The sequence below is a fragment of the Acomys russatus genome, chromosome 6, assembly GCF_903995435.1.
Source record: "Acomys russatus chromosome 6, mAcoRus1.1, whole genome shotgun sequence".
NCBI classification, from domain to species: Eukaryota; Metazoa; Chordata; class Mammalia; order Rodentia; family Muridae; genus Acomys; species Acomys russatus.
The window spans coordinates 50,011,607-50,154,839 of NC_067142.1; the positions used below are offsets into that span (position 1 = coordinate 50,011,607).

Consider the following 143,233-nt stretch of genomic DNA (forward strand, 5'->3'; position numbering starts at 1 on the left):
TGCAACTTTATCATGGGCTTCGGCCGGAGGGCTGGTTTAGCATGAAGGAAGCCCTGGGTTCCATGCCCAGCACCAAATAAAACAGCTACAGGGTCACATGCCTACAGTCTCAGCACTCAGGAGGTGGAGGAACAGAAATGCAAAGTCTCTGCTACATAGTGAGCTGGGGTTAGTCTGGGCTAGATGAGAGTCTGTTGCCAAAAATAAAATAAAATAAACCAGGCGGTGGTGGTTTATTAATCCCAGCACTCGGGAGGCAGAGGCAGGAGGTTCGAGGACAGCTTGGTCTACAGGGAGAGTTCCAGGCCATTAAGGGCTACACTGGGAAACACTCTCAGGGAGGGGGAAAAAAAGAAGGAGGAAGAAATGACAGCCTAGTCATAAGTGGGACATATGTGTCACCTTTCCAAGGTGCAGGAATCAGCTGGGCGTGGTGGCGCACGCCTTTAATCCCAGCACTTGGGAGGCAGAGGCAGGCGGATCGCTGTGCATTCGAGGCCAGCCTGGTCTACAAAGTGAGTCCAGGACAGTCAAGGCTACACAGAGAAACCCTGTCTCGAAAAACAAACAATCAAGCCAAGGTGCAGGAATCATGAAAGGAGAGAGGCAGAGCTATTGGAAGCCTGGGAGGTGCCTTCTCTGCACCGTAAGGCTGTTGCAATCTTGAACTCACACTATTGAGACTGCGCATGCTCAGGGCCGTCATCGTCCCGTCATGGAAGGAGGAGGGGCCGTGGGGACCCACCCCCTATGAAGATGCTATGTATCTGTGTCGTGGGAGGGGGAGATGTTTTGTTCAAGGGCCAGCCCCCGGTAACAAGCGATCGCCCTACTCCTGTAAACACACTATGAAACTCTCCTCCATGGCTTCGCTTCAGTTTCTACCTCCGGGTTCCTAGCCTGGTTTCACTCCGTGACAGGATTTTGCTCCCTGAGGCTTGTAAGCTAAAAGAAACCCATAGTTGCTCCATAGTTCCTCCATAGTTGTTTTTCGTCATGGTTTTTATCACCGCAATAAAAATCCTAACTGAGATACTAATACAGCTGCCATAAACATAGTTATATATTGTTCTTTTTATTAACTGTGTGTGTGTGTGTACATATACCACAGTGCCTTTACATGGACTAAAGGGACAGAACTCAGGTTTTCAGATTTGCTCGACACATGCCTTTACCGACTGAGCCACATCTCCAGCTGTCATGGATAGGTTTATGGCTGATAATATTCCCATTTTCTTTCTTTCGTTTTTGTTTCTGTTTTTTCGAGACAGGGTTTCTCTGTGTAGCCTTGGCTGTCATGAACTCAATTTGCAGACCAGGCTGGTCTCGAACTCACAGTGATCCACCTGCCTCTGCCTCCCAAGGGCTGGGATTAAAGGCACGCACCACCATGCCCGGCTAATAGTCGTATTTTCTTGATAACTTTTCTTTTAAAATAATACATTTATTGTCTCTCTCTCCTCAACAAGAGTGCAGCTCAGAGACTCTCGTGAGCCTTGATAAGTCACCAGCAGTAGCTTGCGCACAGAACTTAACCTTTATCACGAAGTGGCCCTAGCTTCCACCTTCTCTGTGGAGCAAGCACCCTGGCTTGGGATTCTTTAGGTTCTGATTCATTCTGGTCCCACATAAATGCATGCTGAAAGTGAGCACTAGGGCCAGCATGCTGGTGCTCACCTTTGATCCCCAGAACTCGGGACACAGACAGGCCTCATGGACATAGTACATTCCAGGCCGGCTGTCTGGAAGCCTGGGAGTCATTCCTAGGATAATGGGATAGCAGATCTTCTGAGTCTTTGCTTTCTTCCTGTTGTCTTCCCCAGATCTGGCTGCATTGCTCTCAAGCCACTACTGCCTCAGTAAGCGTGTCTGTCAGGCAGCTCTCATTGTCCATGAGATGTAGTGCCTCCTCAGATAAAAAGGGAGTGGTAAGGAAACTCATTCTGAATGGATCTCTGACCTCTGACCTGTGAAACTCTTACCTATCTTCCGTTTTTGCCTGGAGCCAGCTGTCACTATGTGTCAGCGGTCTGTGTTTTCCTTTTAAAGGAAAAAAAGATCCAAAAGAGCCATGTGCTTAGCAACCGCAGGCTTGAAAGAATTTACAAGCCTAGGCGTGGCTTCACATTGAGCCAGAAAGAAGAATTTTGACCAGAAATCTTTTTTTTTTTTTTTCTGATAGAAAAATGGAGCATAATTTTACATAATATTTTACAAATTTGTTCATCATGAGATGACTTGTGGATTCAATCCAGAGGATCCCTCCCTGCCGATGCTACAACAATAGCATAAAATAGTCTCACTGAACTGTAGAATTTTGTGCATTGACTAAAAGCTAACAGAGTGACAGCTTAGTGCTAAGCAAGGTCTCACATGCAGATGAACAGTGTCAGGGAGGGAACAACCTGACACAAAGGACAAACACCCATTGCAACACAGATGTTGGAAGCCCTCCATTTAATTCTTTTGTCATTATCATTGTTTGTTTGGTTGGTTTTTTTGTTTTTGTTTGTCGTTGTTGTTGGTTTGGTGTGGTTTGAGTTTTGAGACAGGGTTTCTTTGTGTAATAGCCTTATCAGTCCTAGGACTCACTCTGTAGACCAGGCTGGCCTCACAGAGGTCCACCTGCCTCTGCCTCCCGAGTGCTGGGATTAAAGGTTGCGCCATCTCCCTAGTTAGACCCTAAGCATCACACTGACACTTGGATAGTGAGGCGGAAGGACGCCAGGTAGAAGTGATACACAGTGGTCCTGAAGTTCAGCCTTCAGGAGGAAGAAGAAAAATCCACGATGAAGCACACAGACTGGGACTTGACAATGACCTTGTACAGGAAACTGTAACACTCTGGAGATATCAGGGCCTGAATGCTTGAATTCACTCTTAAACAAGGGGCAGGCTGGGTGGTGGTGCCGCACGCCTTTAATCCCAGCACTTGGGAGGCAGAGGCAGGCAGATTGCTGTGAGTTCGAGGTCAGCCTGGACTACAAAGTGAGTCCAGGACAGTCAAGGCTACACAGAGAAACCTTGTCTCGAAAAAACAAAAACAAACAAACAAAATAACAACAACAACAAAAACAAAAACAAGCGATGGAAGAGCCTGGCTTCTGAGGGTGCAGCACCCAGGGGTGGATGGGATCAGCCTGAGTGCTGTGGAAGCGGAGAATCTGAGTAACGGAGCCATCTACTCCTCTTTAAGACAAAAGACAAAAGCTGAGAAATATAGGGAAGTTAAGTCCTTGATGGCCTGGTTTATACCAGCCATAAGTAACTTTAAAGCCGGGCATGGTGGCACACACCTTTTAATCCCAGCACTTGGGAGGCAGAGGCAGGGGGATTGATGTGAGTTCGAGACCAGCCTTGTCTACAAAGGCAGTCCAGGACAACCAAGGCTACACAGTGAAACCCTGTCTCGAAAAACAAAAGAAAAAAGTAGTACAGGCAAAAAAAAAAAAAAAAGGAGTAAGTTTGATGCAGTAGTGGGGCAGCTGTCACCCAGAGTGTTCGGTATATGTTTCTCCCTTGGGGAGAAATAAAAGCATATGGGGGAAATAATTACTGACCCAGCCCTTTACCTGTGTGTGGCCAATAGAAAACCAAGGGTCATAGTGCTCACCAGAAGCCTATAAGAACTGGGGATGGAGCCAAGTGGGATGGCGCACGCCTTTAGTCTCAGCACTCCGGAGACAGAGGCAGGTGGATCTCTATGAGTTCAAGGCCAGCCTAGTCTACAAAGCAAGTCCAGGACAGCCACAGTTACACAGTGTTGTTTTTAAATTGAAAATCCTAGATCGTTCTATTTCACCAATAAAGACTCAGGAGCCAGGTGCTGGGGTGTAAAACCTGCTAGCTCAGAGAGACAGAGAAAGCACCCAGCTGACCTTCCTACTCAGCTCATGTCCCAATGGAAAAGGTCCATAAGGCTCACTAGCTCACCTGACAGCCCAGGAAGAAAAGGCCAAAAAACCCAAGGTCAAAGGCTTGCTAGCTCAAAGCCCCAAAAGCCAAAGGCCAAGGAGCTGAGGTGCTCAAGAGCTGATGAGGTGAAAGCTAAAGAGCTAAAGAACTCAAGCTAAAATCCCAAGCCCCAAGAGCTACTTCTACATGCTGTCTTAAACATCCCTCAACTCCAAGTCCCTCCTACTCTTTTTGTTGTTGTTGTTGTTGTTTTTGTTTTCTCAAAACAGGGTTTCTCTGTGTAGTCCTGGCTGTCCTGGACTCAAGCTGTAGACCAGATCAGACAAAGGCTGAATGGTTTATAGCAAATGTGAAATACAGAGAGCGAGATGAGGCCATGTCCTCCATCCACACCGCTAACTCAATGTTGCTCTTCTGAAAAACAATTGTTAGACTGATCTGATCTCTTCAGACTATACTGGACCTTGCGCACTAGTGTGTCTTTTTCTGTATCCTCTCGGCCACCCAGATGGCACTTAATTAAAATCCACGATGGTAAGCCTTCAGAGACTCTATCCATCCTCTCTGATAATGTTTCGTTATATAGTATCGACCCTTGAGTGTGATACAGACTGTCAGAGCACCCAGAGGGATAGTAAAGACAGTAGGTAAGGAGTTGTGTTTTTGTTTTGTTGTTGTTATTTTGGTTTGGTTTGGTTTTTTTTCAAGACAGGGTTTTCTCTGTGTAGCCTTGGCTGTCCGGGACTCCCTTTGTAGACCAGGCTGGCCTCGAACTCACATCAATCCACCTGCCTCTGCCTCCTGGGCACTGGGATTAAAGGCGTGTGCCATCATGCCTGGTTGCTAAGGAGTTTTAAAAGGGGATGCAGTGTGGGTATCAAAGGGCATTCCCAGAGGCCCTAAGGTTGTTTGGTAAAAAGCTCAGTGTCAGGGGTAGGTTACTTCCCCTTGAGTTGTAGGCCAGTATCCTGGCTGTTTTTATTTCAACTTGACACAAGCTAATGTCATATGAGCAGAGGGAACGTCAATTAAGAAAATGCCTCCCTTGGGGCTGGAGGGATGGCTCAGAGGTTAAGAGCATTGACTGCTCTTCCAGAGGTCCTGAGTTCAATTCCCGGCAACAACATGGTGGCTCACAATCATTTATAATGTGATCTGATACCCTCTTCTGGCCTGCAGGTGTACATGCAAACAGCACTGTATACATAATACTAGCTAAGTAAATCTTTAAAAAAAGAAAAAGAAAAAGAAAGGAAATGCCTCCCTAAAATCCCACTATAGCCAAGCCAACGGGGTACTTTCTTAATCAGTGATGGATGGATAGGAAAGGGCTCAGGCCATGGTGGCTCAGAGCATACCTGGGTTAGTAGTCATAGGTTCTGAAAGAAAGCAGGCTGAGCAAGCTATAAAGAGCAATCCTGTAAGCAGCACTCCTCCATGACCTCTGCATCAGCTTCTGGCTCTAGCTTCTTGGCTAGTTTGAGTTCCTGTGTTGGTTTTCCTCAATGGACTGTGATTCAGGTCAAATAAACCCAAGTTGCTTTGGTTATGATATTTAATCACAGAAATGGGAACTCTGAAACAGCCAGAAAGGCTCCTGAAGCACCACAAACCATAAAGATTATGGCTACTGCTGTTATTTGCATGCTGAAGACATATGGCCAATGTTCAGCCATCTTGTCCAAGTCTGCACCTTTAAGTCTCTGTTTTTGCCAGAGCTTGCCTTTCACCAGAAACTAGCTGACCCTGTTGTGAGTCAGCAGTTAGACTAAAGACAGATAGAGATGGAGCGACCCTGTTGTGAGTCAGCAGTTAAGTCTAACTGCTAGATGAAGACAGAGCAAGATGCCCTGTGTGGCAGGGCATTATGACCCTGCCTGGAATTCCCTATGTTTTGAGAAAGGCCTGCAGCTGGGTTGCTATAGCAATATGCTTCCCTGCCTTCTGACTTATAAAAGCTGCTGCCTGACTAATAAAGTTTGAGAGTTTGATCAATCAGACTTGCTCTCCTTCTTTGTGTCTTGCATTTTCAACAGGTGACCTTCCCTCCCAAGTTTTAATCAAACCCCGCAGGCCAGGGCAGAAGACACCAGATGTTTTGGCTGAAGGACATGAAGAAATCAAGTCTGTATTGAACTAGAACCTCCCCCACTACTGGCTTGTTTTCATAATGCCAGAAGGTGGAGAATTGTCACCAACAATCCTGCTTGGCTATCGAGCCTGCATGCTACAGTATCAACATGTCAGGCCAGAAGTTCCCACTGGTTTAATAGTGTCACAACTCCTTTGGGTACAACCAACTGCTTTCCTGTTGTATTTAAAGTCCACAATACTGGAGGGAGTTCACTGGGGCTGGTACAAAACAAAACAAAAACAAGGACTAGGGAGGTAATAGGCCCCAGTGGGGAGGCCATTGCTATTTTTTTTATTGTTAAATAAATGTGATGTTCCTGTCAACTTGCCTTTTATTTTATTATTATTATTTTTTTTTTCGAGACAGGGTTTCTCTGTGTAGCCTTGGCCATCCTGGACTCACTTTGTAGACCAGGCTGGCCTCGAACTCACAGCGATCCGCCTGCCTCTGCCTCCCGCGTGCTGGGATTAAAGGCATGCACCACCACGCCCGGCCAACTTGCCTTTTAAACATTTGTGCTTATGCCTATAAATTACTGTTTCTGTCAGCCTCAATTGGCCGTGGAAGGAAACGTCTTTTTTACAATAGGAAGTACACTGCAGACTCACAACCTCATCATGCTTTTGAAAATAACTGACTGTTGCTGTGATGAAGAAAAATGATCAGACATCTCTATTACCTCGTTCAAGGCTCAGGGATCATTATAGAAGACACGACAGAAAGGCTGCAAAACCTAGATGAAGGGGTGATGTGGTGTAGCAATTCTCTCTAAATTGAAACATTCCTGGAGAGAAATTCATTAAGACTCAAGAAATAAACAAGGCAATGATCAAAAAGTTAAAAAAAAAAAAAAAAATCCACAAGTCTCAGGGAGTTTCTGAAACTTACAAGATTCATGAGAACACTCCTCAAAGCCGCTCCTTGAAGTAGGGACTTGGCAGGGAGAAGATTCCACACCATTTATTAAGCTTCCTCCAAGTTCTCCAGGGAGCCCCAGGAGCTTTTGTGAGTTGTTACTTAAACTGTGCTGGGGTTTTTGGTGAGTCAGTTGCTTTTGAGGTATCCATCCTCTTTTATGTTTATTTCTTTTTAAATATTTATTGAATATTATGTATACAGTGTTTTGCCTGCATGTACACCTGCAGGCCAGAAGAGGACATTAAACCACATTACATTATAGATGGTTGTGAGCCACCATGTGGTTGCTGGGAATTGAACTCAGGACCTCTGGAAGAGCAGTCAGTGCTCTTAACCTCTGAGCCATCTCTCCAGCCCATTCATCCTCTTTTAATTCCTTATCCAGAGTCCTCTTAGTAACCTAAATAAACTCATTGGTTCACCAAACTGGCTTTTTGTGAAATTAATTTTTGGTATGTTGTTGGAGTCCCATCTAGGGTGAGAAGATGCTTCTTTATGTTGCTATGGGGTCTGCTTAGATTCAACATAACTCAAACACCAGGTCAATGATGATGACAAAAATTTATTGTAATCAAGCTGCTACTGATTGATCAGGACTGCAGAACAGACTGAGGAGCTGAACTGCAACTCCAAGCCAGAATATCACAGAATATTTAAACTTGCAAACCACAAACATCTGTGCCAAGCTATTGTTACATTTTCCTACCAATCAGGATAGGAGTTGGTTCCTGGGCCTGCGAACATGAACATGCTTGATCCTGCCCGCAGGATAGAAAAGTTGTCCTTGAGATGTCTGTGCTCAGACAGCTGTCTCCCTACAAGTTGTTCCTGAGATGTCTGGACTCAGACGACTGTCTCCTTACACCAGAAGCTGTCCCACTATTAGAAAGTCACCAGCTCTCCTAGGGCCTATGACCATGAACTTAGTTTCCCTCTATAATTAAATGGAGCCTGAAAACAAAATGGCAGTACTTAGAACAAAATTTTTTTGCTTGTCCCCAACAATATCACCCCAGGAAAAGTCATATGACACTATGACAATACATGGAAAAGAATGTACTCCCTATTGAAGAGTCTCAGGATTTTTATGAAATTAGCCAAGTTTCATGGAGAGCTGATTCCTTAGACTGAGCAGGACTGCTATGCCAGGTTCTTATGGGCAATGGTTGAGATTCAGTAATGGGTTGGGTACATCTTGGTTGATGCACACAAAAGTATTGAACAGCCAGATTTAAATTTCCAGATTTCCCTGAGCCCTTTGAGCTCATTTCTGTGCATTAGAAATCTTTTTTTTTTTTTTTTTTTTTTTTTCTGAGACAGGGTTTCTCTGTGTAGCCTTGGCTGTCCTGGACTCACTTTGTAGGCCAGGCTAGCCTCGAACTCACATTGATCCACCTGCCTCTGCCTCCCATTAGAAATCTTAGTCCTGGGGGCTAAAGAGATGGCTCAGAGGTTAAGGGCACTGACTGCTCCTCCAGAGGTCCTGAGTTCAATTCCCAGCAACCACATGGTGGCTCACAACCATCTAGAATGTGATCTGATGATGTCCTTTTCCGGCCTGCAAGTGTATGTGCAGCCAGAGCACTGTATACATAATAATAAATAAATAAATCTTTAAAAAAAAGAAAAAAAAAAAGAAACCATAGTCCTGTCTTGAGACCTCATGCAGCTCTCCTGAGGATCTGTCCATGGCTAAAGAGGGTCAAGACCCAACATCCAACCAGACCATTGCTGAGCTGGCTAAGAAAATAAAATAAAATTACATTGAGGGAGTCGGCCAATATGTACTGGTTTGAACTTGGGAACGCACATGAGAACAGTTATGGAAGGTCCTGGAACAGGGATGAAACATGAAGCTGGATAAGTGAGAATGTCAGTACAGCCAGAATTTAACTTATTAACACAAAATGACCCTGTGTGGGATTGTATACCTTGATTATATACAGTAATTTTTGTTTGTTCATTTGTTTTTCAAGACAGGGTTTCTCTGTTGTACCAGCCCTGGCTATTCTGGAATTCACTTTGAAGACCAGCCTAGCCTCATAAAGATCACAAAAAAAAAAAAAAAAAAAAAAAAAAAAAAAAAAAAATCCATCTGCCTTCCGAGCAATCAGATTAAAGGCGCGCACCACCATGCTCAGCTTTGTATACAGTGATTGTATGGCCTGACAACCTGACCTTTGTCTCAATTTGTCTTTTCTGCATTCGTCACATTTTACCTAGGCCAACTTTGTTTGGTGTTGGGGGGTGGAGCTTCCCCCTTTTATTTGTTGTTTGACAATCATACATGTAAAGGATGCATCTTGATCATATGTCCCATCTTCTTCCTCTCTCTTCCCTCCCCTCCCCCCAGAACCTGCAACTCCTCCCTCTCACCCCAGAGCATCACCAACATGTCCTCTTATGTCCTCCTTTCTGCAGTTAGTAGCTCTGCCCTCAGATCTGCCTGCTGGATGCTGAAATGTTAACTGACCTTGTTGATTTGATCTTGTGTGGGGAGCAGAGCTGTGGTGAGTTCATATGGCCATGCCATGCCCTGAAGACATATTTCTTTCTTTTTTTTTTTTCTAAGATATATTTATTCTGTATACAATGCTCTGTCTGCATGTACACCTGCAGGCCAGAAGAGGGCATCAGATCACATTATAGATGGTTGTGAACCACCATGTGGTTGCTGGGAATTGAACTTAGGACCTCTGGAAGAGCAGTCAGTTCTCTTAACCACTGGGCCATCTCTCTAGTCCCTGAAGACAGATTTCATAGCAAGCCTCTGCTATCCTCTGGCTCTTAATCCTTTCTATCCCTCTTCCACAATATTCCCTTATAAGCCAAATTCTTTTACTCCTTTGTAGGAGCAACTAATGAGTCTCATTCTCTGTGTTTTTTGTTTTGTTTTAGACAGGGTCTCTCTTTGTAATTCTGGCTGTCCTGGAATTCACTATGTAGACCAGGCTGTCCTGAAACTCACAGAGATCTGCCTGCCTCTGTCTCCCAAGTGTCTCTGCATTTGTTTGTTTGTTTGTTTGCTTGTTTTGTTTTGTTTTGAGACAGGGTTTCTGGGTGTAGCCTTGGCTGTCCTGGATTCCCACTGCAGTCCAGACTGGCCTCAAACTCACAGAGATCTGCCTGCCTCTGCCTCCTCAAGTGCTGGGATTACAGGCGTGTGCCACCACACGGTGCTCCCACTGGGAATTTTATCTGGGAAAAGAAATATAAATTAAGCCAACAGTCAGGCAATCTGAGGTTGCCACCAAAGTTCTTTTTATAAATTGAATTAATTTTTTTTTTAAAGATAGAATCCCATTTTGTGGCCCTGACTAACCTTGTATTCCCAGAGAGCCTCCTGCCTCTGCCTCTCTAGTGCTGGGATTGATCCACTCCAGATCTAAAAATAAGTCCTGTTAACTGCCTAGCTGTCTCTCCAGCCCAGCACAGTACACATTTAAAATATGTATGTAATAATCACAGTCCTTACACATGGCAGTTGTCTACTGGCCCAGCTGTACACACTGCGAGGACTAGGAGGCCTCTTGTCTTTTTATGTGTATGCCCTTGGCATCTACACAAGATGCCTGTCTGGCACCTTGTAGGCTTCTAAAAAACATGTGTTTGTTTCTGGAGAGAATGAAGACGGCTGCTGGGTTTTTTTGTTTTTGTTTTTGTTTTTGTTTTTGTTTTTAATTTTTAAACTCCTTGGTCTAGGACCCAGGATATTTATTACTCTGAACCCAAGGACTAAAATAATATCAATAAAATTATTAATTTTAAAAAACAAAAGAAAGAAGGACAAAGTATTAAAAACAAAACAAAGGCAGAAGAGTAAGCTGTGGGTGTCTATAATCATAGTGTATAGGAGGCAGATGGAGAGGACCAGCCTCTGCACTACAGGAAAGTATGGGCTGTACAATAAGACCACACACACACACACACACACACACACACACACACACACACACACAAGAGATAATAAATTAAAAGAAAAGGAAGGGGAAGCCGGGCATGGTGGCGCATGCCTTTAATACCAGCACTCAGGAGGTAGAGGCAGACGGATCTCTGTGAATTTGAGGCCAGCTTGGTCTACAAAGTGAATCCAGGACAGCCAAGTATACACGGAGAAACCCTGTCTCGAAAAACAAACAAACCAAGAGAGAAAGAAAAAGAAGGGAAAAAAGAGACAGATTTTATTTGAGTGGGTGGACATGGGCATTATAACGGCATCAGTTTAAGGAAGGTCACAGACTCATGAAAAATACAGTGAACTGAGGAATCCAGAATAATCCAACTGGTAATTATTCTCTGCACTACAGTAACATGATATGAACGGGAATGTTTTCTTCAAAATAAACTCACGACTTAACATAGTGTCCTTCCAAACAGGCTAGAAGGAAGGCAGGTGTTTTCCCAAGGCACCTCAGCTCGGGAGCTGTGGGCGCCAGCACAAAGTTCAGAGCTTGAGTAAACAGACAGTATTCCAACTGGCTCAACGCACATTTCAGTCTCAAATGCCAGAAACGGAGTCTGTTGTTCTTCAAAGGCCTTGAGCAGTCTTGAGAAAAACACTGCTCATGGCTTGCTCACGTTGCCGCCCCTGGAATCCGTGTTTAAGGGTTACAGAACTGTTAAACACCCATCAGGGAGAATTCTGAGCAGCTCAACAGACTAATTTGTCCTATTGGTGTGACCACATCTTGAAAAAAAAAAAAGCAGTTCATTTAAGATATGAAGTAACAGTTGAACTTGGATCCCCGTGGAAAGGTGTCCCCAAGTGGCTATATCTATCCCCAGAGTTTTCTCTTGTAATAACCAGCCGCCCAGTTACAATTGCTTCCTAGCATAAAAACATGTTTTCTTGGCCTGGGAATATAGGGATATGGTTCTATCGGCAGAGTGGTTGCCTTGCATGCACTGAACTGTGGGTGGCGCAGGCCTGTGAACCCAGCACTCGGGAAGTGGAGGATTAGAAGTTCAAAGTCATCCCTGGCTTCGTAGGGAATTTGGCTCTAGCCTAAGCCTGCAATGTTTCAGGACCAAAGAAAATGGGACTCCTGGGTTCTGGGGTTAGGCGATTCCAAGGAGCACTGGGCGGAGTCAGAGGCAGGGCACCCCCAGCTAAGCGGTTCGCTCCCGCTGTTCAGGCATCTGCCCTCAGCTCCAGCCTGTGCACGCGCCCGAGGAGCGCGCACCGGCTGCGCGGTCCCGCGCGGGGAAGGCGGCCAACGGTTGCCGCACGAACATGGAGTCGGACCTCAGGATCTCCGAGCCCGAGGCTGCTGTCTGCAGTATCAGCCCGCAAGCGGAGCAGGCCGTCCCAGACACCCCAAGGGACTCAGCGGCTCAGGGCCTCACGTCCCCGGTGCGCTCGGTGGTGGCTTCCCCGCGCCCTGTGAAGGGCAAAGCGGCGCGGCGCCGGCTCCAGCTCCCGCCGGTCTCTCAGGCCGAGACGGGTGACTTGGTGCCCGTGCCCCCGGTGCCCGAGGACCAGGAGGAGGCGCAGCCCCTGCCGCCGCTCTGCGCATCCCCCATGAGGGGCATGTGGCGCAGCGAGAAGGTGGCTCTGTACTGCGACCAGGTGCTGCAGGGCTCGAAGGTGCGAAGCCGCAGAGGGATAATTCGGGGAGGCTGGGTCCCTCCCACAGAGAGGGAAGCAAATCTGTCCCTTGAGAACAGTCTCCCGGATTCAAGGTGTACAGAGTGGCCCTCTTAGCCGTGCCCAGACCCTTAGACATTGTGGGTTAAAATGACGCCTCCTAAAGATGAGGCCATGGAGGGCTCATCACAGCCTGGGCATACATCTTAGTGTACAAAGAGACACCCTTTCTCAAAAAAAAAAAAAAAAAAAAGGCTCCCAGTCAGCAAGCCATGATGTAGATAGATGTTTTGTATGGAATGCCTGTTAACACCAAAGAAAACAAATAGTATACATTTTTTTCTTATTTATTTATATTGGATTCTCAAGACAAGAGTTTCTCTGTGTAGCCTTGGCTGTCCTCGATTCACTCAATAGACTAGGCAGGCCTCGAACTAACAGAGATCCACCTGACTCTTCCTCCCAAATGCTGGGATTAAAGGTATGCACCACCAGGCCTTGCTGAATAGTACACATTTTAATACAATTTTGTTTTGTAAAGTGTATAACAGAAAAATTCATGTACAAGTATATTGGTTGAAGTGATGGCTTTAAAAATTGGCGGCCGAGCATGGTTACCCAAGCCTTTGTTCCTTTTTTCTTTTTCCCCTCCCTTGGGGCAGGGTTTCTATGTAGCTTTGGTTGTCCTGGGACTTGCTATGTAAACCAGGCCATCCCAGAACTCACCAGGATCTACCCTGCCCTGGCTCCCAGGTGGAGGCACATGCCTGTAATCCCAGTACTCAGGATCATGAGTTTAAGGTCATCCCAGGGTTACATGGGGGAGATTTTTGTCTCCACGGTAAAGAAACAGCTGGAGGTGCAGTTCAAGTGGCAGGGTGCGTAAAGTGCTGCCTTTGATCCCCAATATCGCCCACACACTGTGCTTTTATTGACACAATTCTTGCACTCTTGGAGAAGGGGAAGGAGGAGGATGGAGCGGGGGAAACACTACAACGAGGCAGGCATAGTGACATACCTTTGCGATGCCGGCGTTCAGGAAGCAGAGGCAGGAGGATTGCCCAAAGAACTTCGATGGCGTCACACAGTGGAAAACTGCGCAGTTGTAAATTCATGCTTATGATTAGGTTAAAAGGCAAGCAAGCCTGGAGGGGGCCGTGACAGATGGCTGGGAGAATAGGCACGCAGAACTGCTGAGAGGAAACAGCCTGAGCTCAACAGTGCCATGTTAGCACAGTTTTAACTAGTTGTCTTAGCATTTCTTATACTCTTTTTTCGCCCCCGCCCCTTTTGATTTTTGAGAGTCTCACTACGTAGTCCTGGCTACGTGGAGCTCACTAAGTAGTCCAGCGTAGCCTTCGATTAGTGGTGACTCTCCTCCTGCCTCTGCCTCCCCATATTGGAGGTACAGAATTCCCCACAGTAGTGGACATGTATTTCTTGTGTGTGTGTGTGTGTGTGTGTGTGTGTGTGTGTGTGTGTTTTAAATAAGGTTTGCTTAGAGACAGGAGAAACTTTTTAATTTCAAAAGCATCATTACCATAAAACTTAGACTGTGTAAGTACCTATTTTTAATCAGATATTGAGGATTGGGTGTCATTCTGCTAAAAATAAGTGGAAATATTTGTATAAATTATTCTATCATTGATTATGGTCTAATGAATTTCATAATAGTTTGGATTACTTACCTTTTAAGTAGCTGACTTTATATACAAAAATCAAATGGGCAAATATTTACTGAGTGTTTAATACACTCACTTGTTTTATAAAGTGGAGTGCAATTTAAAATTTATATGTACTGAATTTTTTGTTGGGTTGGTTTTTGAGCCAATCTCATGCAATCCAGGCTGGCCTTGAATTCACTCTGTTATGGGCACTGGCCTGAAACCCAGATCCTTCTGTACTGACTTCCTATGTGCTGGGATCACAGGCATGCCTCTGAATATTTTAAATAGGCAATGCCATTTTTGTTTGTTTGTTTGTTTGTTTGTTTGTTTTTCCAAGACAGGGTTTCTCTGTGTAACAGCCCTATCTGTCCTGGACTTACTTTGTAAACCAGGCTGGCCTCGAACTCACAGAGATCTGCCTGCCTCTGTCTCCCAAGTGCTGGGATCACAGGCGTGCGCCACCATGCCCGGCTTTCACTTTCACGGGGGCTCTGGGAATTGAACTCGGATCTTCAGGTTTATGTTTACCTCCACCTCGGTGTCTTCTCTCTCATTAGGCAGAAGACGCAGATGAAGCTATGAGTACATACCTGTCCGAAAAGCTGAGAATGAAGGACAAATGGCTCGGAGTCTGGAAGAGCAACCCAGAGCTGTTCTTTGAGAAGTACGAAGAGGCTTCCATTCCTTTTGTTGGTATACTTGTCGAGGTAAATTTCACTGGCTTTGTTCTTTGAATGAATTTAGCAGCCCCTTTCATGATGGAAATTTTTTTATTAATCTGCAACTGTAATATTCATACAAATATCAAACAGATGAGTGTGTGGAAAAGATAAAGATGAGCACTGGCATACTTATACTTGGGGACAATTAATGACGAACTAGGATCTGGTAGCATTGAATAATAATTATTAGCTAAGTTTCAGTTGCCCAAATTCTGTCAAAACTGTATTTCTTACCATAGAGGCAGAGGCAGGCAGTTGGAGGCTAGCCTGGTCTACAGAGAGAGTTCTGGGGCAGCCAGGTGACAAAAAAAAAAAAAAAAAAAAAAAAAAAAGCAACAAAAATATATCACTTAAAGAATTAGTAAGTTGGGCCTTTTACAAGTGGTCTACTATGTCCCTTTTATTTATCTAAATTTTATATACATTGGTTCAGATGAGGAAAGGAAATTGGGTCAGAAAACTGTTGTCAAAATTTGACCTTGTCAGTGTGACTGACTTGTAAGGCGTCACCTAAGCTTCCGAGCCATTCAGTCCACGGCTGCATAGTGTAGTTCATTTGGTGTCATACATATGAGTCACTTATTGATTATTATCCTTGTATGGGAGTTAATATCAATTAATATTATATTCGTGACTGGTGCTTCTGTCCTCCATGAGATTATTTTTCAATTTTTAAAAAATATTGTGTGTGTGTACACCCTCTTACATGCATGCATGTATACCACAGTATGTGTGTGGAGGCCCAAAGACAGCTTTCAGGAGTCAGTTCTCGGCTTCCGCTCTGTGAGTTCTGGGGCGCGAACTCAGAGAGTGGAGCTCGCTGGCAAGCCCCTCAGCCCCCTGAGCTAGCTCGCTCGCCAACACATGTTTCAAATAGGCTGTTTTGGCCACAAAAACCTTGATACTTATCACATCATACGCTACTTGGAAGCAACTAAAATATACATGCTGGGTGGAAAAAAAGAGTTATTGATACTTTTTCAGATAAAGAATTGGTGCCTTTCCAGTAACGCAATTAGAACATGAGAGCCTAATGATTAGCTAATTTTTCAACAATACTCAGTGGTTTAGGAGGGTTTTTCATTTTCAGATCTTGGGCAGTTTTTGCCTGGATCTTTTATAGTGTCTCCGGAAGCTTTTCACGTGCATAAAGAGTAGGTGGTCTCCGCTCGTGGCAGGAAATGTGGGCACGTGTTTAGTAGTATAAATTGGGGCTTTCTTCTAATCAAGTCTTCTGTGGGAACTTAACATTATAACACATTGCCTCAGCATGTGCACACCACACACTACTGAAAGCAAGGCCAGTGTCCCAGCCATGCCTTTTCCTTAGCGAATTACAGCCCCAGACTCCCAACAAGCTTCCTAGCATTCCTGAGGTTCCATGGAAATTTGCATTATATGGGCTGGATCTCCCTAGTTTTTGACATTTTATCTGTGTGCGTGTGCAATTGCACATGTGCATTTGCACACATGCCACAAGTCAGATGACAACTTGTGGGAGTCAGTTCTCCCCTTCTATGTGGGTCTCAGGTCAAAATCTTGTCATGAGGCTTGGTAGAAAGTGTGCTTACCTGCTGAGCCTTCCCTACATAAGACTGACTGGCTTTCTTTCTCTCCTCCTCCTCCTCCTCCTCCTCCTCCTCGTCCTCCTCGTCCTCCTCGTCCTCGTCCTCCTCCTCCTCCTCCTCCTCCTCCTCCTCCTCCTCCTCCTCCTCCTCCTCCTCCTCTTCTCTTCTTCTTCTTCTTCTTCTTCTTCTTCTTCTTCTTCTTCTTCTTCTTCTTCTTCATTTTTCAAGACAGGGTTTCTCTGTGTAGCCTTGGCTGTCCTAGATTCACTTTGTAGATCAGGCTGTCCTTGAACTCACAAAGAGATCCACTTGCCCCTGCCTCCTGAATGCTGGGATTAAAGGAGGGTGCCACCATGTCTGGCCCCCTTACATAAGATTTTTCAAACATTCTACCAAAGTCTAAGGTTTTACGTAAAATATGTCCATTATTTAATTTGTCTTTTTGCCTTTTTCTTTTCTCTCCTCTCTCTCCTCTCTCTCTCTCTCCTCTTCTCTTCTCTTCTCTTCTCTTCTCTTCTCTCTCTCTCTCTCTCTCTCTCTCTCTCTCTCTCTCTCTCTCTCTCTCCCCCCCATTCTTCTTCCTTTTTTTAGCCAGGGTCTCACTCTGTAGCCCTGGCTGGACTGGAACTGCGAATGTAGACCAGGCTGGATTGATCCATAGAGATCCTCCTGCCTCTGCCTTCTGAGTGTGGGATTCAAGGTACGCACCACCATGTCTTTTTCTGTCCTATTCTAAAAATAGCAATATTGCAAATTATACTACTTTAGAATATTTTTATTTTATTTTATTTGAGAGGGAGTTCTTGCTGTGTTGTTCTGGCTAGCCTTGAACTCAACATAATATATATATCGCATAAGTATTAATATCATGCTGGTTCTCCTGGCCCTGGTTTCTGAGTGCTTGGGTTACAGGCAAACAGGGCATGCACCAACACACCCAGGTGCTTTAGACACCTCTAGGAGATCAGCTTGCCTCTGCCTCCCAAGTGTTGGGATTAAAGGTGTGTGCCACCACTGCCCAGCTGATAACCTCTTTTTAAAGACAAGATTCCATTCTGTAGTCCAGAATGTCCAGGAACTCATTTTGTAGTCAAGACAAAACTTCAAACTTTTAGGAAGCCTCCTGCCTTAGCCTCTCAAATTCTGGGATTAACTCTGGGCATGATGGCACACACTTTTAATCCCAGCACTCAGGAGGCAGAGACAGGTGGATCTCTGAGCTTAAGGTCAGCCTGGTCTACAGAGTGAGTCCAGGAAAGCCAGAGCTACACAGAGAAACCCTGTCTGGAAAAGCAAACAAACCAATCAAAAATAATTTAGAAGAATCAACGTCGTGACTAGCTCATATATTAGAAATCCTGGAACATTCTGGATATTTGCAGTTGCCTCCTGTATGATATTTATCCTAGGTGACATGTAAACCACGCCAGAACTCAACGTCTTGTTTCAAAGTGACAGTTGCTGTGGCTGAGCCCTTTTCTTCTAACATTGCAAACATCTCGAGGGACTTGGTGGACGAGGTCCTTGGGGAACTGGAGTACAGTGCGCCTCTCCTGGAAGTGTATCCCATTGAAGGACAAGATGCCCATGTCCGTGACATTGCTCAAGCCTTGGAAGTTGTAAGGTAACAGGGCTTTCTCACTTCTGAAATTTAAAATTACTTTATCCAGCAGCTCATTTCATGTGTAAGTTTTGCTCATATAAACACCTTATATCTATTATTTATTTACTTGAGACTGGTGAACTGACTTATTTAGAATTAATTTACCCCTTCTTAACATAATAGACTTGTAACTCTGTTAGTTTACAAATTGTATAAGTATTAGATATGGGTAATGGAAGGTTTGCCCTGTTTTTTTTTTTTCTTGTACTTTATAAAAATTGAGTTAAGAAGTGTTATAAGCTATATATGATAGTGAATTCCTTTGATCCTAACAGTCAGGGGGTAGAGGCAAGTGGGTTTCTATGAGTCTGAGACCAGCTTGGTCTATATAACAAGGCCCGGGCCATCCAGGGATACATAGTAAGACCTTTTCTCAAATAAATAAGTAAAACTTTAAAAAAATCTGTGGAATCTAGGGGCAATGGCAGACCCTATGATCCCAGCACTGGAGAGGTAGAGTTTAAGGTGGTCATTAGCTGCATAGGAGGCTGAAAGACAGCCTGATCTAAATGGCACCTTGTCTCAAAAAGAAAACAGATTCTAGAAATGGTTAGCCACTCCTATGTGTGTTTAAGCATCTGTCTTAGATGTCTATTGTGATAAAACACTGAGCAAAAGCAGCTTAGAGGAGGAGAGGGTTTATTTGACTGACACATCCAGGTCACAGTCTTATCATGTAAGTCAAGTCTCTATAGAAACCTGAAGGGAGACACCGTGGAGGGAATACTGCTTGCTGGATCCTGATGGCTCATACTTAACTAGCTTTTATACAGCCCAGGACCACTAGCCTATGGGATGCTGCTGCCCACAGTGGGCTGTGCCCTCACATCAATTAACCATCAAGACAATTGCCCACAAACATGCCTACAGCCCAATCTGATCTGGGCAATCCTTCAACTGATAGTCTCTTAAGAGACTCTAGGCTGTGTCAAGTTGATAGTTAAGTCACCAAGACAGCATCTGAAATATATTTGATTTTGTTTTTTTAACATATGAGGACATATTCTGGTGCCTCACATTTCACCATGTCCCCTGGAGGGGGACACCTGGTGGCACTCAGAGGAAGGACAGCTGGTAGCCAAGAAGAGACTTGATACCCTATGAGAATATACAGGGGGAGGTAATCCTCCTCAGGAACAGTCATAGGGGAGGGGAATAATGGGAAAATGGGGGGGTGGAGGAATGGGAGGATACAAGGGATGGGATAAACATTGAGATGTAACAAGAATAAATTAATAAAAAAAATTTAATAAAAAAAACATATGAGGACATTACAAACACTAGATGTCATTGTTGGTGGTGTGATAGGTTGTTATAAGCTGGCAACATTTAGACAGAGTTATCTACGAACAAAGGCGTATTTATGACATGCTTATGTTTTTCTAATGTTCTTTTCCCATACAAATTGTGTTAAATCTTGCAAATTATTTCTTTGTTGAACAAAGTCATAGCTCAACTCTATAAAATTTAACACCTGAATTTTATAATCTCATTTCCAGAAACACTGGGTTTTTTTTTTTTTTTCCCACCTTCTCATCCTCCTCCTCCTTTTTGATTTTTCAAGGCAGGGTTTGTTTGTCCTAGAACTCACTCTGTAGACCAGGCTTGCTCAAACTCAAGAGTTCCTCTTGCCTCTGCCTCCCATGTTCTGGGATTAAAGATGTGTGCCACCACAGCCTCTCTATTTTCTTTCTTTGTTTCTTTCTTTTTCCTTTTGGTTTTTTGTTTGTTTTATTTTGTTTTGAGACAGATATTTGTTTGTTTTTTTGAGACAGGGTTTCTCAGGCTGTCCTGGAACTGGTTCTGTAGATCAGGCTGTCCTCGAACTCAGAGATTCTCCTGCCTCTGCCTCCTGAGTGCTGGGGCCAAAAGTATATGCCACTACTGCCTAGCCAATTTCTTATCTTTAGTAACAAAAAATATAGTCCAGGGCATTTAATGTTTAAAGTTTGATCTCCTCTTATTATTGGTTCACTCATAGACTATTTTAAAATATTGTCCTTTTGGTGGGGGGGAGGGATTGAGACAGTGTTTCTCTACAGCCCTACCTATTCTGGACTCCCTTTTGTAGAACAGGCTGGCGTTGAACTCACGGAGATCTGCCAGCCTCTGCCTCCCAAGTGCTGGGATTAAAGGCGTGCTCCACCATGCTCGCCTTCAAAATATTTTCCTTAAGAAAATTAACATTTGGCAGAGACAAGAGAATCACTCTGAGTTCAAAGCCAGCCAGGTCTACAAAGATAATCCCAGGACAGCCAGAACTATTACACAGAGAGATCGTGTCTCGAAAACCCCAAATAAATAATTAAGATTTGGGCTGGGAATATAGCTCACAGTTAGAGTGCTTGCCCAGCATGTGTGAGGTCCTAAGTTCAACTCCTACCACTGCAAAAATTAAGGTGTGGAGAGGTGAAGGAGGGGGTCATGGTCATGGCTCGGGGTAAAGGTGCTTGGTCCTAAGCCTTGCTGGGAGCCCCATCAAACCCTTGGCTGTCTTGGACTCACTTTGTAGAGCAGGCTGGCCCCGAACTCACAGTTATCCGCCTGCCTCTGCCTCGCGAGTGCTTAGATTAAAGGCTTGCGGCACCACGCCCGACTAACGACCACATAGGAAGCCACTCTCTGACTTCCAAAGTTCACATTGTGGTGAGAGTGCACACATTAAATACATGTAATTTTTTAAAAATTAGGATTCATATTAAGTTTTGACATGAAATTCTTTTAGAAGCTTCTGAACATGGTCTACATGTTGTTAGTTACTGTCATCCTAATTTGGTTTATTGTAGGTTTTTTTATGATTTTCTTTGGAGAGACTGGGATGACGAAGAAAATTGTGACAATTATACTGCCCTAATCGAAGAGAGAATTAACCTGTAAGTAGAGCTGAGAAAGCCTTGAGCCGCTTGTGAGGGAGCAGCGTGTAACTAACTCCGTTGCTCCTTCCTAGGTGGTGTGATATACAGGACGGCACAATCCCCGGCCCCATCGCGCAGCGCTTCAAGAAAACGCTGGAGAAATACAAAAACAAGCGTGTTGAGCTCATCGAGTACCAGAACAACATTAAAGAAGACCCATCTGCGGCTGAGGCCGTCGAGTGCTGGAAGAAATACTACGAGATAGTGATGCTCTGCGGGCTGTTGAAAATGTGGGAAGACTTGCGCCTGCGGTAAGGATTTGTTCCGTTGAAGGAGCCCCGGAGGAGCATGGGTGTTCTTGTGTGCTAGCGTTTGCGGGGATCGTTAGGCAAGCCCAGGCTACATGAGAGCCTCTTTAAAAACAACAACAACAACATCGGGCTGGAGAGATGGCTCAGAGGTTAAGAGCATTGGCTACTCTTCCAAAGTTCCATTCCCAGCAACCACATCTATAATGTGATCTGGTGCCCTCTTCTGGCATGCAGGCGTACATGCAGGCAGAACACTATATATACATAATAAATAAATCTTTGTTTTTTTTGTTGTTGTTGTTTTGTTTTGTTTTTCGAGACAGGGTTTCTCTGTGTAGCCTTGGCCATCCTGGACTCACTTTGTAGACCAGGCTGGCCTCGAACTCACAGCAATCCGCCTGCCTCTGCCTCCCGAGTGCTGGGACTAAAGGCGTGCGCCACCACGCCCGGCTCTATAAATAAATCTTAAAAACAACAACAACAACAACAACAACAAAAAACAGCTAATCAAGCAGAGGCAGGTAGATCTCCGTGTGTTGGCAGCCAAGGCTACACTGAGAAACCCTGACTCTAAAGACCATAAAAAAAAAAACCAACAACAACAACAAAATAGTAATAGTGACGATGATGCCCTGTTTGTGAGTTAAGCATAAGGTACAACATGAATATTGGAAATTTGTTTTAATTTTAGCTGTTTCCCTTATCAAGCAATAAAGTGCTTCGGAGAAGCCAAGAGACTAGACCTAAGGGAATGGTTGGTAATTGTGTATGACTGCAGCTTTGGGCTGACAGGGATGATACACTAACGCTTTCCCCTGATGGGAAAGAGGGCGCGTGAAGAAAAGTCAAAAGAGAGAAAAAGGCCAGTGGTAAAGAGATAATCCTGCTCAGAGGGCAGCAGGCTGTGGATTTTCTAAGTCACATCATTAAAAAATGAAAGTAACCTGTTCACTAATAATATCTAAAAATCAAGGGAGCCGAAGAGTGAGCGCAGCAGTTGAGAGTGCTTGCTGCATTGGCAGAGGACTGGGATTCGGTGCCCAGCATCCGTGTCAGGTGGCTGACAACCTGTAACTACCGCTCTGGGGGAGGAGTGGGAAGGCTGACTCCCAATTTTGGCCTCTGTGGCGTTGCACTCACACACACACCCTCTCCCACAGACACACATCCATATGTAAATAAAGACAAAGCTTTTTTAAAAAAAGTTAAGCATGTCCCAAAACTTTTATGCCTCTGTATCACAAGACACAACCCACTTCTTCCTTATATATAAACCTACAAGAGTAGATTATGAAGCAAGATCAAGATTTCTTCCCTACTGTAATGGAAGTCAATGGCTACAGCAGGTTGTATGAAGATTTCTCCATTTTATTTTATTTATTTGTTTGTTTGTTTGTTTGTTTGAGACAGGATTTCTCTGTGTAGCCTTGGCTGTCCTGGAACTCACTCTATAGACTAGGCTGGCCTCGAACTCAGAGATACACCTGCTTCTACCTCCCCAGTGCTGGATTTAAAAGTGTGCACCACCACCACCCAGCTGGATTTCTCCATTTCAAAGAACAATCCCCTAAAAACAAAAAGATTTTAGAATGTAAGGTTTAAATATCAATTGTTGGGCTAGCGAGATGGCTCAGAAGTTAAGTGCACTGACTGCTCTTCTGAAGGTCCTGAGTTCAATTCCCAGCTATCACATGGTGGCTCACAACCATCTATAATGAGATCTGATGCCCTCTTCTGGCGGGCATGCAGAGATGTGCATGCAGAGAGAGCACTGTATACATAATAATAAATAAACAAATCTTTAAAAATATAAGCATCAGTTGTCTAAAAGATTTCTGGCCAGGGTTGGCAGTGCACACACTTAATCCCAGCACTTAGGAGGCAGAGGCAGGCGGATCACTGAGTTTTCTGCAAGGCTGCTCTATATATAGAGTTCCAGGCAGCCAGACCCACATAGTGAGTCCTTGTTTCAAAAACCCTAAGTTAATCAATCAATCAAAATGAAAGCTCTTGTTAAATTGCTCTCAGGTTGCTCACTGCTCTTAACATGCTTGTGGCTAACAAACCTTGGTAGCGTACAAAATTTTTTCCATGTTAATTTACTCACAAATATTTTCTGCTATAGAGTTCATGGACCTTTCTTTCCAAGGATTCTGAGACGTAGAAAAGGGAAGAGAGACTTTGGGAAGACTATAACACACATCGTAGCAAAGGTGATGACGACTGACATGGTAAGAAGCCCCTTCCTCCTGTGTATCCACTTAAGCTCCCAGATGTACAGTTCTCATCTGACTTGGTGATCATGCCTTGCGTACTCCTTATCCCATCTCCATGTTGGCATACTAGGTAAGCACTGACCGCTCTCCACAGCACCCTGGCCATGTTGCCAGAGAGCAAGAGACACACCCACAAAAGAGGCTGCAGTCAGTGAGAGAGACGCGCGGATTCTTCATGCATTTCACAGATTCCAAGATGGAGATACGGTCAAGTAAAGAGACAGCAACAGCCATGGCATAGACTAATACATACTGTAACAGGATTATGTACAGGGCACATGTAGGATGGGCCATAAGTCAAAGGATTTTGACAGTGCTGACTGGGAAAAGTAACCCAACTGAAACCTGGGTTGAATGAGCCCTGGGGGAATATGTTTAGCCAGCCTCTGAACACATATAAATTGTTTCAATATAAAAGTAACTATTTCCACCCAACCTGATGCTTAATAGCATTTCACAGCTCTCTCTCTCTCTCTCTCTCTCTCTCTCTCTCTCTCTCTCTCTCTCTCTCTCTCTCCCTCCTCTCTCCTCTCTCTCTCGCTCCTCCCCCTCTCCGCTCTCTCTCTCTCTCTCTCTCTCTCTCTCTCTCTCTCTCTTTCTCTCTCTCTCACGCGCTCTCTCTCTGAACTATTCTACTTTGCTTTGTCTTGGTACTACCCTGGCTTTCACTGTCTCTGGATGCTTTCGCCTGCCCGCTGAGTTCTCAGTGTTCAGTATTCGTCTTTTTCATGCACTGTCTTTTCCCTATTTATCAGTCTCTTGTTCTAGCTTCATTTGTATGTGTACAGTCCAAAGCAGATAGTAACAGGCCAAACCTATCTGCAATCTTATGCGCTGGCTTGTTCAGGTTCCAGAACTCTCTGTCTCAGTAAATAGCCCTGGCATTTGTCTAGTTGCTAGTTAGTTTTTCAGGAATTACTTTAATAGCCCCAGTCACCTTCACACATACACTGTACATGCAGCACACGCAGACTCATTATCATGTCTTCAATGTAATGAGTAACTTTCCATTGTTCAGAATTCTGGGGTTGGATGTGGTGATGCTACCCAGGGGACTGGACAGGAGGATCATTTATTCAAGGGTAGCCTGGGCCTCATATTGTGACCCCACTGAAGGGGTTGTGTCGAGGGGGGAACCTTCTGCACTTTGAAGAATGCATTACATTGCTAAATTCAATTATAGTGCTTTTAGAGTGTTTACCACCAGGCGTGATCTCAGCACACTGTAGATGCTGGCTAACAGTTTTTATTGAATCAATAAATTAGTGTATGACAGGAAAATAAGCTTCATATGAGACAATCAGAGAGGTCCACCCACCCAGGTTGGCATGCAACACTAAGAGGAGTGCGTGAGAAACAAAGCTGAGCTAAGAGCTGCTCTTGTCTGCCGGCGGGCCTGTTTCTATTGTTCTCCCTTTTTTATTACACTTTGTTTATTTACTTTGTGGAAGATGCATGTGTCACATGTGCATGTGGAGGCCGGGCGTGGTGGCGCACGCCTTTAATCCCAGCACTCGGGAGGCAGAGGCAGGCGGATCGCTGTGAGTTCGAGGCCAGCCTGGTCTACAAAGCGTGTCCAGGACAACCAAGGCTACACAGAGAAACCCTGTCTCAAAAAAACAAAAAACAAAAACAATGTGCATGTGGAGGTCAGAGGACATCTTGTGAGAGCCAGTTCTCTCCTTCCACCATGTGGGGTACAGGTATTAAACTTAGGGAGCCATGCTTGCCAACAAGCGCTTTCACCACCTGAGCCAGCCGGACAGCTCCTATTTCTATTATTTGTTTAAAAAAAAAAAATTTCTTTTTTTATTTTCTGGCAATCAAATTCTATACCATCTTTATATACAAAGAAGCCTCCTTTCCAACAGTTTCCTAGAGACTATTTCACACTTCACTCACTGGATTGTGGCCACCAGCCTTTGTGATTCCTTAGCAATAGTGTGGCAGATTCCTTTTTCTCAGGGAAGAAAATTCCAGTGTGTTGCCTTTACTGGTAACAAAAATGTTGGAAGGCTATGGCAAAGCTATTGCCGTTGGTATTTTTTCACACGGACTACATAAAAAGAGTCGGGATGTTTCTCTTGGTGTTTGGTGAGCAGAATTGGTTACTAGTGCCAAAACTTATCACAAGAAGGTCATTCTTTAGTGGCAGGTCCTGAGAGAGAGAGAACCAGGGGATCAGAAGATAAGGAGACCAGGAAGTCTTGTATAAGCTATGTCTTATGCCAAGCAGCTTATTAAGAAGTATAGCATCAGCCAGGCATGGTGGCCCACACGTTTAATCCCAGCACTCTGGAGGCAGAGGCAGGTGGAACATTGTGAGTTCGAGGCCAGCCGGGTCTACAAAGCAAGTCCAGGACAGCCAAGGCTACACAGAGAGACCCTGTCTCAAAAAACAAAACAAAGAAGTACAGCATCTTTTTAGTGGCGGGGTGGAGGGCAAAAGCAGACAGCCCTGGCTGTCCTGGACTCTCTTTGTAGACCAGGCTGGCCTCGAACTCACAGAGATCTACCTGCCTCTGCCTCCTGAGTGCTGGGATTACAGGTGTGCACCATGTACCTGGCCTTTGTTGACTATTATCTGGAAGTTCTGTTTCTAGATCATTGGTTCTATCCCACTGGACTAGGTCTTCCTTATCTCGACACTACACTGCTTGATCATTTTGGCTTTGTAGTAAGTTTTGAGATCAGGTTATTTTTATAAAACAGTGTTTGTTTCCTTTAGCTTCCTTTTCCTTTTCTTCTTCTTCTTCTTTTTGGTTTTTCGAGACAGGGTTTCCCTGTGTAGCCTTGGCTGTCCTGGACTTACTTTGTAGACCAGGCTGGCCTCAAACTTACAGCGATCCGTGATCCACCTGCCTCTGCCTCCCAAGTGCTGGGATTAAAGGCATGAACCACCACACCTGGCTTAGTTTATTTCTTTTCTTTTCTTTTTTTTTTTTTTTTTTTTTTTTTTTTTTTTTGGTGGCTGGAGAGACAGCCGTGGGTGCTGGGAACCAAACTCTTATATTTATGGATGTGAGCCTAGCCTTTAACAGCTGAGCCATCTCTCTAGCCCATTAGTTTATTTCTTAACCCTGCTAAGACAAAAATAATTGAGACTCTTTTATAATACAAGGCTTCACAACACAATATTGAGCAGTTTAAGTCTGTTCTTAACCCTCTATTTATTGTGTTTTACTCTCAGAGATACTTGCACTTTGTAGCTTTCTTCAGCTCCAGCTCCTTCCTCCTAATCTTCCTTGGACTTCTACACTGTGGATGAATCCCTTGGTTCCATCCCCTGCTTCTTCTAATTCCTCATCCCCTGGCTGACAGGAAGTCCAGCCTCTCCCCTGCTCATTGATTGGCTGTAAGATGCTTTATTGACATATCAGGGGGACAATTGGAGAGCACAGCTTACACAACATTTAGACAGTACATTCTTAGAACAAAGCTTGCAACCAAACATGGGTGGGCAGGCGGTAACAGAAATCAGCATTTAGACTACACACTAACCTTATTCCTACTTTCCTGTCTTAGTGCTTACTGCTCTAGTTAGCTGTGAGACCCAGAAGAGTGGAGCCAATAAACGTCTCCTGCAATAGCCAACTTTATTTAGCCTTGCATGACTCCATTCGTGGACTGTATTCCAACAGTGGTTCATACCTTTAACCCAGCACTCAGGAAACAAAAGGCTCTCTGAGTTTAAGGCCAGGCTGGTCTACCTAGCAACTTTCAGGTCACCTAGGACTACATAGTGAGATACCATCTCAGTAAGTAGATAAACAAATGGATGTCATTGCTTTTCATGATAATTAATGAAGTTCCTTTTCTCTCCCTAATGCAAATCTTTGTACTTTTTGTTTGTAACTCCAGAATCTTCAATACATGAAATTGTGTGAATTCCCCACAACTGGAAAGGCATTATGAGCTAAAGAGAGCAAAGCAGGGCTGGCAATGGTTCAGTAGGGGAGGGCGCTGATAACCTGAGGTACCACACAGGGCAGATGGAGAGAGTCAGCAGCCACAACTTGTCCTTGACACACTTGATCGCACGCATGCTGCATCCGTGCCTGCACATGCGCACACAATCAACTAAATAAGTATTTTAAAAAACAAAGTAGAACTGGGCATAGTGGCACATGCTGTGTTCTCAATATGAGACAGGATATCAAGTTCCAGGGTAGCCTTGGCTACTTAGGAAGACTTTGATGTAAAGAGAAGAAAGAGGAGGAGGAAGAGAGCAGGGAGAAGGAGACTATGGGGAGGAGGGGAAGAGGAGAGGTAGTGGTGGCAGCAATAGCAGAAGGTAGTTGGTACATAAGAAAGAGGGCAGGGTCCAGTGTCACTTGCCCTGTATTTAAGGCTTGACCCCAGCACTCCTCCATGATCTTGAGGTAATACACTTAAGGTAATACAAAGTATTCAAAATGGCTTCTGGCCTGTAACCCATCCCCAGCAGTTGGTAGAGGACTAATAATGGTCACTGGATGAATACACACCACCTAGGTAAGCCTTGTGGAGAAAAATGACTGTGTCCAGGAAGTGTGCTCAGGTGGCACGCTGCTGAGGGCGCCTCACTTGCTTTTCCTTTGCAGGTGAAGAACCTGTCTTCAGACACACTTTTGCAGCAGCACGACGACTTGAATCTGGCTTTGGACAGTTGCTACAGTGGAGATATAGTAGTCATCTTCCCGGGAGAATATCAGGCTACAAATCTGGCTTTGCTGACTGATGACATCACTATAAAGGGTTAGCGGGCAGCTCTTTGCAACTTTTCTTACAGCACCATAGAGTAGAGAAAACTGTGTACTTGTGGGCATATCTAATCAAACAACCAGAAACCAGGAAAGTTTATCCTTCTCAAAATCCCGGTGCCCTTTACAGTAACGAGCATGTTGCTCATGCTGCTCCCAACCTTGTAGGCTCAAGTGGGCTCTCGCCGAATCAGCTTGGTGAGTGCCAGGAGCTACACAGTGCACCATGATGCCCAGTGGTTCATTATATTTTCTTTGTCTGTAGTGCTTGGGATTAAACTAGGGGCCTTGCAACCTGCTTTGGCAAGCATTCCACTACTGTACAATAGCGCCTGCCATCTTTTTTTTTTTATACTTCTATGTATATTTCTATCAAAATTCTTGTGCCCTGTTCACTTTGAGGGTATTCTTATTATGGTAAAAAGAAAATAGTGAACTTACTATGTATGCATTTAAAAATTCAAGTATATCTTCACTGTAAATGTATTTTACCAACCTGGGCAGAGGCAGATGGAATTCTGTGAGTTTAAGGCCAGCGTGTCTACAAAAAGAGTTCCAAGACAGCCAGGGCTATTACACAGAGAAACCTTGTCTAAAAAAACCAAACCAAAAATAAATAAATAGATTACGTAAGTACTTTAAAACAGATGTAACCTTCTTGATGTTAAATTTTGGACAACTGGTTTGGTTAGAGATATTATTGGTATGATTAGGATTCTCTGCCAGGTGTGTGTGTGTGTGTGTGTGTGTGTGTGTGTGTGTGTGTGTGTGTGTGTGACTGTGTAGAGGTCAGAGGACAGCTTTGGGAAGTAGGTTCTCTTTCTACCACGTGAGTCCACAGAATAGAACTGAGATCATCAGCTTTGCAGCAAGTGCCTTTACCCACTGAGTCGTTGCTATGGTAATTAATTATGGTTCTAAAAGCAAATTAAGATGTCGTGCATTTTTTGTCTTACATATTTGTACACAATTGTTGATTATATGAAAATATATTAGATCTAGAAGTTGGGCACAGTGCCTCATGTCTATAATTCTAACATTAGGAGGCTGGGGCATAAGTTTAAAGCCAGTCTGGGCTACATAGTGAGCTCCTCAGCTTCCTGAGCTAAGAGGGAGACTTTGTAGTATATTGTTGTTGTTGTTGTTTTGTTGAAAATGATTAGTGGAATAAGTATGTTGAATAAGTACAGTAAATGTGGTTAGATTGATTATAAAAATAGATCTCAGCTGGGTGTGGTGGTGCATGCCTTTAATCTCAACACACGGGAAGCAGAGGCAGATGGATCACTGTGAGTTCGAGGCCAGCCTGGTCTACAAAGCGAGTCCAGGACAGCTAATGCTACACAGAGAGACCCTGTCTGGAAAAACAAAAACAAACAAACAAACAAACAAAAAACCAGATTTCAACATCAAGTAATCAACTTAATTCCCAAAGATTATCTTATAGATGTGGGTGGAAAGATGGCTCAGAGGATAAAGGGCTTTCTGTGCAAGCAGGAGGATCCATATGACTACCGTGGCAGTGGATCCATCTGTAACCCAGAGCTAGGAAAGTAGAGACAGACAGACCCTGGGACTTACTGGCCAGTTAGTCTTCTTGAAATTCCATGTCTAACAACAGGCCTTCTCTCAAAAAAGGAGGCAGAAAGTAGTGCAGGAAGATGGCCTCCTATGTACAGGTGAGCACAGCTGCAGGCATACATACACAGGACTGCATTATAGATACTTGCCAATAGTGCCTATTTGCACAGATGCATAATGAAAGTAAAAATATATATTATTGAATGACAAAAGAACTTTCAATTTTTTGATTACTAATTTGTTTTTGTATCTCTGCATCAGGAGTTGGGAAGAGAGAAGAAATTATGATTACTTCTGAACCTTCGCATGACAGTTTTGTGGTATCCAAAGCTGATAATGTGAAACTAATGCAACTCTCTTTGATACAACAAGGGACAGTTGATGGTATTGTAGTGGTCGAGTCTGGCCACTTGACTCTAGAAAACTGCCTGCTAAAGTGTGAAGGAACAGGCGTGTGCGTTCTTACAGGGGCCTCATTGACAATCAAAGACAGTGAAATAACTGGTGCCCAGGTATTTCCTTCTATAAGAATAGCCTTCTATGACTATAAGTAACAATCTGGAGTGGTCTTAAACAGAAGATAACAACTGTATGCATGTTCGGGTGTGGGAGTGTGGGTGTGGACAGCTCATAGACATGGTGGAGGTCAGGGACAACCTTGGATGTGACTCCCTTGTCTTTGACCTTTGTTTTTTCCACTCATTCATTCTTTTTTTAAATTTATTTTTATTTTTTATTGAGTGTATAATGAAAGAGGGCAAATGAGCTGGGAGGGAGGGGGGTAGAGTACCACCTGTAGGTCAAGAGGAAGGGCCTTCTTCCTATGCTGGAGTGAAGTTTCTTCCTCCTCTCTTTTGGTCTTTGAGTTGCTCTGTGTAACAGTCCTGGCTGTTCTGGACACTCTATGTAGACCAGGCTGGCCTCAACTTTGATTCTGGCCTCCCTCCTGATTTCGCAGGCCAATAAGGGAACCCTTTAACCCCAACACTAGGAGAGTTTGAGTCCTGCCTGCTCTTCTTGCAAGTTATGCTTCCAGGAACCCCAGGCAGGACTTGTAGATTGTTCTGGAAGATATCTTTGATGAAAGCATCTTACGGTCATTATATGCTCCCTGAGAGTCTTGCCCACTCCTTCCATGAGCCTTCAGTTCATCATGAGGGTCTAAATGGAACCAGATGCTGCTGGCCCCTTCAACCTTATTTGAAACAGGGAATCTGTAATTAAAATTGTTTTATTATTTGTGTGTGTGCATGCGAGTATGTTTGTGTGCATGTGTGCACCTGAGTACTCTGTGTGTAAGTATGCACATAGATCAATTTTCAGTAATCGGTTCTTCCTTTCTCCCATGGCTGCACCTACCAGGCTAGTTGACCTGTGATCATCTAGAGCAGCGGCTCTCACTTTGTGGGCCATGACCCTACAGGGGCCACATATCAGATGTTCACATTGATCCATAGCAGTAGCAAGACTACAGTTATGAAGTAGCAATAAAATAATGTTATGTTTGGGGGTCACCACAACAGAAGGAACTGTGTTCAAGGATTGTAGCGTCAGGAAGGTTGAGAACCACTGCTCTACAACTTCCCCTATCTCCCCCTCCACTATCACCATAGAAGCACTAGGGCTAGACAGCATGCTTTCATGCCTGCTTTCCATTGGTTCTAAGGGTTTGGATTCAGGGTCTCACGCTTCCACAAGTGCTTTTCCCCACACTTCCCAAAAGACTGTTTATTATCTTTCCATGGAACTAGACTAACTCAGCTTAGAAAGTGGGGGACATAGGGCTAGAAAGATGCACAGGGTTAAATGCAAAGGACCAGCCTGAGTTCAGTCGTTGTGCAGAACCTACTTCAGGCAGTTTACACCCACCTGTAACTCCAGCTCCAGGTGATCTGATGCCCTCTTCTGTATCCTGTCAGCACCTACATTAGCATAAGCATGTGTCTGTGCACACGTAAACAAGTGTGCATAATTAAAAGATAATCTTTTTTTTTTTTTTTAAAGTGGGAGATATGCCAGGCATGGTGGCATGCATTTGTACTTCCCTATTCCCAGGGGGTGGAAACTTTTAGTAACTTGTGTTGTTTGCTTTGAATTTCAGGGTGCTGGTGTTGAACTATACCCTGGAAGCATAGCCATTTTGGAAGGGAATGAGATTCATCATTGTAACAATCTCAGAACCAGTGACAGTTCAAAAAGCACCTTAGGTGGCGTTAACATGAAGGTATTGTCTTAGTGTTTGTTTTGAGACAGGATCACACTATGTAGCCCTGGCAGGCCTGGAATTCCATGTAGAGCAGGTTGGCCTCAAGCTCACACATACCTGCCTCTGCTTCCTGAGTGCTGGAACTAATGGTGTGTGCTCCAGGCTTGTCATAGTGCTCACTGGAGAAGTGTTCTAAGGGTTTTAGATAAGCCAGGTTTCTTTTTCTGTCACTGTGATGAAATGCTGACAAAAGCAGAAAGGCTCACAGTCTGAGGGATACAGTTCATCATTGCAGGGTCAAAGCAGCCTAAGGCAGCTGGACACACCGCATCAACCATCACAAGTGGAGTAATTAAATGCTTATGTTCAGATTGATTTCTAGATGATGTCTAGGACCTAACCCAGGGAATGGTACCTCCTTTTAGGATGGGTATTCCCACCTCAATTAACCTAATTAGTATAATCCCCTCACCGGCACAGCCAGAGGCTAAATAATCCCTCATAGGTATGCCTGGAGGCCTGGTACTATTTTAATACTATCACAAGTATTAAAAGAGTAATAATCTTGTTCAGATGCTCTTTCTACTTGAAAAGGAATCATACACATAATGAAATATAGTAAATGATAACTGATGGGAAACAAGCCTATCTCTGCACAGACAGATGTGCACGTGCGCACACACAGTGGCAACTGAACTCAGGCTGTTATGCATATGAGTCAGCAATGCCACTGAGTATGTCCCACCATCTTTTGAAACAAAGCAAGTGCAGGATAGCCAAGGCTACACAGAGAAACCCTGTCTTGAAAAATTAAAAAAAGAAAACATATTTACCCTTTTTCTGTTCTTAAATATCTTCCAGTTGCTCAAAAATGTTAGTTTGCACCAGGATCACTATTAACCACTCTTGCAGAGGTACAACCTAGCTACCATTGCAGTAAGTCTGGAGTGAAGTTTGAGAATTTGTTCTTGTCAGTTTCCAAAGTGATGCTGCAATTACTGGTCATTCACTAATCACAGTGACCATGGAACAGCACAACACTGACACCACCTGGTGAATGGGTAGAACTGTCTGTGATCAGAGACAAGAAAGCAGAGGCAGGACAAAACACACACTATGCAAAACACATAGCAAACAAAATCCAACAAAACTCCACAGTGCACTGTATTAAACTAGATCCCTCCCAACTCCTCTGTGTAGTAATGTTAAGCTTTCACCGGATACACGTGTGTGAATTCTCCATTACTGTCACTGTCCTTCAAGTGGTTACTGTAAAGAACAAAGTGGCAACCTGTCTTTATCAAGTCACGAGGTGTTTCATTGACCTATTGTATTTTTCTATTTTGTTATCTGAAACCATTTTCATGTTTATGTTGCAAATGTCAATAGGGTGCATCCCTATCTAGAATTATCTAATTATTTAGGATAAAAACATGAAAAAAAAAAAAAACCCACCTTTCTTATTCACATCTGTAGAATGTGAGGAACATACATTTCTTTGAGCTCTCATAGCTCTAAAGAACCCTTATGACTGGGAGTCTTAGTGCAATCTTGTGTTTGTTACTGCTTGTCTTCATATCAAATCCTGAACAGTTGATTCCAATTTAACAGGTTCTTCCAGCACCCAAACTGAAGATGACTAACAATCATATCTACAACAACAATGGCTATGGAGTGAGCATTCTTCAGCCATCGGAACAGTTCTTTATTGTGGCTGAAGCAGCTCTCAACAAAGGGGCTGCTTCAGGAGACAAGAAAGATGATAAAATGCTCTCCAAGGTCATGCAAACTCTGAATGTGGAAATGAACAACAACAGGATAGAAGCAAACTTAAAAGGGGATATGAGGATAGTCACGGGCTAAAGCATCTGGATAGGTGTTCATATTTTATAGTTCAGTAATGTAATAAATGATTCTTGTTATCTCACAAATATTGTAGTTTTAAATTCAAAAATTAAAACGTTTAAATGCTTTCATTGAATTACGTTTTAACGTATTATTTAAGATACTAGGTGATGTAGCTCGGTATCATGCTAGCCTAGCATGCATAAACAAAGCCCTGGGTTCCATCACCAGGAGCACCATATAAATCCACCCATGTGCTGGTGTGTGCTTATAATCCCAGTACTGAGGAGGTGAAGCAGGACAACCCAAAGTTCAAGGTCAGCCAGAGCTCCACTGGAGTGAAGAGGCCAGCCTGGGCCACTTTGGTTAGATGAGGTACACCTGGACAATACAAATGCTATTCCCTTCTCAGGGACCATAACCTAAATCACGTAAGCAAACTGAACCTGGCCATAATAAAGTATGAACTGAGTGTCTGAGGACTAGGACTATTAACATCTTTGACAATTTGCCTACAACCTATTTTCTCAAAGGGATATACAGCTTGTATCTTTGTATCAGGAAGGGAACCCTGAGCCTTACATGCTCTAAAATTTTGTCACATTATGCCTTGTGCTGGCTAGTGTTTTGTTAACTTGATAGGCAGGTCATCCATAAGAGAACTTCAATTGATTTGGGGGGGAGGTTGTTTTGGTTTTCAAGGCAGGGTATCTTTTCGTAGACCACAATGGCCTTGAATTTAGAGATCCACCTCCTGAGTACTGAAATTAACGATGTGTGACACAAGGCTTGGGTGAGAAACTTTTGATTAACCATGTAGGAGGGCTCAGGCCATTGTAGGTCATGCCATTCCCAGGCAGGTGTCCTGGATGGTGTTATCAAAACACTAAACAAGCCTGTCAGCCTTCCCTTCATGGTTCCTACTTCCGTCTCTGCCCTGACTTCCCTTTCCAACCCAAAGTGCTTTTTGGTGGGTCAGTTTCCACAGCAATAGAAAATCCCAAGGCACCGCCAGCGCCTTTGTGTACATACTTGAAGATCCTCATTTGACTAAATAGAGATGGCTTCACATTTCTCTCCATTTACCTATGTACTGGCTTTTAAGTTATTTGAAACCCCTCACCCACACTCTTTAGCAACTCCAACTTCTGATGTGCTGGACAAAGGACTATGCCATTAAAAGGTTCTGTTACCAAGGCTCCTGTCAGGGGTGAGAAGTCTTTAACACAGCTAAAACCAGGACCACTAAGTCTGACAAAACTTCAATTTGTCCCAGATGTCTGAGACATCTTGTGCTACAAATAAAGGCATAAAGACGCACCCTTGCACTTAGTCTTCTGAACATTTAGGCTTAGAACCTCCACTGAATACAGAAACCATTATAGAAACCAAAAACAGTTTTCTTAGCACCAATCCAATTATAAGCTCCACTTGTGTTCTTCATCACCTTATGTGACAACTGGGCTTGGCTATTTGTTGTTTGGGCAGATCTGAAAGGTAACCACTCTTTTATTATCTAGGTCTGTTCCCATAGCAGAGGCCTAGATTCTGAGTGCAGACACTTTCAGAAATCCTCAAATCTGATAGAACATGGCTTCCTGTTAACTGGCATTTGATTTTTTTTCCCAGATATTCCCTTTTGCTCCCCGCCCCCAGTATGGTGGTTAACTTTGAAAACACTACATAAATAACGCATATAAAAGAGGAAATTCCAGTGAGGTCATGTACTATGCCAACTGCGTAATCTGGTATTTAGACTACTCTCACATGAATAAACATCACTGCTTTCAGACTTTGGGCAACAGATAATGCATCAACTGTCATAATAAATCTTTTTTAAAAATGAAAAGGCTGTCCTTAATTAAGACTTTTGTTTTTTGGGTTTTTTTTTTTTTTTTTTTTGAGACAGGGTTTCTCTGTGTAACCCTGGCACTTACTTTGTAGACCAGACTGGCCTTGAACTCACAGCGATCCACCTGCCTCTGCCTCCTGAGTGCTGGGATTAAAGGCGCGCACCACCACCGCCCGGCAAGACTTTTGTTTTCAAAGACAAAGTTTCTGCTACAGTAAAGTTTTACAAAGGGCACAAAAGTGCTTGTAGCCACTGTAGTGGTGCAGCACACCTTTTATCACAGCACTTGGAAGGCAGAGGCAGATGAGTCTGAGGATTTAAGACAAAACAGCTAATTCCTACACATACTGAGATGTGAGTTCAACTGCTTAAAAAAAAAAAAAAAAAAAAAAAAAAAAAAGACCAAACTACACAGTCAATTTTCAGTGTAATACTTTATTTTCTATTAAATGAAAACCAAAATGTAAACGGGTAAAGTCTTTACCCCTTAAAGAAAAAAATACAAACTGATGTGAGACTTGTATAATAGGTCATATTTTACATTACATAATATAAACAAAATCACTAGTCTACATTCTTCGTTGCTTGAAACTACAATGAACTACAGATTAAGCAGAAAATGAGTTTACATTTTGGTGCAAATAAACATCTTGGAAAAACATAGAGCATGCATTTTTAAACTGTCTATGCATAGGCTATGTCACAATCTTAATAGCCGCCGCCGCCACCACCACCTCCTCCTCCTCGTCCTTGTCCAAAATAGCCACCTCCATAGCCACCTCTTCGCTGGAATCCTCCAGAGCCTCTATAGCCCCCACCAGATCCCCGGTAGTCTCCACTAGATCCTCTGTAGTCTCCACCGAAGTTGTTTCTGTAGCCCCCTTGGGAACCTCCTCGATATCCTCCCCCACCACCTCCACCATAATTTCCACGGTAAGAGTTGGGGCTTATACTATAACCTTCCCCGCCACCATAACCTCCTCCACCACCTCCATAGCCTCCACTGCCTCCTCCATAACCACCACTACCACCACCTCCATAACCACCACCTCCAACACCATAGCCTCCCCCACCACTGCCAAAGCCTCCACTACCCCCAAAGCCTCCACCTCTGCCACCTCCAAAGCCTCCCCCACCACTACCAAAGCCTCCACCTCCACTGTTAAAGCCACCTCCAAAGCCTCCCCCACCACTACCAAAGCCTCCACCTCCACTGTTAAAGCCACCTCCAAAGCCTCCCCCGCCACTACCAAAGCCGCCTCCAAAGCCTCCCCCGCCATAGCCACCACCATATCCTCCACCGCCATAGCCTCCTCCTCCATAACCCCTTCTATATCCACTTCCATTATCGTATCGAGCCATCTTGGGAGGACGTGGACCATCGCCATACCTAGGAAAAGCAAGAAAACCATCAACCACTTTAGTTTTGTGTGTGGCACAGGGGACTGAACCCAGAATTCTGCACATGCTAAGAATCCCAATAAACACTGACCAAATAAGAAAATTAACATTTTAAAAATGCTTTCCCTAGAGCTTGTAATCTAAACAGCCATATTAAAACATGCAGTGTATAAAGTTACTCTGGTTCATAGTATTTGTTATCAAGTATTCCCCTGTACTAACTTTTAAAAATGTCTTTGGTGGAAACTCCTCAGAAATAAACATCCATTAATGCCTCCCATACTGATTATTAAATGTTACTTGCCTTTTTAGTATAGCTGAATTGTTGGCCCATTTTATTAACTGTAGTTTAACATGAATAAACAAACACATGTAGGTTGGGAGGCTTTCATGATTAAGCAAATTCCTTAAAATACTGAAAACTAGTAAACATACACAAGGAACGCTACTGTAGCGCTCGTTTGCTATAAATGGAGGGGAGGGGATTAAGCAAATATTCTATGAGACAGAGTTTCTGTGTAGCCTTGGCTGTCCTGGACTCGCTTTTTAGGAATTTCCTATATTAAAGACAAATAAACACTTTGTTTTCTACTTGACAAAGGAAATTAATACTGTATGAGAAGCCAGCCAGTACTGTGGAAAATGTCTCAACTTGATTACAACATTTTCTGACCCAGAGACTTTGAATACATTCTACATTTCAGGGCTTTCTTTTTTCGGTTTTGAGATAGGGTTTCTCTGTGTAGCCTTGGCTGTCTTCACTTTGTAAAGCAGGTTGGCCTCGAAATCAAGAGACCTCCTTCCCTTAAATGCTAGGATTACAGGCGTGTACCACTGTGCCCAGCCAAGGCTTTGTTATTTTTATTATTTATTTTTTTTTTCAAGACAGTTTCTCTGTGAAGCCTTGGCTATCCTGATCTCTCTTTTGAACTCACAGAGAACTGTCTACCTCTGCTGGGATTAAAGGCATGGGCCACCATTCCTGGTTCTAGGGCTTTATTTCCAATGTAGCAATGTTGTAAATTGATTAACAGAAATAAAGGGAATTAAATATTTTGTTCTGGGTTCAACTCCATTCCTTAATGTTCAAAAATTCAACCTCAGTAGCAAAGTATTAAATTATTGTTTAGTAAATCAAGGTCTGCAAAAGTTATAGACATGTGAATTTAATTAAGTACTCACCTAACATTACCAATCATAAGGTTGATACCAGCAGCTGAGGGCCTAGAAATCTGACGGATTGTATTCAGCATGTGTTCATTTATAGGATCCAACTGGCTGATGATATTTGGTTGTTTGGAGACTTCAACCACCAGAGCTTCCATGGCTGCCCGGAGGGCTGTGATGCATGCTGCAGCTTCATGTGATATTTGCAATCTGATCCTAAGATAAAAGGAAACAAGACATAAAACTAAGAACATACACAGAAAGAGATAGGCGACTATTTGTTAAATTGTCCTCCCATGAGTTAAATAAGCCATAGCATAAATGTAACTACTTATTTTTATCAGAATCAAGATTTGCCCCAAAGTAGGTAAATGTAAGTATGAACTAACAGTAACAGTCAATATTAACCTCATAAAACATCTCAATGATCAATCCTGCTGTTTATGAACCAGACTATCAAACTCTCCAAGGAAATACATTAGGGTCTTACAACTGAAATCCCCCCTTTCCCACCCCCCCCAATATTAAGAGTTCAAAGAGCAGAGCTTAATTCTAAATCTCCATTCTAAAAATTCAGTTTGAGGTTCACAGATGAAAGCCAGCTCGTACCAGTCATCTATAAAAATGAGCTGCCCATCAGACTGGACTTTCTTGGAGGCAAAGAGAAGCAACTGTAAGGGGGTGACTAAGGTCATGCCTTTAGCAGAGATGGCTCGAGTTCGAATCTGTGGATAGAGAAAATGCAAAATGTCACATATTCATAGGTAATTAGCTATGTCAAACTCCTGATCTTTCAGACTTCCTAATCCTCTTACCTTTTCACCAAAAACAAAGAAAGGAGATGGGTACTTCATGTCTTGGCTGCTAAAAGGACAGTTCACAGATGATTTGTGGATAAGTGCATTACGCCCTTCTGTGGTAAGAATCTTTCTCTTTTCTTTATGGTAGCATACATTGGGGTAGACACCAAAGGCCAGCAGCGAGATAACAACATCCAAATTATTATCTGGTCCAGTGTTAGTAAACACTTGTGTCAATAAACAATCTGTTAAAAAAAATTAGAAAAATGGTTTTTAAAAACTAGATAAGAAAAATAAGACTCTACTTAGACTTCTGACAACTTTCTTAGAATCTTTCTAACAGACATCAAGTTTAATTAAAGAGCACTTCTGAAGTTGAGCGTGGTGGTGCACATCTTTAATCTCAGCACTTGGGAGGCAGAGGTGGGTGGACTGCTGGAGTTAAAAGCCACCCTGATCTACAAAGTGAGTCCAGGGCAGCCAGGGCTACACAGAGAAACCCTATGTGGAAACAAAACCAAAAAGAACTCTTCTGATAAGAGTTTAGATCCTCTGCCTGCCTAGTGCTGGGATTAAAGGTGTACACCACACCCGGCTAAACTGTTATTTTTATTAGCAGGACAGGAGCTTCATCTTAAGGCTACTGTTAGATTCTTTCTAATATATAGAAGTATTTTTTCCTTTAGATTTTTAAAGAAAAGGCAATTTTGTCAGTTAACAAAAAATTAATTATTTAATTTGTAATCTTTAGAAATTCTACTAAATATATTTCTTTCTTTTTTCCAAGACAGGGTTTCCCTGTGTAACAGACAACTCTGGCTGTCCTGGAACTCACACTGTAATCCAGGCTGGCCTCTAATTCAGAGATCCACCTGCCTCTACCTCCCAAGTGCTGGGATTAAAGGCTGCACCACCCCCACCAGGCCAATATATTATTTCTGATTAACATACTCCAGCTCAAAGTTTAGTGTATTTGGAAAAGACAAATTCAACTTATTACCACCAAGAAATAGAGCTGTATTAGGTTCATCATAAGTGTGTATTTTGAGCCGGGCGTGGTGGCGCACGCCTTTAATCCCAGCACTCGGGAGGCGGATCGCTGTGAGTTCAAGGCCAGCCTGGTCTACAAAGTGAGTCCGGGATGGCCAAGGCTACACAGAGAAGCCCTGTCTCGAAAAACCAAAAAAGTGTATTTTATCAAATAGCTGACATTACGTAAGTACTGCACATGTAGTTTATGACAACAGTTCAAATAAAAATAAAACTGGTTAAAAATAATTGGTTGTAGGAAGAGGGCTTTTCCTGTATCTGAGAAGCCAAGTCAGAATATCTTTTTGTATTCTCTCAATTGTTTCTATTCTGCCTTTAGCCTCCTGAATGTGGAATTACAGTATGAGCCACATTGACCCCAGGTTACAAAATGGGAGAAGTTTTACCTTCTGGAAAGCCAGAGTTAATCAGAATCTCTTTAAGCTGTACTTTGGCCTCCCAAGTCATTCTTAGTGTAGCCATATTGAGTCTCTTCTGCTCACAGAAACGTATTTCTGCTTCTTCTCCACTCATCCTAAAACAAAATTTTCAAAGCACTCACTCTCAAATGCTCAGAAAGCTCAGATGATTACAAACTCAGACAGCTCACTAAATTCTACAGCAATTGCATCTAAGCCCATACCTAGCATCATCCCAGGCTTGGAATACTGAAAGAAGGGCCACGTGGTCAGAAAATCTGTTTCCAGCAAAATTCCGGTGAATATACCCCAGGCGTTTTCCTTCACTGATAAAGGGTTCTGGAAAGCAGGTAGCAGCAGAGATGGTACAGACAGCATCTCCCACACTGAAACAGTTACAATGAGAATAAATCAATCTTTTTGCCACATCTTCAAATGAGGACTGAACCCTTTGTTGGCTAATAAGCCTTTTCATCAGCAGTCCATCTTTCTACCAACAATAAAAGAAACTTACTAGAAAATGCACCCCATTATCATCATTTTTCCGAATCGGGGCTCAATGGGGAGTTTAGCCAGGATTCGCCCAAGAGGAGTCAGCTCATCATTTGCATCTAAAGCATCAAGTTCTGTGGGAAAATACTTATTTGTGAATGATGTCAATAAAGGCAGCTAGTGCTTCACTATGTGTCAAGCATGATGCCCAGAGCAAATAATTCGATCAACCCCACACCCACAAAACCCATTCTGGTTTACCTAATACATGACACTATGAAACGAGGTTTAAAAAAATTAGACTGTAACCACTGATACAGCAGCAGCATTAGCATCCACATATCCCGTAAGAAATGATATCCAGAAAACCCCAAAGTTTACACAGTAGTTGAGTGGCAGACTACAAGTTCAATGCAAAGCCTTCTGACTTCAATGCCCTCATTTTTCACTATACTACTTTAATAACAGATTTGAGAATTAAGAAACAAATCCTCTAAGACTCACATTTAGAATATTACACACATGTCCAAGAAGTAGGTAATCTGTGCTCAGATTCCTAAGATATATAGTATTCAGTATTTCCTTAATGCTTTCTAAGGGAGGCTCATTTATGCACCTTTATCCCCCAAGCTCCTCATGCAAAGTGTGATGCTTATCTATGAACCCTTACTAATCCAGATTTACTCCTTAAGTGGGATTTGCCAAGCAGAGTCAGAAAGCCTACTGTAGAAAAAGCACGTACCTCTAAGGGTATGCTCTGCTTCAATTACAGCATCCAAAGGTGGAGGTTCAATTGCTTTTGCAAGGAATTGGCCAATTCCTCCCAAACGCAGAAGTTTTATGCTCAAAGCAATTTCATGCAATGGTGTTCTAAACATCTCTGGTGTCATGTGGGTTTCCAGTCTAAAATTTAGAGAAGCAGAAAAGAACAAAGATGAAAACTTAACAAAATCTTTATATAGAGAAACTGAGTACATAGTAGCCCTTTCCTGATACCTTTACAATTACTACAAAACTTTTCACATTCACTATGAAACCGCCTGGAAACTGCCTTCTGACTTTACTCTCACATCCAGGATGCCTTTTCAAATGGGAAGTAAAGGAGGATGAAAAAGTTAATGTTACCACTTCTACTTATGGCTACCTATCTGTTAACAAGCATGGATTGAAAAAGAGTGGTGGAAAGTTCAGCAAAAGGAGGTCCGGCCCAGACAGGACAACTTATTGCTAAATAACTTGAGGAATGCAGCTAGAAAGTAGCCAGACAAGCATAGAAAATAAATTGTGCCTGGCAGCACTCAAACAAAAAAAGAATAAGCAGGTTACCAAGATGAGTTGATAGCTTATGACCACAGACCTAAAGGAGGGGAATAGGGTGAAAGAGGGAGGAATGGGAGGATACAAGTGATTGGATAACAATTTAGTTGTAATCTGAATAACCTAATTGTGGTCCAGACATGGACCTGGGCAGCACTGGGCTAAGTGAAATAAGTCAGTAACAGAAGAAACCCTGCATGCTTCCTCTTAGGTAAGGGCTTAATGTAGTCGAAGGTATAGAAACTGACAATGGCATGTTAAAATTATTAGGTGACACAGAGAAGATATGCTGAATTTAAGTTGCATAAAGTAACAGCTGTATAAAGTTCCAGAGGTACGCACTGTCACTTAGTGCCTGTGGTTAGCAGTAATAGTGTTTACAACATTTTGTTAAGAAAATGAAACTAACATTAACTATCTTTGCCATCATGAAAAACAAAAGGGCCATATGGAATCATAAAAAGGCAATATATTTATTAGCTAGATCATTTATTAGCATATGTATACATACATGTCTAAATTTAACAAGGTATATACACTGATTATATGCAGTTTTGTATAATAATTAAACCTTAATAAAATTGGCCTTGGAAAGATTAAAAAGAAAATAAATTTTATTTGCCCAGTTATTGTGCTTAAGCTATTTAAATAAATCGCTAGGTCTCTATGATGATTATTAGGGGCTAGCCAGGCCATAGGACAAAGTTTAATATAAATATTCAGCAACACATCCCTGGCTGTCCTAGAACTCATTCAGTACACTATGCAGGACTCAGAGATCCGCCCACCTGTCTGTCTCCTGAACACCTCTTAGGTTTACTACACCTAAATTTACAATTGCAGGCTTAAGTCAGATTGAAACTAATTTTTCCATTCTAGTTCATTATTTGCCCACATATCCTTAAAGTACATAAGCCAACACTGGCAACTTCTGAGTTTTATATTCTCATTTATATTTACATAGAACCCCATTATTCAAGCTTGAATATGCCTTACTGAAGGCACTTAGGCATATAGTTCATTCAAAGAAAAAGGGTAGGGAGGGCACAAAAGATTTAATTAAAAATTCATGGATTTTAAAACCTGACTTTGCTGAAACAGCCAAGTGCCTTAGTGGGTAAGAAACCAAATTGCAAAGCTTTACCCAAGTTGTTCACTGATTTATATTTATGACCAATCCCAGTAAACAAATATTATTAATTTAAAATTTTATTTTACCTGTCAAAACGAGCTCGACTACAAAGGTGAAAACAGAACCCAGGTCGTACGCGGCCAGCTCGCCCTTTTCTCTGTTCAAGGTTTGTTTTTGATGCCCACACAGTAGCATAGTTGGTCATGTTGTTGTGAGCAGTAAATAGTTTCACTTTTTGTCTAAAAAGAAAAGTTATTGGAGACAGCAGTCATAAATCAGCAATGACTTTATATTTTCTTAGCTACTCATCTATTCAAAGATATACAAATATCTTTATCATTCACACTAAGCAAAATTATGACATCCTGGAAGTGCAGATAACAAGATTCTAGAAGTTCTCTGATCAGCCAGAGAGTCCCAAGAGCTCAGTGACAGACCTTAGCTCACCTGTGCATAAATGGCTGCATACACATGCAAAAGAACATAGATCAATTAACTAGGTAGGCTGAGACAGCAGGATCACAAGGTAAAAGCCTGTATAGTCTAGTGTTTCAGACCAGATTGTACAATTTTTGAGACCCTATCTCAAAACATAAAATGGAGGAGTGGGTGGGTTGGGGGCACAGAGGCTTACAAAAGCGACTGTCCCTCTAGAACAGTAAGCTGGAAAACAACCAGGACCCGTTCTTTACACTCTAGCAGTGTTGGGACCATACTTCAACAACAGGAGACCTGTTATATATATATATATATATATGGGAGACCAAGGTGTGGGAATACAGAGTTCAAGACAAACAAGAATGACCACATGGTCAGTTTGGATTCACAAATAACCTTAAAACAGCTATAGGTACCCACAACTCCATGACTGAGATTAGAACTGGAAGAATCCCATTCCCTGTTAGGTAAATAGTTAATTGGCAAATCAAATTCCCTTTTACATACATGACGTACTTGTATTCAGAAAACACATAAACAATAAACAACCAGGCTTCTTTATTGCTTTATTACACAATTTCTGTGCACTCATTATACCAAGGCTCAACTCACATAGGTTTAATTAAGTCTTTTAATTTTTGTGGCTGTGTTGCACTACGTATTTTTGTAGGGGAGAGGGGGAAGATAGGTTCTCTATGGACTTGCTCTGTACTCCAGACAGTCCTAAAATGCACAGAAATCCAACTGCAGGCCTGCACCACAGCGACTAAGGCTTGCAGTACATATTCAAGGCTGGCAAATTCTACAACACGAGATTGTAGTGTTTTTTAATTTCTTAAAGTAGTGCCCTTCAAGTCAACTATTTGTCTCATGCTAAGTAATGACTATATTTATAAACTAATGAGAGGCGGATGGTTGTCATGGTGATGCAGACCTTCAGTCCCAGACTTGGAGTGAAGGCACAGATGGAACTATGTTAAGCTCAAGCCCAGCATGAGTTCCAGGACAGCCAAACTTACACAGAGAGAAAGCCTCTCAACAAAGAAAACAAAAAATTCCCAAAACAACAGCATAAATTCAGCAATCAAGGGAATATGCAAGTTACAGATCATGGTATGAAAAGTTAGAAGTTATTTTTGCTATTAAACATGGTTGGTAAGTACTTTACCACCCCCAGCCCTTCGTGTCACTCCATGAATGGAAACTGTAGACCTAATGTCATTGAGTCTAAACACCCAGAGCCTTTAGTTACTCTAGCAGGCTCTGCATGACCTCTGATACATGCCCTGTGACCTCCTGAGTATGGTGGTAAGGTGAGATCTACTACTTGCTAAGGCCTGGGATGGGATTAAAGGTAATGTACCACCATGCACAGCATTTAATTTTGTCATTGGCCTAAGGTGTCAGATACCTTGGAACTGGAAGTACAGTTCTCTTAATCACTGAGCCATCTCTCCAACCCTGGTTAAGTACTCATAACCTACAATCAGTACATACATATGAGTGGTATCTGTAGGAAAATCTGACAATAAAGTTTAAAATGGAGATGTGATGGTATACAGCTATAACCCTAGTATGTAGACAAGGAAAAAAAAAAAAATCAAATCTGAAGTGCAACAGTCAAACTACCTCAAAAGAAATACAACTAGGGGGTGAAGAAATGGCTTAATTGATAAAAGTATTTGTTGTCTGTCTTGGTTTAGTTCCCAGCACCCACATGGCAGCTCACAAGCACCACGCACACAACTAGTGTATAGACATATATATATATATATATACAGGCAAAACACCAATACACATAGAAGGAAACTTTTACGGAAAGAAAACAACAAGACAAGGTGTTAATTGATGAAGTTGGCAGTGGCTAACACAAAGAGGCAAATAAAATTCCCTAGGAACTTACTTGCAGGAGTCAATGACATAAACAACGTCATTTATGGTAATGCTTGTTTCAGCAATATTTGTAGACAAAATAACCTGCAAAAAAAATTTCAAATAATTAACTATAGAAAACACCCACCCATGAACAGTAAGATAATTATTCAATCCACCTAGAATGGGAGCATTAATTCAACAGGATCAAAATGATCTACCAATAGACCTTTTTCTATTTAATTTTTGATGCCGCAGCATTTTTCTAGTAGCTCTTGGAACGTGTATCATTTATTAATCTGATCTTGTTTTGGTGTTGTGTTTACCTTGGTTACTCCATCTGGTACTGGATCAAACACTTTGCGCTGTTCTTCCCGAGGAATCTGAGAATGCAGAGGTAGAATCTGATACCGGTGACTTCCTATAATACACAATGGTTAAGGACTAAAATTAAGAGCAAATTAAAACAGTTCTCCATGACACATACTCTCTTTCAACAAACACTCCCAACATATTAGTCAGGGGAAGAGCAAAAATATTGATAGGCAATCTAAAATTAGAGAACTCATACCAAAATGCGCATTATTTTCCAAATGCTTTTGCATAGTATAAATCAAATTCCAGCCAGGCAAAAAAACTAGTACAGCTCCAGGAACATTAAGGGTTTCTATGTATTTAAGGAGAGCCTCAATGAGTTCAAACGGTGTTTCCTTTTCATTCAACTGAGACATGCTCAACTTTGTTTCTGGGCCATATTCATCACCACATATCAGGTTGCAATTTGCCTGAGGGGGAAAAAAAAAAGGAGAAACACGATTTATCGGTTACTACGGCTCTCAAATTTCTTGGACCCACACCTGTTTCTATGCCCATGGAAGCATCTGAATATATGTCCGTGTAAGTCTTCAGAAAGACTGATAATCCATAATATAGACTCCATAATTTTTCTTCTAATTTATTATTACTTCCTACCAAATGACCTTGGCCTTCCTGGCCATCTCAACCGTAGCTCCAGAGGTACATTCAAACACGGCCATAAAGTTAAAAAACCTCAATGGTAATATGCTTGTCTACCAAGTGAAAAACCCTGGGTTCAATCAATACCTAAGACTGATTAAACAAATAGAAAACCTGGAGTAGGGCAAGTGTCTGTCAAGCTCATAAAGTATAGGCAACTGCAGAAAAAACAGTGACATGAATCCCAGGGCCCATGTAGAGAACTAAACTAGCCAATTTTCTGGGCACTATAACACACAGAAACACAACATAGAAGGAATGGCTTTATTTTTGTTTAAAATAAAAAAAAAAATTTTTTTTTTTAGCCCCCTTGTTTTTAGAGACAAGGTTTTTATAGACCAAGCTGGTCTTGATTCAGAGATCCACCTGCCTCTACCTCCTGGGATTAGAGCCATGCACCACCAGTGCCCAGCTACTATTAAGGCTTCTATACCAGATTTGTATAATACCTGTATAATCTTGACAGCCTCTTGCCACTGAACCTAAAATTTGAATACTCATTTATCTAAGAATAGGCATTACAATTGATTTCACAGGATTGTGCAGCGCTAAAATAATTCATGTGCTTTAAACAAACCACTTGTCATTTCACCAAATATTCTCTAATGCACATTAGTCATTCATAAGTGATCTACATACATCATCATCTTCACCACCATCGTCCTCTTTGTCCTTCTTTTTCTTGTCCTTTGGAGGTGGAATGAATTGAGTCATTTGAATGCAGTCTTCCAAAAAATATTCTGTCAAGGATAACCAAGTTAGTTAAGTAAAATGTTACAGCTATAAATCTGCTAATCCACAGTTCAAACTCCTTTCATCTTTCTCAACTTGGGTCTTCACAAACCGGAAGTTTAAGCAGTAAAATTTCATAGTTAAATCTTAACTATGGAAACTGAAAGAATTTTATTTTTGAATATATTCTTATAGAGTCAGCTGGGATCTCCCATTTATACATATTTCTTAACCAAACATTTACAGAACCTGTGTACACTGTCATAATCTCCACCAGGATCTCAATGTAGACTGGAAGATCACTACCAGTCAGTTTGTATGAAGTTTGCTCCCCTGCCGCTTGAAACCACTCAGCACAAATCCATTCATTTAAGGAAGTAAAATTTCATGCATAAGAAATAACATCTACACATACTTCTTAGAATGTTTCTGCATCTTTGTAATTAGCACTTAATTAATTTCATATTCAGCATATATCCATGTTTTAAACTTTGGGGTTACTCAAATTGTGCCCATCTCTGTGCCTTCTGACTGTAGATTGCCATGTAAGCTCTCAACTACTGTTCCAGTGCCATGTCTGCCTGCCTGCCTGTTAGCCGATATGTTCCTCACAACAATGACCTTGAACTAACACAAAACTGTAACAATACTCTAATTAAATGCTTTTCATGTCTTGGTCAGTGTCTCTTCATAGCAACAGAATAAACTACAGTACCTCACTATGAACTCTAAGACACTTAGTTTCTACTCACTACCATCAATTAATTTCTTTGTCAAGTTGTAAAGCACAGCAGCACAGCACAACTTAGAACTTTGGGGGGAGGTTTCATAGACAGTGTTTCTCTGTCCTAGAACTCTTTGTAGACCGGGCAGCCCATAAACTGAAGAGACCCATCATGGCCAGCAAGAAGTAACTTAGCTTCTACTTCATTCAACTTTTTGTGTATTATATGTACATGTTTGTGTAGTGTCTACCTCAATCACTTTTTAAACGTGAAGTCACGGGCAAGTCAGCAAGCCCCTAGGTATCCTCTCAACCCAACACTCCAGAACTACAACCATGTGTCACACCGTACCTGGCTTTTAGATGGTGATTTAAATTCAGGTCCTCATGTTACCCACCAACACTGAACTCAAGTGCCTACAGCATGTTTTATTTTTAAAATGTAGTGGCACGGCTATTCATTTCCCCATCTCTTGGCCTACTTTCATTTCCTCAATTGAATTGTGGAACAAGTTATTCAATAATATTTTCATGTTCTAAGATGATCGAAGGTTTAAAATGTATAAAAATGATTCTTTCTCAGAAAGTAACTGAAATATGGTTGTACTGCATAGGATCGATTCTGGTACAAAACTAACCATCACAGCGAAGAAAGGCTCCCTAGAGTCTGGTTGTGTTTGTTAATTTGGCATGCTGATTTTTACTTGTATGTGTATAGTGCCTCAACTTAGTGTTCAAGGAAGACAAAGAGGGGGAGTGTCCCCTGGAACAGGTGTTACAGTTGTGAGCCAATGTGTCATATTTACTCAAATCACTACTACCATCTCCAGAATTAAAATGATAAAAACCCTCCTGAATAAAACATGTTTTCTTCATATCACACACACAAAGAGTTTACCTTGAACTGGGAAAGTCCTTCCATAAACTTCAATGATGGGGCAATTAAAGAAATATTCACAGAACATGGTGGTATCAATAGTTGCAGACATCAGAACAATGCGGACTTCAGGATAAGCCAGAACCACATCACGTAGTACTACCAAAAGGAAGTCAGTCTATTGAAATAAAAACACAAATTTAACAGAGGGCTGTAAAATACACCTGTAAGAGCTGTGCTAGTCCTAAGACATTCAGTTGGCCTTAAATTTGTTCAGTCTCCTGTCACATCACCAGTGCTGGGATTACAAGCATGTATTGCCAACCCTAGTTTTATATGCCGCTGTAACATCAACACAGAGCTTCTGTGTATGGTGGGCAAGCACTATCAACTGACTGTATCAGGTATGCAAACACTTCATAATTAAGTACACAACTTTCATAAGGAACATGGCTAAAGCTTAGTTCTAATAAAACAACCAAAACAACAGAGTTCTAGTTTCAAAATATCTGCCAAACCAACATCCTCAATTATAGTTCCTTCCTACATAAGCCTGTATATACACTTCCTACATAAGTGTATATACACTTAATGTTTTCTTCAAGTCTGCCTCAAAAGACTTTTTGCAATAGATTTAAAACAGGTACTCTAAGTTAGTGAATGAAACCACTCCCCAAAACAATGAGGTTATTGAGTGAAAATTCCAGTGTAATTCTAGAATTGCCAATTAAACTGAAAGGTTGGGCATCTTTAGCATGTGCAGGGCTAGGTTTGATACCCACCAGCTTTAAAACACACTTCCAATAGTACTAAGGGGTGTGCATACATCCTCCTTTCGGGGAACATTTTCTCCTTTTTTATGATGTTTGGGCCTTGATTTTCTTGTACTATACTAGATTTTCTCTTGCACAGAACTTTATTTAACCACTGTTTAGAACATTCTGAACTAGGTGGACTTTTCCATGTACTAGATACAGATTTCACCTGATCTTTGCTAAGTTCTTGCAAGCAAAACGCTCATATAATTCTTGAAGTGTGATATGCTATCCATCTGGCAGGCTTTAATAGTTCTAAATTAGAATATTAAATAAGCATCTATGGTTATTCTAGGACAGAACTTCTGTGTAGCTTTGGATTTCTTAGAACTCTCTTTGTAAAATGGGCTTGCTGGGAACTCAGAGATTCTCCTGCCTCTGCTTCCTCCTAAGTGCTGGAATTAGAGATGTGTGCCCCACACCTGGCTGAGACTTTAAACTCTTGAAGACCACTATCATTCAACTTAAAGCACTGTGGAAACACCGGGGTGGGGTAGTTCATACTTGTTGTCACTAGAGAATCTAAGGCAACAAATATGACGCCTGCAAATCAGAGGCCAGCCAGTACTAAGATTAAATAAGCCCTGTTTCAAAAAGATTAACAGCAACATGGGGACAGTTTGAATAACCAAACTACACAGAGACCAGGAATGATTTTAATATGTAAATAGAGCCTTAAAGAAAACTAACTATGGGGGCTGGAGAGATGACTCAGAGGTCAAGAGCACTGACTGCTCTTCCAAAGGTCGTGAGTTTAATTCCCAGCAACCCCATGTTGGCTTGCTTATATGAAATCTGCAAACATAAAAAAAAAAAGTATGAGATCTCACCAGCTACTCAAGTCAAATTACTGACTCAGCTAAGATATGTTAATGCATTCTGATAAGAACAAACATTAATTGATGAGTCCTGAGTACTGTTTACAAGTAGGAGAAAGAGCAGGGATATGATTTCTCCCCTCAACAGAGACAAAGCAAACTCTTTAATTCAGTTACTTACATTGATGTCTCTTTCATGAATTTCATCTACAATTACATGACTGATCCCTCGAATGCCTGCTTCTAATTTTCTTAAGAGCACACCTTCAAGAAGAAAAAAAATAGAGTCAAAGAAGTAATGAATTTTGGTAAGGGTTGGAACATGTGTCTTTAAGGCAAATATGTTCTATAAAAGAACATGTAGATAAATAAGGCTACAACACAGAGAAATCATATCTCAAAACAAAAATTCCTACATAATTGACTGATTCAACACACAATCCTAGCATTATAGAAAATGTCTTCAAAGTTCTGGCTTTTTTTTTTTTTTTTAAAACAGCCTTGGCTGTCCTGGACATACTTTGCAGACCAGACTGGCCTGGAACTCAGAGAGGTCGGCCTATCTCTGTCTCCCAAAGTGCTGGGATTAAAGGTATGTGCCACTATGCCAGCAACTGTCCAGGTGAACACTCTGTAGACCAAACTTGCCTTGAAACCAGAAATCAATCTAACCTGTCTAAGCATTGGAACTGAAATGTGTACCACTACACCAATGACTCTTAGTAGTTTTCTTAATAGAAAGATAACACAATAAGCTGCAAGTGAAGAACCATTACTGACCTACAGTACAAAACATTATACTGGCATGAGGGCGTGGAAGTATAGACTCAAACCGGACACTGTAGCCACAGCTTTTTCCAGGCTCTTCACCTCTCTCATAAGCAACTCGCTCAGCCACTGCTACTGCGCTGATCCTTCTGGGCTGAAAGAAAAACAAAATTACCAAATTAGTTATGCTCGTGTAATATTGTCTCTGCGTGACATGGGTGATAACACATGACCTGCTAAGCAAGTTAAGTCTCATTTAAAGCTCTCTGCTCAGATACACCAATCCCAAGTCAAATTTTAAATTACTGTAAGAGCTCTTTTCTAGGTGATGTTACACACACTTTTAATCCTACCACTAGGGAGGCAGAGGCAGGTGGTTTCCTATGTTTGTGTATGTAAAATCAAACTAACTTGTGAGAGTTTCAACCACCCATATCTGTAACAATCTGAGAACTCTGATCATTCTAATAATTACTTCCTTTCCAAGATGATCCTATCCAAGATTTAATATAATATGTACTTAAATAACTTTTAAGTGACTGTGCTCAAGAATGCCATCTTTGCACATAAAGACACGTCTCTCTAATATGTTTCCCTAGGTGCCTTTGGCAGGATTAAAAGATTTAAATCCTTAAAAAAAAAAAAAAAAAAAAGATTTAAATCCTTAAGGTATTAAAAATTCTGCTTCCCTGTTCATGAAGAAATGTGCTGGAAGTGATATTCAGTATTCCTTGGTCTTCATGGCTTTGCACTCACAGGCAAAAAATGTCTGGTTGCCTAATCTTATTTCCACAAGCCCAGCTTATCATTTAAAAGTCCAAGTAAGCCATGAAGAACTCAACTGTTGCTAATTAATTTTCACATTCCATTTTTATGACTGAACCAAGAATACAGCCCTCTTTCCATGGTATTAGTTTTGGAAATCAAGAAGGTATATATACTGCAAATTTAAGCTGTATTCATACTTAAATGCAGAATAACTGACACACAAGTTTAGTGCTAAATCCAAATGTGGGCATTTTACAAATAAGACAAAACACAAAAGGCCGTTCAATTTTAGGGTTCATTACCTTTCCTGAATAAAAATCCCTAAGTCGAAGTCCTCAAGTGGGGTTTGTGTGATGCCCTACCCTTCTTTTCAAAAGTACCGTTTAACCTAATAATCCTGTAAGAGCCACTGTCCCCACAACCCTGAAAGGTTTGACAGGCTATCTTACAAAAGATAACACAATACTTTAAAGGATGAGCTCATGGGCTAGAGAGATGGCTCAGAGGTTAAGAACACTGGCTCTTCCAAAGATCCTGAGTTCAATTCACAGCAACCACATGGTGGCTGACAATCATCTAATGAGATCTGGTGCTCTCATCCTGCCTGCGGGTGTACGTGCAGGCAGAATACTGTATAAATAAATAAACAAAAATTTAAAAAAAATTTAGGGGACTTAAAATAGGTATTGTTGCTTAAGCCTATTATTCCACATACATAGGATTCAACTTCAAGGATTACCTGAATTATAGAGTAAGTACAAAATCAGTCCTGTCAACTTTATGAAGTCTTGCTTAGAAATAAATAGGCAAGGGCTACAGATCAGTGGTTAAGATTATGTGTTAAAGGCTCTAGACTAGAATCCCAGTACTAAGGAAGGTGACAGCAGGGAGTAGAGTACTGTTACAGTCAACAGCCTTGAAACCTTATTTGACCACAACAAAAAAATTCTCCGACTATCAAACAATTGCTAGAACGTATATGCTGGCTTGCTACTTACCTGAGTCACAACAATATTACACTCCGCTGCTCTGTCATTCTGGATAAAATCATCCAAAATGTACTGTGGAACTTGTGTGGTTTTACCACATCCAGTAGCTCCTCGGATAATCACAACTGAATTTTGACTAATGGCTTCCAAAATTTCAGCTTCAAATTTCTTCACAGGAAGCATCTCTCGCTCTTGCAACACCTGTGTTAGCAACGTTAAAGCTCATTTAAAATATTTACTTAAAAGAGTAATGCTTTCTAACAGGTTTAGTACTTAAAATACCTAATAAAATTGTTCCTACTTTGTAATGGCTTGTCACAAGTGTTATTACTTTATATTTGCTAAAAACATATTCAAAAAATTAATATCTTAGTCCTGAATTAACAGCCACTACTATAGTTAGCTATAATTAGTAATTTGGTATAAACCTGACATTCATTTTAAAGCTCTAAATAATGTATGTCTAAGATTTTCAACACTTACACTTTGTAAATTATGATCCTGCTCCAGCTGGTATGTTAATTCATTCTTAAGGTCCATGCTTATTTGTTCTGTAGACGCCTAAAAAAAAAGAAGCAGTCAAACAAATCTTATTTTTTTACTCTGACCTAAAAAAGTATATACGAAACACAAAAACAAAAACTGGTATTAGAGAGGCCGGGCGTGGTGGCGCACGCCTTTAATCCCAGCACTCGGGAGGCAGAGGCAGGCGGATCGCTGTGAGTTCGAGGCCAGCCTGGTCTACAAAGTGAGTCCAGGATGGCCAAGGCTACACAGAGAAACCCTGTCTCGAAAAACAAAAAAAAAAAAAAAACTGGTATTAGAAAGCAATGCTGTACTTACATAAGCAAGGGGCCCCTCATCAATGTTGCTACTAGTCCAAGGATTCCAGTTGGACTGTGGGGGTGACCAAGGAACCACTCCCACTGCGTTTTGTCTCTGAGATGGTTCAAAATGAGCCAATTTCCCAATGTTGAGTACAACTGGACAAGACGGATCAACAGGCTAATAAAAAAACAAAAAACAAATAAATAAAAAGGAAACACATGTCTAGACTTTAAAACAATGTAAACTACAAATCTGTATATATGCTTACTGGAGGCACAATTTCAAGATCTAGCTCTTGAACCACATTTTGCAGCTGAAGCTCCAATTCTGGAGAAAGGAAAACTTTGTAAGGCTCCACCTACAAAAAGGAACAATGAAAATCATCAATACATCCACAAATAGCAGTTTCACCAAAAGTAATATAGAGCTCGTAACTAGGGCTGTAACTGCCAGAACCAGCAATTCCTTTTAGTAAGAATTTTTTCCATGACTCATTCACCACTATAAATGTGGGATTTTCAGAGTGCTGATTAGTAAGTACAGCGTTTTTTCTTAATCTATTAAGCTAAGTATAAATTCAACTCCTTTAGCCAAATATTAAATAATTTAGAGTGTTTGGGCCTTAAAACTTACTCTCTCTCCTTCTTTCTTCTTTGTAAGCCCAGAGTAAGCCTCAATTACTCCAAGATGATACAGTTGTCGGACAAGTGAGAGGGCACAGGATTGTGCTGCTAATTTCTTATTTGATCCATGTTCACGTGCAAAAATCCCTATAAGGATTACCAAAAACAGAAATGAGCTGTGTGAAGAAAGAACCATTGGAAACTAGACATCTATGTAACTAAAGAATCAATGATAAAGCACAACACAGATCTTCTTTTACCAACCAAATGCAATTCTATAACTAACATCAATACAAGCTGGCACTAAACTGTCATTAAATCATATTTAAAAACTATAAACTTGAAAATTAAGTATAAAACAAAATTGTGTATACAGTCTTTACTTAAATCCATCAAGATGGGACTGAAGAGATGGCTCAGTGGTTAAGAGCACTGCTCTTCCAGAGACCCTGAGTCCAATTGGTAGCAACCATCCACAGTGTTATCTGGTGCCCTCTTCTGGCATGTAGGTGTACCTGCAGGGAGAGCCAAGGCTACACAGAGACCCTGTCTGAAAAAAAAACAAAGAGCCCCACAACCTCAGCTAAGCAGTCTACCTACCTATGTGAGTAGCTCTTATAGCTACAAAGTTACCTATTTGCTTTCTGAGTATACTTAACCACTGGGGTTTTAAAACAGTGTTTCTCTATGAAGCTCCCCCTCTCTGCCCAAAATTTTATAGACCAGGCTGGCATCAAACTCCAGAAATCCACCTGCCTCTGCTTCATGAGTATTGGGATTAAAGGTAGTTTTTTCCCTTCAAGATATTATGTATACAGTGTACATGTATGCCTATACACCAGAACAGGGCGCCAGGTCTCATTACAGTTGGTTGTGAGCCACCATGTAGTTGCTGGGAATTAAGTCAGGAGTTCTGGAAGAGCAGATCCTGCTCTTAACCTCTGAGACAGCGCTCCAGCATTTGTTTTTTAACTAAAGTTTCACTCTGTACCACAGACAAGATCAGAATGTATGGTGGTATCATCCTGTACCTTAAGTAACCCACACAAGTAATAGGCACTTACCACCGTGCCTAGCTTTGACAATGTGGCTCTCAAATGCAATAGTTTTCTCTGTCTCTCTCCTTTTTTGGTTTTTCCAGACAGGGTTTCTCTATGTAGCCTTGGCAGTCCTGGACTTGCTTTGTAGACCAGGATGGTCTTGAACTCAGAGACCCACCTGCCTCAGCCTCTCTAGGGCTGGGATTAAAGGCACGCGCCACCACGCTGAGTTCATTAGCTATCTTTATGCATTAAATCTATTACCCAATCCAAACCTCCATGTTAGTTTCCATGTTGTTGTTTTAACCTTGACCTTTAAAATTAGCATCTTTTTTACACGCAGACTTATTGATTAAACCTTTGTTATTAAAGATCAGTAATATTCTAAAATATTAATGCTGCAGGTTCTATAGGACTTTAAATTATTTATTACATATACACTGTTCTGCCTGTACACGTGCACGCCAGAAAAGGGCACCAGATATCATAGGTGGTTGGAAGCCACCATGTAGTTGCTGGGAATTGAACTCAGGACCTTTGGAAGAATAGCCAGTGCCCTTAACCTTTGAGGCATATCTCCAGCCCTCCATAGGACTTCTGTAGATATCTCAAATAGATTTCTTCAGCATATTTCAAGGTTATAATATTCTTAATAGTTAACTCTGAAACGCTCCCATTCTCAAAAAAAGAAGCATCTATAAAGGAAATTTACATCAGCTATGCAAACAAGAAATATAATCAGGCTTGTTTTGTGCTTAGGAAAGTCTGAGACTGGAGCCTACATCTAGACCAGTTACCACAGGTGCTCATTAGGATAAAGCGCTTTCCTGGGAGCACCTCCTTCCCTCAACTTTCCCTACCTTCCTAGGTCCTCCAACTCTTCCTTAACTGTGTGTGAAATTAAACATCTAGCTCTCACTTTACAGTATCAACAACTTCCACAACCCTACATGATATTCAATCTATTGTTCTTACACATTAATAAATGGTTATTTTTCAATTATGTAATGGTCTAAGATTATCTCTATCAAAAGAAAATTTAATAACTTCTCTATAGTGTTCTGTAGCCCAAGCCTTTAACGTGAAATTATCTTCTTTGCCAAAACTTTTAAGAATACTATAAAAAAGCAATCACACTTACTTCTGCCCAGCTGCTTGATATAAATGGTCATTTCTGCAATAAAGCTCCTGTAACAACATATACAATCAACGTTAGGAATTTATTGCTGTAAATTACAAACTCCATTATCTCCCTAGTCAGGGAGGTTTTCCAAAAATTATAGCAAAAACCATTCTGAACAATTATTTCTGTCCAATCCTGGAACAAAAGGCATGTAAACTGCAAATATATGTGATATTAGTTGATGCGCTTTCTTTCATGAAAAGAAAATGTTATCATTTTGGATTAATTTACTTATTTTCATTCCAACGTAGATTTTGAATATGAGAATGCTTTCAATGAAAGAAAATTTTGTTTATCTTGGAGCTAAGAAAAACACCAAACTCTTCAAATTATCTATATAGAAATTTACAACTGCAACCTGTTAGGGTAAGTTTTGTACATGCAAACCACAATACCAGTAGCTCCTGTGGCAGACTCTCGATTTATCTATAGCTGGAAGAAGTCCTTGATAACAAAAAAATTTAGCCTACTTTTAGATATTTAAACCAGGGCCTAGAGAAAAATCATTTTTCACATTATAGCTAGAACTGCTAGCAGGTTCTAAGGAGTGAATTTAGGTTTTAGCAAACATATGCTGGTCCTTCACTGCTCACATTCAAACTTGACTTTGTGCTGTGAATAAAAGGTTAAGTGAAGCTTAAGGGGGGAAAATTGTTAGTTTCCTTCCTATACTTCTTTGTCAACTGACCTTCAGGCACAAGTGCTTCAAGGGGTCAAAGGCCACTGGCTTTCAGGGGAACAACATCCACCCTTTCATTAATGACACCGATGACAGTATGTTTCTCAGCCAGGCTTAAAGTCAGCACTCAATCTCATTCTCCTCCACCTAGGGGGGAACAGCAACACCAGAAATCAGTTTACAATAGTATCCCATGTGATTGCTTAGTTCAGCCTAAGCATCAGCACATGTGTATATGAACACAGACCTCTGGTGTTGCTGTCTGTTATGCCTTTCAATAAAGGACATACAGGAGCAATGTGTCCAAGCTCCAACTGTCTGCCTCTTACATTGTCTTGTCCTGAATTCTTTGTTTTACATCAGAAATCAGTAAGATACTGACGTCAATGATTGGGTTGGGGAGGAGAGGATGGCAGCAATTTAATGAGTTTTAGACACTTATAATACAGTAATAATTACTACAATAATAAACATTATTGATGCTGGGAATTTGAGCTCAAGGTCTCACGCACACTTTGCGGGTGCTCCACCCCTGAACTCTATCACCAGCCTTTCTAATTATTCTTTTGTTTGTTCTTAAGAGACAGGGTTTCTCTGTGTAACTTTGGGCTAGCCTTGAACTCAGAGATCCACCTGCCTCTGCCTGAGAACTGGGATTAAAGGTGTGTGCCACCATGCACGGCCTTAAAATATTCTTAAAGCTGCCAAAGCCAGTAAGTTGTACACAAAGCATTAAAGAAAGTATTTCTTCTTCTTAGGGTCAAGAGTTTGTGTTTTAATTATAACACCAAAATGGAGAAAACTCTAAAATTGATATTATGTATATAATATTTGAGAATTCAGGACTGAACAAAGCAGTAGGAAGCAGGAGGAGCCATGCTCTGATCATTTTGAATATGAGGTCAATTTTTGTTTTGTTTTAGGTAATGATTATTTTAGGGTTGCTACTTGCACCCAAGGGAGAACACTGATGTAAAGAAAATGTTTTAAATTTATTTTGGATAATTTATTTTGTATAATTAGAGACAACAAATCGAATTGTCAAGATGTTTTCAGAACCACGTCCTTTCTCTTCCAATAATACAGTGCCTCCCTGAGGAGTCTAATCTGTATGAGCCTTCCTGGGAGTAATAAGCACTACACCCTGGAATGCTCTTAGGAAGAACATCAAGCAGGCTGAGAAACATACGGTCACATAGCTTCCCTTACATTCAGTTTTATAAGCTTAACAGAAAAAAAGCATTTAAGCCATGTATAAAATTTCACGATCCTTCAACTTCATGGTACACAAGTAACAGGATTCTTAAAAGAGCTGCCAACATCAAACAGGAATTAAATTTGTATATAGAGGTAATACAATCTACTTCTTAGACAACAAAACATACCAGAAGTATATTTAAGCACTTAAAACTATGACCAACGAAACTACATCGACCATCCAAACATCGAACAAATTCACAACCTCTGTCCAATTAAGTCTACTAGGAACAAAACATGTTAACTTTGACCTCCACCCAAAGTCCAGCATTAAAAATTTTTTGCAGGACTTCTTACACAATTTAAATAAAAACTGTTAAAACTACACGTCAATAATTTATCTTTTCACAATTCACTGCTAACGCACACAACAAATTGGGTAACATTTGGCTGGTAAACATATAGTCCAACCCCCTTAATTTTTTACAAGGAAAATAGTGAAACAAGCAAACCTGTTGTGGTCGGGACCCACTTGGGTGTACTTATATTCTCCTTGGATCTTTTCTTTTTGGAAATACTGGTTCAGACGAGCCTTAGCATTTTCCAATGTCCAGTTTCCATGAAGCCCAGCATTTAAATCCACTTCTTCTGACTCTAGAGTCTGTGGAATCAATGATGATTAAATTTGGCTGCACTACTTAGTCATATTTTTTTTGTATGATTCTCTAGACAAGGTTTCTCTGTGTAGACCAGGCTGGCCTCAAACTCACCTGCCTCTGCCACCCCAGTGCTGAGTCTAAATGTGCCACCATGCCCGGCTATTCATACTTTTTTTTTAGGAGTCCCCCAAGGGGGTACACCATTTCTGGATGTACTCTAATACCAGGTCAATACTTGGAGTGGATGGAGCAAGCTCCTATTCCAACTCCTACTTCTAAAACTCTATTTAATATACTGTCCTCAAATAGAGGCCTATCAGATACTAAACTGATTAAGAACAGATACTACCCTTGATCTTAACCAAATGGCCCAGACAATTTACTTATCCATACTTAAGAGGTACAATAACAACATGTAACCATTTTTCAATATAAAAGTCAGGTTTTCTTCAGTAGTGCTGACGTCCAGCACTTTATCACCGACCTTGTGTTTTTTAGATAGGATGTAACTATGTTCTTAGAACTTTGTAGTCCAGGTTTGCCTTCAATTCATTCCCCTGGCCCTTACTTCCTACTGCTGGAACTACAAGCATGCACACACCAGGCTAGGGTGTAAAACTGGCTTTTAAGCTAAGGCCACTTGAATGAAGGCAAGCCTGGGATTCAAGAGACTGTCTGAAAACAACACAAAAATACCCCAACAATTTACTATGCTATTTACCTATAGAGGTTTACATCCATGCTGTGAAGTAAAACCCAAATTTCATTTTCAAGGATGTTAACACTTGAGATTTCTTACCGCTTGCACTTCTTGCTCCTCCTTTCTAGAGTAGTAGTCCTTTAAATTGGCTCCTCGGTCCCAGGTGGGTCCAGGAGAACCATAGCCAGAAGAAGACTCAACTCCAGAATTATTTTCTGCTAAAGAAATGATTGCTTGTAATTAACCAAACAGAAAAAAAAAAATTTAATGTCCCTAGGGAAAACCTGAGACTTCATGTTTGGATACTTTTCAATTATTCAGAAGTATGATCTTGAAAATTCTAAGTAACTGATAGCCTAGTCTGCTTCTTTGCCGGTATCTTATGCCTGTGCATGTGGAAATCACAGTATAACCTCTGATGGACTTTTTACATGCAGAATAACAAACTAAGGACAAAACTATCCAGCCAGGAAACGTCTAACTGGAAAAGAAATGAGCTGACCTGTGTTTGTATTAGATGCTGAATGTATTTTGTCCTGTCTCCTATATACTTGTGCTATGAAGGGGGCCCTTAAACACAAGCATGAACATAAAACACACACACGATAGATAAACAGAGCCAGCTCGAGCTATATTATATAGCTCTGGATGTACTATGACTTCGTATGTATACCAGGGCACCTTTGAACAAGAGATTTACTTGCCTCTGGCCTCCCAAGCGCTAAATTTATGTGTCACCATGCCTGGCCCCCAAATAGTACCTTTTTTTCTCTTTAAGTAAAACTTTCTATGGAGATGATGGGAATACAGCTCAATTAGTAGAATGCTTGCCTAGCAAGCACAGGGTTCAACACCCAACAGAGTAACACTGAGTATGGTGGACATGTCTGAAGCCCAGCTCGTGGAGGTGGGAAACATTTGAGAATCTAAATAAAGTATAAATTCACCCTCCAAATTACAGTCTGAATAAAAACAAAAAAATCCAAACCAAATAAAAATATAAAGAAAGCTAATCCTGTGACTACTGATGAAATGCCCTCTAGTGACATCCACAGGTACTACAGGCAAACACCCATACTTAGGAAATCTTAAGTGACAGGTTACTATCGTTTTATACATGTTTTCAATTTTTACTCCATAAAAACAACTGGATATTGCAAATTTAAAACAAAACAAAAAAAAACCAGGATTTGTTAGAAAACTGGACAAAAATCTATCTCCCCCCCGCCCCCGGACAGGGTCTCTCTGTTTAACAGCCCATTCTGTCCTGTAACTTGCTCTATAATTCAGGCTGGCCTTGAATGCATGGAGATCTACCTGCCTCTGCCTCCCAAGTACTAGGATTAATGGTGCGCACCACCACTGTCCAGCAAAATCTCTTAATATATTCCCCCTGCACCAAATTTTCAACTATATGTTCAACTCAGCAGGGCTAAAATCCAAAGCAAGTAGTCCTGTTAAAGGTAAGAGAAAAAGCATTAAGTGTGAAGTATAAACCTCATTCAGTGTATCTGATATGTGCAAAAGCCTTTAAACTCGAAAACAGCCATATTTTTATTAAAGGTGATTTATATAATTATTTAACCATGAGGAAGGCATTTTGCTCTAAGTTCAAGGCCAGTCTGGTCTACAGAGTGTGTACAGGATAGCCAGGGTGACACACAGAAGCCCTGTCTTGAAAACTGTTTGATCATATGTTCTAACTTATGCTAAAACCTATTTTGGCCAATCAATTATAGTTGTTTGCCTTCAAAATCAGCAAAGGCAGATGAATCTCTTGAATTCAAAGTCAGCCTAACCTGCACTGGTCTACAAAGTGTTCCAGACCAGTCAAGAGCTACATAATATAATCTGTCTTTAAAAACAAACAGTACTCGGGGAGGCAGAGGCAGGTGGATCGCTGTGAGTTCGAGGCCAGCCTGGTCTACAAAGTGAGTCCAGGACAGCCTAGGCTACACAGAGAAACCATGTCTTGAAAAACCAAAGAAACCCTATCTTAAAAACCAGTGTTAGGGTTAACAGTTCTTACTACTTCTGAATAAAACCTGGGTTTAGTTTCCAGCACCCACATGGTAGTTCAGTCATCAGTAAGTCAAGTATAGTTCTGGGAGTCCAAGGCACCAGGCATACATGTACACAAGCATACTTGTAGACACAACAGCTATAAAAATAAAAAACTTTCAAACAAAACAAACTCTAAAACAGTGGTTGCTTGAGTGGTATTTCCTATTTTTTTTTTTTCATTTTTCTATATAAATGACAAGGTAAGATGATGACCAACCATTAATTGTGTTATTCTCAGTCAGGTACAGGTATTTAAGTCCCTTACCTGCTTTGAGAGCCAGATGTGGAGGAAGTGGTCCTCCCATGGGTGCTGGTCCACCTTCACCGGTACTTGCTGTGCTATCAGAGGTGTCACTAAGTATCGGTGGGGGTGGTACAATCTACAAGAGGAAAAGTCAAAACAGAGTCAATGCTTGTTTAGGGTTTTTTGTTTTGTTTTGTTTTTTGAGACAGGGTTTCTCTGTGTAGCCTTGGCTATCCTAGACTCACTTTGTAGACTAGAGTGGCCTTGAACTCACAGAGATCCGCCTGCCTCTGCCTCCCGAGTACTGGGATTAAAGGAACGCACCATCATGCCCGGCTTTCAATGCTTGATTTTGGCAGGAAGGCTTTTTCAAGACTATTCAAAGATATCCATGTATTTTCTTTTTCTGAGGCAGAATTTCTCTGTGTAACCTTGGCTGTTCTGGACTTGCATTGTAGATTAGGCTAGTTAGGAAATTACTGTGATATACCTGCCTCTGTCCCCGAGTGCTGAAAAGATGTTCATATATTAAACTCCCTTCCCAACATTATTTTTGTCATATGGCTTTGGAGACCAAGTTTCATGTAACTTAGAGTAATGATGAACTCCTGTACATTCCACCTTCACTTGCTGCTGGGATCACAAGTGTGAGCTAGGCTGGCTTTCACCACTGGTATTTGTTTCCTCAATATCTGAATGCCTTTTTAAGGTTGTCCAATCATACACCCTTATCAGAAGACAGTACTATCCTCAAGGGTATAAGTGGTACCATATGTCCTTCTAAAAAAAAGAAAATGCAGCTGTACCATTCCCTCTTTAAGACTGAGTAGGCGGGGCGTGGTGGCGCACACCTTTAATCCCAGCACTCCGGAGGCAGAGGCAGGCGGATTGCTGTGAGTTTGAGGCCAGCCTGGTCTACAAAGTGAGTCCAGGATAGCCAAGGCTACAGAGAGACCCTGTCTCTGTCTCGAAAAAACAAAACAAAGGGGGGCGGGGAAGACTGAATGGTCAGCTACAGTACTAACCTACTCTTATTTCCAGTTATCACCTCTGCTGGAAGAGGAACCACTCCAAGTGTAAATTTCATGCTGCCTATTATGCTATATGCTGCTTGTATTTAGAAATTCTGTATGTTCTGTCAGGATCTATGCAACTGTGGCAGGCTAAACTGCTCAAGTTTGCCAAGTATTGTAAAAATTGAAAGCTAGGAGTTTCTTCCATTTCCTTTTATTGAGAAAACAGCTAGCCAGGCGTGGTGGTGCACGCACGCCTTTAGTATCAGCACTCGGAGGCAGAGGCAGTCGAACTCCTAGCAGGTCTAGAGGTCAGCCAAGGCTATACAGAGAAACCCTGTCTCAAAAAACCAAAACAACAAAAAACCCAACAACAAAAAGATGAAAGCAAACATCAAATATTTCAAGTTCTTGGCCATAAATACTTACCCCAACAGCTGGAACTTCTTCACTCTTTACTTCATTTATTCGAACCAAATAGTTAACAAAGTCTCTGGCAGCATTGCTCTGTGCATCTTTTTTATTGGTGGAATTGCCCATACCAGCATAATTAAACCCTTCTACTCGAACCTTTAAGATTCAAGGAAAAAAATATTGTATTAAAGCTGGGTAGTTCTAGGATTTTTAAAAATACATCATTAAATAGCCTGTTAAAATAAAAACAACTTTTAGTATACCTTATCAACACATGGATTATTTTATTATTGTTCATGGATGTGCTGATTTAACTATATCAATTTAAGTGGCTCAGGTTCCGACAATTAAAATTTTTAGGGTTGGGTACCTAACTAAGCTCTGAGGGAGAGTGCTTGCCTTAAGTTCCTTTCTCACCACCATTAAAATGTGGTGGTAGTGATGGACAGCACTTGCCTCCAAACTGCATGACCTGAGTTGAATCCCCTAGACTGGTACAACAGCAAGAGAAAGGGAACTCCCACAGGCTGTTCTGACTTTCACATGCTTCTATACACACACAAGCATGTAACTTAATAACAATCTTGTAACTAAGAAACAAGCTCTTCACTTTCCCTTTAGATACTCTGCTTTTCTAAATGAGTTAGAGAAACCAAGCATGGTTGTGCACACCAATACACAGCACTTGAGATGACTTCGAGTCTGATGCCAGCTTATCTATGTAATGAGTTCTAGGTCAGCCAGATATATGGAAGTAAAACTGTTCTCTCCCCACATTAAAATAATAATGATGATGATGGGAAAATTACAAATACTTGTCTTCTGAGCTTACTAGCACCATGAGAATTACTTTCCTAGCAGAGTATTATAAAATAATGCTCCTTTTGCTGGGCGTGGTAGCACAGACCTTTAATCCCAGCACTTGGAGGCAGAGGCAGGTGGATCTCTGAGTTGGAGGCCAGCCTGGTCTACAAAGAGTCTAAGATAGCCAAGGCTACAACAGAGAAACCCTGTATCAAACAAAAGCTCCCTTGGAAAAAAGACCAGTCCTGGGCATGGTGGTACACGCCTTTAATCCCAGCATTCCAGTCTAGTTTTCATAAACTGTCCAACTAAAAGGCATAATGCACATTTTTACAATAACTATACTGCTATGAAAATAAGCCATGTGTGGTGGCTCACGGCTTTAATCCCAGTACTCAGGAGGCAGAGGGAGACGGATCTCTTTGAGAGTTTGAGGCAGGCCTGGTCTCCACAGCGAGTCCAGGAAAGCCAAGGCTACACAGAGAAACCCTGTCTCGAAAAATCAAAATAAAGAAAAAGAAAACCAGTCAAATCAAAATAAATTAATCTCCCATAGCCTACAGCAACTTAGCTTTTCCAATAATACCCTCATAAAGCATATAAACAAATTATTATTTAATACCTCACACATGAATTTCTGTCTGTTTTTGTTTCCTACTGCTCTAATTTCATATGCTGGCGTCATCTTCCTTTTGCCACACCAGGCATACAGGAAATTTTTAATGTCACCCATGATTCAGGTGTCTTCTTTACACCTAAGGGGGGAAAAAAACATTATGATAGCAAAACCTCAAAACAGATACAAAAACCACTGTAAATCTAACAAGAATAAAACATTCTAGCTGGGCATGGTGGCGCATGCCTTTAATCCCAGCACTCGGGAGGCAGAGGCAGGCGGATTGCTGTGAGTTCAAGGCCAGCCTGGTCTACAAAGCGAGTCCAGGACAGCCAAGGCTACTCAAGAGAAACTCTGTCTCGAAAACTAAAAAAGAAAAAAGAGTAAGACATTCTATTACACCACTACTGAACTTACATATTAAGAAATTTTAATATTGATTAGGAAGTCTTTCACATTTAGTTTTTTTAAAAAAATTATACACGCACTCTCAAAGGTTATCCTTTAGGACTAATTTTTACCTGCGAATATTTTATGAAGTGTGTATATTACGTACTTTAAAGTTTTCCCTCTCAGCAATAAAAAATAGATCCATTTTATTATTCTTTTCCAGAGGAATTTTAAGTAATACTGGGATAGAGAAAATAGATGGTTCACAAGTTAGGAGTACTTGAGGCTCTTGAAGATGACAAACGTGCTGGGTGTGGTGGCACACACCTTTAATCCCAGCCCTCGGGAGGCAGAGCCAGGAGGTTCTCTGAATTGGGAGGCCTGTCTGGTCTACAAAGTGAGTCCAATACAGCCAGGGCTACACAGAGAAACCTTGTCTTTAAAAAACTGAGGATGACAAAGATTTAGCCACATGTTGACTGGCAATCATCTCTGCGTCCAGTTCTAGGGGAATTTGACCTCTGAAGGTTACCTGGCATGCAAGTAGTACACAAACATACAGACCACTCATACTCATAAATAAGAATAAGCATTTTAGCTGAGTGTGGTGGTACACCCCTTTAATCCCTAAAGAAAAATTAATTCATGGCTAAGTCAACTCCAAACTACCATAGTTAAGAAATTCTCTATTCCCTCCCCCGCCCAAAACAGAGCCAGGTAGGGAGGGACTCATATTTATAACCTTAGAGCGCTATAAGATGCAACTGGAAGATGACTAAAAACAAAGGCTTGCCTGGGGCTACATATGGAAGACCCTCAACAAACTAAACAAAAACTAAAGAAATGGACAATTTGCATATAATGAATCTGAATAAATTAAGCCTTCATTTTGACATGTAGCCTAAACTGACCTTAACTTCCGTATTTTGTTTCGTTTTTAGTTTTTTTTGGAAACAAGGTTTTTCTGTGTAGACTTGGATGTCCTGTCCTGGCTCCTCCCTCTGTAGACCAGGCTAGCATCTAACTCAGAGATCCACCTGCCTCTGAGGTATGTACTACAAGTGTTTTTTTTAAGCATTTAAAAACCAGGGAGAACCCGGGTGGTGGTGGTACATGCCTTTAATCCCAGAACTCAGGAGGCAGAGGCCAGCCTGGTCTACAAATTGAGTCCAAGACAGCCAAGGCTACACTGAGAAACCCTGTCTGGAAAAACAAAACAAAAACCAAGGACTAGATGCCAGCAGTTTTGTGAGTTAAAGGCCACCTGATTTACATAACCAGTTCCAGGCTTACACTGTGAGAACATCTCAGAACAAAAACCCCTAGAGGCTGGAGAGCTCAATGGTTTTAGAGCATTGCTCTTGCAGAGGATCCAGGCTTGATCAGCAGCACCCACAAGCTAGTATACAAATATACATAGATGATTCTCATTCCAAGGTATCCAATGACCTCCTCTGGCAAATGGTGCACATACATACATGCCAGACTCACATATATAACAAGATACAGGAGGAAAAATCTATTTTACTACAGTAGGCTGCAAGAAGACAACCATACTAAACTTAAATCTATTCCCACCAAATCTGACCCTCTATTAGTTTGTGGCCAGTCCAACTTTCATCCATTATTTATCAAGGCAAATGGCATAGCCCAATAATAGAAAATCGGAAAGCTCAAAGACAATGAAGTCCTTCCCAATGCTGGGTGTGGTAGTCAATACTTTTAATCCTATCACTTGATGGAGCAGAGATAGTTATCTTTTGAGGTCAGTCTGGTCAAGAAAGGAGTTCCACGACAGCCAGCAGCCATAGTCAGACCCAGACTCAAACAAACAAACAAACAAAACAAAACAAAAAAAGACCCAACCAAACACAAGTGCTCCCGGTAGGTTCCACTCAATGTAGACTTGTGCTCTATTTGGGCCCAATCATCTGCTACAAATTGGCCAAGACTTTACACAACAGCTGTATTCCACCATTTTTTGCTGTTACTTCACCAAACTCAGAAGAAATGAGACCAACTCATCATGGCCCAAAACCTGTAAAACTTTATATGAGCAAAGGTCTCATGGAGCCCAGACCAGGACTAATCTCCCCCCCCCCCCCCCCCCCCCCCCCGGGTTTCTCTTGTAGTCCTGGACTTGTTTTGTTGACCAGACTGGCCTGGAACTCAGTGATCTGCCTGCCTGCCTCTCCAGTGCTGGGAATAAAGGCCGGCACCACCATACTTCGCAGAGTAGGACTAATCTTAATCCTCCTGACTCCACTTCCCATGTACTGGGATTATATTATAACCCTTTTGTTTTGTTTTTTCCCCTCCCGTTGAGGTTTCTGTGTAGTCTTGGATTAATTTGTAGACTAGGCTGGCCTTGAGCTCAGAGATTCACATGCCTCTGCCTGAGTGTTAGGATTAAAGGTATGCCACCATTTAATCTGATTATTTTAGAAGTGGAGTGCATGCCTTTAATGAGTCCATTCAAGGCAAGCTAGGAATATAAAGTGAGACCTCAGTTTGAGGCCAGCCTAGTCTACAGAAAAACCTTGTCTTGAAAAAGAAATAGAAAGGCCGGTGGTGGTGGCAGTACACGCCTTTAAATCTCAGCACTTGGGAGGCAGAGGCAGGTGGATCACTGGGATGGAGGCCAGCCTATCTACAGACTATGTAGTCCAAGACAGAGAAGGCTACAGAGAAACCCTGTCTCAAAACACAAACTCCAAACAATAACTCATTTATTAGCTAAGTAGAAGTCCAAGGAGGCTCCTGGGTACAACCCCAGTTAATCCCAGCCCTTGTAAGGCAGACACAGGCCAATACAAACACAGGAAACAACGAAAATAGTTGGGCAGTGGTGGCACACACATTTCATCCCAGCACTCGGGAGGCAGAAGCAGGAGGATCTCTGAGTTTGAGGCCAGCCTATCTACAGATTGAGTAAATGAAGGACAGCCAAGGCTAGAGAAAACCTATCTTGAAAACAAAAAACTCACCGTGAATAAACGCAGCGAGTAAATGAATAACACAAATTGCAGGGATTATCAAATTCCTTTATCTCGAAGGAAACCCACTTATTTCCAAATATTCGTGTTAGCTAAATTCAAATACATACAGCCTTTTAGGCTTCTTTCTTTTTTTCCGTTTTGGAGATAGTGTTTCTCGGTGTAGCCTTGGCTGTCGTGACTCACGGTGTAGACCAGGCTGGCCTCGAACTCAGTAATCCACCTGCTTTTGCCTTCCAAGTCCGGGGGTTAAAACGCACGAGCCACCACTCCGGCTCTAGGCTCCAAATTTATCCAAGGAAAATACTAATATTCCCATGGATACACTAACTTGGCACTAGAATTTCTTTCTTTTTCGGAGACAGGAGTTTCTGTGTAGCTGCCCTGGCACTCGCCTTGCATACCAGGCTGGCCTCAAAACTCACAGGTATCCAACAACCTATACTCCCCGAGCCCCCCACCCCCAAATGAGGGGACGCGCGCCACCACTCCCGCCTTGGACGATTTTCTTTTTCATTCTTACGACCCTGAAACAAATTCTTCAATCTCTTTCGTCACCTTCAAGTCACGTGGGCGGCCCTCTTTCCCCCCCTCCAGGTCAGTCATGGATAGCCTTAGGCGTAACTAATCCTTCTGCTCTTTGGGGGGTACAGTCTGCGCCCCAAGGCCAAACTCAGGATGGACTACCCCTCCGACTCCGAGGCGCCATCCCTAGCGACCGTTATCTAGAGCAGGGCGATTCCGTTGCACGGTGTAATTCCGCCATCACTTACTAAATCATGCATACATTTTCCTGCTTCTCGCTCCGCCCCACCCATCCCCGGTAACCTGTACCGAGTAGGAAAAACTGCAGAGCCTCGTGCGCCAAATGGGCCGACCCCGACGGGGCTCTGGGTGGCCCGGATGAGTGACCCGAGGGCCCCAAGGGACCGTGTGGCGTCGAGCAGCAACCACTACAGGGCGACTCTAGATCCCCACACCCGCCGCGTGACAGGCCGAAGGAGGAAGCGGCTTTCGAGAGTGGCCAGCTCGTGTGAGGGAGACCACGACCTAAGGCCAGAGCCACTCGAAGCTCCGCCGCGCGAGTTCGCCAAGGCCCGCGCGCCCACGGCTCGTAATCCGGGCACCCGCCCCTCCCCCACCCGCCGCCAGCGCCTCACAACAAAGCCACGGCCGAGCCCAGGAGGCCGCCGCGGGCCTGCGGCAACGAGCCCGCGTCGGGACCGCCAGGCTGCTTCCCTTACCCTCCTCCGCTTCTCGGTGCCCGAGAGCACAGCCCTCTTAGACGACTTCGCAGCTCCAATCTTCCACAGAGACGGCGAGGGAACACACCTCAACCCGCATGGAAGCAGCGGCGAAATGGCTCCGACCGCGGGACCCAGGAGGCGGAGTCAGCCGCTCACGCCTGCGCAGAAGGCCACCTCCGCGGGCCAGCACGCCCAGAGAGGGGCGGGGCTGCAGCCACTTCCGGGCGCCAAACCCGAAGTCGCGCGCCAGATCCGCTGGCCTCGGTCTGCCATTTCCTGTCAGGCGCTGAGCGGTCGGGTTTCAGGAAGTTAAAGGCCCGCTGCTTTTGTCTTTGTGGAGCAGGCTGGCCGACTATTTAGCGCAGTCTCTACCTCCCGAGGGCACCACCGGCCTCCTTTTTGATGGTTCTTTTACATGTGGGCAGTGTTGCAGAATTAATCCTTTCAGAAGTTTTATCAGAATAGCCATTTTAAAATGCTGCCCAAAGCATGCCTGTTATTTCAGAACTGGGGAGGCAGAAGCAGGCATATCTTTGAGTTCGAGGCCAGCCTGGTCCTCAGAGCAAGTTCTGGGACAGCCAGAGCTGTTACACAGAAACCTTGGCAAAACAAAACAGAAACAAAAATAAGAGAAACTCTGTCTCGAAAGACCCGCGCCCCCCCCCAAAAAAAGGCCGTGTGGTGGTGGTGCACACCTTTAATCCCAGCACTGGGGAGGCAGAGGCAGGTGGATGTTTGTCAGTTCGAGGTCAGCCTGGTCTACAAAGTGAGTTTCAGGACAGCCAGAGCTGTTACACAGAGAAACCCTGTCTCCAAAAAGTAAAAAATAAAAAGCAAATCAATAAATAGAAATAAAAAATGTTTCTTCAAAGCTGAGCGTGGTGGTGCACTCCTGTAATCCCAGTATGCTAGGCGGCAGAGGCAGGCAGATCATCGCTGTGAGTTCGAGGTCAGCCTGGTCTACAAAGGTAGACCAGGACGCCAAGGCTTTCGATAGACCTTGGGGGGGGGGGGGAAGGGCGGCGGCGGAGGGGGCGGGGATAGCTTCACCAAAATGCTACGAGCAATGCTGGCAAGCTTGGGTCATGCCTTCAGTCACAGTACCCAAGACGCAGAAACTAGCTGACCTCCCTGTCTAAAACAAACAAAAATTCTGCAGGCATGCCAGGCTGAGTCCCCAGGCTACCTAGTCCACCTAGGAAGACAGCTGGTGTGAACGGGCTTTTCTGTGTCTTTGTGAAATCTTCTCAGGCTTTCTGACACCTGACCCAACTACGCATTACCGCAGGTGGTTGTTACCTGGGAGATTCATCTGTATTTCAAAACAAAACAAAACAACAGCAAAAACCTCTCTCAGCCTGGAGAGATGGGTTAGAGGTTAAAAACACTCGTAGCCCTTGTAGAGGCTTGGGTTCAATCCTCAAGCACCCACATGGTGGCCTACAACCATCCACAACCTCAGTCCCAGGGGATCCCACAGGCAAGAAACTGGTGCACTTACATACATGCAGGCAAAACATCCATAGAGCAAAATACATCTAAAAGAAGAAAGAGAACCCTGGCATATCGCCATGGCTGGTGGTATACGCCTTTAATTCCGTTGTAGGGAGACCCAGCCTCCTCTCCACCCCACAAAAAAGAACAGCCTAGGTCAATATGTGTCTCCTCAGCTCCATTTCCCAACCATCTCTTGTCTCAAAATCCTATCCCTTTGTTTAGTGTGAAGGCTCCTTTGTGCTTAATAGTTGGTTTTTCTGGGGGGAGGGGGGGCATTGAATTTTTGAGGTGCTGAGGAATAATCCAAGGTTACCCTACCACTGAGCTACACCTCAAATCCCACATCTCCAACCTGTTTAGCCCTGTATTATTGTTATTGTGATAAATCCGCATGCCTCCAGCCCTGGATTCCATCTCCACCCCATGTAACCAAAATTAAACTTCAAAAGGAAGCATTTAACACTTCCTGGGCCAGAGAGTGAAGGCAGCAGCGCTCAGCTGGTGTGCTTGCCTAGCGTGCAGAGGAAACGGATTCAAACTCTGGCAGCTGAGAGAGCCCGCAGAAATCTCACTTCTGCTTACTTTCACCAACCCTCCCTCTATTTTAAGGACCCATCTCTTTCATGGGGTGTCGGAAATTCTCAAGCGCCTCCTCCCCCATCGCCCCAAGGGCTTCCTCTCAGCTCCTATGACTCTGTCTGAAGATAAAATACAGGTGCTGCTACGAAGTGAGTCCAGGACAGCCCAGCGCTACACAGAGAAACCCTGTCTCCAAAAACAAAACAAACCAAACAAACAAACAGGTGTTGACCACAGAAGTCCCACTTCCAAACTTTCCAAAAACCAAGCAAAGTCCTAGAAAAGGCTCTGCTTGTTGAGAAGATAGCCTAGCCATTGTCTCACTGGGACCTTTCAGTGACCTTCCCACTCTTGAACTTACCCCCAAGAGATTTGAGACAGGAAAAAAAAATATTTTTTTCCCCCAGGAACAGTCTCAGCAAATCTGTTTTCTCTTCCTATCTTCTGTTTCTTGGGTTCTTTGGTAGAAAGGAGAGCAGTAGGAACCTTTGATTCCAGTAAGAGCACTGAAAAAAACCAAAACCAAAAACCGAAAACTGGGACCTGTGGCTTAGTAGAGATGTAAGGGCAAAAGGTAATGCCATATTTTATATGTAATGTATATTCTACAATTAACGCCGTGGTCTGTGAGAAGTTGTCCTCCAGGTGACTTCACTGCTTCCTGCGTTCCAGGAAAGACCACGCACTGCCATAAACTAGATCTACCAGCAGTCTCCAGAAACTCCCCAGGAGCGATTAGATACAATTAACTCCCAATGTTCCTCTGAGATTAAAAAAAAAAAACCTTCCTCTCCAGATCCAGCCGCCACCCAACCTCCCTAAGGACCCACATTCCTGTGACCCCCCAACGCCTAATTACAGTTTTTCCTTATAAACCCATTACCCCTGAAGCTCCAGGATCATTCTCCTAACTTGCTGTGTCAAGGAAGGATTGTGATCCGAAGCTCTGAGCCCTATAATACAGGACCCTATGTATATTGCATCGGTATCGAGTCCTGGTGGTCTTTTGGGGGGGGCGGGGTGTCTCGCCATCTGGGTAATCTCGGCACAACAGAGAGAGTGCTTTGCTGGGAGTGCCTGACACCCTGACTTCCAACTCTAATATCATAAAAAGCCTAGTGTGGTGGCTCAGGTCAGTAACAAGTAAAAGCAAGAGGATGAGGAATTCAGAATCATCGTCTCCAGTAAAAAACAAGTTCGAGTAGCCAGGTGCAGTAGTGCACACCTGTGATCCCAGCACTTGATTTCGAGGCCAGCCTGGTCTACAAAGCAATTCTAGGACAGCCAAGGTTAAAACAAGTTTGAGGCCCAAACCTTACCACAAGTGACTCCATCATGGAAGTACCAATCGGGCTATAAAACTCAGCACATAGACCACACACCACCTGACAAAACCAAAACAAAGGCCCAATCCATCAACACGCCCATAGTCCTGGGCAAGTTACTCAATGTACTGACCTTACCTTTGTCTTCTGTAGTTCTGCTCCTGACTAACTTCTTTTAACTGAACTACATCAACCCAGAACATGTTTTTTGTGCTTAAATGCTCATCCTGAGGGGCTGGAGAGATAGCTCAGAGGTTAAGAGCACTGACTGCTCTTCTGAAGGTCCTGAGTTCAATTCCCAGCAACCACATGGTGACTCACAACCATCTATAATGAGCTCTCATCCCCTCTTCTGGTGTGCAGGTGTACATGCAAGCAGAACACTGTATACATGATAATAAATAAATAAATCTTTTTTTTTTAAATGCTCATTCTGAGAAATGGATCCTGAACACCCAGTGTAGTTGCTTGCTGGCTAATAATTACTTTCCCGGCAACATCTTTGCTGAATACCCCTCAACAATCCTAAAACACTTAGGACTCTGCCACAAAACAAACAAACAAAACAAAATGACAACAAACCCCTGAAAATTAAGAAGGGTGAGGTTACTAAGTGATACTCCACCCTTGCTAACAAACCCCAGGACCCACATAGTGAAAAGAAACCTAGTCCTTCGAATTGTTCCCTGACCAATACACACACACACACACACACACACACACACACACACACACACACACACCATGCTGTGCTTATGCATGCACACACATGCATTAAATAAATATAAATACATAATTCAATGCAAGCTATAAACTATTAAAGCAGATGCAACATTTAAAAAGAAATGAAATGAGACTAGAGGTGTAGCTTCCTGGTAAGAAATGGGCTTAGCATGCCCAGGACCCTGGCTTTAACTTCCAACACATCCGTATTGCACAAAAAAGCCAGGCCCAGCACTGCAAGCCTATAATCCCTTCAGCTCAAAATAAAACAGGGGATGGTGGAGGGCACTGAGAATATAGCCCAGTCGGAGAGGAATTGGCCAACACAACTGAAGCCCTGTGCTCAATCCCCAGTGCTTAAAAAAATAAAAAATAAAAATAGAGGCCAGGAGTGGTGGCACATGCCATTAATCCCAGCACTCGGGAGGCAGAGGCAGAGGCAGGTGGATGTCTCTGTGGGTTTCAGGCCAGCCTGGTCTGCAGAGTAAGTTCAGGACAGCCAAGGCTACACAGAGAGACCCTGTCTCAAAACAAAACAAAACAGAGGCTGGAGAGATGGCTCAGAGGTTAAGAGCACTGTCTGCTCCTCCAGAGGTCCTGAGTTCAATTCCCAGCAACCACATGGTGGCTCACAGCCATCTAGAATGTGATCTAGTGCCCACTTCTGGTGGGCAGGCACACATTCAGGCAGAGCACTGTACACATAATAAATAAATAAATAAATAAATAAATAAGTAAATAAATATTTAAAACAAAAGAAAACATAGAAAGATAGATAGATGAGAGCCTGGACTGAGAACTGTTAGGTTACATATCTTTTGGCTGCTGTTCTCTTCCTAAAATCAGGCCTTCTGCCCTAAGGCCTCATATTTTCTCTCTCTTTCCTTATTCCCTTGTGCTGTAACCTTGAGGCAGCACTCACAGAATCCTCCCCCTCCCCCTCCCCCTTTGCAGCTAGCAGCAAACAAGCTCAGCTCTCCCACTGATACCAAGGCCTGAGACAACTTTGAATTGTAACTTTTTTCTCTAGGGCCCTCCTTCTCTATTTCAGGGGCCATGCAGGCTGGGTAACAAGTAACTTTCTCTTCCCAGCCCCGCCCCTTCAGAAAACTCCTAAGAACCTGGTGTCCTCTGGATTTGAACATCTCCCTCCCTTCAATACCCCATATGGTTGCCTGAGCTACAATGTGCGAGCTAGCGCTCTCTCTCTCTCTCTCTCTCTCTCTCTCTCTCTCTCTCTCTCTCTCTCTCTCTCTCTCTCTTTCTCTCTCTCTCTCTCTCTCTCTCTCTCTCCCTCTTTTGAGACAGGGTTTCTCTGTGTAGCAGCCCTGGCTGTCCTGGACTCCCTTTGTAGACCAGGCTGGCCTTGAACTCACAGCAATCTGTGAGTGGTGGCACACGCCTTTAATCCCAGCACTCAGGAGGCAGAGGCAGGCGGATCACTGTGAGTTCAAGGCCAGCCTGGTCTACAAAGTGAGTCCAGGATGGCCAAGGCTACACAGAGAAACCCTGTCTCAAAAAACCAAAAAACAAAACAAAACAAAAAAAAAAAGACGTGCATCACCACGGCTTGAATAATACATTGTCTCTTAAACATTATTATTCTCTTAAATTTTGAACTCTAATTTTTATTGTCAATCGGTTTTGGTTCAGAGACTGTGACAGCATAAGAACTTTATTAGGGTCTTCGGTGAGTGGAAGAAAAAGAACTAAAAAGGAAAGACATGACTTCTCCCACGTATGATGGAGGAGGTTTATTGTAGATAAAAGGGAGAGTGGAGCGGAGCCAGAGGCAGAGACATCTGGGACAGTCAGAGTGAACATGACCCTGAGCCAGGTCATGTGAGGAGAAGCAGGAAGGGAAAGGAGTAGGCAAAAAAGGGAAGCTAACAAAAATAGCTGCATTAAATAGAGAAGGGCAGTCCAGGCCCTGTGGTGGAGAACTTTAGGGTACAGGATGGGATACGCCAGTCATTGCCTGTAACAGATAGGAACTGAGGGATGCTGGGAGAACCTGGAAGCCAGGTCTTCTTTGATATGTTAAGTAGTAGCCATTTATCCCAGGTTTGAGACCTAACATTGGGAATTACAACTTGGAATATATAGCATGCATTTAGAATCTTTTCTTTGTTTTGTCTCTCTGTGTTAGCCCTGGCTGTCCTGGACTCACTTTGTAGACCAGGCTAGCCTCAAACTCACAGAGATCCCCCTGCCTCTGCCTTCCGAGTGCTGGGATTAAAAGTGTTGGCCACCATGCCTGGTGAAACTTTTTTTTTTTTTTAAAATACTAAAAGCATTGAGCACTCTTCATTGGCATACACAAGACAATTATAAGTAGCATGGTGGCTGGGCGTGGTGGCACACACCCTTAATCTCAGCACTCAAGAGCAGAGGTAAGCAGATCTCTATGAGTTCCAGGCCAGCCTGGTCTACAAAGCAAGTTCCAGAACAGCCAGGGCTGTTACACAGAGAAACCCTGTTTGTTTTGTTTTTGTTTTTTTCAAAGACAGGGTTTCTGTGTGTATAGCCCTGATACTTAATACATCCCCTTCCTTTTCAAGGCTGACTACACAGAGGTAAGAGGGCTCAGCTTTTTATAACATCCTGTTCAAGATACCCTTCTGCTCAAAGGCCAGTCATTGTCATAAACCTGAAGACATCCTGAATGACAGAAAAAGCATAGCTTGTAGAAATAAACCAGCCATGAGATAAGGGCAATTGTCTATGATGGCGGGGCTGCCCTCTGGCAAAGCAGCTGTCATCTCCAGAGAGCAGGCTTGTCCTCCCAAGCAACAAGGGCTCCTTTAGAACACCTTACACAGCTAGGCCTGAGACAATACCCAACCAGCCATGACTGGAGCAGATTGTGCATACCTTTTGCTCAGTCCTTCCCCCCCCCCCCCAATTCTTTCTCTATTTAAACCTAGAGCTAATGTCAGTATCTTATACATGGACTTGTGGGGTCACTGGACCCCCTTGATCTGTTATTGTTTCCAACGTTTAAGCCTCCTTTCTTTGTTTACTCTTCTTCTTTTTCTTTCTTTCTTTCTTTCTTTCTTTTTTGATGCAGGGTTTTTCTGTGTAGCCCTAGCTGTCCTGGACTCACTTTGTAGACCAGGCTGGCCTCGAGCTCATAGAGATCCACTGCCTCTAACTCCCAAGTGCTGGGATTACAGGTGTATTTCTCTTCTTTTGAAATAGTGTGTGGCAGAGCTCATTGGGGCTACTGGAGCTGAAGGTGTTTGCTTGTTTTTGTTTTGGGTTTGTTTGTTTGTTTTTTGCCTAAAACTCTGATTACTGTAGGTCACACTTTAAGTGTGGACCTGGTGACTTCACTGTGCAAGCAAAAAGCACAGCTTTCACCTTAAAGGGGATAAGAGTTTATTCTGGCACCAAATATGAGTGACCATGGTCCGGGAGCACACATTCAGGTTACCCCAAGCACCATGTTTCACTATACTAAGAGTCTCGTGACTCTTTTGTAGCAGTAGAATAAAGGAAACCATAAACAGAGGTGTTCTTTCACATATCTTGGTGGGCCACAGCAAAACAAAGCAATAACTGTTCAAGGCCTCAGAAGCAATCTGATGTTTCTTAGCCTTTGGGCTGGTGGGAGCCAGCGCCTATTTGTACATTTTAAAAAAGGAAATCTGTCTGATAATCACCAGGTCAAAACCAGAGGCGGGCAACAAATGGCTGTAGAGGGATGTTAATTCAGAACACAGGTGTTCTGGCAAGAGATCACACCCAAAGACCGTCTAGGGCTGTGTGCTCCTGTTATGCTCAAATTTTGAGCAACTCCCCAAACAGACCACCCAAGAGCCGAGTCCAAATGCAATCGCAAGGAAGTCTTTATTGCAGGTTTGAACCCGGGATACCCCTCCAATGCACTGACACAGCAGATGTAGGGAAGTGGCCTCGAGTCTCAATTGAGAGGGGTTTTTGTAGGTTTTAGACAAAGAAATGGGTTTTACAGTATATGATTGGATGACATTTGGGCAGAAAAGCTGCAAGCAGGGAGTTACAAGCCTTGGCATTTCATGGTTGGGTAACAGGTGTAGGGACAAGTTGGCCTATAGAAAAGATTGGTTGGGGCTGGAGAGATGGCTCATAGGTTAAGAGCACTGGCTGCTCTTTCAGAGGTCCTGAGTTCAATTCCCAAAAACCACATGGTGGCTCACAACACCATGCATACCTGTAGTCTAGAAGAGGTCATCAGATCACATTATAGATGGTTGTGAGCCACCATATGGTTGCTGGGAATTGAACTTAGGACCTCTGGAAGAGCAGTCAGTGCTCTTAACCTATGAGCCATCTCTCCAGCCCGAGTTTCTTTTTCAAAATAGATTTTGTCTGGTCTTTACAATACAGCTGGAATACAAACACACCTTTAATCCAGGAGACAGAGACAAATATATCTGAGTTCAAGGCCAGTTTGGTATAGAGCAAGTATCAGGTAAAGAAAAGATTAGATCCAAGCACAGTGATACATACCTTTAATCCCAAAGGAAGGTAAAATTAGTTTATAGAAAGAAGCACCCATGGTTGAAAGAGGCTTGGCAGAATAGTATATGCCCAACTCTCACGAGAAGAGAGCGAAAAGGGAAGCTACTTAAGAGGCAGTTTTTCAGAGAGGGGGGCAATTTTTACCAGGATAGTAATAGAGAGATGGGTTACAGAGAGAGAACTCAGGTGAAACCAGAGTGAGCCAGAGAATGAGAAGGAACCAGAAGATTAGAGCAAATTGCTGAGTTAGTTTGAGTCCAAGAAGAGCAAATCCGGGCCAAGAGAGAAGGCAGATTAGATAAGTCCGCTGGGAGAAGAGTTTGAGCCAGAACAGCTGAGCTGAACCAGAACAAGTAAGGGTGATCTTATTAAGCAGCAAGTCTCAGAGGCTAAAACCTTCTAGGCCTAGATTAGCAGAAGGAGGCAGTGAGCCCCCCAGACAACAATTGTGCAAGGAGAATAAAAGTTACTAAGTTAGCACCAAATAAGTTGTGCCCAGCCTTCCAGAGTCTTTGAAGTTCTAAATAGACAACCAGGGGGCTGGAGAGATGCCTCAGTGGTTAAGAGCGCTGCCTGCTCTTCCACAAGTCCTGAGTTCAATTCCCAGCAACCACATGGTGGCTCATAACCATCTGTAATGTGATATGGCGCCCTCTTCTGGCTTGCAGAAGTACATGCAAGCAGAGCAGTGTATAAATAAGTAAATAAATAAATCTTAAAAAAAAAAAAAAAAATAGACAACCAGTTCTGAAGACTGTTTAACACAGGGGTTGCTTTTTTCTGGGGACTTCGGTTCACGGTACCCACAGAGCTTGCGTGTCAGGTCATGCTCCTCGTCCAGAGGCCACATCACACCATACTGAGTGTTACTTCCCACTGCTCCAGTAGGTCTCTGTGCTCTAGCTAAGGGGATAGGGTTACAGGTAGGCTCTGCGTTTTTCAGTCTGGCAGAGTCTGGTATCATTGACTTCAGATGCATTTTTCTGGGGGCTGGAGTGATGGTTAAGAGGACTACTTGTTCTTACAGAGGACCCAGGTTCAGTTCCTAGCACCCACGTGGTGACTAGCAACTGTCTGTGACTCCACTTCTGGGTGTCTTCTGGCCTCCAGCACGCATGTGGTACATAGACACACTGGCAGACAAATGCCCACACACATAAAATAAAAATAAAGTAAACCTTAATCCATGTGTGGTGGTGTATTCCTTTCATCTCAGCACTGCAGAGGCAGAGGAAGGTAGATCTCTGTCAGTCCAAGGCCAGCCTGGCCTACATAGTGAGACCTTATTTCAAAACACAATACACAGCCAGGCATCGTGACACATGCCTTTAATCCCAACACTCGGGGGGGTGGGGGAGGGCAGAGGCAAGCAGATCATTGTGAGTTCGAGGCCAGCCTGGTCTACAAAATGAGTCCAGGACAGCCAAGGCTACTCAGGAAAACACTGTCTCAAGAAAAAACCTCACAACAACCCAATAATAACTACATCATTTTCTGGTTTGGAATGTAGCTCATTTGGTAGACTGTTTGTCAAGTGTCATGAACCCCCCCAAGTTCCATCCTCACTACAATATAAACCAGGTGTGACAGTATACGCCTATAATCCCAACACTCAAAAGGTAGAGGAAGGACAAGTAGATAGAAACTTATGGTTACTAGATTACTAGATCTAGTTTGAGGCCAGCCTGGGCTAGCCTCATCACATACTCTCTAAACAAAACAAAATAAACAAAACCAAAAAACTCTTTTAAAAATTCATATTCTCGCTCTGACACAAATCATACAATCACATGCGATCTTTCGTGAGATTTTAAGTGGCATGTTTATTTTATGCATATGAATGTTTTGCCTTCAAACATGTCTGTGCACCACACACTATGCTTGTACCCAGGATACTTGGGGGTCAGAAGGTACCAATGTCCGAAGAGCCACCAGCTACCCTGTGGATGCTGGGAACCGGATCTCTTCCTCTGCAAGAGCAGCAAGCGCTGTTTCTTTCCAGACTGGCCTCGCAGCGTTCCTCCTCTCGGGCCTGAGTGTGCTGCTGTTCTTGATTGCAGTCTCTCTGGCCCCTTAAAGCCTACCTCTTTCAACTCTTGCCAGAGTCTGAGCTCAGGTCCATTGGCTTTTATTCACCTCTTTGAACTCCAGAGTCTTTAGCCAAAGATGGTCAAATCTGTAGCTTCTTCCTCTTGGGATGTATCTTTTGCTACTCTTCACTTTACCAGTGTGCCTTGTTCAGTTAATTAGGTTAATTAACAATTAATGCTAATAAGGTTAATTGAGGGAGAAAGACTCAATCACTGTGGGAGGCACTATTTTCTGGAATGAGAGCCTGGATTGTTTAAGAAAGTGAGCTTAGGACTCCGGAGGCAGAGGCAGGTGGATCACTGTGAGTTCAAGGCCGAACTGGTCTACAAGAAAAGAGAGAGAGACAGAGAGAGAGAGAGAGAGAGAGAGAGAGAGAGAGAGAGAGAGAGAGAGAGTGGCGCACACCTTTAACTCTTGTACCTTTAATCTCAGTTGAGAGGCAGAGGCAGGCAGATTTTTGAGTTGCAGGCAAGTCTGCTTTAACTGAGTTCTAGGATAGCCAGCGCTCCGCATTGAAAAAACAAAACAACAACAACAAATAGAATAGAGCTAATGAAAATGAGGGTCCAATGATTTGGGCTGGAGAAATGCCTCAGTAGTTAAGAGCACTGGCTGCTTTTCCAGATGGACCCAGTTTCAATTCCCAGTGCCCACAGGGCAGGTCACAACGGTCTAAAACTCCTGTTCCAGTGGACCCAACTCTCATACATATGCATGCAAAACACCAATGTACATACAATAAACAAATTATTTTTACAAAATTAAGTAAACCTAAATGGGTGGGGGTGACACACGCCTTTAATTCCAGCACTAGGGAGGCAGAGGCAGGGGGATCTCTACCTGATCTACAGAGCTAGTTCTAGGACTGGTGGAGCTAGGATCAGCCTAGACTACATATATTCAAGATCCTGTGTCAAAAAGGCAAACACACACACACACACACACACACACACACACACATACACACACACACACACACACACACACACACACACACACACACAGCAAAGGCAGACAGATGTGTGTGAACCAGCCTGACCCATTTGGGACTTCCAAGCCAGTCAGAGATCCATAGTGAAACCCTGTCTCAGAGCACAGGCATTCATCACCTTTGGACCCATGACCACAGATGCACGTGACCAGCCACCTCAAGCTTCTGCGGCTGCGACTTCTGTGACCTCAGATAAATCTTTCCTCTTTGTTTGCTTCCCATTGGATACTTTATCAAAGCGACAGTAAAGATAATTAATGCTCAGGGTAACCTTGGGTGGGGCAGATAGAACTTGGATTTAACCCCCAGGGTGCTGCCATACTTCCTCAAGGACATGTGGATTCCTCACTCCAAGGACCTCTGTCCTTTCATATCCAACATCTGGCTCAAACGTAGGACACTGAAATGTATGAGAAATAGTACAGTTGTCGAGTAGAAAGTACGTTAGCCATGGCTTTCTTAGCGGTTCATCTTTCAGAACCTGAGCACTGTCTGTCATGTTCAAAGGTAACAAGCCCTGCTGGGAGCTGGGATACAGGTTCTGTGGATGTTAGCAGACTTGTGACTATGGTTTCAGATAATCCTTCCAATTTTTTTCTTGGTTGTCTAACTTAAAATGCTAAATTTTACTCAGTTAGGGGCGGTGGCACACGCCTTTAATCCCAGTACTCAGGAGGCAGAGGACAGCCAAGGCTACACAGAGAAACCTTATTTTGGAAAAAACCAAAACCAAAAAAAGGTAAAGTATCCCATGTTTCAAATTGCTTCATGTCACAAAAGTATTGACAGAGAAATCACAATTTAGCTAATATTTTTTTGTTTTTTGAAAGAGAGTTTCTTATGTAACCGTTCTGGCTGTCCTGGAACTGGCTCTGTAGACCAGGCTGGCCTCAAACTTACAGAGATCCACCCGCCTCTGCTTCCCAAGTGCTGGGATTAAAGGTGTGAACTACCACTGCCCCGCCTAATAATTTTATCTACTCAAATGAGTGGTGGTGAGAAGTGACCTTCCACCTTTAGCTGGGCCTGGGAGCTGCTGTCTGCAGAACCTGGTTCCAGGCATCCTTTTCACTGAAGAAAGCTTGGGGTTGAATAAGCATATGGTGGGGAGGTGATTTAATGAGTGTTGATATGTTGTTTGCTTCCCTATGAGGAGCTGCAGGCTCCACTTCCTTCCTGTCCCCAGATGAAAGGACAATACGAGTGAGGCAGGTAGATGTGTGGGTTTGAGCTATAGTCATTCTAGAAAGTCCCCAAGGGCAGGAAACCCTATGCCTTTCAGATAATAAAGGGAAATTTCCCCTAGGTTCCAGGCTTTTCTAGGAAAGTGCGTGTACTACTCCCCACTCCTAATTCCATACCTGCCCAGGGAACTTTCCTTCATTTTCAAATAACCTCCAAGAGGGATGGAGAGATGCCTCAATAGTAAATAGCACTGTCTGCTCTTCCAGTGGTCCTGAGTTCACCAGGCAACCAGATGGTGGCTTACAACCCTCTGCAATGTGATCTGATACCCGCCTGTAGCATGCAGGTGCACATACAAATAGAACACTCATATACATAAAATAAAAATAAGTAAGTCAAAGCCAGTGTGGTGGCACACACCTTTAATTCCAGCATTTGGGAGGCAGAGGCAGGTGGATCACTGTTAGTTTGAGGCCAGCCTGGTCTACAAATAGAGTCCAGGACAGCCAAGATAACACAGAGAAACCTTGTCTTGAAAAAAAAAAAATTAACTCTTAAAAAAAACCCCAAAACCCCAAGAAGTCCCAAGTACAATCAAGTCTCCAAGACTGCTTTGTACTGCCAACTTCCCCAATGAACTGGTTTTAGAATTTTATCTTGAAACAGAGGTTATAATACACAATATACAATTAATTTCTAACTAAATTAACTTTTGTTTTGTTTTTCTGTTTGTTTTTTGAGACAGTGCCTCTGATTCCTGAGTGCTGGAATTACAGACATGAGCTGCTGTCACCTGGCAGAAGTGTAATTTTTGAAACAACAACAACAAATATTTACTTAGAGGCTAGTCAATATTTATTTTTATGGGAAATTTAGTGGCACATACCTACAATTCCAGCACTAAGCAGGCAGGGCAAGAGGACCATTGCAAGATTGAGACCAAAAGTGCTACATGGCCAGAAGAAAGGAAAGAAGGAAGGAAGGAAGGAAGGAAGGAAGGAAAGGAGACAGAAAAGAGAAGGGAGGGGAGGGAGGGAGAGGGGAGGGGAGGGAGGGAGGTGGGGGAGGGAGCGCCAGCCAGATGGCTCAGCAGCTACGAAGCCTGACAACCAGACTGGGTCCCCAGGTCCCACATAGTGGGTCCACACACACTGTGGCATTGCCTTAGTTGGGTTTTGTTTTTTTTAAAGGACTCAGGACATCTAAATAAGCTCCAGCTGGGGTATAGGCTTTCTGGAGCTTAGATAAGAGCCAGCATTCCTCGGGAACTTGTTAGACCGGTTTATTTATTTATTTTTTATTCATTTATTTATTTATTTTTTGGTTTTTCGAGACAGGGTTTCTCTGTGTAGCCTTGGCCATCCTGGACTCACTTTGTAGACCAGGCTAGCCTTGAACTCAAAGAGATCCGTCTGCCTCTGCCTCCCAAGTGCTGGGATTAAAGGCGTGCGCCACCACGCCCGGCTTTTACCTGCCAAAAGGAGCCATTCGCTTACTTCCCTTACCTCAGGCAGAAAGGGCATATACTGTTGTGGGGGTCACTTAAATCCAACCTAATTCAAACACCAGGTCAATGCAGATGACAACCATTTATTGTAATCAAGCCACTACTGATCGATCTGGACCGCAGAACAGACTAGGGTGCTGAGCTGCGACCCTGAAGGGACATTGTATAGAATACGTAATGGATGAAACCACAAAATCCAGGGTGGGCTAAAGCACTGTCCAATCATGTTTTGACATAGAGGTTGAGCAAGAGAGTTTCTATCAGTCGGGATAGGTTAAGTCCCTGGGCCTGACAGCAAAAACTTGTTTAACCCTGCCAGCAAGATGGAAAAGTTGCTGGGTGGTGGTGGCGCAGGCCTTTAATCCTAGCATTTGGGAGGCACAGGCAGGAGGATCTCTGAGTTTGAGGCCAGCCGGGTCTACAGAGAGAGTTCCAGGACAGCCAGAGCTGTTACACAGAGAAACCTTGTCTCGAAAAACGGGGAGAAAAAAAGATGGAGAAGTTGCCCTTGAGATCTCTGGACTCAGACAACTGTTTCTTTACAATTGAAGCTGTTCAGCTATTGGGAAGTCCCCTGTTCCCCTAGGGCTGGGGTCCTTAAACTTAGTTTTATCTATGCTTAAATGGGGTCTGAAAATGAAATGGTAGCACTTAGGATACTTAGTAAAGACTATACTTTCAGGGATTATTTATTTATTTATTTATGGTTTTTCGAGACAGGGTCTTTCTGTGTTAGCCTTGGCTGTCCTAGACTCCCTTTGTAGACCAGGCTGGCCTCGAACTCACAGTAATCCGCTTGCTTGCTCTGCCTCCCGAGTGCTGGAATTAAAGGTGTGTGCCACCACGCCTGGCTCAGGGATCATTTCTACTGTTACTAGAATACTTGGTAGCATGCTTACTATCCCAGCACTCAGGGAGGCAGAGGCAGGTTGATCTCTGTGAGTTCAAGGCCAGCCTGGTCTACAAAGTGAGTCCAGGATAGCTGAGGCGACACAGAGAAACCCTGTCTCAAAAAACAACAACAAAAAAGTTTTCCTGTAAAAGAGTAGCAGTGGCAATTGGTCATGGTGTCTCTTCACAGTAATAAAACCCTAACTAAGACAATACTGAAAATATAAAACTTTGGCTGGGCATGGTAACGCATGTATTTAATCCCAGCACTAGGGAGGCAGAGGCAGGTGGAACACTAAGTTTGAGGCCAGCCTGGTCTATAAAGCAAGTCTGTAACAGCTAAGACTACAAGAGATACCCTGTCTCCAAAAACAAAAAACAAAAACAAACTAACAAACAAACAAAAAACCCAAAGCCAAACCAAACCAAAAACCCCAAAACCAAACCAAAACAACAACAACAAAAAAACCCAACCAACCAAAAAGCAAACCTTTGATGAAATAAGATTAGGACAGTGAGTGTTCCCAAAAGGCAGATGAAATATATTAATCAATAATATAATTAATACAGTATTTTTAATATAATAGTATTAATTACCCTAATTAATGTAATTAATTAATCATTGTAATTGTTATTACAATTGTCACTTGTTCCCACTGCATCTGCATAAGCAGAGATTTCTTTATAATAATTTTGTAAAATGAATGACTTACAGCTTATGACTCCTTTATAACAAAAAAGTTTTAGGTTCACAATTGATATTTAACTGTTTCTTGATTGGTGTTGGATTCCATTTGCTAAAAGAAAGCTTAGTTCAAAGTCATCTAAAAAGTCCCTGAGAAAAGAATGTACTATGGAAGATGGATGAGGTCTCAGCTTATCCCCAGACCTAGCGGGCACTAGCTGCCGGCTCTCAAGCTCCCATCCTTTATAGCAGGGGAAGAAAGGAAATTCAGGCTCTTCAGCTTGGCCTCAGCGTTAGCAGTGAACTCCTGGGTGGCTTTCTGCAGAGGAAGCCGGGGTGGGCCCATTGGAATCCCAGAGACCAACGTCATGATGGCTTTGGTCTGTGACACTCCAAAACCTAAATAGGAAAAAATAGTGAAATATATCAGGTACTGCCCACTTTCTCATGAACATCCCAAAGAAGAGGTTATATAAAAAGTAACACTAAGCCGGGCAGTGGTGGCGCACGCCTTTAATCCCAGCACTTGGGAGGCAGAGGCAGGAGGATCGCTGTGAGTTCAAGGCCAGCCTAGTCTACAAAGTGAGTCCAGGACAGCCAAGACAGAGAGAACCTGTCCCGAAAAACCAAAAAGAAGAAGAAGAAGAAAAAAACTAACACTAGGCTACACAGAGAAACCCTGTCTCAAAACAAGAACAACAACGACAACAAAGTAACACTACGCTAGGCAGGAGGCAGAGGCAGGTGGATCTCTGTGAGTTTGAGGCCAGCTTGGTCTACAAGAGAGTCCAGGACAGCCAGGACTACACAGAGAAACCCTGTGGGGTTGGGGGCGGGGGAGGGAAGAATGCTCTTAGTCAGTTTGACTGAGCTGGGCATTTGTACACACATCCATAACCCCAGCACTTGAGAGGTAGAGATAGGAGAAGCAAGAGTCCATGGTAAGTTCTGGGTGGACTACATGAGACCCTGCCTCTCACTCACAGAGCAGGATAGGAATGCCCCATCTCAGGGCGGGACAGACAGCTCAGCACTTAGAAGCATTCTTAACTCCCCCTCTTTGTTTTTTTAAAAATCGTTTGTTTGTTTGAGACAGGATTTCTCTGTGTAATCAATCCTGGCTGTCCTGGAACTTGCCCTGTAGACCAGGCTGGCCTCCAATTTACAGAGATCCACCTGCCCCTGCTCCCTGAGAGCTGGGATTAAAGGGTGTGTCACCACACCGGGTGAAATATCAACCTTTTTCATCCTTTTCGGCCTATGAGATGGCTCAGCTGGTAAAGGCACTTGCAGCTAAACTTGACAACCTAGATTCAGTCCCCAGGATGGCTGCAAGTTTCCTTTTGACTTCCCTGTTCATGCTGTGACATGAACATGCACATATTCAAATAAGAGAACAAATGTTAAAATAAATCCCTCTTGCTTGTATTAACAAATTAACAAACTATGGACAAAAAGAGTGTAGCTCTGCCAGAGAGTTCTTGCTTAGTGTATGAGAGCCCTTGAGTTCAAGTCTCTGCATTACAGTAAATAAACAAAGACAAAACAAAGTCAAAGTCAAAGTCAGAGTTTGCAATGTGGTTCAGCAGGTACAGGCAGACGCTGCCAAGCTGCTGGCTCCACAAAATAGAAGGACAGACTTGCTGAAGCTGGCCTCTGACACCCACCTGTGGGCTATGGTGCACCTGTGAGTTCACAGGCAAACTCAAAATAAATAAGTAAAATGAACAAACAAACAAACAAACAAACCCCATAGAGTCCAAGTGAGCCTTCAAATCAAGAAGGAGCCAGGCACGGTGAAATACATGAACAGTCCCCACATTCAAAGCATGTGTGGGAGTTTGCTCAGGGCAGCTGTGCTGGCCCAGGCTTTTGATCCCAGCACTGGGGAGGCAGACGCAGGCAGATCTGGTCTACACAGTGAGTCCAGGCTCAGTAGTTAAGAGCACTGGCTGCTCTTCCAGAGGACCTAGGTTCAATTTCCAGCACCCACACGGCAGCTGCCAGCTCTATGGAACTCTAATTGGAGGGATCCAACACCCACCTCTAGGCGGCTTGGTACCAGACACACGTGTGGTGCACAGGCATGCATGAAGCAAAATACTCATACACCTAAGATTAGAATAAAAACTTATTTAAAATAAATAATAGAGCTGACTTAAAAACAAAAAGTTCAAGGTGGATCCCTGAAGCTCATTGGCCAGCAAGTCAAGCCAAATCCAGGAGCTTCAGGGTTAGTGAAAAACCTTGTCTTGGGGCTGGAGAGATGGCTCAGAGGTTAAAAGCACTGACTGCTCCTCCAGAGGTCCTGAGTTCAATTCTCAGCAACCACATGGTGGCTCACAACCATCTATAATGTGATGTGATGCCCTCTTCTTGCCTGCAGGTGTATGTGTAGGCAGAGACTGTGTACGTAATAATAAATAAATAAATCTTTAAAAAAGATGAAAGAAAAAAACCTTGTCTCAATAAATACAAGCGGAGAACAGTCAGTCCTAAAGGAGATATCTTCATCACTTCCCTTGTCTACTAAGGGATTAGGGAATATGGGGAAGAGGAAGTGGGAAGACGGAAGATTGGAAGGATGACTCCAAGGAAACAGTGTTTTCCAGACACAGCAGGACCGCTGAGCATGCACAGGGCCTGCACACACAGGTTCCAGGCAGGTGGCTGCTGAGAGGGGAAGTAGGCACCACTTGCAAAGGAAAAGTTGGTTCTCTCCAGGGGAGTCTCCTTGGGTGTATGACCCTCGCTTAAGGGTTAGGCCCTGTGGCCAGCAGCAGATGGCCAGCACAAAACTCAGTGGTCAGTGGTCTTTTTGTACAGAGAAAGAAGGCGATGAAGAGGTGGAAAGGACCTGGGAGGGGTTGAGGGAGAGGAAACTGGCTGGAACATAGTGTATGAAAAATATTTATAGTCACCAGGCAGAGGTAGCGCATACCTTTGATGCCAGCACTCAGAAGGTAGAGGCCAGTTTTGACTACAGAGTGCCAGGACAGGCAAGCTATGCAGAGAAATCCTGTTGAGAACTCCTGCCTACCGCCCCCTCCCCCCCAAAAAAAAAAGAAAAAGAAAAAGAAAAAAAGTAACAGAAGAGTCAGCGAACACACAAGTGACACAATCCCAAGAAGACAGGAAATTCTGAAAGAAAACGAGGATAAACCAGGCGTTGTGGCCCACACCCTGAATCCCAGCATTTGGGAGGCAGAGGCCAGCCTGGTCTACACAGCGAGTCTAGGACAGCCGAGGCTACACAGAGAAACCCTGTTTCCAAAAACCAAACCAAACCAAAAAAGCAAAATAAATGTTAAGTTTAAAAACTATATATCATCTTGTTTTTGTTTGAGTCAAGGTATTGCTATGTAGTCCTAAAATCCTTGCCGGGCATGGTGGCACAGGCCTGTAATCCCAGCACTCGGGAGGCAGAGGCTGGTAGATCGCTGTGAGTTGGAGGCCAGCCTGGTCTACAAAGTGAGTCCAGGACAGCCAAAGCTACACAGAGAAACCCTGTCTCAAAATACAAAACAATCCTTTCAGAGATCACGTCTTGCTATATATCTCTGGCTGTCCAGAACAGTGTATACCAGTTGGCCTAGAATTTGTGGAAATCCTTTTGCCCCAGCTTGCACAAGGCTAGGATTCCAGGCATGTGGAACTATACCAAGCTATAGATATTTTATTTATATTTTGCCCCGGCCTGCCGGGGTTCGACTAACGCTCGGGAGGAGAATTTTCCTGTATAGGGACAGAACACAAGACACGAAGAAGGGGGCAAGCCTGCATTCTGATCAAACTCCATTTATTGAAAATTTTCACAGAGTTTATTTTTGGCTGTGAGCCTAGCCTTTAATGGCTGAGCCATCTCTCCAGCCCTTCATAGAGTTTATATAGGCACAGAGGCATAGGTATTTGCGTAAGCAAGGGTTGCTATGGATACCTAACTCTGGAATGCTCCAGCAGGTATCTACCTTTACGGCTGCTATAATTGCAGGAGAGAAATTCTAGGAAAGTCGTGAAAGATCTGGTTAGTCAGGAAAAAGCTCCCGGAACTGCTGTTCACAGGCAGCTGGCCTTTGATCTTATCAGTAGTCTTACTGGAAAAGGAGTAGCTCGGGGGTCTAGAATGACCAGCCCCCCAATAAACCACAACAGGTGTCTAACTGCTGACCTACGACAAGGTCAGCTAGTTTCTGGTGAGTGGCAGACTTCTGGAGAAATAGGAACCTAGGCTCTGACAAGATGGAAGAACATTGGCCCGTCCCCTACAATATTTCACTTTATTATTTATTTTATTTATTTTGACAGGCTCTATAGTCCAGCCAGGCCTTAAAATCCTTCGCAGCCAAGAATGACCTTCGAAATGCTGATCCTCCCGTCTCCACTCTCCCAGCACTGGGATTATAGGTATGTGCTACCATGCCTCATTTCCCAATTAATTTTCTACCTTAATGTGCTTTAGAAAAACACAATTAGTATATTAAAATCACAATCTTTGTTAAAAGTATTGGTTAGGACAAAGGAATAATAATTAACAGGACCGGCGACACCTCGCTATGACAACGGCACTAAAGTGGGAAAGCAAATAGAAATACTATCTTGCAGGGATTGGGAAAGCTAGCTGAGGCTGTGGGAAGGACACCAAGTAGACAATAGGTGCTTGAGCAGAGCAGAGAGTTGCTACAATAGGGCAGAGAGGTTTTGAAAGGGAGGTGGGAGGTCTGCCAGGCACACACTGAAAACAACTGGACTTGACCCAGGACGAGTCGCCCCAAGGGCCCATCTCTTGCAGCAGTGGAATAAATGGCAGCACCTGTCCTGGGCTGTACAGCAGAGGTTCCTCTACTCAGACTGTTTTCCCCTACTTATCTTTTCTCATCCAAATCTCCATCCGTTTAAATTTACTGGTGTTAATAAACTCATCTTAAGTCTCAAATACTCTTGGGGGGAACTGTCATGTCATTCATAATTTAGTAAGATGTGTATTCAGATTGCTTTCCTCCAAGTACCTAGGATGAAATCAGCCGTAGTTCCGCAATAGAATTTTAATGAGCTGAGGCAAACAACGGGAGTGAGAGCTGAGGCTATATGGAAGAAGGAATAGAAAATGGTGGGGGCGGGGGCGGGGCTTTGTAGAGACGTCTAGAGTTAATTTTGCCATGTTATTCTGCTGACAATGAAGGTCAGGTCAGGACTGGGCTCAGCACTGAGCACTCCAGGTATGCTGGTTGAACTCTTATAGGGAGCGAGAGAAATCTATCTTTTCCACCTGGTCAGCTTTTGGGAGCCATGGAATTGACCTAGTCTAGCCGCCTTGAGAGGCACGCATCATGGGATTTTCAGGTTAGAGTCTATGGCTCCTGGGACACTCTGTGCCTCTCAGTGCTTTAGAAAGAGAGGCACCCCTCTGGCGGGGCAACATTCAGGCTGCCTGGGCTTTCTCTAGACGCCAGTGAAGCTTGACAGAACAACGTCAATGATTAATGTCTAAGGATCTTATAGACACCGTAGCTTGCAAACCTCACTGTATCATGGCAACTACAATTGTATTCTTCCTGGCAACTACCATTATCTTCTGGTGTGTGTGTGTGTGTGTGTGTGTGTGTGTGTGTGTGTGTGTGTGTTTGTGTGTGTGTTTGTGTGTTGTTTACCAAGACAGGATTTCTCATTGTAGCTTTGCCTGTCCTTGATTTCATTCTGTAGACAAGGCTGGCCTAGAACTCAGAAATTTGCCTGCCTCTGTATAGAAAGTGCTGGGATTAGAGGTATAAACCACCACTGCCCAGCTAGATTCTGTTTCTAATTGAGCCAGTGGTGATGGGGCACATCTTTAATTCCAGGAGACAGGGGCAGGCAAAAACATTTTTTTTTTTTCGGTTTTTCTCTGTGTAGCCGTGGCTGTCCTTGAACTCTCAGAGATCTACCTGCCTCTGCTTCTCAAGTGCTGGGATTAAAGGTGTGTGCCACCACCACTGCAGCAATTTTTTTTTCAAGACAGGGTTTCTCTGTGTAGTCATGGCTGTCCTGGACTCGCTTTGTAGACTAGGCTGGCCTTGAACTCACAGAGATCTGCCTGCCTCTGCCTCCGGAGTGCTTGGATTAGAGGCATGAGCCACATGCCTGGCTGCAGATAAATGTTTGTGAGTTCAAGGCCAGCTTGAATCCAGGATAGCCAGGGATGTTACACAGAGAAATCCTGTCTTGGAAACAAAACAAAACAAAACAAAACAAAACCCAACCTAGGGCTGGAGAGATGGCTCAGAGGTTAAGAGCACTGGCTGTTCTTCCAAAGGTCCTGAGTTCAATTCCCAGCAACCACATGGTAATGAGATCTGGTGCTTCTTCTGGCCTGCTGGCTCACATGGAGGCCAAATACAGTACAAATAAATAAATCTTAAAACAAAACAAAACAAAAAAACCCCAACCCAACCCAAACCAAAGCAACACTCCCCACCACCAAAGTTTGATTGCTTACAATAAGCTTGTCTCGCCTCAGTCTTGCTATGACCACTCTGTCCCAGGCCTGAGAGATCCCATTCCCTCTGACCATAATCAGGTGACCCGGGCTCAGTCAATGCAAGGCAGAGGAAGTGACGGTACTCACCTAGCTTGGTCACATAGTTGATAAATCTCTGGATACAAAACTAGAACGGAACAAAGAAATCTATGGTCAGCATCATCAACATTGTGAAAACCATTTATAATATAGTTGGAGGCCGGGCATGGTGGCGCACGCCTTTAATCCCAGCACTCAGGAGGCAGAGGCAGGCAGATCGCTGTGAGTCTCGAAAAACAAAAAACAAACAAAATATATAATATAGTTGGAGAAGTCAAATTACGGAAACTCCACAAAGTCCAGCCATCTTAGTTTTCTGTAGGTCTATCAGCGTGGGAGAAACAAGTCAATAGGGTTGGTAGAATCTGCTCAGGCTATGACAGGAGAAAACCAACTTCCCCAGCCATCCTCTGCTCTCCTATGGGCAAATGCCTATGCATACAACTTCAAACCTGGCTCAGAATTGTGGTAATTAATGGTCTTATTCTCAACAAGTAGGATTAACATTCTCCGCTCTGACTCTTCCATGTCCTCTGGATATCTCTCTTACTCACAATAAAAACCTTCCCCCTTGGGCTGGAGAGATGGCTTAGAGGTTAAAAGGTCTTTAGTTCAATTCCCAGCAACCACATGGTGGCTCACAACCATCTATAATGAGATCTGGTGCCCTCTTCTCTCGGGAAGGCACACATGCACATTGTATAAATAAACAAATCTTAAAAAATAAACAAAGAAAACCCCCCAAACCATTCCCCTTCAAGGAGCCAGCCGTCACGTTCCTTTACTGCACCCCATTACACACAGCAACACTGGAGAGCCTCAGGCAAAAGAATTGCCATGAGTTTCTAGCTAGCCTGGCCCAAAGTATGAGACCCCGTTCCCCAAACAAAAAATTAATAACAAAAGTTAAGCATGGATGGGACTGGAAAGGTGGTCAGCAGTTAAGAGCCCTGGCTGCCCTTCCAGAGGCCCCGGGGTTCAACTCCCTGCAACCACACAGCAGCTCACAACTGTCTCTAACTCCAGTTCCAAGGGATCCAACGTCCTCCTACAGACACACATGCAGGCAAAACACCTAAGGATGGCACGTAGTGACTTTCAAAGAAACTTACGGCCATTATTTTACAATCACAAAACACTTTGAAGATAGAAGAAAAATGAGATCCTTTGTAGGAGGAAGAGTGGGAGGACTCTTTCTGATATGGGCCTTGCATCCCCTTAGATTCAGAGACAGAAAGGATGGGGGAAGGCTCCATTTTCAATAAGAAAGGTAACAGAAGAAAGATAAAGAGGCTTCAGGGTGACCTTCATGCCCCGCAAGGAGAGGGGATGAAGGGTCCTCAGACAGAAAGAAGGGAGAGCAGGTTACCTGGGAATTGAGTGCTGAAGTGAAGTCTTTCTGTTCAAAAGCCTCCAAAATCTGGTTTGTCTTTTTTCCCAGGTAGTTATAGGTACTGGTGAGAGGACAGAAAATATTCCACCAAAGTTAATAATTCGGCAGGAAAGACCCAAGGCCTTTATAGTCACCTGGTGTTAAAAGGGCAAAGGTAGGACTTGCAGATTGGCTCTGCGGCAGGGCTTATCCAGCAACACATCCCCCCACAGCCCTGTCCCCCTTCCACCCGCCCCCCTCCAGCCACTATAGAAAAAGAATTCTAGGCCAACCAGCGTGGGCACCACAGTGAGAACTTAGTCCCCAAACAGGACCTAGGTGGGTAGAAGCAGGAGTTCAAGACCATCTCTAGCTATACAGTGAGCGTCAGCCTAATTTGGCCTACATGACATCTTGTCTTAAAGAAAAAAAAAAATTAATACAAACAAACATAAAGGAAAACAAACACTGAGGGCCCCCTACTGGTCTATTTGTAGGGTCAGTTGATAGGAAACCCAGTCTGTCGTCACTTCTGAGATTTTTAGCAACATAAATCAGGATCAACACAGGAGGCAGAGAATGTCAGAGGCGATAAAGAAAAGGAAGAAAGTTTTAAAATCAGAGAGTAAAAGTTGGAGGTGTGGCCAGGTGGTGGTGGAGCAGCCTGGTCTACAAAGCAAGTCCAGGACAGTCAAGGCTCCACAGAGAGATCCTGTCTCAAAAAAAAAAAAAAAAAAAAAAAAAGAAAGAAAGAAAGAAAAGATGCAGGCAGATCTCTGTGAGTGAGGCTGGCCTGGTCTACAAAGCAAATTCAGGACAGCCAAGGCTACACAGGGAAAAAAAAGGCCAATAGTTGCTTAGGGCACACACAGACTCAGAGGTAGACAGTTGGGGCTCAAATGTAGCACCTGAGGTAAGTACTGGAAGCCATATGGTGCAATGCCCGGTCACATATGCCTGTAATCTCAGCCTCCAGGATGCTGAGGCAGGAGTTTGAGGCCAGCCTGGGTTGCACAGCAGGTACTAGATGTTTGGGAGGTGGAGCAGGAGGATCAGGAATTCAATATAGTCATCTTCAACTATATAGTGAGTTTGAGGCCAGCCTGGGCTACATGAGATCATGGCTCAAATACAAAAACATAATAAAAAGAGTGTCCAGTGGGCTGGGGGTGTAAAGTAGTGGTAAAGTATGTGTTTAACATTCATGAAGCAATGGATTTGACTATAAATGTTTAAAGGATCAAGACAATAGTGCTTATCAAAAGCATTCATATCAAGACTCATTGTAAATAGTTCCTTAGCTATGCCTGAGGAAACACACGCAGTTTGCCATGCCTGCAGCATATCCTACTAAAATTGCCAAGCACAATGGCTATGTGGATTGAACCGTCTGACCTGTGCTGAGCAGGCTCTGGGCCTGCTTTAGGCCACATGATTGTGGTTTCTTAGACCCTTGACTCAAGACAGTACAAATGATAACCTGAAGAGAACAGAAGCAAAGATGTGCAGAAGATGCAGAGGTGAGAGCATCTTCAGGGGACCCCTGGGGAAGGATGGTTTGCTGGGGCTGCTGAGAGCTTTGTGGTTTCTGGCTTTCATGAGCTCTAGGAGGGTCTGGCTGCCTTTATCTCTGTTGAATGTTATGTGACTTGTCAGCATCTTATAATAACTTCTTCTTCTTTTTTTTTTTTTAAATGCATGTTAGCTTGAATGGATTTCTGTCATTTGTACCTAAGTTTCTGACAATCCAGCTTTGAGACACTGACCATCAGGGTCTACAGAGGTAAGCTGGGGTCCCTGGGCCCCTTTAGCCCATGTGCTCACCTGCCTCCCCTGATTACAATGGATACTATCACATAAGACAACTTTTTTTGTTTCAAAACAGAGTTTCTCTGTGTAGCCTTGGCTGTCCTGGACTCTCTTTGTAGACCAGGCTGGCCTCGAACTCAACAGCGATCCACCAGCCTCTGCCTCCCAAGTGCTGGGACTAAAGGCGTGCACCACCACGCCCCGCTCAACTTTCTTTTTTAAGATTTTAAAAATAGGGGGCTTGAGAGATGGCTCAGAGGTTAAGAGCACTGGCAGCTCTTCCAAAGGTCCTGAGTTCAATTCCCGGTGACCACATGGTGGCTCACAGCCATCTGTAATGAGATCTGGTGCCCTCTTCTGGTCCGCTGGCTTACATGCAGGCAGAATACTGCATAAATAATAAGTAAATAAATCTTTTAAAAACAGCATTTTAGGGGCTCAGCGGTTAAGAGCACTGACTGCTCTTCCAGAGGTCATGAGTTCAATTCCCAGCAACCACATGGTGGCTTACAACCATCTATAATGTGATCTGATGTGCATTGTATACATAATAAATAAATAAATCTTTAAAAATAAAATAAAATAAAAACAGGATTTTAAAAATATGTATTTAGCCGGGCGTGGTGGTGCACACCTTTAATCCCAGTACTTAGGAGGCAGAGGCAGGTGGATCGCTTTGAGTTGGAGGCCAGCCTGGTCTACAAAGTGAGTCTAGGACAGCCAAGGCCACACAGAGAAACCCTGTCTCGGAAAAACCAAAAACCAAAACCAAACCAAACCAAAACAAAATATGTATTTATTATTTTATGGGTCTCTGGTGGGCCTCGTGAGTTTGTGTGTACCATATGCATGCCAGGAGTCTGCAGAGGTGAGAAGAAAGTGTCAGATACTGCAAATACAGTTGCAGGCAGTTGTGAGTTGCTGTGTAGGTGCTGGGAGTGGATCCCAGGCTCTTTGCAAGTAATTGTTAGTTGTATAGAGTTTTTCTAGTAGCTACCTCAGAATCATGGCTGTCCCCCTACTTCCAATGCTGGCTGTGGGTATGGGCCACCACATGTGACCACTACTGAAGTGTTTTTATTTGTTTTGCTGTTATTGTTTTGAGACAGGGTCTTATGTAATTCAGATTGGCTCCAAACTTTTTAAAAAAAGACTTATTTCTTTATTATCTATAGCCTGCAGGTCAGAAGAAGACACCAGATATCATTATAGATAGTCATGAGGAACCATGTGGGTGCTGGGAATTGAACTCAGGACCTATGGAAGAGCTGCCAGTGCCCTTAACCTCTGTGGCATCTCTCCAGCCCTCTTCAAACTTTCTATATAGTTGGGGAGGGGGACCTAGAAATTCTTTTTTTTTTTTTAAACTTTTTTTAAATTGAAAAATAAAATCATTCATATTACATCTCAATTGCTATCCCATCCCGTGCATCCTCCCATTTCTCTCTCCCTCCCGCTTTCACCCCAATTCCCCTTCCCTATGACTGTGACTGAGGGGGCCCTCCTCCCCTTGAATATGATGCTAGGGTATCAAGTCTCTTGGTAGTCTGCTATCCTTCCTCCGAATGCCATCAGGCCTCCCCATCAAGGGGACATGGCCAAATATGGGACACCAGAGTTCGTGTGAAAGTCAGTCCCCACTCTCTACTTAACTGTGTAGAAAGTCCTGTCCCTTGGCTAGGTCTGGGTAGGGGTTTGAGGATGACTAATACCGGGACCTTGAAATTCTAATCCTCCAGCCTCTACCTCTCAAGTACTGGATTATAGGTTGTGGCAGTCCCCATGCCTCTCCCTGCCTCCCTCCCTCCCTTCCAAAAGCTTGAGGGTCATTTCATTAGCATTGGAGAGAAAAGCCCCAGAGTGAGCAGAGGGAGGGCAGAGAGGGAGAAAGCACCTCACTCTGTTTCTTTTCAATAACTGCGTATGACAACGACAGGCACAGGCGACCTGTGTTAGGAAGCACGTGTATGCAGGACACCCATCTCTTCCACTGATGAGTGACTTTACCTTTGTAATCACTAGAGAAGACAAGTCATCCTTACCTGCCTACTGCTCCAGTTGCTCCCATGACCAGAGCACTCAACAGTTGCTGATGAGAAAGAGAGAAAGAGATTCAGGTTTTTGAGAAAGAGAAGAGCTGTTATATCATAAAGGGCTGAATGGGTGCCTTTGAAGCTGGGACACACCCAGGCCGGGTAACTGACCTCATCCACCCCAAACAGCAGATCAAACTGTCGCTGGTGATTCTGATCGACACACTGCCCGAAGTCTAAGAGGTCGGTGTCACTGAACTTCAGTCCTTGAAAGGTGGGGATTTTATCCCGCATGCCGACCAGCAGCTCCTCAGCTCGGACTAAGGAACAAGAAACACTTCAGTTATCCACACAGCCACAGACATTATCAAATACCTGCTTGACTTGGTACTTTGGCTCATAGCTACATTCCCATGCAATCTGAAGGCTGAGGCAAGGTGATTCTGGGGCCAGCCTGGGCTACGTAGTGAATCTGAAGTCAGCCTGAGCTACACAACAGGAACCTGTCTATAAAAAGTGAAACAGAGCTGGGCGTTGTAGCACACGCTTTTAATCCCAGCACTGGGGGGCAGAGGCAGAGGCAGGTGGATCACTGTGAGTTCCAGGCCAGCCTGGTCTACAAAGCCAGTCCAGGACAGCCAAGGCTACACAGAGAAATCCTGTCTCGAAAAACCAAAAAGGGGGAAAAAAAAATTAAAATACAGGCTGCATAGATGGCTCAGCTGTTAAATGCTAGGCTCATAACCCAAAATATAAAAAGCAAAACGCAGGCTGGGCATGGTGGTACACACCTGTAATCCCAGCAGAAGGCAGAGGTAGGCAGTCTTTGTGAGGCTGAGGTCAGCCTAGTTGACATTTCCAAGCCAGCCAGGGTGGAATACATAGTGAGACTATCTCAAACAAACAAAACAAAAGAAAAAACACCACCACCACCAATAACAACAAAACAGGCAATTGGATGGATTCCATAGGATGAGAGTTGGAGAAAATGTAAGGAAGACTGTCCTTCCAGAGGATGGTGGTTCAATTCTCCATCCTCACAATAGCAGCTCACAAGCATCTCTAACCCCAGTTCTGGAGACCTCTTCTGACTTCCTCTTCCAGAGGTCCTGAGTTCAATACCCAGCAACCACATGGTGACTCACAACCACCTATAATGTGATCCATCTGATGCCCTCTTCTGGTGTGCAGGTGTACATGCAGGCAGAACACTATATGTAATAAATAAATAAATCTTTAAAAAAAATAATTTTAAACCATACTTACTCTTTACTCCGGTCAGTGAAGGAATGTGATAGTAATAAAATGGCAAAGCAGGGGCTGCGGCAGCCACCTCCCTCAGGAAACTTATCAGGGCATCTGAAAGAACAGGAGTCACGTGAACAAGAATAAAGCAGTGGCTTCCTGTATTAGCAAATGAACCGTTCAGCTGGGCGTGGTGGCGCACGCCTTTAATCCCAGCACTCGGGAGGCAGAGGCAGGTGGAACTCTGTGAGTTCAAGGCCAGCCTGGTCTACAAAGCCAGGCCAGGACAGCCAAAGCTACACAGAGAAACCCTGTCTGGGAAAAACAAAAAACAAACAACAACAAAAGAAAATGAACTGTTCGGTGAGATGCAGCCACCCTGCCCTTACCATTCCACTGTGCGGCCACAATGTCGCTTCACCTTAAGTTTAATTTTTCTTTCTGTAGAAAGGTCAAAATAAGAGGGCTGGAGAGGTGGCCCAGTAGTTACAAGCACTGGCTGCTCTTTCCGAAGAACCAGGTCTGATTTCTACACTTACATAGTAACTCACAGCCATCTATTACGTCAGTCCCAGAGGAGCTTCTGGTCTCTGAGGGCGCCAGGCAAGCATGTACTTTAGACATACATGCGGAGAACAAACACACGCAAGCCCGCATGCATTTGCCACAAGCGCACGCACTTACCACAAGCGCACACATACCCTTTGGGGCTGAGGTTGTAGTTCGGCGGTAGGTAGGTGTATACACATCATACCTAGGGCCTGGGTGTATCACTAGCACGAGGGAATAAAGGAAAACCAGACCCAAGAGTTTCATATACTATGAAAACCTGTCACTGGGCATGGTGGCGCATGCCTTTAATCCCAGCACTCGGGAGGCAGAGGCAGGAGAATCAATGTGAGTTCGAGGCCAGCCTGCTCTACAAAATGAGTCCAGATCAGCCACGGCTACACAGAGAATCCCTGTCTTGAAAAACCAAAACCCAAAGAAAAACAAATTGTTAGCCAGGCCTGGTGGTCCACGTCTTTAATCCCAAAGAAACCCTGTCTTGAGAAACCAACCAACCAAAACCCAAATTGTTAAAAAATTGTAAAACAGGGCTGGAGAGATGGCTCAGAGATTAAGAGCACTGGCTGATCTTCCAAAGGTCCTGAGTTCAATTCCCAGAAACCACATGGTGGCTCACAACCATCTATGAGATCTGGTGCCCTCTTCTGGCCGGCAGGTGCACATGCAGAACACTGTGTTCATAATAATGAATCAACACAACTTTTTTTTTTTTTTTTTTTTTTTTTTTTTTTTTTTTTTTTTTGGTTTTTCGAGACAGGGTTTCTCTGTGTAGCCTTGGCCATCCTGGACTCACTTTGTAGACCAGGCTGGCCTCGAACTCACAGCGATCCACCTGCCTCTGCCTCCCTAGTGCTGGGATTAAAGGCGTGCGCCACCACGCCCGGCTTCACAACTTTTTTTTTATTTGTTTGTTTTTGTTTTGTTGTTCTCGTTGATTTTTTGTTTGTTTGTTTGTTTTTGGTTTTTGAGACAGGGTCTCTCTGGGTAGCCTTGGCTGTTCTGAACTTGCTTTGTAGATCAGGCTGGCCTTGAACTCACAGTGATCCGCCTGCCTCTGCCTCCTGAGTGCTGGGATTAAAGGCATGTGCCACTACTCCCAGCTCACCTTTTTTTTTTTTTTTTTTTCCGAGACAGGGTTTCTCTGTGTAGCCTTGGCTGTCCTGGATTCGCTTTGTAGACCAGGCTGGCCTCGAACTCACAGCGATCTGCCTGCCTCTGCCTCCCGAGTGCTGGCTGGGATTAAAGGCGTGCACCACCACGCCCGGCTTCCGGCTCATCTTTTTTAAAAAAATTGCAAAACAGCATGAAAAGAAAATGTTCGTTCTGATTCTGGGTTGGGGTAGCCATGGCGGCTCGTGTCCTTTCCTCCTGTGTCTGCCGCCTGCCCATGGCCTTTGCGCCGCTACCGCGACTTCCCACTCTGGCCTTGTATCAGCCGCTCAGCACCACTTTCTGTCCTGAGGGAATCCGCAGGAGACCGGGAACTCTGCAGCCTGCCTTGGCCCTCGTGCAGGTGCCTGGAAGGGTCACACATTTGTGCCGCCAGTACAGTGACGCACCCCCACTAACATTAGAGGGGGTCAAAGATAGAGTTCTGTATGTCTTGAAACTCTACAAGACTGACCCGGAAAAGCTCTCAGTAAATTCCCACTTTATGAAGGACCTGGGCTTAGACAGTTTGGACCAAGTGGAGATTATTACGGCCATGGAAGACGAATTTGGGTTTGAAATCCCTGCTATAGGTGCGGAGAAGTTAATGTGTCCACAAGAAATTGTAGATGACATTGCAGATAGGAAGGGTGTGTATGAATAAATTACCAGAGCCACTTTCCTCACTGAGAGGACTCCGAGGACACACCAATGGTGGCTGACCAACCGTGGTTCTTTTGAACTTTTATTTAAATTGTCTGAGTGTTTTACCCTTTCAAAGTAAATCTCTTACAAAACAAACAAACAAAGAAAATGTTCGTTCTAAACTCCCAAACTATCAGTAAGTAGGTTACTTACCTGTGAGTGATTGTTTTCTATCTACTAACAAGCAGTGACATTTCACGACCATTTATGCGTTTAGTTATGGTTTTCCCCTCCAAGACAGGGTTTCTCTGTGTAACAGCCCTGGCTGTCCTGGACTCACTCTGTAGATCAGACTGGCCTTGAACTCACAGAGATCTGCCTGCCTCTGCCTCCAAGTGCTGGGATTAAACCTGGTTTAGTTATGGTTTTAATCCTCTGCACAAATATCTCCTTCTACCCCTGTCCACCAAATCAGGATATCATATACCCTAGGTGAATTAAATTAAAAAAAAAAAAAAAAAGGAAATTAAAATGGAAAGGGAAGGGCTCAGATGGTCCTAAGTATGGTGGAGGAGAAAGTTATGTGGAGAGCATAGCCAGAAGCAGACACACCTGGGAGAGTGCGGAGTGATCATGACCCTGAGCCATGGGAGGAGAGGGGGAGGGAAAGGAGAAGGAAAAGAGGGGAGCCAGGCACAGCAGCCAAGGAGGCCAAAAGAATAAAAGGGGTGGGCAGGTAAAATGTCCTGATCACATATGCAATAGCCTCTGGAGGCCAGGCAGCCCAGCCACTGGGCTGGAGAGTTCATTACAGGAGGACTGGGTGTGCCAGCCATACCCTGTAACAGGTAGGAGCTGAGGGTAGCTGGGAGAACCAGGCAGGTTTGCTTTGATATGTTAAATAGGCACCTGGGTGTGGAATTGAACACTAGGCTGGCCTTAAACTCCCCAGGTAGCTGAAGATGCCTTTGAATTTCCGATTTTGCTGCCTTTACCTCTTCAGGGCTGGGGTTTCAGGCATGTGTCACCAACCTGGAATCCTAGAGCTTAGTGTCTGCAACGCAAGTACTCAGTGGACATTTTGTTGAGATCCCTTTTCATTTCATCAACTCTGTTTTATTTATCTATTACTTGTTTATTTTTAAAGATTTGTTTATTTTATGTGTATGAGTGCTCTATCTGCATGCACACCTGCTTGCCAGTAGAGGGCGTCAGAGCACAGTATGGATGGTTGTGAACAATGCTCCATTACAATGTCATGCCCCTAGTCTATAGGACTTTGCCTTTATGAATGAATTGTTATTTTTGCATGAAAGCAAGAGGTGGACAGTACAAAGCACTGCACACTCAGACCAACTTCCTTCCTTACCTTTGTTCAGTGACTTGAAGAAGAAAGGTGCAATGACAGCAATGCCATCAGCTCCGATTTCTGCTGCATGCTGGGCCTTTATAAGGAAAAAAAAAAAAAAGAGAGAGAGACCCTAATAAAGTAAGTGATTATAGTCTCATAGAACCTACATATACACACAGACTCTGGAGTTCAGGAACTTCTTCAAATTCAACAGCCAACCCTCCCGCTGCCCAGAATGGAAAGATTAACCAATTCAGTGAAAACGGCAGTGCTCAGCCTGTTTTCAGGCAGTGCTGTGATGTCCCTCAACCACACAATTATTTTCTTTTTCTTTTTTTTAAAGATTTATTTATTATTATGTATACAGAGCTCTGCCTGCATGTATATCTGTAGGCCAGAGGAGGGCATCAGATCACATTATATATGGCTGTGAGCCACCATGTGGTTGTTGGGAATTGAACTCATGACTTCCAGAAGAACAGTCAGTGCTCTTAACCGTTGAGCCATCTCTCCAGCCCCACACAATTTTCATTGGTACTTCTGAACTGCAACTTCGCTGTTATGAGTCATGATGTAAATATCCATGCTTTCCGGTGGTCTTAGTCTACCCCTGTGAAAGGTCTGTTGATCCTCTCCCAAGGAGGTGGGGGGGGGTCTTAATCCACAGGCTGAGAACCACTGGATTAAAACATCTTTGCCAGGAGTGTCACAGGCTGCAAAGCAGAGACACCTGGGTCAGGTAGGCTGAGGGCTTAATTTTATTTTTCCAAGTACTTCTGCTCACCGAGCCATCTCACCGGTTCCTCTTGTTTTATTCTCATTGATTTAAAAAAAAAAAAAAAAGATTTATTTTTACTTATGTGTGTTTGTACAGAGCCATCCACAGAGACCAGAAGCGGGTGTCAGATCCCCTGGAGCTGGCAGTAGTCAGCTTCCATGTGGGTGCTGGGAATCAAACCTGGGTTCTCTGGAAGAGCAGCCAGCACTCTTAACCATCTTTCCAGCCACCTAGGATATTCTTTGCTTGCTTTAGATTTTTCTTTTTCTCTTTTTCCAGACAGGGTTTCTCTGTGAAGCCTTGGCTGTCCTGGACTCAGTTTGTAGACCAGGCTGGCCTCAAACTCACGGAAATATGTATGCCTGCCTCTGCCTCTGGAGTGCTGGGATTAAAGGTGTGAGCCACCATGCCTGTGGATGGATTTCAGTCAGTACACACACACACACACACACACACACACACACACACACCCCAAAATCACTTTGCTAAGAAGTGAGCAGTTTCTCTACAACTGTTAACTGAGAAACTTGCATGTATAATTTCTTTTCCACTGTTCTGCCTACTCAATGATATTATTATCTTTCCCTTGGGATGATGGTATAACACTAATATTTTAAGTTGCCATTACAGACTGGGAATGTGGTTGAGAAAGGTTAAGAAGAAAAAGATCACGTATATCACAAACGACACACAGCACTATGCTTTCACAGCTTCTTCAAAATGCCTGGAGGCGGGGGCAGGGAGGACGTTTCCTCTCTGTGGGCATTTATAACACTTAAAACATTTTTATTTTATTTATTTATTTTATTATTTTGTGGTATGTAAGTGTTTTGTTTACATGCAGACCTGTGCACCCCATGTGTGCCTGGTGCCCAGGGAAGCCAGATGAAGGTGCCTAATACACAGGAACCGGAATTACAGTTGTGAGCTGCCATGTGAGTGCTGGGAATTGATCTCAGAATCCCAGCCCCTAACATTTTAAATCTATCTTAGTTAAGTAGCAAGGCAGCTTTGAACTTGGATCCTCCTGCCTTCCCCTCACTAGTGATGGGAACAGTTATATGCAGCCACGTGTGGCCTAAACCTATTATACTGCAAGACAGTTGTACTAGGTGACAGTCGTCCAGTTCCAGGGTTCGTGCCTGGGGGACAGATCCTGTTCGGCCTTGTGTCCAAGCTGTGTACAGGACACAACGGGACTCAGCATATGCTTACTGATTGTTTCAGCCCACATCCCATAACCAGAAAGGAAAAGGGCTTGTTTGGAGACAGTAAGCTAAGAACATCAACACCAGGCTGGGTGTGGTTGTGCATGTCTTTAATCCCAGCACTAGGGAGGCAGAGGTAGGTTGATCTCTGAGTTCAAGGCCAGCCTGGTCTACAAAGTCAGGGACAGCCAAGACTACAAGAGAAACCCTGTCTCGAATAACCAAAACCAAAAACCAACCAAGAACATCAGCATCTAGCAGATATAATGAACTCTTTTGCATGAGGACGGGGATTTAGCTCAATAGAAGAGCACGTGTCTGGAAAGTGCAGGTTCCTACATTTAGTCTCCAGCATTAACAAACAAATAAAACCGTTCCACTGTAATCAATCATGGGATTAAAAAGAGAAGTTCCGGATATAGTTCAGAGATCAGTGTGGACATCAGTCCAGGACCAGCATGCACTGTGTGTGAACCATTTAGTCACTACTCTGTTTAAGAAAAGCAACCTTAGCTGAGAGTTGAGAAAAGGAAATGCCAAGAGGGAGCAGGTGATGGTGACTGTTTAAGGCTCAGGAGGGAGCTAGCTAAGCAGACACCAGTACTGTGGCTTCCCATTATTGATATTTTAGGAGCTCATCCCTGCACCAAACGATGACATTCATGATCCTCTCCACAGCATGAATGTTCAGCTGTGTCCTTCCCACAGGACACAACAATATTATTATCCTTAAGTATTTATTTTATGTGTGTATATGCATGTGGGCACACATATGGGGTCAGAGAACAACTTGTGGGTTATTATTTTTGAGACCTGACCTCACTGTGTGGTCCTGGCTGGCCTGGAAGGCTTGGATTCAATTCGGGTACATGAAGCTCATTCCTTGGGCTGGTCTGGCTGAGAGCTGCCCTAAGGCTGGGGTTATTTATATGCGCTGTAGCCATGTTTGTTTGTTTTCAAGACAGGGTTTCTCTGTGTAGGCCTGGCTGTCCTGGAACTCACTCTGCTGTCCTTGAAACTCAGAGATCTGCCTGCCTCTGCCTCTTGGGTGCTGGGATTACAGAGTTTCTCTGTGTAACATCCCTGGCTGGAACTCACAGCTTTTTTTTTTTTTTTTTTTTTGAGACAGGGTTTCTCTGTGTAGCCTTGGCTATCCTAGACTCACTTTGTAGACCAGGCTGTCCTGGAACTCACAGTGATCTGCCTCCACCTCCTGAGTGTGCATTCTTGATCTTGTGTCCTAGCTGAGGGCTGTGTCGAGATAGTTTCTACCGTTCTGTGGACCATAAGAGCTCATCTGATGTGCTTCCGGTTTACAGTTTTGGTTTTGAACCTCTGAAGAACCCCACTTTCCAGGCTAGCCCCATTTCCTATTCCCCTTCTGTCCAGCAGATGGCATTGCCCTTCACTTTGCAGAAAATACGGATGCTGGCTCAAGCTCTGCAGACTCAGCTGCATGGATATCCACCCTCTGGGAGGAAGTTCTTTTGACTCTTGTCCTCCAGTTGGCAGTCTTTTGAGTTACAGCCTTTCCAGGGCCCCGTGCCTGCTCCAGCGGCCCCTCACTTGATCTCCTCCAGCCAAATTCAGGATTGGTATTTAATTGTAGCATAGAAATGGAGGTTCCCCCCAAATAGTCTCCTCACAGAGGGACTCACAGCCTTACCAGTTCTTGTGACTCTTTCAAGCTCAGTGCTCCCACATGAATCAACACCTGGTCCAACCTGCAGAAGACAAGCAGTGCGAATCACCTGGTGTTTAGAAGAACACAGAAAGGCTGCACCATCCTGATTTGTGCTGGCTTAACAGTTAGCTTAATAGTAAGTTGTTCTTTGGCCTCCGTACACATGCCATGGCACAGGTGTTTATGTGCGTGCGCATAAAACCCACAAACTCCAATACTAGTCAAGAATGCATGAAAATAAGGCAGGCTCAGCGGCATGCTCCTTTAACCCCAGCATTTAGGAGGCAGAGGCAGACAGGTCACTGTGAATTCTAGGCCAGCCTGGTCTACAAAGCAAGTCCAGGACAGCCAAGCAAAAAAAAAAAAAAAAAAGAAAGAAAGAAAAAAAGAAAACATGAAGATAATTTATGTTACGTAGCAAGTAAATTGTCCATAAATGGTATACATATATACATATATGTAAAACACTCAAAAAATAAAATGAATAAATAAAAAAGAACATCTTTAAAAAAAAAAAAAGAAATGAAAAATAGGCAAACCACAGAGGAAAAGAATAATCTTCTGTAGGAAGAGGGAAGGTTGACCTCAACTTCCCAAAGCTGAGACAGCAGGGGGAGACTTCCTTTCCCTATCCAACAAAGGAAACTTCAGCTACCAGTTTTTGCATTATTGGACCTCACAGCTTCCCTTGCTCCGCTAGAACCAGCCTTCCCACCGCCACAGAAACACATCCCAGGACTGAAAGAAAGAGAACCCTCACATAAAGACAGTATAATTATAATCCTGCAGGAGGCTAGAAAAAGAAAATGTTAAACTAAAACAGAGAGACCACGCCTTAGAAAGGAAGCAAGGAGCCTGTGATCCCAGCCCTCAGGAAGGCAGAGGCAGGTGGATCTCAGTGAGTTCGAGGCCAGCCTGGTCTACAAAGTGAGTCCAGGACAGCCAGGGCTCTGTTACTTAGAGAAACCCTGTCTGGAAAAACCAAAAAACAAACAAACAAACAAAAAACCCAAACCAAACCAAAAACATGCAAGGTGGCCCACCTTTAATCTCAGCGTGTGGGAAGCAGAGGCAGGTGGGTCTCTGTGAGTTCAAAGCCAGCCTGGTCTACATAGTGAGTTACAGGACAGTCAGGGTTATATAGAGAGACCTTGTCTCAAAAAACCAAAAAGAAAGGAAGAAAGCAAACCGACCCTCCAAGGCACACTGCTCCATGCCTCTGCTGACCTCCAGGTTCCTGCTGCCCTCAGTGAGGAACTATGGTGTGGACATACAAGCTGAGTAAACTGTTTCCCTCCAAGCTGCTGTGGTCAGGGTGTTTCACCATAGCAACAGAAACCCCAACCAAGATGGGGTATGTGTGTGTGGGGAGGGGTTGGGGAGCAGTACACAGGAGAGCCAGTGACTTTCTTGCTCTCTTCCTCTTTCATCCCAAGGTCAGGAGACCCTGAGAAGACTAGCCTGACAGGTGGGTGAGAGGGAGTTTCTGACCGGGAGCAGGTGTGCTTTGTGATTTGGCCTCCCTTCCACAGAGCAGGAAAGGATGCTTGTTGCCAAGTGTGGAGGAGGTGACAGGACTGGGACAGTGGGGAGAGCCTTGCTCAGTATAGATCTTGCCCATGAATCACACCCCCCCCCCCCAGCACAGTTACTCACTTGTTCCTCCCTTGTGTCACCCACTCCTCTGCGACCTGGCGGCGTTCAGAGACACTCAGGGACAGGCCTTCTCCTGTGGTGCCATTCACTGTTTTAAACAAAGAGCCAGTCAGTGTGATCAGCCAAGGCCTTTTGTTCCTCCAACCCTAAGTCTGGAAGTGTAGGATCTGAAACTCCTGCTTGACAGGAAAGTGCACAATGAATAAACAGAGCTGGAGGTGGGGTGGGGGGGGGGGAGCAGGGGAAGTACCACTTGTCCATTTTTACTTCAGACTTGGTCTTTTTCTACCTTCTCTAGCCAAAAGTAGTGGAAAGATCAACTGTGACTTGTGGTTGTAAATCTCTCTTTGCCATTAGGGACAGATGAGAATTTTAAAAAGATCATTATTTCTATTTATGTGTGTCCATGTATGTATGTGCCGAAGGAAGCCAGAAGAGTGTGTTGTATCTCTTGGAGCTGGGGTTATATTATAGGTGCTTGTGGGAGGCTGATGTGGGTGCTGGGAAGCAAACCCAGGTCCTCTGCAAGAGCAGCAAGAGTCGGAACCACTAACCACTGAACCATCTGTCCAGCCCATTGTTTGCTTTTGTTTTGCTTGGCCTTGGTCTCAGAGAGATTCCCCTGCCTCTGCCTCCTGAGTGCTGAGATTAAGTGTGTATGGTACCACTGCCTGGCCCTAGTTTTTTGTTTTGCCTTATTTTATGTATGTATGTATGTATGTATGTATGTATGTATGTATGTACGTACGTACGTACGCATGTATGTATTTTTAAGGCAGAGACTTGCATTGTATCCTAGGTTGTTCTTATGAACCTCCTGCCTCACCTTCTTAAATGCTTGGATTATAGGTGCATGCTACTACATTGGCTTAACTTTTATTTTTTATTATTAAAAATTTTATTATCAGTTGGGCGGTGGTGGTGCATGCCTTTAATCCCAACACTTGGCGGGCAGAGGCAGGCGGATCTCTGTGAGCCCAGCCTGGTCTACAAAGTGAGTCCAGGATAGCCAGAGTGGTTATATAGAGAAACCCTGTCTTGAAAAACCAAAAAACAAACAAACAAAGAAACAACAAAAAAAACCAAAACCAAAACCAAACAAAAATCCAAAAACCCCAAAACCAAACAAAAAATTTATTTTAAGTTTTATTATTTATTTATTGTTTTCATTTTTGTAATTTTAAAAGCCCTTGTAAATGTTCTCCCTTCATCTCCCCTGCTTCTCGGTTTTCCTTCAGAAAAGAACAAGTGGACATTTATTTTCCCCTGAGACAAGATTTCTTTGTGTAGCCCTGGCTGGCCTTGAACTCACAGATCCGCTGCCTGTGCCTCCTGAGTGCTGGGATTAAGGCGTGCGCCACCACGCCGGGCTAAGACATTACTCAAGGGTTTGTTGTTATTCTTTCCTCTCTTGGTTGCATGACCTCAAGACTCTCTAAACCATAGAGTTTTGTCTCTAAGTGGGGGAAAAAACTATTTGTTGGTACACTGCCAAATGAGATACTCTTTTTTTGTTTTGTTGTTTGTTATTTTTTTGTTTTTCGGAGACAGAGTTTCTCTGCATAGTCCTTGCTGTCCTGAACTTGCTGAACCTCCTAGTCAGGTGAGATCTACTACTTGCTAAGGCCTGAGACACATAGAGGGAAATCTCAAGATGACTTACCGAAAACGTTCTTCACTCCCTGTTCTTTCACCAGGTAATCCACATACTGACCAATTACAGGAAAGTTGATTTCTCTATAAGACAGAGGAAAATATGGAATAATGCACATTTAGTCTTTTTTTTTTTTTTTTTTTTGGTTTTTCGAGACAGGGTTTCTCTGTGTAGCCTTGGCCATCCTGGACTCACTTTGTAGACCAGGCTGGCCTTGAACTCACAGCGATCCGCCGGCCTCTGCCTCCCGAGTGCTGGGATTAAAGGTTTGCACTTTTTTTTTTTTTTTAAAGATGATTATTCTACCAATTCCTGGCTCATGAACTGCTCATATTAATAACTGTTAAATATCTACTCCAAGGATGGGTATATAGATCAGTTGATATGCACAACACTAGTGCATATTTGGTGTGTGTGTGTGTGTCACAGCATGTGTGTAGCAGTCACTCCCTTTTGGGGAGTCTGTTTTTTGCCCATCAGGTGGGTCCCAGGGATTGAACCAAATTATCAGGTTTGGGGTGTGGTAAGTTCCTTTACCCACCCAGCCCTCTCACCAGCCTAGCATCCTTTCTTTACTGGTGCAGCTGAGCGACCCCAGAGGCATTTCTGTTGCTTTCGTCCTTTCTTTTAGCATGCCTCCAAATGTTTCTACCATCTTTTATTTTAAAACATGCCTAGGACTAAATGTCCAGAGTCCTTCCCTCAAAGCCTCATGCTTCCTTTGGTGGCAGAGAGCGCTGTTTTGGAAATAACTCCCACATTCTCCTGGCCTTCACTCTTTTATGTCCTATCTGAGCTCTCTCAGTAAGATGTGAATCCATTATGTCCAGTTACAGGGTCTCATGTAGCGCAGGCTTGACTGCAGCTGGCCTTGAACTCCTGATGTTCCTGCCTCAGCTTCTCAACTGCTGACATTGCCAGCATGGTCTATAAGAACTGGCTGGGAATCTGCATTTTGACAAGCTCCTCAGGGGCTGGAGAGATGGCTCAGCCGGTTTCCAGAGAGCCTGAGTTCAATTCTCAGCACCACATGGTGGCTCACAGCCATCTATAAATTGATCTAATGCCCTTTCCTGGCATGTAGGTGTACATGCAAATAGAGTACTCATATACATAAAATAGACAAAATCTTTAAAAGATTGTTTTAAAAAAAAAAAAAAAAAAAAAGAAAAAAAAAAACCCCAAGCTCCCCGTGGGATCTGTCTGTACTTTTCAGTCTGAAGCACAATGACCTTGGGAAGATCTGAGGCTTAAAAAAATTGATAAATGGCCTTAAAAATCTGCATTAAATGGCCCACCAATATGAAAGACTAAGGTGGCACCGGGCAGTGATGATGATGATAATCTCAGCACTTGGGAGACAGAGGCAAGTGGATGTCTGAGAGCAAGGCCAGCCTGCTCTACATAGTGAGCTATGTAGTCAGGGCTATACAGAGAGACCCTGTGTCAAAAACAAAACCAACAGAAGAAAGAAAGAAAGAAAAAAAAAAAACAAAAAGAAAAGTAGAAAAGAAAAAGAAAAATTAAGGTTGGGAGAATGGATGACAGAGCGTGTAAAATTCAAAGGGAAACTGGCATGTCTGGGCTCGCTGTTGCAGAACCTTGGTTACACTGCCAAGAACACAGAGAGCTACTTGGCTGTCACTTAGGCTTTCGGGTTTAGCCTTATTACCATTCTTTTCATCGTTACTTATTCTATTTCTTAAACAAACAATAACCCCTAATGTATCTAGAAAACAGACATCACAGGGTATTCCAGCAGAGGGAATGAAAACAAAGGGGCAGATTTCGAGATGAAAGGAAAAGACACTAAGAGCGAAGACTGCATTATGGGCAGTGACTCCCTATAGTGCAGAGGGGAGACAGTTTGGCCTACACTCAGGAAAAGGGGTGCTGAGAGGCAGTTTTAAGGCCGCGAGGGGAGGGTTCTCTCTACTGTGGCTCAAACCCCATGCACCCTTTCTTTCTATCTAAGGTTTTGGAAACATGTCAGAAGGGCAGATTTTTATTTCTTTATTTACTTATTTAATGTATTTTATTTTTTGGTTCTTCCTTTCTGTGTAGCCCTGGCTGTCCTGGACTCACTTTGTAGACCAAGCTAGTCTCAAAAATCACAGAGATCCCCCTGGGATTAAAGTGTTTTTCTGTGTAGCCTTAGCTGTACTCTGTAGACCAGTCTGGGCTTGAACTCAGAGATCCTGCCTCTGCCCACACCCTTCCTCCCCTCCCCCAGTGCTACCACACCTGGCTAGAGGGGCAGATTTTAACTGTGGCTAAATTGGTCAATGCTCACTTTCTCCTGGGTGCTCTACACTTTCTGTATATATACAAGTGGTCTGGTTTGCTTTAATTTCTTTTAAATTTATTTATTTAACATGTATGGGTGTTTGCCTGCATGCACCATGCACCACACACATCCCTGGTGCCTTTAAAGGCCAGAAGAGGTCAGATGCCCGGGACTGGGGCTACAGAGTGTTGTAAGCTACCATGTGGGTGCTAGGACTTTAAACCAGGTCCTCTTGGACGAACAGCCAGTGCCTTAACCACTGAGCCATCTCTCTAGGCCCTGTAAGAGTATTTTAATGGAGCAAGCGATGATGACAGAAAGAAAAGTTAACATACCTCAGGCTGCCCCTACCCTCGCTGAGTAGTTAAGGAGGGGGGGGGGGGTGCTTCAACTGATTCTCTCGCCTCTCTCTCCCAAGAGCTGGACTCACAGGTGTGCACATCCTTGGCTCCAGAGACCTGCTAATCATCTCTAGTCCTTTGGGTCTGTGCTTCCAGATAACAGCAGACTAGGGAACCACACACAGCTGCTCTCAGTGTCCCAGATGAAAAGTAAGGCTGTTTGGAGAAGCCACTCCAGAGGTTAATGTAGCAAGGAGCAGATGGAATGTGCTGAGCTGTGTTCCACACACGCTCTCTTGCTCTGCAGCAGGAAGTAAGTCCAGCCTGGTCATGCAGTCACATGTCTCTTGCTTATCTACCCAACAAGAGGCTGATGCATTGAGAAAGAGCTGACTTCAGCCTTTCCCAGGAGTTCTGGAAAGGGAGAAGTAACAGAAAAAGAGAAAGAAAAGATTGTCACCAGCAGAGTGGCCTAACTAGCACGTTAGCTCCAGGAAGGATGGATGCTTTTCTTTTCTTTTTTTTTTTTTTGGATGCTTTTCATACATCTTGGAAGTCTTGGGCTCCAAATAACTAAGGGAACTGTGCTGTGGCCACCTTTGAATGACAATTGAAAATTCTTAGGTTTACAAATTCAGGAATCCAACTCCCTAAAGAAAGGCCCTTTAGCTGGGTGGGCAGCTAGGGCTACACAGAGAAACTCTGTCTTGAAGAAGAAGAAGAAGAAGAAGAAGAAGAAGAAGAAGAAGAAGAAGAAGAAGAAGAGGAGGAGGAGGAGGAGGAGGAGGAGGAGGAAGAGGAGGAGGAGGAAGAGGAGGAGGAGGAAGAGGAAGAGGAGGAGGAGGAGTACTTTTAAGAAGGAGTATTAGCCAGGCAGTGGGAGTGCAGACAGACAGGTGGATCCAGCCTAAGGAGTGAGTTCTAGGATAACCAGGGCTGCACAGAGAAACCCTGTCTGAAAAACAAAACAAAACAAAACAAGAAGAGAAAAGAAAGGCATATTAATTGGCCCATCTTCCTCTTATCCTTGTCCCTTCCCACAGTGACAATTCAAACCTGTTGTCCTAACTGCAGTGACCAAGCACTGTTGTAAGGATTAGCTTCCTTAATGCTCATCAGTCTGCAATGTAGGTATGGTGATAATAACTTTTTTCTTACAGGAGGAAGTTTAAAGAAGCCAGAATTCACCTCCAATGGGCCCATAGCGTTCAGATGGGGGAAGTGTCCGCTCCCCTTGTGTCCAGCGACCAAGGGGAAGGTACGTATAGCACATAATCATGTATGGGGCATGGCCCTTATCTGATCATGCAAGCGGAGAGGTTGCCACAACCTACCTCTGGAAGTCAAGACACCTGCATGAGAAATGCTCACTCAGCCAGCATCCGCTGCTACCTCTGCTGTCTCTCTTCCTTCTTCCCCACCCACCTCCCAACATTTAACTAGTTTCTAAATGAGACCGGAAAGATGCCTGGTGAGCCCACCTTGATGATGCCTTCCCCTTTCACGGTGCTTCCAAAAACGCTGCTCCTCCTCCCCGTACTTGTATGTCAACTTGACACAAGCTGAAGTCATTTGGGAGGAAGGACTTGAAAAAAAAAAAAAAAAGCCTCCATAAAATTTGTCTATAACAAAGCTGGGCCTTTAATCCCAGCTCTTGGGAGGCAGAGGTAGTTGATGAGTTCAAGGCTAGCCTGGCCTACATAGTGAGTTCCAGGACAGCCAGAGCTATTAGTGAGACCCTGTCTCACTAGAAACCAAAACCGAAACCAAACCCCTAAACAAGCAAAATCCAAAAGATTTGCCTATAGGCAAGTCTGTAGTACAGTTTCATAACGTGGGAAGGGCCAGCCCATTGTGGGTGGTGCCATCCCCTGTGCAGGTGGTTCTGGGCAGGCTGGGCAAGCCAGGGGAAATAAGGCAGTAAGCAGCACTGCTCCATGGCCTCTGCATCAGCTTCTGCCTTGTTTCAGTGTCTGCTCTCACAACCTTTGATGACTGTGATATGAAGAGTGAGCCAAATAAACCCTTTCCCTCTCAATTTGCTTTTGGTCATGGTGCCACCAGAGCAATAGAAACCCTAAGACTTCTGTGGACAGCCTGCTTTGTTTTCTATGTGTAGCGTGTGTGCGTGTGTGTGTGTGCGTGTGTGTGTGTGTGTGTGTGTGTATTTTGATGATTGTGTGTAATGCGATCTGGATGTGTTTCTGAGTGTACATGGGTGTGGGTACATGTTTACATGTGTATACAAATATATGAAGGCTGGAAGCTAACTTCCTGTGTCTTCCTCAATTGCTCTCTGCTTTATTGATATTTTTTGGAGGCAATATCTAAACTGAACCTGGAGCTCACCGATTCGGACAGACAGGCTTGTCAGCAAGCCCGAGGGATCCTCCTGTCTCTATCTCTGCAATACTGGCATTTCCCGATGTTTACACAGATGTTGGTGATCTGCACCTGGGCCCTCATGTTTGGGCAGCAAGCACATTCCCAGCTAAGCCACTTCTTCCACACTCTCCCCACCCCTCCCTTTTTTTTTTTTTTTTGAGGTGAGTTCCGTGGATCAAACCCAAGCACAGACTCTATCTTCAGTGGGCCACACCCGCCAGGCACTCAATGATGCAAATGTCCAAAGTGACAGGAATTCCCTAGAGGGACCAGGATGGTACTCAGCTAAGACAGGGTTCTCCTCTCACTCCACGGGCTGGATCTCGGAGAACTTCCTTCTCCCTTCCTTTTTCATCACGATGATGGCCAACTCTCTTCTGACTTTTTCTGGCTCACTGCAGAAGCTACAGCGTGGTAAAGCCACCCCAGGACCGTCTGACCTTTTCAGTGAGTGGGAACAGCCCCCAGAGAAACTTACCCATTCTCAGTCATTGGAGTGATGGTGGCAGCAACAAGACCTCGGAGTCTCTTTTTAGGGAAGGCCATGGAGGCGCTGGAAGGTCTGGAAAATACACTGCCATTACTCTTTCTTCAAGGAATGCCAACGAATGGCCAAACTCCCAGTTTAGAATTGTAAAATAAGCTTGCAACACAGAAGCACCCAGAGCAAGGAGACCGAATGTAACCCTTTTGGGTTGAATTGGTGGGCAACCCGTAAGACAGAAAGAGTGTGGGCCTGGGAAAATACTATCTGGAAGGCCTTCCACTTTAGCTACCTAGAGAGCTGGAGAAACCAGACCTCAGGAGTAGGAATCAAAGCCAGGAGACCCAGGAGCAGGCTGCAACGTCACTCAGGGGCCTCAGAGGGCTAAGGTTGCTATGACTTAAGCTGGAAATAGGCAAGAGAGAAGGCACTCTTCTCTTTCTTTTCTTTCAAGATTGACTTATTTTTACATGCATTGGTGTGCTGCTGCCTGCATGTCTGTGTGGCGCTGCCAGATCCCCTGGAACTGGAGTTATAGACAGTTGTGAGCTGCCAGGTGGGTGCTGGGAATTGAACCCCTGTCCTCTGGAAGAGCAGCCAGTGCTCTGAACAGCTGAGCCATCTCTCCAGTCCCAGAATCCTTTTTTCTATTCATATTGTAAGCTGGAGTCCCACTAAAACCCAGCACTTAGAGGTTTTGATGAATCATTAACTATCATTCAACTAAGTATCCTCTGCTATTCTACATTTGAGTTACTTACTTTGCAGCTTCTCTAGGCTTTTTTTTGCGGGGGGGAGGGAGTCTCTTTTCATTTCAACATTTATTTATTGTGTATGTGTCTAGGCGTATGGGCACACACGTACTACAGCAGAGGTGCAGAGGTCAGAGGACAACTTGTGGGAACCAGTTTTTTCCTCTCACCATGTGGATGCTAGAAATCTAACTCAGGTTGTCAGCTTTTTGCTTTTGTGTTTCTGAGGCAAGGTCTTTGTTAGCCATACTGGCCTCTCCTTTCGCTATGTAGCAGAGGGTGATCTTGAACTCCGGCTTTCTGTCTCTCCGGGATTACTGGTGTGTGCCACTATATCCAACCTGTTTGTAAACTGAACGTTTAAGGCCACCAGAGGAACGTATTTTGTTGTTCAGGATGGAGCCCTGGCTTTTGTGCATGGTAGGTACTTAAACAACCTAGCCACACCCCCAGCTAACACCTGGGTCTTTTTGTTGTTGTTTGTTTGTTTGTTTCAGGGTCTCTCTGTGTAGTCTTGGCTGTCCTAGACTTGCTGGCCTCGAACTCACAGAGATCCACCTGCCTCTGCCTCCTGAGTGCTGGGATTAAAGGTGTGCGCCACCATGCCTGGCTAACACCTAGTTTTCAATGCATGTGCGAGGACTAAATGAGAGACTGTAGACGATGGTGATTTCCCTGATAGGTACTTGCTCCTGGAGCAGCAACCTCATTTCCTTTGGGACTGATGGACCTTTGCGTCGGGCAGAGTGACTCTGCCCATACTAATGTAGAAGATCCAACAGAGGAAAAAAGCATCCTGGGAAATGCCTGCCGCACGTCTCCATCTGGTACTCCTACAGTGATCTTAGCTCAAGATACCCAAAGTGAACTGCCATCTTAGCCTCTCAAGTTCTCTCCTTTCCATACCGGAAGGATGACAGAGGGTAGCCCTGGAGTCAGACTGCATTTTGCTGGCTCCACCCATTTATCCCTCTTTGATGAGGACACTAGGGTTGAATGAGTGAACTGACACAGCATGCTTGACGGCTGTGCCAGGCACATGTTGAGGGGCGGCAGATGCCCAGTGCTCTCCGTGCGCGAAGTCCTGTCTAGTAGGGGTAGTCACCTGTGCTGGCGCCTTCTCCCCAGCACATAGGCGTTTGTCTACTGAGGTCCTGAGTCATCTAAACTCTGCTATCTTCGTACTGGGAACTCATCCTTCTCCTTTCCTGCCCTTCTCATGACTTACCCCGTGCTACCTTTTATCTGGGTCAGTGACCATTGACCCAGGTCCAAGGGGCCCTTCACGGTATAAGAAGGATAAGAGAGCTGAGTGCTGGAGCCAGGTAGCATCAAGCATCCTAGATCAAATGATCTGTTCTGGCTACGTAAGCTTTTGTGCTTCCTTCTGGCAGCATTTATTTCATGTTTAATAACTCTTCTTCTTCTCCTTCTTCTTCTTTGTTTTTGGCTTTTCGAGACAGGGTTTCTCTGTATAGCCTTGGCTGTCCTGGACTTGCTTTGTAGACCAGGCTGGCCTTGAACTCACAGCGATCTGCCAGCCTCTGCCTCTCGAGTGCTGGGACTAAAGGCATGCGCCACCACGTTCTTTAGGTTCTGATTGGCAGTCTTACTGAAAGCTATTAAGTGAATCACGACTTCCATGCAGTTTGAGTAGTTAAAAACGTAGGGCATAGCTGGACATGGCGGCACATGCCTTGAATCCCAGCACTGGAGGCAGGTGGATCACTGTGAGTTTGAGGCCAGCCTGGTCTGCAAAGTGAGTCCAGGACAGTTAGGGCTACAGAGAAACCCTGTCTCAAAAAACCCACACATAGCCGGGCATGGTGGAGCATGCCTTTAATCCCAGCTCTCAAGAGGCAGAGGCAGGCATATGGCTATGAGTTCAAGGCCAGCCAAGGCTACACAGAGAAACCCTGTCTCGAAAAACTAAAAAACAAAACAAAACAAAACAAAACAAAAACAAAGACACCCCCCCCCCCCCCCCCAAAAAAAAAAACCAAGAACAAAAGCCAGAGAAGACAGCTGGGCATAGTAACACACACCTTTGATCCCAACACTTGGGAGGCAGAGCAGACAAATCTGTGAGTTCAAGGCCAGCCTGGTCTTCTTATAGGGTTTCAGAACAGCCAGGGCTACATAATAGAAACAGCTAGTATCCAAAAGGAAATGAAAAAAGAAAGAAGACAAAGGATTCCTTGATCCTTCAAACTGAAAATTACATAACTTCAGATTTTCCTCTGAACCATTGCATTTCATAAAATGCTCAGAATTATAAGCAAGATCTAAGTTCATTTCTGTCTAAGACTGCAAGCCACCTGGAGGCAGGAGGATCAGAGTATAAAGCCAACTTAAGATATGTGAATCTGCCAGGCGTGGTGGCACACACCTTTGATCCCAGCACTCGGGAGGCAGAGGCAGGAAGATCTGAGTTCAAGGCCAGCCTGGTCTACAAAGCAGAGTCCAGGAAAGTCAGGGCTGTTACACAGAGAAACCCTGTCTCAAAAGGCAAAAAAACAAGGGGCTGGAGAGATGGCTCAGAGGTTAAGAGCACTGTCTGTTCTTCCAAAGGTCCTGAGTTCAATTTGCAGCAACCACATGGTGGCTCACAACCATCTATAATGTGATCTGGTGCCCTCTTTTGGCATGCTGGCAAAATACTATATACGTAATAAATAAATAAATCTTAAAAAACAAACAAATAAACAAACAAAAAGATATGTGAATTTGTGTCTCCAGGACACGAAACACAAACTGGGTTGTAGTGGCACACGCCTTTAATCCCTGCACTTGTGTGGCAGATCTCTGAATATTCAAGGCCAACCTGGTCTGCATAGTTCTGGAACAATCAGGGCTATATAGAGAGACCCTGTCTCAATGCTCCCCCCACCTAAAAACAACAACAACAACACAACCACCACCACAATACAAATTTTAAGATCAACTTGGGTGTGTTATGCTTTTAAGTCCTTCATAGTTTGAATTAAGAGCAAATGATCACTGGGCGTGGTGCCGCATGCCTGTAATCCCAGCACTCGGGAGGCAGAGGCGGGCAGATCTGTGAGTTCGAGGCCAGCCTGGTCTACAAAGCGAGTCCAGGACAGCCAAGAACACACAGAGAAACCGTGTCTAAAAAAAAAAAAAAAAAAAAAAAAAGGCGGGGTGTGGGGCCGGAGAGCAAATGTTCTCACATCCACGACTTAAAAGTGAATTTGGAAAGTTCTTATTGAAACGCTGGGGACGGAGTAGTACCCTGGAAACCCCGACCTGCATCCATCAAGGCACACAAACCAAAATTCGTTTTTAAAGCCGCCAAAGTTTAAAAAGGGAGCAGAGATGCGATGTAGTTCTGAACAAGGAGATTCACTTGAGAAAGAAATACTTGGCAACACTAGAAACTTGGCAACACTAGAAACACGGATATTAAAAAACACAAAACCAGAAGCCGAAATACAAGTAACCTATGAAAGTGAGAGATAGATGTATTACAACCAATGGCTAAATTCCCTTCTGTGACCTATTCAGACAGGGTTCCCGGAGGCCAGGCTACGGAGGTCTGCAAAGAATCCCCGAGTGACACTGGCCCCAGGCATCACAGTTCCGGGGCTACCCTGCCCAGCGTACCTGCCTTCGCTCCTCTTCGTCAGCAGCGCTGCGCTCCCCTTGGCCACCAGGTTGCTTCTGAGCACTTAGGGTCTCCAACCAGCGCCGCGGCTGCGCCCTTCATCTCAGGGGCTGAGGGACCACGTGCGGCCGCGCGGGGTGCCTGGGGGTTGTAGTTCCACGGGCTGGACTCCCGAGACTGTGCACCAGATGCTCCTCCCCGGGTGTGGCCTGAGCCTGTCCTCGGAAAGGCAAGGCTCCTGCACCTCTTGGGCACGCACACTCCTACTCCTCCAGTCCTGGAAGTTATTCCTGTCCACGCCCTGCAAGAGCGAGTCTTGGTTGTGGTGGATGTGAGATTTATGACTGTGGCACAAGCGTATAGAGCTCCGTGGCTGCCCAGCCGGCGCTTGGCACTCCCCAGGCTGCCGCTTGTGCTCCAGCCCCATCTCTCTCTCTTCCGTAGAAAAAAAGAGAAGTGAGAGGATTATAAGAGTGAGCAGCTGGTGGTTGTGTACACTAACAATCCCAGCACTGGAGACTAAGGCAGGGAGATCTCGGAGTTCGAGGCGTAGTTTACAAGTTCCGAGACAGTCAGAGAGACCTTGTCTTGAAAAACCAAACCAAACCAAAACCAACCAACCAACCAAACCAAGAATTATGGGCTGGAGAGATGTTTCAGTGATTAAAAGGGTTTACTGTTTTTTGTTTGTTTTTGTTTTTCAAGACAAGAGTTTTTCTGTGTAACCTTGGCTGTCCTGGCCTCGGAACTCAGACATCCGCCTGCCTCTGCCTCCTGAGTGCTGGGATTAAAGGCTTGCGCCACCACATCCTGCTTGTGTTTACTGTTCTTGTAGAGGATCAGGGTTCAAGCCCTGGCAGGCGCACTCAGTTTCGATCCCCAGCACCCATATGGTGTCTCACAACTGGCTGTAACTTCAGTCCAAGGGGAGCCAATGCCTCCTGCGTACGCTCAGACACAAAACATAAAATAATAATAATAATAATAATAATAATAATAATAATAATAATAATAATAATAATAATAATAATATTGCCCTGTCCTGTTTTTGTTTTTCCAGGAAAGGGTTTCTCTACGTTATCTTGGCCGTCCTGGACTCATTTTGTAGACCAGGCTGGCCTCGAACTCTCAGTGATCCGCCTGCCTCAGTCTCCCGAGTGCTGGGACTAAAGGCATGTGCCCCCACGCCTGGCTATTGCCCTGGTCTGGAGAACAGTTGAAAGGCTTTTGAAATGGGAACACGAATTTTTAACCAAACCAAAACACCTCTACATCTCTGCATTCTGGAACATCACCTTTTTCAGAGTCTCCGGAAACCGATTTTTGGCCTTACACTGACTAGACTGGCTTTAAACTCTTTATTCCTCTGCTTCCACTGCCCTAACACTGGGATTCCGACGTGGCTTAAAACCCAGGGCTCCAAGCATGCTAGAGCTTGCACACCGACTGACCGACTCCCTGACCTGTGTCTGGCTCTTCAAGTCTTTCCACTACCAGGCTCTTTGCTCAGAAACCAAGAGCACAGCTGTACACAAACCCACAGCTCTCTCTTGGTGATGTGAACCCATCTCAACTTTTCATGAAAGGCCATGATTGATGCTTATTATTTTATTTAAGGAAAACACATCTTTCTGGTTTGCAAAGTGCTTTGGACTCCATTGTAGCTTTTCAGATCCCGTGGGGCTTCAGAAATTATAACCAACAATCATGTTCTCTGTCAAGTGCTTTCTTTGCCTGCACCATTCCAGCTATTTAACCTTTACTTTATAAAACAAACCCATGTGGGGGCTGGAGAGACGGCTTAACATTTAACAACACTTACTGCTCTTTCTAGAGGACCTGAGCTCAATTCCCAGCACCCACATGGTAGCTCACAAACTGTCTGTAACTCCAAGATCTGACAACCTCCCACAGACATACATTCAGGCAAAACACCAATGCACATATAATAAAATAATAATAATAATAATAATTATTATTATTATTATTATTATTATTAATTTGGTTTTTTTGAGACAGGGTTTCTCTGTGTAGCCTTGGCTGCCCTGGACTCACTATGTAGACCAGGCTGGCCTCAAACTCACAGCGATCCACCTTCCACTGCCTCCCAAGTGCTGGGATTAAAAGTGTGTGCCACCATGTCCCGCTAAAAATAATTTAATTATTTAAAAAAATCATGTAGAGCTGGTCGTGGTGGCATATGCCTTTAATCCCAGCACTCAGAAGGCAGAGGCAGGTGGATCTCTATGAGTTCAAGGCTGGAGCTGGAGAGATGGCTCAGATTGTTAAGAGTTCAAAGGTCCTGAGTTCAATTCCCAGCAACCACATGGTGGCTCACACCATTTGTAATAAGATCTGGTGCCCTCTTCTGGTGTGTAGGTGTACATGCAGGCAGAGCACTGTATACATAATAATAAATAACTCTTTTTAAAAAATTAAAAAATGAGTTCGAGGCCAGCCTGGTCTATAAAGTGAGTCCAGGGCAGCCAAGACTACACAGAGAAACTCTGTTTTAAAAACAAAACAAATACAAGTGAGGGAATAACAATCGAAAAGTAATCTGAATAAATTACTTAAAACAAAAAAAAAAAAAAAAAAAAACAAAAAAAACCCATTAAAAATTATTTATTTAATTTGTATGAGTGTTTTGTCTGCATGTATGTATGTGGAGCACACATCTGCCTGGTACTCAAGGAGGTCAGAAGAGGGTACCAGATGCTCTGGAACTGGAGTTACAGATGGTTGTTAGCTACCAGGTGAGTGCTGGGACTTGAGCCCAGGTCTTCAGATAGAGCAACCAGTCCTCTTAACCTCTGAGCCATTTTTTCCAGGCCCTGTGCATATTTGTTTATTTTTTCTGAGACAATATCTCAGGTTGCTGTGGCTGGGATTAAAGATGTACGCTACCAGCCGGGCGGGTGGTGGACTCCTTTAATCCTTGCACTCGGGAGGCAGAGGCAGGTGGATTGCTGTGAGTTCGAGGCCAGCCTGGTCTACAAAGTGAGTCCAGGACAGCTAGTGCTATTGCACAGAGGAACCCTGTCTCGAAAAACAAAACAAAACAAAACAAAACAAAACAAAACAAAAGTATGCTGCCACATCTGTCTCTGTGTATACTTTAAAATACTTTCTATACTATTGACACAGAAGAATCATTCTATTTCATGGCTCAGAAGCTGAGGCCAAAAAAGCTTAAGTAATGTCAAGTGTTACAGAAGATGTTGAGGAGCTGAGTTATAATTTAATTTCACTGGTCTGGAAGCCTGTAGTCGTTTATTCTCTCCCACTGACGTTCTGGTTGTCAAATCCAGTCAGGGTTCTATTGCTGCAACGAAACATGAGCAAAAAGCAAGCTAGCTTACATTTGTACACTGTTCACCGCCGATGGAAGTCAGGACAGAAACTCAAGCAGGACGGGATCCAGGAGGCAGGAGTTGATGCAGAGGCCACGCAGGGGTGCTGCTTATTGGCTTGCTCCCCATGCCTTGCTTGACCTTTCTTTCTTTTTTCTTTTCTTTTCTCGAGACAGGGTGTCTCTGTGTAGCCCTGGCTGTCCTGAACTCACTTTGTAGACCAGGCTGGCCTCAGACTCACAGCAATCCGCCTGCCTCTGCCTCCCGAGTGCTGGGATTAAGGGCGTGCGCCACCGCACCTGGTTTGTTCGACCTTTCTTCTTCGTTTTGTTTTTGTTTTTGTTTTTTCTTTTTGTTTTTCGAGACAGGGTTTCTCTTACAGTCCTGGCTGTCCTGAATTGGCTTTGTAGACCAGGCTGGTCTCAAACTCTCAGAGATCCACCTACCTCTGCCTCCCTGCCTGATTTTTTTTTTTTTATAGAACCCAGGACCACCAGCTCAGGGATGGCACCATCAATGAAGGGCTGGGCCCTCCCCCGTCAGTCACTAATTAAGAAAACGCCCCATAGCAGGATCTCACGGAAGTGTTTCCTCAGTTAAAATTTCCTCCTTTCAGATAACTCTGGTTTGTGTATCAAGTTGACATAAGACTATTGGGAGGACAGCCTTGTACATCCTAGGGTGGCACATGTTTGACACAATGACCAGTCTTAAGTAGTTCTGGGGTGGAACTCAGGGCTTTGTACATGTTAGGCAAGTACTTTACAAGATGGGTCAGCTGACAAAGGCTGACTTGCCTTTAAGCCTGACAAACTGATCCTCAGCCAAGGACAGCAGCGCACGCCGGTAATCCCAGCACTTAGGAGGAAGAGGTAGGAGGATGGGTTTGAGGTCAGCCTAGGTCATGTAAAGCCTGGCTGCACTCTCCCTGAAAAGCAAACATACAAATAAGACAAAACCTACCGTGTGATCCAATTGTACCACAGAAGCATGTGTATCTACATTACTGCTCAACTATTCACAATAGCCAAACTATGAAAACAGTCTGGAGGTCAACAGGTGAATGGGGTTTTAAAAAATGTGATGTTTTTATTCGGCCATAAAGAAGAGTGAAAGTATGGCATTTATGGGTAAATGGATAGAACTGGAAATCATCATGTTAAATAAACCAGAGTCACAAAGACATACTTCTTTTAATTTTCAGAATCATCTCTCTCTCTCTCTCTCTCTCTCTCTCTCTCTCTCTCTCTCTCTCTCTCCTTCCTTACCTATCTGTATCCTAATATATGTATATATGCACATGTATATGACATGAAAGTTGAGGGGAGACTGGTGGGGAAGGAAGGGGCTCAAAGGTAGTGGGAGGGAAGGAACAAGAGAAAGTAAGGAGGAGGACAAAGAGCAACATTTCTCACACGAGCAAACTAGAGTTAGGGTGTTTTTTTTGTTGTTGTTGCTGTTGTTTTGTTTTTGTTTTCCAAGACAGGGTTTCTCTGTGTAGCCCTGGCTGTCCTGGACTAGCTTTGTGGGCCAGGCTGGCCTTGAACTCACCTCCCGAGTGTTGGGATTAAAGGTGTACGCCACCACGTCTGGCTTCGACCTTAGTTTTGAGACTTCCTCTGAGCCTAGAGCTCACTGACCCAGCTAGACTGTCTGATCAGCAAGCTCCAGAGATCAGTCTCAGTCTTCAAGTGTGGGGATAACTTGGATTCAGGGATCGAATTCAGTTTCTCATACCTCAGCCCTGGATGGCCTTCCACTTGTAGGTAATCTTGTTTCTGTTCCAAAAAATTAATAAAAAAAAATTTATTTATTATTTATACACTATTCTGCCTGCATGTATGCCTGCACACCAGAAGAGGGCACCAGATCTCATTGTAGATGGTTATGAGTCACCATGTGTTTGCTGGGAATTGAACTCAGGACCTTTGGAAGAACAGCCAGCGCTCTTAACCTCTGAGTCATCACTCCAGCCCCCTGTCCTACAATTAAAAAAATATATTTATCCAGTAATTTTTATGTGTCTGAGTGTTCTGACTATATGTATGTATCAGCACCATGTGTGCCTGGTTAATGCAAAGGTCAGAAGATGGCATCAGAGCTCTGGGAACCAGAGTGACAGATGGCTATGAATTACCAAGTGAACCACCAGACCCTGGCCCTCTGTCAGAGTAGCAAGTGTTCCTATGGCTGAGCCCATTAGGAACCAAACTCCTTGCTGTTGCTGTTGCATCTTTATTCAGTGGAATTAGCTTTTCAGAATGCTAGCCTCTCTTTAGTTCCCCAGAGATCCCAAATTCTTGCCGAGATTTGGGGTTTCCATGCACCCAGGATGCTTCTCATCTCATTGACCTCTCATCCTTCTGATGTGAGTGGGCTCCTGCCTCAGAGCCTTTCACATCAGGGGCTGCCTCCCTCCCCTGAAGGCCAGCACTTTCTCTTCTGATTACATCTCAAGTGGGTTTGATCTTTCCTGTTCTGTGGGACACGAGAGTCCCTACGCTCCATGCGTGGTTGATTTGGTATGGGTTGGTATAGAGAGAAGAGTAGATATGGCTAATAGATCAAGGCCTGTTGTCCAGGGACAGCAGTCAGCTTGCTGGGAGAAGGATGACTGCTGGTGGTAGGTGTTAACACAACAACAGGTGGCCAAGTGAGAAAACTAACAGCTGTTGGGGACCCTGAGGACTGCCATACTCTTCCAGAACAAAATGGAGAATCCCTAGTATAGATTGAATCTGGAAATTGCCTCACTGTTGGCCTATGGCTTCATGAGGAACACCTTTTGGCATATGTGATGGCTGCTCACATACATTGATTTACAATAGTCTAGTGGTGGGGAAAACCTTTGAAAATGCAGGCCTGATTTGATCATCTGCATGGGAAACTATGAACATACCATTGACTGTTAGCAGAAGGGAAAGTATTAATTTTGCTGGCAGGGTTTCTTTGATACTATTCAAGTAAACACAGAGGCAAGAGTTTCTTTTGAAGAATTTTCAGCCCATGCTAGTTATTGTGCACATGAACATTGGGCTGCTGGGAAACACACAAGCAATTTATACTCTGCTTGTCACAGCTTGTAAAAACACCCCAAGGCACTCGGGCTATTACCAACACTGTATGGCAGAAACCTACCACTAGATGGCAGTCTACTAGCAGAAATCGTCTTTTTCTTGTTTCTTCTTCTTCTTCTTCTTCTTCTTCTTCTTCTTCTTCTTCTTCTTCTTCTTCTTCTTCTTCTTCTTCTTTTTCTTGTTTCTTCTTCTTCTTCTTCTTCTTCTTCTTCTTCTTCTTCTTCTTCTTCTTCTTCTTCTTCTTCTTCTTCTTCTTCTTCTTCTCCTCCTCCTCCTCCTCCTCCTCCTCCTCCTCCTCCTCCTCCTCCTCCTCCTCCTCCTTCTCTTTGTTTCCAGACTGCAAGTTCCTTGGAACTTTAGCAATCAATGAAAATATTAGGACTGGAGATATGGCTCAGTGGTTTAAAAAGCACTGGCTACTCTTCTGGAGGTTTCGGGTTCAATTCCTAGCACCAATATGGCAGCTTATAATGATTTGTTACTCCAGTTCCAATGGATCCTGTACCCCTTTCTGTCCCCTGTAGGCATCAGGCATGTACTTGGTGCATAGGCATCCATGCAGACAAAACATCCATATGAATAAAATAGCAATACACATTCCCCACAAGCACTGGTTCTCTGAGTTTTGAGCAGAAAGATGAGACAGATAATTTCAATGAGAACACAAAGGCTGAGGATATAGCTCAGTGGTAAAATGGCATCTGAGAGCATACAAAGCAGTGAGTGGGACCTTCAGGATATCCCATATAAAAATGCAGCAGCTGGAAGTTGTGCCAGGTGTGGTAGCACACACCCATAATCTCAGTGTTTGTGAGGTGTTGGCAGGAGGATCAGGAGTTCGTGGATGGCAAGGTCCAGGTAGGCCTGGACAGTATGAGATGCCTTCTCTTCCTATCCGTGTGTCTGTTCTTCTGAGCACACTCTTTTCTTCCACCCCATATCCTCCTATCCCTGAGACAGGGTTTCTCTGTGTAGCCCTGGCTATCGTGGAACTCTGTCTGTAGACCAGGCTGTTCTTCAACTCGGAGATCCTCCTGCCTCTGCCTCTTAAGTGCTGGGATTGAAGGTGTGCACCATCACACCCAGCTGAGACTCGGTATCAACACACTCCTGGCAGCATGCCTACTATTACTGGCTTCTTGAGAAGTAGAAGACAATTGTCGATTTCGGATGACTCAGAGTGTGAAGGAGCCTGCTACCCAACCTGATGACCTAAGTCCAATTCCCAGGACCCACAGAGTAGAAGGAAGAAGGAACCAACTTCCCCAAGTTGTCCTCTAACCTCCAAGTCCCATGGCACGTTTGTGCACACACTCTTGAGGACACACACACCCACACCTGCACACACCCATACTCACACTCACTTGTAACAAAACTCTCGTTGTAATTTGTATTTTCTTTTATGAGTTAAGACGTTGTGCATCAGAGGCCATGAATCTGAAGGAGAGCAGGGAGGAGTATATATATATATTTTTTGGGGGTGGTGGTGGTGGTGGTGGTGGTGTGAGACAGGGTTTCTCTGTGTAGCCTTGGCTGTCCTGGACTCACTTTGTGGACCAGGCTGGCCTCGAACTCACAGCAATAGCAGGGAGGAGTATATGTCAGAGTCTGGAAAGAGGAAGGGGAAGGGGGAAATGAGCAACAAAAGACTCTATACTTCACTCATCATCTGAGGTAAAATAAAGGACAATTAGGAGAAAAACATTTTAGCTTTTCTTTCTCTTTCTTTCTTTCTTTCTTTCTTTCTTTCTTTCTTTCTTTCTTTCTTTCTTTCTTTCTTTCTTTCTTTCTTGGGTTTTTCGAGACAGGGTTTCTCTGTGTAGCCTTTGCTGTTCTAGACTTACTTCGTAGACCAGGCTGGCCTCGAACTCACAGCGATCTGCCTGCCTCTGCTTCCCTAGTGCTGGGATTAAAAGTATGTGCCACCATGTCCAACAGCTTTTTTTTTTTTTAAACAAAGGATTTCATTTTATATGCAGCTGACCCGCCCCCCCCCAAAAAAAAGATTTTCTCTGAGAAGTGCATAAAGTAGGTGAAGTTTGAAGGATACTTTGTTTCTCCTACGTGGTCCATGCTAATAGCTATGGGCATAGGATCTGAGATTGCAGGCCTTTCTAAGGCCTTCAAGGAATTTAACTGATCCTGCGTCCTCCTCCCACCTTCTTGCATACACCTCAGGACACTGTCAGCCGGCAGCCGTTGGCCATCCGCAGATCCCAGCTCTCAGGACTGTTGGCAGTGACCCCTTTGTCCAGGTTCATCTGGGTCTGTGGCAAGCTCCCAGAATATTCCAGGCTCTCCCTTCCTCACTCTGTGTTCCATTCCTCAGGTTAGACATCTTGCTCTATAGCCTAAGTTGTGTTTCCTGGGAAAGAAAAGTCTAGTTCAATATTTGATGTATTTAAAGGTGGACCAGGAAGTCAGGGAAGAGCCAAATACAGAGCAGTATTTACTTAGGCCTCCCGTCTGTGTGGAAGGGAAATGCCACTTGCAGGAATAACTATATGCATTAGATGTCCAGGAGGGCAGGAGCAATGTTAAAATATTCCACATTAGCAAACTGGTCGGGGGGGGGGGGGGTGCTGACCTGAGAGCCGGGGAGATTCTGGAGGTCCTGATGTCTGTGCTTTGACCCTTTAATGACAATGGTGATTCTGGGGACTGCATTCCAAGGCCTTGAAACAGCTGTGGGGAAATAAATGCCAAGCTGTGTCAATCACCTGTGGGGGAGCATTTGTTTCTCTGTGAAAGGATCTAGAGGTAGAATGTATGCTTCTCATATTCTTTTAAATGCTTCTTGTGTATGTAGGTAGAATTTTATTTTGTTCCGCTTGGGGGATATCTGTTTTTTCAGAACTTAGCTCTGTCCTTTCCCGTTTGCTTAGCTGACGTCAGCCTGGCCAGCCAGTTTCCAGCCTCCACTGGGCACTTGAGCCTCTCTGTTTCTCGAGGAGGTTCTGAGAAGCTGACCTGAAGTCTTTCTCATCATTTAGGGCTCACGATCATCTCCTTAATGTTTATCTTGGGCCTCTTGTTTTTTTACTACCAGACTTTCAATTCCATTATAACCAGGGGATAAGGCCTAAGTGTGTGACCAGAACAGTGCTCTGTACGTATGTGTTGGGTTTTCTCTGTGCAGTCTGGGCGGAACCCACACTGCTCACACTGTATTGGCTGTGCTCTCTCTCTTGCAACTCTCCTCCTTGGTTTACGGTGGTACATCCAAAATGATGCAGCACAGTGTCCTTTTTTTTTCAGCTCTTCGACTTTGGGCTCTGGGTTGATGTCCCCTCCCACTTGGGGGCAGCGTCTGATTTCAGCCATTATCAGGCCAGGTGTCTTCCTGTGCTCTCAGGACTGTCAGACTCAACTCCTCTAAAGCTGAAGGAGGGTGGAGAATTGGCATGTCACTTTTGTTCCACAGTTTTCCACCTACTGCGTTCAGTCACAGAGCGAGGTCAGGGGGCCAAGCATGGAGACAAACGTCTCATACGCAAGGATGCCCTTCTTGTGCTTTCTTCTTCATTCTGAGACCAACGTAAGCTAGTTTTCAAGCAACCCCCTTCTCTTTGGGTCAAAGTGCATCTACAATCAGGTCAACTCTTTCCTTAGCTCTTATCCAACAAAGTTGACTCTGTGGGAGGCACAGCTGGCTCAAACAGGAACCTGAATTCTTTCTTTCTTGTTTTTTTTGGGGGTGGGGTGGGGCAGGGTGGGGTGGGGAGGGGTGAGACAGGGTTTTTCTGTGTAGCCTTGACTATCCTGGTCTCAGTTTGTAGACCAGGCTGGCCTCGAACTTACCACGATACACCTACCTCTGCCTCCCAAGTACTGGGATTAAAGGTGTGTGCCACCCTGCCCAGCTTTCTTTCTTCCTTCCTTCCTTTTTTTTTTTCTTTTTTCTTTTTTTAAGACAAGCTTTCTCTGTAGCCCTGGCTGTCCTGTAACTCATTCTGTAGACCAGGCTGGCCTCAAACTCAGAGATCTGCCTGTCTTTGCCTCCCCAGCTGTGGGATTAAAGGTGTGTATTACCACTGCCTGGAGGGACCTGAATTCTACTCACAATGATCTCCTGTCTCTTGGCAGGTCTGCTTCCATTAGCTTCGTATTCCAGTACGTTCCTGGAATATGGTTTCAGGCTGGGCGGTGTTTATTTCTCTGTCTCCAGCGTGCAGTACCCTGCCTGTGGCATGGTTGACCTACAAACACTCCTGAAAGAATAAACAAATCCAGATAACTGGATAGACGGCAAAGGCAACAGGTAGTTCCATGAAGGGGGAGCTATGCAGCCCAAGCAGAGGAAAGTGTTCTTTTTGTTTGTTTGTTTGTTTGGTTTTTCCAGACAGGGTTTCTCTGTGTAGTCTTGGCTGTCCTGGACTCACTTTGTAGACCAGGCTGGCCTAGAACTCACAGCGATCTGCCTGCCTCTGCCTCCTGAGTGCTGGGATTAAAGGCGTGTGCTACCACGCCCGGCTCTGGTGGGTTTTATTGTGCACCTACCAATTGAAAAACAAGAACCAAAGCATGAAGGGAGGTGGTGTGGCAAAACATTGATCAGCAAGGGAAAAGCAAGTGGCACCCAGGGACAGAATCCAGAACTTTTTTTTTTTTTTTAATCATTCCAAAGTCAGAGAACCATGGTAAACACCTAAGTGTTTCTAGCAGAGGTGAGAGTCACAGACTGTGGCAGGGCTTCGTGAGTTCTGGAGGTGGGGTGTTCCTCCTCTCCCTACTTTAGATGTAACTCTGATGTTGTGTGGCAGGCCATTAAGCAGTTACGACCTCAGCTAGAAAGAGAAATTAATTGTGTAACTCTGACCTTATTTCCTACACTTACTGAGGGGCAAACCTGTGAGTCACAGCCAAGGCAGACACGGTTCAAGGAATGTGTGAGGCAAACAGAGGTATTAATTATACTTAGTATGTTTGTGATAAGGCTTCATGTTTACTTCAGAGCATTGCTGTAGCAGAAATTGAGAAAAGTAAGGTTATTCCAGAAGGCTGCAGACACTCAGCAACATCACACACAATCACAGACAACGGACTCATTTCAGACATGAGGAACCAGTGTTTAGCTTTAGAGGGACGGGAGAAAGATTAAACAGTCAGCTGATCAAGGCCAGCCTGGAGTCAGAGCGAGTTCCAGGACAGCCAGAGCTGTTACACAGAGAAACCCTGTCTCAAAAAGCCAAAACCAGCCAACCAACCAGCCAACCAACCAACCAGCCAACCAACCAACCAAACCAACTACAAAAAACCAGTCAGCTGAAGACCACGCAGTAGGCTTGAAGTCTGTAATTCCTGAGAAGATCCACTTTCCTGTTTACGGCAGGTAGCACCCCAGCTGGAGAGCGCTACATTGTAGAATCGGTGGTCCGGACATATGTGTTGTCACATGTTTTGGCGTTCTCATTCTGTATACATAGAAAACCAAAAACTAAATGATGTGTATGCCTCAGGGCAGATGGGACAAAAGGCATAGGAGGGACCAGCGAGGGCACCACTCCATTTCCTGGTGCCTCATTTGCTCCCTACTAGAAGCTTGGATAACTCAGTCTGTTCAAAGTCCACCAGAAAGTCAGTTCACCACTCTTTCAACCTCCTCACTTCCCACCAGCTAGGACTTGTTTGGAGGGGGTGGCGGGGGGGGGGGGAGGTCTGTGCTTGGCACAGGAACTGTGCTGTGGGGAATGGCAAAGCGGGACCAGACGGGACCTTGCCACCCTGTGCTTGTAATCTCGGGAGAGAGATAGGACAAAAATACATGACACAGTTACAGATTCTGACAGAATGTAATAAAAGTGCTAAATTGTGTGGTACAGACAATTAGAGAACAAGACAGTATATAATAAAGTGCTAATTGTGTGGTACAGACAATAAGTATAATAGGAGTTCAGTGAAGGGATGGGTGAGTGTGGGCTGCGCTCTTCAGGGAAGCCTTCTCATCATGTCAGTGCTGCCGTGTTTACCCAGGGCATGATGGGAAATGGAATATGAAATAGAAGGTGGATTAAGCTCAGGAGAATGGTGCTGTCCTGGCATCGCTCTTCTCAAGACTGGGCAGAAAGAGGTCCTTTGAGAGTGGGGCATTCTCTATGAAAAGAAAAACCAAATACAGAGAAACCTTACTTTCTACACTGGTTCTATATTAGTTATGCTACAGAAAATTTCCACAGAAACCTAAAATCACATTTTACCCTATTGTTTTGCATATGTGCATATTGTATATGTGTGTATATATGTGTTCATGTGTGTATACATGCATGAATATTTTAGGTGAGAGGTCAAAAATGGATGTTTTCCTCTATTTTTCACTTTATCTTTGCTTGTTTATTATTTTTATGTGAATGAATGCTTTGTCTATTTGTATGTCTGTGCACCATGTGAATACCTGGTACCCAAGGAAGCCAGAAGAGGATGTCAGATCTCCTGGAACTGGAGTTACAGATGGTTGTGAGCTTCTGTGTAGGTGCTGGGGCTCAAACCCAGGTCCTCTGGAAGAGCATCCAGTGCTCTTAACAGCTGAGCTAAGTTTCCAGGCCCTTTATCTTAGTTTTTGATACAGGGTCTTATTGATTCTGCTACATGGGCTGGCCCGCAGCCAAAGGGATCCTCTTGTCACTGCCTTCCAGTGCTGGGATTACCACCATGTGCCACATGCTTGGCTCTTGGTGTGGCTGCTGGGACTCCAAATGTAGGTCCTTTTGCTTGAGTGTCTAGCCCTTTATTGACAGAGCAATCTCCCTAGGCCTCCCAAATAATATTTAATTTAATTTATTACTTTATTAAGACCTTTAAAAATCTACTTATTTTACTTTGTGTGTATGAGTGTTTTGCCTGCATTTATGTAGGTGAACCATGTGTGTGCCTGGTGGCTATGGAACGCCAGAAAAAGATGTCAGACCTTGTGGAATTAGAGTTACAGATGGTTGAGAACCACCCTGTGGGTGCTAGGAACTAAATCCAAGTCCTCTGCAAGAGTAGTAAGTGCTCTTAAGCACTGAGCCATCTCTTTGGTCTCCCATTCTTATTTTTATTTTTTAAAGATTTATTAATTTATTAAGTATAAAGTGTTCTGCCTGCATTTATGCCTCCAGGCCAGAAGAGGGCACCAGATCTCATTACAGATGGTTGTGAGCCACTATGTGGTTGCTGGGCACTGAATTCAGGAGTTTAGAAGAGCAGGCAGCACTCTTAACCTCTGAGCTATCTCTCCAGCCCTCCCACTTTAAACAGTCCCAAATAGAGGACTGTTGAAATAAGCTCACACGGGGCTGGAACAATATCAGTGCCTAATCACAAATAAATATTACAAAGGAAAAGGAAGAAGCTCTTCACTGGAGATCATGCCTGCTTAGGCTTTGCCTAGAACTGTGGGCAGAATGGTGTTTCAGGGGTGGGGGAGGGGGGGGGGGGTGGGGCAGGGCCAGAAAACATGTATAGAGGACTTTGGGATTTTGGGTGCAGGGTTTTATCCACTTCTAAAATGAGAACAACGGTTTCTCTCTTCTGAGAGCTTTACATAGCACTGCCCTGAAAGGGCCCTTTCTCTGGAAAATTCTAACACTAAACCACATCACTGTCTCATCCTCTGACTCGGTGTCTTCCATTTCCTAGATTTTGACTAATGTAGTGTCTTAAAATATCATGTTTCAACCCCTTCTCGTTGATAACTTTCTATTTTAGCTTCCCCATCTCCCTCAGTGGAAACAACACAGTGGGGGGAAAGCTTTGTCCCCCAAGAACACAGAGGTGATCTTTAAGACTTAACCTTAGCCAACACTGGGGCATGTTTACCTCTTCAACATTAAAAAAAAAAAATTAAGACAAGTTTCTTTGTTGTTGTTGAAGATGACAGTGACCTGGTCAAAGTGTCTTCATCTGCCAAGTGCTGGAAGCACACTAGGTAACATCACGCCCGGATGCATGCGTGCTGGAGTCAGGGCGTCCTTTTCTATAGGCTAGGCAAGTGGTCTACCAACCGAGCTACCATCTCCAGCCCTTGCTTCTTTTATTTAAGCTTTGAAAATTATTTTGTTTAATCATTACCGTGTGTACGGTGTATGTGGTGTGTGGGGTGGGGAGAGGGAGAGAGAAAGGGAGAGAGTTGAAGATCAGAGGGGTACTTCAGAAATGATTTTCTTTCACCATAGGTTCTGGGGATGGAATTTGGGTCATCATTGAGTACTTTCACCTCTCTCTCTCTCTCTCTCTCTCTTTTTTTTTGGTTTTTCAAGACAGGGTTTCCCTGTGTAGCCCTGGCTGTCCTGGACTCACTTTGAAGACCAGGACTCAAAGCAATCCACCTGCCTCTGCCTCCCTAGTGCTGGGATTATAGGCGTGCACCACCACCTGGCCAGTACTTTCACCTCTTGATTCTTTTTTGTTTTGTTTCCAGACAGGGTTTCTCTGTGTAGCATTGGCTGTTCTACTCTTTTTGAAGAAAATTCCTCTAGAAAAATCCCTTTGGTGTTGTAGTCCAGCGTTAGAATGCCTGCTTGGCCCCAGGTCATGGTGACCATTGAAAATTTCCTTTGCTGATATGCGCAGCAAGAGTGCTCATAAGGACATCCCAGGCATTCCTCTGCCTTCTGACGAATTTGTGAGGAATAGCCCCTGTGCGCTCCAGCATTTTTGCTGAGTGACATAATACCTTGCTCCTCTGGAGAAGGAGGGCCTTATATAACACAATGAAAGCGCCTCTGAGCACAAGGCAGATCAGCACCACTGCTACACTGAACATCCTCAGAAAACGTGGCAGCCATTTAAAGCATTCTCTGTAACCACTACTGAGAAAAGCAAGGGAAGCGGGTCCCCTGGAGGTAGACAGGAAACTCAGAGGTGAGTAAACGTGGCTGGTGACGAAGGTTCTGTTGATAAGCCCTTGGACCTAGAGGCAGGAGGCTACACAGGGACAGGACAGTTAGCTCCAGGCTGAGGGTGGGCAGGGCACCCTGTGGAGGGATGGCAAGGAAAAAGACAGTTGTGGTTAGAACGCGAACCATTTCTCTTACGCACACACACTTGGTCCCCAGTTGGCGATACTGTTTTGTAAGACTGTGGAACCCTCAGAAGGCAAAGCATCCCTGGAGGAAGTGGGCTGTCGAGGGACCGGCCTTGAGGCTATACAGCCTGGCCCTACTTCCTGTTCACCCTCGGCTTCTGCAGGAGTCTGAGGCATTGTGACCTGTGGCTTCCTACAGCCAATGCCATGCTTCCCCCAGGAGTTTCTGTGCATTCCCCACCGTGATGGAACCCTCCCTGAGCTGTAACCAGAACGTGTACTTCCTCCCTTACATTACTTCTTATCAGGCATTGGGTCACAGCAGCGAAATAAACAACTAATACATCAGCTAAGCCAGGATTTCAGATCAACAGTACAACAACACTCTTTGATGTAAATAAATGCTGCACTGTTTATTTGGAATTTAAATTTAATTAGATATCTTTTTTTTTTTTTTTTTTTTTTTTTTTTTTTCGAGACAGGGTTTCTCTGTGTAACCTTGGCCATCCTGGACTCACTTTGTAGACCAGGCTGGCCTCGAACTCACAGCGATCCGCCTGCCTCTGCCTCCCGAGTGCTGGGATTAATTAGATATCTTATTTTTAATTTACTTTTTTGTACACATGTATGCATTTATTTACTTCGAGAAAGGGTTCTCTGTGCAGCCTTGGCTGTCCTGGACTCACTTTGTAGACCAGGTTGGCCTCAAACTCACAGAGACCCACCTGTCTCTGCCTCCCCAAATACTAGGATTACAGGCATGCGCCACGGTGCCTGGCTTTTATTTAGTTTTAAAAAATAGGCTGTCACTGTTGATTCCTGCCTGTCCAGGAACTCACTATGTAGACTATGCTGCCCTGGGTGGGACTCATAGAAATGTGTGTGCCTCTGTTCTATGAGCTCTGAAATTAAAGCCTTGGGCCACCATACCTGGTGACATCTATATCATGAGTCTCACTATGTAACCAGGTCTGCCTTGGAACTCTGTAGAGCAGGCTGGCCTCAAGCTCGTATAGATGTTTGTGTCTCTGCATCCTGAGTCTGCCGAGTGCCAGTTATTAAAGGCATATACACCACCACATGGGACTTTCTCCTCTGTTTTGTCTAGTGACTAGTTGGAGCCCAGTAGGTGTGCTCAGGGGGAATACCCTGACGGCTTTTGGGACTGTGAGAAGAAGCACAGCCTGTTCTGGGGCTGTGAGTGGGGATATGTAAGTGTCCCATAGACCTTACCGTGAGTAGATATGGGAGTATATATAAATACCTGGGAGATATAAAGTCTCAACCTGAGGCATTACCATTAAAAACAAGTCCTGGGGCTGAAGAGATGGCTTAGTGGCTAAGAACACTTGCTGCTCCTCTAAAGAATCATTATTTGGTTCCCACAACCACCTGTAACTCCAGTTCCAAGGGATCTGATACCCTCTCTGGCTTCTTTAGGTACCCCAGACATGCGGCATTCACATGTACACATACATGCACACACACACACACACACAGACACACACACACACACACACACACACACACACACACACACATGCTGAATTATTAAAGGCTATCTCCCCGAAAATTAGAACTTAAATACAGAAAGTTGGGGAAGGGTGGCTGGAGGGAGAACTCAAGGGTTAAGAACACGTGCTGCTCTTTCAGAGGACCTGAGGTTCCCAGTGTCCATGCCAGGCTGCTCACAAGCACTTGTAGCTCCAACTCCAGAGAAGCTCATGTTTTTGGCTGGCATCTCTGTGCATTCACACTCATGTGTACACACCCAACACATAGATACATGCAATCAGTTAAAAATAAGATGAATTTTTTTGAGTCAAGGTTTCTCTGTTTAACAGAGCCCTGGATGTCCTGGACTCCCTTTGTAGACCAGGCTGGCCTCGAACTCCCAAAGATCCGCCTGCCTCTGCCTCCCTGAGTGCTGGGATTAAAGGCATATGCCACTATGCCAGACCCATAAAATAAATCTTAAAAAGAAAGGTATGGGACACAACACAGGATGGTACTTTCTCTTTGTATAATTTTCTTGAACCTAAATATGCTTAGAATGTTTCAAAATATATAAAGAAAAGTGAGACAGTGCTATGAAGACAAATGGTATCATGGGAGGCACATCAAATTACAAAAGCGAGATCTGGGCATGGTGGTGCACGCCTTTAATTCCAACACTCAAGGAGGAAGGGTAGGCAGGCGATTTTCCATGAATCCCAGGCCAGCCTGGCCTACAAATAGAATTCAAGATAACCAAAGCTACACAGAGAGACCTTGCCTCGAAAAACAAAGAACCAAAAAAACCAAACCAAAACAAAAAAGTACAAATGAGGAAATTTTGGCTCTGGTCTCTGGTGTGACACTTTGTTACTCAGACATTATGATTATACTATATACTTCCAGAATTTACTCTAATTTAAAACAAAAAGCCCAACCCTAACTCATTACTTTTATGACTTAGCATGACTTATGATTAGTCTTTGCAGTTTAAAATGTGAGTTTAGGCCGGGCATGGTGGTGCATGCCTTTAATCCCAGTGCTTGGGAGGCAGAGGCAGGAGAATCGATGTGAGTTCGAGGCCAGCCTGGTTTACAAAGTAAGTCTAGGACAGCCAAGGCTACACAGAGAAACCCTGTCTTGAAAAACCAAAACCAACCAACAACCAAACAAACAAAAAGTGAGTTTTGGATTATGACAGTTCAAATTCAAATCTGGGCTCTGTGATTAGCTACCTTTGTGATCTTTAGTAAATTACTTAAAGAGTCAGCTTCTGTATTTGCAAAATAGAAAATACTTTTATGGTGGTCGGAGTTTTGGACAAAACAAGAAAAGCCAATTCTTAAATAGGTAGAAAGAGAATTTGTTTAAAAACAAAAAACAAGTAACTGGGTGGTGGTGGCACACACCTTTTATTTCAACACTCAGGAGGCAGAGGCAGGAAGATCTCTGTGAGTTTGAGGCCAGCCTGATCTACAGAGTGAGTTCCAAGACAGCCAAAGTACATACAGAGAAACTCTGTCTCGAAAAACCAAATATATGTGTGTGTGTATACACACACACACACACACACACAGTGGATCAGAGAATTGTTGAGTAGACTGGAAATTTGGCCTGAGGGTAAACCTGGAAGAGAAAGAACCCCAATTCAGACTGAGCCATAGATCTAATGGAAGACTTCTGCACCAGTCTGCAACTTCTATGTCAGGAATACTCTTTTATAACCCTTGAATAACATCCAATATTCAAAACCATACACTTCTGCCTCCCTGTCATCAGCAAAGATGGAAAGTCTGCGCCAGAACCTTTTTTCTCAGTTAAAATCTTGTAATATACAGATGTCCTTAACTGGCAGCAACTGTTCAAATGCTAGCTGCAAGAGAGCCTGGAAGTCAGTATTCTGACTTCTAATTTAGTGATTACTCATAATTTAGAAATTATCCAAATATAGAGAGGAGAGCCGAAAGATGATAGGCTGCCATGAATAGGGGTAAATGTTTTCAGTAGCAACAACAAGAACGGCAACATTTATTATTCAGAATTTGAGCTTGCCTATATTTGGGGAATCCACCATGTAATAAATCTTGCTAGATAGAGGATCTTTATTGTTGTTGTTGTTATTATTATTGAGACAGGGTTTCTCTGTGTAGCCCCGGCCATCTGGAATTTTTTCTGTAGACTGCCTCTGCCTGGGATTAAATGCATGTGCCACTATTTCCCTCCCAGTGCTAGGGGGAGGCTCTTTATCCACAGAAAATTTATTAAAAAAAAAAAAAAAAGACTAGACTAGAAACAGGCTCATTTAAAATCTTGCCAGCTAGCATATGGACATGAGACCTGAGGCCACATAATAGATGCTCTTGTCCTGAGCCCACGGCTCTCTGGGTGATGTAAGGAAACAGGACAGTCTGACGGTCGCTCTAGGAATATTGATGTTTATAATGGGCAGTGTCCAAGGTCCAACTGTACTAATGACAATGGCACCCAGAGTTCAGCAGCTCTTTTTAGTTTAATAAGCATCTTTTTCCTCATCTTAAAATGGGTATTCTTTATCTTTCAAGGGCACATATAGAGATTAAATGAAAATTGCGAGCAAAAAGGCCTCTGGGAAACACCAAGCCCTTTGCACATACAATTCCTTATTCTTTTCTACACCAGCGCCAGCTCTGGGATCATTGCACAATGCTAGGAGTCCGAGCCGAAAACGAGCTATCCATTTAAATTATAAGAGAACAAATACAAAATGGAAAAAAAAAATACATCCATCTGGCTATTGTGTAGTGAAAGATGGTAAATACAACCCTGCATTAGTTCACTGGGGTAAATGACAGCCAGCAATGCATTTTTATTCTGTCCATGTCACCTGTTTGGATTAGTAGATTGTTCCACTATCGCTATGCTCAGTCCACAGTTGAGATGCTAGAATTTCAGCCGCAACAGAACTTTTGAATATATTCACTTGAGGATTCAGATAAGGCTGAGTCAAAATTCTCTGGCATATTACAAGGTCTCTCAGTTAAAAAAAAAAAAAAAAGCTGAAGAGATTTCACTGCCAGATCTGTAAGTGGCAGGCATGTGCAGCTGATGTAGCAGGGCCTTTGGTTTTATTTTATTTTCCTCTGTCCTCATGCTGTGCGTTGTTTCACATGTAGTATTTGTGTGTGGCCAGTGTTTCTTCTTAGTAGCACTAGAGTGGGGCACGCTGGCAGGAGGGATACTCAGAGCCCTGGAGCTCAGTCATCCGTGCGCTGGTAAGCCCCTATGGGAGAGGAAATGAGACTTTCTGATAAATAGCATTTGTCAATTATCATGGTGTCAAGACTCCTAGCCATGGTCAGTTTTAAGTCACCAAAATGGTGTGACCTAGCTTGGAGTGAGGGGAGGGGGGAGACATGTGGCCACTGTAGGTTCCAGTACTGCATTGCCTGAGGTGGATGTGCCATTTGCATCTTTCTTATTGGATGCATTTTATTAGCATATGCTAATTTTGCATGCTAATGGGGTTTATGATGGCATTTTTTTATACATGTACTTTGATCATATGTATGCTCTATTAACTCCTCCTGTTTCCCTCCTGGTGATCTCTCTCCTCATTCCAGCCAGTCCCTCATCTGCTTTTTTCATTTATTACAATTGTGTGTGGGTGAGTGTATGTGAGTATGTATATGTGTGCATGAGTGTGTGTGTGTGTGTGTGTGTGTGTGTGTGAGTGTGTGTGCATGGGCACACAATTCACAGTGTAGGCACGTGGAGGTCAGAGGATTGCCTCTGTCCACTACAGAAAGGGGCTTCCATGACCAAAGGTGATGATGGTAGCACTCAACTACAGGCATGAACCTCTGCTCTGTAAATATATGATCTTAGGTGAAGAACCATAGTTGAGAAGTCACACCATAAACTTCCATATGCTTCAAAGCTATAGTGTCCTCCAAAGGCTGACTCTTCTTTGAGGTGAGGGGGTTTGAAACAGGGCATCTTTTTGTAAAGGTTGTCCTGGAACTCTCTTTGTAGACCAGGCTGGCCTCAATCTCACAAAAGATCTGCGTGCTTCTGCCTCGTGAGTGCCAAGACCAAAGGTGTGTACCACCATGCCTGGTGAAAGGCTGACTCTTTTTTTTTTTGAGACAAGGTTTCTCGGTGTAGCTTTGGCTGTCCTGGACTCACTTTGTAGACCAGGTTGGCCTCAAACTCACAGAGATCCACCTGCCTCTGCCTCCTGAGTGCTGAGATCAAAGGTGTGCACCACCAACGCCCTGAGAAAGGCTGACTCTTAATACAATTAAAAAAAGATTTCATTGTTCTTATGTGTATGAATGTCTTGCCTACATGCAGGTAAGTGCACTGCATGGGTGTCTTGTGCCAGCAGAGGCTTCAGGAGGGTGCTGGATTTCCTGAAAACTTGGGTTATGGACAGTTTTAAGCTGCCATGTGAGTGGCTGGGAACTGAATCCTGTCTAAGAGGTAAGAGCTCTTCGCGGCTGAGTAGCCTCCTTAATACAACAGGTCTCCCCGCAAGCCTCCACACTTTTCGTCTCCTTCAGTTTCTTTAAAGCTTGCTACCTTAACTGGAAAGAAGAGTCAGCCCTTTCAGCCCGGCGGTGACGAGGTCACAGAGACCCTTATAGGATAGAAGCCCTTTCTATGAATTTATGGGTGATGTGATCTTCCCTAGCCATGTCACGTGGTTTCTTACATCTGCCTGTGTGGTGCTTTGCAGTTTCCATTGGATTTTCTACTCTCAGGAGGAGAAAGCAAGGTCATTAACACAGAGGTGCAGGGTGATTCTGGTGAGCTCCTGCCTCTTCGCGTGCTGCCTTCCCACGGTGGCCAGAGCCTTGCCTCCTGCAACAGGAACTCAGGCAGGATGTTTCCTCTCACGGCCAGGAAACTTCTGATATCATCAACCCGTCTCACTTTCACAAGGTCACGTTTTTCGGCTTTTCTGCACATGCTAATTTCAGAGTCTCTTTGTTCTCTGTTATCATTACTTTTGAGATGAAGGCTCACACTATATGGTCCAGTTAGTTTGAAATTTTTCATCCTCCGGCCTCTGCCTCCTAAGTAGCTAAGATTACAGCAAGTGCCACCAGCTCAGTCGTGTCTTCTTGGGTCATATTTCCACAGAGGCCCCTTTCTCCTTGCCGATCCACTCAGTCTGATTGTTTCTTCACAGATCTCTCCTGGGTCTTAGGACCTGTCCTCAGACCCAAGATGGACGGATGCAGTGTTTGACATCTGCCCAAGAAAACTTTAAGGTTCATCTCTGTAAGTGACACGTGTTAGTCCAAGACACTTCGGTGTCACATTAGCAATGTTCATTTGCTCCATTTACACATTTACGCGCATGTGTGTGTGTTGTCATTGTTGGATATGTTCATGTTCTCATGTGTGTGCACTCTTGTGAAGGCTGGAGGTTGATTCTGGGTATTCTTTATTTTTTGGTTTTTTTGAGACAGAGTTTCTCTGTGTAGCCTTGGCTGTCCTTGACTCATTTTGTAGACCAGGCTGGCCTTGAACTCACAGCGATCCGCCTGCCTCAGCCTCCCGAGTGCTGGGATTAATGGCGTGTGCCACTATGCCGGGCCTAATTCTGGGTATTTTTCTCAGTAACTCTCCATCTTATTTTTTCGAGACAGGTGCCTCGCTGTAGATGGAGCTCACCAGCTCAACTATGCTGATGGCCAGTGAGCTCCAGGAAGTCTCCAGTGAGAAACAGGAAGCCTGTTTCTGTCCCCTCACTGCTGGAAATTACAGGTGTGTTACTGTACCCAGATTTTTATGTGGGTACTGGAGATCTGAACTCAGACCCCCATGATTGTACAGCAAGCACCCACCTCCCTAGCCTGGCCTTCCTTCCTGCTCCGTTCCTTCGTCCCTCTGTCCCTCCAGACCCTGAAACATTGATATCACTATCCTCACTTTAGGCACCCACGTCATGGAGAACTTAAGCGACGTGCCCTGCGTCACTCAGCCTGGGAAACAGCTGAGCATCGGACCTAACCACTAACCTCTTACTTTCCAAACCTGACCTGCAGTGCTTATGTAGGAATGTGTGAGAGTGGGGGAGGTGGAGAGCGCTCCAGGCTGAGGCAACAGGGACGGCGAAGGCCCCAAGAAAATACATGCCTGTGGTGTTTGAGTGTGAGTGGGAAGAGAACACAGAGACGTTGATCATACAAGCATGTTTCCCCTTTCATCACAGAAAAAAAAAATATTTCCCCAAGAGAATATTTGGAAAGTGATGAATCAACTCTAATTCTTATAACTGCAGTGTTTCCAAATGGCCACTGTCCAACCAGTCTTCCTGCTGAATTGCTGCCCGATGGCAGCTTTAAATCCTTCCCCGGAAGAAAGACTGTGGATCCCCTGATTAGTTGGGATTCCTGGAATTCATTTAACTGAATGTTGTTTGAGGTCAAGGTCTAAGATGAATTTCCACAGAAAGTAGCATTTCCAATAGACCATTATTTGGCACAACCACACCGTGCATTCCTGATCATGGTTGACATTCTTGTCACTGTCAGCTGGCCGACCAATGGGCTAGTGTTTATGACTACATAAAGTATCTCTTTCTGATACTGCCTTGGGGTATATGACAAATAAGAAAGTATATGCAAAAAAAAAAAAAAT

The 143,233-nt window shown here is 43.9% G+C and overlaps 4 protein-coding genes and 1 non-coding gene across 7 annotated transcripts; 2 read left to right on the plus strand and 3 right to left on the minus strand.

Moving 5' to 3' along the window:
* Positions 1-12,199: 12,199 nt before the first annotated feature.
* On the plus strand, positions 12,200-34,049 carry Shcbp1l (SHC binding and spindle associated 1 like). The gene is made up of 10 exons (XM_051148245.1): positions 12,200-12,554; positions 14,779-14,928; positions 17,921-18,135; positions 20,961-21,047; positions 21,122-21,340; positions 23,466-23,571; positions 28,200-28,353; positions 30,201-30,451; positions 32,041-32,163; positions 33,757-34,049. The coding sequence occupies exons 1-10, from the start codon at positions 12,201-12,203 to the stop codon at positions 34,006-34,008; spliced, it is 1,911 nt and encodes a 636-aa protein (XP_051004202.1). The 5' UTR covers position 12,200; the 3' UTR covers positions 34,009-34,049.
* A 2,219-nt stretch (positions 34,050-36,268) lies between these two features.
* Positions 36,269-70,277, minus strand: Dhx9 (DExH-box helicase 9). Of its 2 annotated transcripts, none has more exons than XM_051147587.1 (28): positions 70,112-70,277; positions 65,488-65,620; positions 64,077-64,217; positions 62,656-62,770; positions 60,426-60,541; positions 59,480-59,628; positions 57,050-57,096; positions 54,879-55,015; positions 54,514-54,603; positions 54,261-54,422; positions 53,901-53,978; positions 53,427-53,618; positions 51,673-51,814; positions 51,074-51,156; positions 49,281-49,437; positions 47,566-47,666; positions 46,481-46,694; positions 46,236-46,330; positions 45,941-46,014; positions 43,686-43,838; positions 41,893-42,053; positions 41,173-41,284; positions 40,883-41,044; positions 40,647-40,774; positions 39,226-39,455; positions 39,020-39,135; positions 38,426-38,626; positions 36,269-37,232 (listed from the first exon to the last, which is right to left on the minus strand). In XM_051147587.1, exons 2-28 carry the CDS (start codon positions 65,596-65,598, stop codon positions 36,551-36,553), a joined length of 4,149 nt encoding a protein of 1,382 aa, XP_051003544.1. In that variant the 5' UTR covers positions 65,599-65,620; positions 70,112-70,277; the 3' UTR covers positions 36,269-36,550. The 2 variants fall into 2 exon arrangements, with proteins under 2 accessions (XP_051003544.1, XP_051003542.1); XM_051147585.1 differs by having other exon boundaries at positions 60,426-60,544.
* On the minus strand, positions 59,817-60,007 carry LOC127191232 (U2 spliceosomal RNA). The gene has a single exon (XR_007830852.1). It is a non-coding gene; the product is annotated as a U2 spliceosomal RNA (small nuclear RNA).
* Positions 70,278-85,909: 15,632 nt separating the features above from the next.
* On the minus strand, positions 85,910-115,432 carry Npl (N-acetylneuraminate pyruvate lyase). 2 transcript variants are annotated; one of them, XM_051147588.1, is made up of 11 exons: positions 115,293-115,432; positions 109,811-109,884; positions 108,148-108,235; positions 106,474-106,531; positions 102,840-102,915; positions 99,128-99,220; positions 98,033-98,181; positions 97,871-97,917; positions 94,017-94,101; positions 92,696-92,735; positions 85,910-86,493 (listed from the first exon to the last, which is right to left on the minus strand). In XM_051147588.1, exons 1-11 carry the CDS (start codon positions 115,358-115,360, stop codon positions 86,309-86,311), a joined length of 963 nt encoding a protein of 320 aa, XP_051003545.1. In that variant the 5' UTR covers positions 115,361-115,432; the 3' UTR covers positions 85,910-86,308. The 2 variants fall into 2 exon arrangements, with proteins under 2 accessions (XP_051003545.1, XP_051003546.1); XM_051147589.1 differs by lacking the exon at positions 99,128-99,220.
* On the plus strand, positions 101,019-101,489 carry LOC127190535 (acyl carrier protein, mitochondrial-like). The gene has a single exon (XM_051147590.1). The coding sequence runs from the start codon at positions 101,022-101,024 to the stop codon at positions 101,487-101,489; it is 468 nt and encodes a 155-aa protein (XP_051003547.1). The 5' UTR covers positions 101,019-101,021.
* Positions 115,433-143,233: the final 27,801 nt, after the last annotated feature.

Coding starts and splice junctions, on each gene's coding strand:
- Shcbp1l (XM_051148245.1), top strand. CDS start 12,201: ATGGAGTCGGACCTCAGGATCTCCGAGCCCGAGGCTGCTGTCTGCAGT. Junction 21,048..21,121: donor ATCGAAGAGAGAATTAACCT/GTAAGTAGAGCT, acceptor GCTCCTTCCTAG/GTGGTGTGATATACAGGACG. Junction 32,164..33,756: donor TAGGTGGCGTTAACATGAAG/GTATTGTCTTAG, acceptor CCAATTTAACAG/GTTCTTCCAGCACCCAAACT.
- Dhx9 (XM_051147585.1), bottom strand. CDS start 65,598: ATGGGTGACATTAAAAATTTCCTGTATGCCTGGTGTGGCAAAAGGAAG. Junction 49,438..51,073: donor TTCATGAAAGAGACATCAAT/GTAAGTAACTGA, acceptor TTATTTCAATAG/ACTGACTTCCTTTTGGTAGT. Junction 41,285..41,892: donor AGCAGAGCATACCCTTAGAG/GTACGTGCTTTT, acceptor ATTTTCCCACAG/AACTTGATGCTTTAGATGCA.
- LOC127190535 (XM_051147590.1), top strand. CDS start 101,022: ATGGCGGCTCGTGTCCTTTCCTCCTGTGTCTGCCGCCTGCCCATGGCC.
- Npl (XM_051147588.1), bottom strand. CDS start 115,360: ATGGCCTTCCCTAAAAAGAGACTCCGAGGTCTTGTTGCTGCCACCATC. Junction 97,918..98,032: donor TGCTGTTTGGGGTGGATGAG/GTCAGTTACCCG, acceptor CTTTCTCATCAG/CAACTGTTGAGTGCTCTGGT. Junction 92,736..94,016: donor CTTCAGCACTCAATTCCCAG/GTAACCTGCTCT, acceptor GTTCCGTTCTAG/TTTTGTATCCAGAGATTTAT.